Source organism: Talpa europaea (genome assembly GCF_964194135.1).
Source record: "Talpa europaea genome assembly, chromosome: X".
In the NCBI taxonomy this organism is placed as follows: domain Eukaryota; kingdom Metazoa; phylum Chordata; class Mammalia; order Eulipotyphla; family Talpidae; genus Talpa; species Talpa europaea.
This window is the reverse complement of record NC_140081.1, coordinates 32386580-32530758: the sequence shown is the minus strand read 5'-3', so window position 1 is coordinate 32530758 and position 144179 is coordinate 32386580. Positions and strand designations below refer to the sequence as shown.

General features: G+C 45.7%; 3 protein-coding genes and 1 pseudogene across 6 annotated transcripts; 2 read left to right on the top strand and 2 right to left on the bottom strand.

The window, feature by feature from the left end:
* The first annotated feature begins 72315 nt into the window (after nt 1–72315).
* LOC311187516 (PRELI domain-containing protein 1, mitochondrial-like) lies at nt 72316–75757 on the top strand (annotated as a pseudogene). The gene is made up of 2 exons: nt 72316–72620; nt 75253–75757. The product of its transcript is annotated as a PRELI domain-containing protein 1, mitochondrial-like (transcript).
* Nucleotides 75758–88851: 13094 nt separating this feature from the next.
* Nucleotides 88852–102797, bottom strand: PPP1R3F (protein phosphatase 1 regulatory subunit 3F; the record flags this gene model as incomplete). Of its 2 annotated transcripts, none has more annotated exons than XM_084258821.1 (4): nt 88852–90153; nt 92518–92600; nt 92821–92882; nt 101797–102797. In XM_084258821.1, 4 exons carry the CDS (start codon nt 102795–102797, stop codon nt 88852–88854), a joined length of 2448 nt encoding a protein of 815 aa, XP_084114947.1. The 2 variants fall into 2 exon arrangements, with proteins under 2 accessions (XP_084114947.1, XP_084114948.1); XM_084258822.1 differs by having other exon boundaries at nt 92518–92597.
* Nucleotides 102798–114173: 11376 nt separating this feature from the next.
* Nucleotides 114174–120894, top strand: FOXP3 (forkhead box P3; the record flags this gene model as incomplete). The annotated part of the gene is made up of 10 exons (XM_084258101.1): nt 114174–114518; nt 115038–115142; nt 115230–115368; nt 115749–116016; nt 117160–117247; nt 117428–117508; nt 118221–118371; nt 119015–119091; nt 120424–120525; nt 120745–120894. Exons 1-10 carry the CDS (start codon nt 114270–114272, stop codon nt 120892–120894), a joined length of 1410 nt encoding a protein of 469 aa, XP_084114227.1. The 5' UTR covers nt 114174–114269.
* Nucleotides 120895–122250: 1356 nt separating this feature from the next.
* On the bottom strand, nt 122251–134723 carry CCDC22 (CCC complex scaffolding subunit CCDC22; the record flags this gene model as incomplete). Of its 2 annotated transcripts, none has more annotated exons than XM_084259074.1 (17): nt 122251–122364; nt 122761–122835; nt 122917–122976; nt 123126–123221; nt 123488–123595; nt 123677–123778; nt 123878–123994; nt 124077–124196; nt 124783–124902; nt 124988–125050; nt 125573–125767; nt 127911–128089; nt 128196–128262; nt 128415–128521; nt 129239–129371; nt 133495–133672; nt 134674–134723. In XM_084259074.1, 17 exons carry the CDS (start codon nt 134721–134723, stop codon nt 122251–122253), a joined length of 1884 nt encoding a protein of 627 aa, XP_084115200.1. The 2 variants fall into 2 exon arrangements, with proteins under 2 accessions (XP_084115200.1, XP_084115201.1); XM_084259075.1 differs by having other exon boundaries at nt 124988–125044.
* Nucleotides 134724–144179: the final 9456 nt, after the last annotated feature.

Below are 144179 nucleotides of genomic sequence, written 5' to 3'. Positions count from 1 at the left end.
GACTGAAAAATGGTCATGGAAGATGGAACTATTGCAAGCCATGACACATTTTTTCTATGCTTTTCAAAGAAAAAAATACATCATGCCCTTTTCAACAACCCAATACAATGACCAGCTCATGGCTAGACAGACAACATATAGAAGCGAGGGGTGCTCAGTTTCTGGATCCAATGTCAAGTTACATCATGATTCCGCAGGAAGCATCCCATGAGGCTCTATCAACCTTTTTATAAACTTTCTTTTTTCTCAACCCCATTCCACAGACTAACATGAGTCCCTTCCCCTACATAGGCGGAGGCAAATTTGAGTATTTTTTTTTTCTCCTGCCCTCTTGCTTGCCAACCTGCAATAAACTTTTTCTGCTCCAAGATGCTGCAGTATTCTGGCCTTAGCCATGTATCAGTCACACAAACCTGAGTCTCTGAGTTCAGTAACAAAAGCAGTTAGGAAGTGCGAACTCATGGCAAAATATGACACACACATCCCCAGAATAAAAGAAGAAACCATCTCACGTAGATTTTAGAGGGGCTGTTCTAAGTGAAGAGTCCATTGGCGGAAACTAAAAGTTCAAATGGTAAAGGCATTTGCTGGATTATGGCAGTCTCTCATTGGCTGAACTGTAGCTGAGCAAGAAGGAACCTCTTCTTTTCTCCCCTCCAGATGCAAGCATGTCTCTTCCGGTAGGGTTCTGTAGTGTGTGCTGATGCAAGAAAACTCTTTTCTAGCCTCTTGATCTCATTCAAATGAGATTTCTGTATGTTAATTTTCACAACGAGTAGAGAAAAAGTTTTATTTTTCCTTCCTTATACCCCCATACAGTTCAAAGGTGTCCAAAGGTTTCAAAAAAAACACATAATCAACAACTTTGGAGAAGACCTGGTTCAGTAAAAAAGGTCTGTATCCATAGGAAATAGAAGTAGTTAAAATCAGCTGCTAGAATCCTAAAGCCATTAGGATCAGGTAGGCAAATACAGGAACTTCATGTACTAAAGATGACAAAAATCATTGTATTTCCCAATGATAATGTTGCAAGGCCAACCAAATGGGCCTTCATCTTTTGTGACATCCTTACTCTATCTAAATTTATACTTTTAATTCCCTGCCTTTAACCCTCCGGGGAGAGAAATATTTGTGTTTCAATGGAATATTCTGCATCAATGGAATATTCTGCAGTGTACTTCGGTCCTTCTGACTGCTCTGCTCCCTGCTCTGGCTCTGGTGAATTCTCTCACCCTCCTGCGCTTCTGACTGTACCCAGTGCTTGTATGTATGTATGTATGTATGTATGTATAAATAAATAAATTAAATAAATAAATCTTTAAAAAAATAAAATGTCAGATTCAAGCCCCGTTCCTTGTCCCTGAGCTACTGTACAACTCTTTGTAATCTGTAAGTAACAGGCAGATGGCTAAATGAAATACTGTTCTATAGTAATTGAAATTAATTTCCTCCTCCTTGGGCAAAACTATTTCATGGACATTGGCAATTCATCTCAAAATTACTTTACTTCATATAAATCTGTGTTGTTTTGACTCTTCCTTTGAACCAGCTATTAACATCTGCCATGTTCTCTCATATCATAGAGGTGACAAAGACTCTTTTTGACCAAACTCTAATGAGGCTTCTCTAAGTTGTTTTCTCAGCTATGCCTTCACATTGGCCAGTCCTGCGCAGACTGGCTATAGCAAGAATCCTGGTGTATGGGCAACCACCCCAGGCCTGGCATGTTCACAGTTGATTCGAGCAGGCGGTAAAGGAATCTTGGAGCCCTCAGTAAATTTGACAGGTTAATGCTGAAGCAGGGGGTCAGGTACACAGGCAGACCAGTGGGCAGGCATGCAGGTACGAGGGAGGAAGGGAAGCTGAGAGGCAGGCAGGAACAGAGCCTCCGGGCCCCTGTGATCTCCAGGTTCTCTCCCTGGCTGCTCCCTGGCTTCTCTCCTCTCGCTGCCTTTTCGGCCCAGGTGCCCACATTTATGCATGCACACACCGCATGCACTCCGGCTTCTCAGCCCGGGCGTCCATAGTCATAGGTGCACATGCCCTTTGCTCACACTCCCGAGTGCTTTTTGCAACACCACAACATCACGTGTGGATCATGAAACCTAGTTGTAACACAAAGGTGCAGGTGACAGTCGTAGAGAGCTAGTGGCGGGAGGTGAAAAAGAGCCTGAGGAACACCATGCTCCTTACATCTGGTAAGTCAGTTTAGAGAGAATCCCCCACTCTTGATACCTAATCACTTGGCCTGTCTTCAGCAAGAATTCTGTTAAGTCAAGTCAGCAAGAATCTTCCTACCCTTAATGTTGTCTCTTAGTTATTTTCCTACTACTGAACCCCTTCATTCCTCTCCCAGGTTACAAATTCCCAGCTGTCTTTGCTGAATTCATAATTGAGCCAGTTTCTACACTGAGTTCTCTTTTCCCCTAATGCAACAGTTCCTGAATAAAGCCTGTTTTTACTGTTTTGCCTACTGTCAGGCTCTAGTTCTCTTCAATAGGAATAGAATCAATTTTTTTACATGTGCTCATTTTTAGATCTATATGAGAATTGTGATTTTACATTTCCCTAAAAGTTATATTTTAACAGCTTTCTCCTGCTCTTACCAAAGAATATCTGTCACCTCTTCAAAGGAAAATAGATTCCATACATTTCTCTTCCAGGAAATCATTATGATGGGTTCCTTCATGCTGAACTATTTCATATGTGATGAATGTCTGATGTGATATGTTGCTTTGTTTTGAGAAGGATTCACTAACCAAAATTAGATTGATTTCCCACAAATCAATGCACTTCTTAAATATTCCCAGACAACGACCACACACAAGACACTGGTGGAATTTATACTTACAGTGCTGACAACCACCTCCACAAAGGTGAGAGGCAGTAGTCATCCAAGCAAAGTAACATGCTCAGAAACCACCATTAAAACAATCCTTGCTCTAAAACTGAGCTCTTTCATGATTAAGAAGAGGTGGTATATATATACAAGATGGAGTACTACTCAGCTATAAAAAGTGAACTCTTATCATTTGCAACAACATGGACAGAACTGAAAGGGATTATGCTAAGCAAAATTAAGTCAGAATGAGAAAGTACTGGATGATTTCACTCATATGTGGAATATAGAGAAACAAAACAAAGAAAATTATAAAACTAAACCAAAACAAACCCTAGAAATATGACTGCAGAATTGTGGCTACTAGGAGGGGAAGAAGATGTGAGGTACAATGGGGGAGGGACCCCATTGGTCTATGGTAAAGGACTATGGGCGCTTTGGTGGTGGATGTCATGTGGTAACAGACAGAACAGGACATGTGAACCTGTTCCCCTAAATCATATGCAGTGTTGTAAACCAAAGTTACCTCAATAAAAATAAAAGTTAAAAAAAAAAACTGAACTGTTCCATTACCCTGTCCCTTCATTCAGACTTGGAATTCCTTCCCACATATAACACTGACAAGCTTGTTGTCTAGTCCCTTCCTACAACTAATTAGAAGTAATGACCTACAGATGGCCTGTTAGAAGCAGGCATGATGACAAATGGGTAAAGGACAAGTGCCATGTGATTGAAAGAAGAGATTAAAAGAAGGGACAAAGGGCCTCCCCGGTGGCGCAGCGGTTGAGCGCTGGGTTGCGTAGCTGCCCACAGCCTCTGCAGCGCCAGTTCGATCCCTGGCCGCTGGGTGAGGGTCACACATGGTGCGCAGATCTCTCCTGCAGTGTACTTCGGTCCTTCTGACTGCTCTGCTCCCTGCTCTGGCTCTGGTGAATTCTCTCACCCTCCTGCGCTTCTGACTGTACCCAGTGCTTGTATGTATGTATGTATGTATGTATGTATGTATGTATAAATAAATAAATTAAATAAATAAATCTTTAAAAAAATAAAATAAAATGAAAGAAGGGACAAACCAAGTAAAATGAATCACTATATTGCTGGACAGTTTTAAAAAATAGAAGTCTGTAGAAAAGAGTTTGGAGCCGTGAATAATATCTTCTGCTAAAAGTAGAGCAAAGCATACTGTACTGCTGGAAGATGGACTTCATCTGTGTGAAGCATTCATATAGATGGTGCCTCCTCCATTCTCAAGTATATTAGACAGATTTGGTATTACTGACAGAAGACATCTAAACTATTGTGCAGTTAATCGTATCAAGATATTAGTGCCTACTAATGCACTTGCATTAGATTCTAATGATTCAAATACTGGAAGAAATACTGATCTTCAGAAAAAAACAGCTGCTAAAGACATCTTGCTGTCATGTATTATTGCTAGACTTCAACCACTTATTACTGCTAGACCTCAATCAACTCTTATCTGAATGACCATCCATTGGTGGGACAAACACCTAATTACCAAACATCTGCTCTTCTCATCTTCCTGCGAATTACCCTCCTCCCCTTAGAAGCCCCAGGCCCCTATCCCATTAGCTCAGAAAGGCACAAAAGCTTCAATTGTACAACATGTCCTTGGGTTTCAAATCTTCGTGGCCATCATGCATATGAAATTAAATGTGTTTTTCTTCTATTAATCTATGCTTTACTACAGGGAATATCTCAACCAAGAGCCCAGAAGGGTTGAAGAAAAATTATTTTTCCTCCCCTACATAGACCTTCCAGCAAGTCCAACTTTGGCCATTCCTAACTGTGCTAAGCTATTCCCGTGAAAGCAAGCTTGTTCAGAAATCAGGGACTTCTCATAGGTCCATTGCTTACATCTCTGGCCCCTGTGGCCAAGGTTCATTCACTTTGTTTCCAGGCTGTAGAACAGCTGCTAGACCATGGAAGACCATCTCCTTAGCCTATGAATTCCCTCAGGGTGAAAAACCTTATTACTTCACCCAGTGTTTGTTAGCTACTCTCATGTCAGCTAGTTCAGTGCCTCCTATGAAATTCTTCTATTGCTTGTTTCACACAAAACTGTTAAATGTTGCTCTAATCTAAATGATATCCTACTTCTGGATGACTGGCTCTCATAGCTGTCTAGCAGCCATTTGAATTCTAAGTATTCTTCATCCTGACCTGACTGATGGTCCTTTACAGCTGTCATTCTCAAAGTACAATCTCCAATAGCCTCTGGCACTTTGTAGAAATGCAAATCTTGGGGTCCCATTCTAGACCTTCAGAATTAAAAACTCTGGCAGTGGAGACCAGCAATCTGTGCCTTAACAAGTCTTACAGGTGAGTCTGATGTAAAGGTTGAGAGCCACATCCGTAGACAACACTGATAGGATGTTTGTTGATGGCTCATATATTGAAAATAATCAACGCATATTTTCTGCTAGTTATAATATAGTTCTGAATGTTCTGCCATTGAAGTTGCTCCTTTAGCAACAGTTCATGCTACTCAGATGGCTGAATGAGAGCTATAACACAAGTGTGTCGCTGTGCATGATTTAGGAGTGCACATCTAAACTAGAGAATAGATGTATCTTTGGATATGTTCATGATTTTAGTAAATTATGGCAGCAAGGAGGTTTTCTAACTTCTTCAGGAACACTATTTTTTTAAAGGAAATCCTATTTATTTTTTCTTTATTTTTGCACAGAAGAACTGGGGTATAGGGCCTACCTGGTGGCGCAGCGGTTGAGCGCTGGGTTGCGAAGCTGCCTGCAGCCTCTGTAGCGCCGGTTCGATCCCTGGCTGCTCCCCGGCCACCGGAGGAGGGTCCCACATGGCGCACAGACCTTTCCTGCCGCCCGCTGCTCCCCTCAGCAGTGTACTTCGGTCCTTCTGCCTGATCTGCTCCCCGCTCTGGCTCTGGTGAATTCTCTCACCCTCCCGCGCTTCTGACTGTACCCAGTGCTTGTATAAATAAATTAATAAATAAACAAACAAACAAACAAACCAATAAATAAACAAATAAACAAACAAATAAATAAATAAATAAATAAATAAAATCATAAAATCTTAAAAAAAAAAAAAAGAACTGGGGTGTAGGCCAGAAGTGGAGGAGGGGGCGAGGTGATTCACCAGAGACAGTGAGGAGCAGAACAGGTGGATCTACTGAAATACACTGTTGAGGGGAGCAGTGGGCAAGACAGGAGAGGTCTGCTGCGCCATGTGGGGTTAGCTCCCTGGCTGGGGATAGAACTCAGGCCATCATGGCTGTAGCGCTGAGACTTAACCCTTAGGCCCTCAGGGAGGCCCAGAAACCCCATTTAAAATGGAATAAACTAATAACTTATTGGAGGAAATACTACACCCAAATGAAGTATCTGTTATACACAAACTCATTCTAAAGATAATATTTTTAAAGCAAAAGGGAATTTCCTACTTGCCTATCATGTAACACAAGCAGTTCTTTCTGGTTTTAGAATACCATAGGTATTCTTTTTTAATTTATTTATATATTTTTACATCATTTTAATTTTTTTACAACGTTTGCTTTCTTTCCCATGTGTAATCCCCATAGAATTCCCACCACCAGTTCACCCGTGCACCATCACCATAGTCCCCTGTGCTCTTCCCTCTCTCATTTTGATCCCTCTCCCTCCCACTCCCCTGCAGAACGTCTCTGATTTATAATTGTCTGTTTATTTTTGTTTTGTTTTGTTATGTTTTATATTGTTATTATTTTTCCCTAAAGTCTTATTTGGTTCCCCTGTATTCCTCCTATAAGTGAAACCATCTGATATTTTCTTTTTCCTTCTGACTTATTTCACTGAGCATAACCCTTTGTAGCTCCATCCATGTTGCTGTGAATGGCATGAATTTATCTTTTTTGATTGCTGAATAATATTCCATTGTGTATTACACCACATCTTCTTGATCCAGTCATCTATTTTTGGGCATTTGAGTTGTTTTCAAGTCTTACCTATTATAAACAGTGCTACAATAAACATAAGGGTGCAGGTATCCTTTAGAATTAATGTTTTTGTGCCCTTTGGTAGATTCCTAGGAGTGGAATTGCTGGGTGATATGGTAGTTCCAAACCTCCACACAGCTTTCCACGGTGGTTGGACCAGTTTGCATCCCCATCAGCAGTGTAGGAGAGTTCCTTTTTCACCACACCCTCGCCAACATTTGCTGTTGTTAGTTTTTTTTTTTTTTTATATTGTGCCATTCTTACCGGTATAAGGTGATATCTCATTGTGGTTTCGATTTGCATTTCCCTGATTATGAGGGATATTGAACATTTTTTCATATGCCTGTTGGCCATTTGCATTTTCTCTTTGGAGAAGTGTCTTTTAAGTTCTTCTGCCCATTTTTTGACTGGATTGTTTACTTTATTTTTGTTGTGTTATTTGAGTTCTTTGTAGATCTTTGTGATCATTCCCTTATCAGTTTTATGGAATGCAAAAATTTTCTCCCAATCAGTGGGGTGTCTCTTTGTTTTGGTTAATGTCTCTTTTGCTTTTTAGTTTGATGTTATCCCAGCTGCTTATCTTTCCCTTCACTTTCTTTGCATTGGGGGATGTCTTTAAAGATGTTACTCAGATGTATGTCTTGTAGTATTTTACCTATATTTTCTTCTATGTTTTATGGTTTCAGGTCTTATGCTCAGATCTTTTATCCATTTTAAGTTGATATTTTGTGCAGGGTGTGGGGTAGTGGTCTACTTTCATTCTTTTGTTTATGGTGGTTCAGTTTTTCCAGCACCATTTACTGAATAAACTATCCTTGTTCCATTGCAAACCCTTTGCTCCTTTGTCAAAGATTAGTTGTCCATATGTGTGTGGCTTTATTTCTGAGCTTTCTATTTGGTTTCATTGGCCTATGTGTCTGTTTTTGTTCCAGTACCACACTGTTATAATTATTATGGCTTTGTAGCATAGTTTGAAGTCTGGCAATGTGATACCTCCAATCTCATTTGTTTTCATCAGGAGACCATTGGCTATTCAAGGTTTATCATGGCTCCATATGAATTTCACCAATATTTGTTCTATTTCATTGAATAATGTCATTGAGATTTTTATTGGAATAGCATTGAATCTGTAAATTGCTTTTGGTAGGATGGCCATTTTAACAATGTTAATTCTTGCAATCCATGAGCAGGGGATGTCTTTCAATTTCTTTCAATCTTCTTCTATTTCTTTTAACAATGTTTTATAATTTTATTTGTATAGGTCCTTTACCTCTTTTGTTAGGTTTGTTCCCAAATATTTGATTTTTTTGTTTCAATTATAAAAGGCAAGTTTTTCTTAATTTCTTCTTCTTCAGATTGATTGTACATAGGAAAGCTACTGATTTTTCTGCATTGATTTTGTATCTTGCTACTTTACTAAAGTGGTTGATTGACTGTTTTGATTATTTTTTCTGTGGCATTTTTAGGGTTCTCTCTATATATTATCATATTGTCTGCAAATAGTAATAGTTTCACTTCTGTCCCTGTTTGGATTCCTTATATGTCTTTCTCTTGTCTTATTGCTCTGGCTAGGACTTCCGTATTATATTGAAAAGCAGTGGTGAGAGTGGACATCCCTGTCTTTTTCTTGATCTTAAAGGAAAGGCTTTCAGCTTTTCATTATTGAGAATAAATTGGCTGTGGGTTTGTCTTATATAGCTTTTATCATGTTAAGGTATGTTCCTTGTATCCCAAGAATTTCAAGAGCCTTCATCATAAATGGATGTTGAACTTCATCAAATGCTTTCTCAGCATCTATTGATATGATCATATGGTTTTTATTTTTCTTTTGGTTGATGTGTTGGATTACATTAATTTGATTTTTGGATGTTGAACCATCCTTGTGTCCCTGGAATAAATCCCATTTGATCATGGTGTATAATCATTTTGATGCATTGTTGGATTCTGTTGGTGAGGATTTGTTGAGGACTTTTGCATCAGTGTTCATTAGAGAGATTGGCCTGTAGTTTTCTCTTTTTGTGTTGTCTTTGTTTGGTTTTGGTATTAGTGTAATGTTGGCTTCATAGAATGTATTTGGTAGTATTCCCTCTTTTTCAATTTTTTGAAAGAATTTGTGTAGGATAGGCACTAATTCATTTCTGAACATTTGGTAGAATTCATTTGTGAAGCTGTCTGGTCCTGGGCTTTTGTTTTTGGGGAGTGTTATGATTATTGTTTCAATTTCAGTGCTTGTAATTGGTCTGTTTAGTTGTTCTATTTCTTCTTTATCTAACTTTGGATGATTATATCATTCTAGGAATTTGTCTATCACTTCTAAATTGTTGAACTTGTTTACATATAAATATTCATAGTAATCTCTGATTATTCTTTTGATTTCAACTGAATCTGTTGTAATTTTTCCTCTTTTGTTTATGATGCTATTTATTTGTGTTTTATCCCATTTTTTTTCTTTGTGAGCCTGGCTAGAGGTTTGTCTATTTTGTTTATTTTTTCAAAGAACCAACTTTTGGTTTCATTGATCTTTTGGATTTTTTTTAAATTTCTATTTTGTTTATTTCTGCTTTGATTTTTATTATTTCCTTTCATCAACTGGTTTTGGGGTTTTTTGTTGTTCTTTTTCTAGTTCTTTGAGATGGGAGGTTAGATTGTTTCTTTGAGTTCTTTCTTGTTTCTTGATGTGTGCCTGTATCGCTCTATACTTTTATTACTGCTTTTGCTGCATCCCATACATTCTGGAAAGTTGTATCCTCATTGTCATTAAACTCAAAGTATTTTTTAACTTCTTCTTTGATCTCCTCTTTAATCCAATGGTCTTCCAATACTGTGGATTTCAATCTCCATGATGCAGGAGGGTTCCTTGCTTTCTTTTCATGGTTTGTTTCTAGTTTGATGCCTTTATGATCAGTGAAGATAGTTGGAATGTATCTGTTAATGTTTGTCTGTGGCCCAATATGTGATTGATTCTGGAGAATATTCCCTGTGCACTTGAGAAAAATGTGTACTCAGATTTTTTGGGGTACCGTGTCCTATAGACATCTGTTAAGCCCATGAGGTCTAGGTCTTTATTTAGGGGTCTAGTGTCTTTGTCTATCTTTTGTCTTGTTTATCTGTGCATTTGTGAGAGTGGGGTGTTAAAGTCTCCTACTGCATATGTATTTTCTCTAATTTCTGTTTTCAGAGTTGATAATTGTCTTATATAATTTGGTGCTCCTTCATTTGGTGAGTATATGTTGATGAGTGTTATATCTTCCTGATGTATTGTCCCCTTGATCATAATGTAGTGACCATCCTTTTCTTTTTTTACCTTTTTTAGTTTGAAGTCTATTTCATCTGATATAAGTATAGCTGTTCCTGCCTTCTTTTTTGACCCATTTGCTTGTGGGATTTACTTTCAATCTATGTTTATATTTTGTAGTTAAATGCATTTCTTGTACACAGCAAAAGGTTGGATTTTGTTTTTTAATTCAACCTGTTACTCTGTGTCTTTATATTGATGAGTTTAGTCCATTTACATTTAGAGCTAATATTGATACGTTGGTATCTGTATTTGCCATTTTGTTTGTGTCTTTTTGTGGTTTAATTCCTTGCCTTATTCTGTTCTTCTTATTCATTCCTCTGTTGGTTCTGGCTTTGGACTTCTTGTTGTATTTTTTGGAGTGGGGGTTTAATAGCAATGAATTTCTGGAGATTCTGTTTGAGAAGATCCTTGTTTTTTCTTCCTAGAGGAAAGAGAGTTTTGCAGGGTAAAGTATTCTTGCTTGGCATTTGCTGTCTTTGAGTTTGTTGAATATGTCACTTTTCTTGTCCATAGTGTTTCTTCAGAGAAGTCTGATTTCAGCCTGATTAGTTTTCCTTTATAGGTTATCTGTTTCTTCCCCCTTATCAGCTTCATTATTTTTTCCTTGTCCTGGACTCTTGAAAGCTTTACTATTATGTGTCTTGCTATAGTTTTCCTTTCATTGTGGTAATTTGGTGTTCTCACTTCTTGTATGTCTATTTTCATCTCCTTCTTCATGCTTGGGAAGTTCTCTTGAATTATCTCCTTGAATAGATTCTCGGTTCCTTAGTCTCTCTCCTCACCTTCTGGGATTCCTATAACTCTTATATTTCCTTTCCTCATGGAGTCAGATAGTTCCCAAAATCTTTCTTCATTCTTTTTCCTTCCTACTTCTCTTTCCTTTTCTATTTTGGTTCCTTGTATTTCTGTATCTTTGAGAGTACTGATTCGTTCTTCCATTTCATCTATTCTGTTTTCGTTGCTTTTTTTTTTAAAGATTTATTTATTTATGCATACAAGAACTGGGGTACAGGCCAGAGGTGTGGGGGGTGAGAGGATTCACCAGAGACAGAGAGGGGAACAGAACAGGCAGATTGACTGAAATACACTGCTGAGGGGAGCAGTGGGCAAGTCAGGAGAGGTCTGCTGCACCATGTGGGTTGTTCCCTGGCCAGGGATCAAACTTGTGCTGCAGTGGCTGAGGATTGCTTCATAGGTTTCGTCTCAACCCCTTGCACCACCAGGGAGGCCCTCATTGCTTTTTTTTAAAGATTTATTTATTTTTATACAAGAGCTATAGTACAGGCCAGAGGCGCAGGAGAGAGGATTCACCAGAGACAGAGTGGGGAAAAGAACAGGCAGACTGACCAAAATACACTGCTGAGGGCAGCAGCGGGCACGACAGGAGAGGTCTGCCACGCCATGTGGGAATCTCCCTAGCTGGCCGGGAATTGAACCCACGCTGCAAAGTCTGCAGACAGCTTCACAGCGCTGTGCTCAACCCGTTGCGCCACTGTGGAGGCCCTGTTTTCGCTGATTTTCCCAGAATTCTTTAGCTTCTCCATTAATCTTTTGATCTTCTGCATTTCTTTCATTTCCTTTTTTAGGGACTCAATTTAATTCTTCAGTTCATTAACTATTTTTCTCATATCATTCTTTTCCTTTTCGTCTTCTTTATTTTTTTTTAATTATGATAATTTTAAATTCTCTATCTGGCAGGAGAGAAGTTCTTCCATGTCATTGTTGTTGAGTTCTGGTTACTGTTTTTCTTTTTGTGGTGTCTCCTTGCTTGGTTATTTGCATTTTTCCTTCTCCCTGTTGTTTGTTTTCTAATTTGTTCTATGTGCTGGTATACTCTGTTACTTGTATTGGCAGGCATCTCTTTGGAATGCTCCTTCTGGGATGTTGGGAACTGCTGGCCAGACTGAGTCCAGCACTGTTATACCAAAACTCCACAAGGGTAGTGATGTTGTGGGTATACTGGTGGGTGCTGTGCCTGAAGATCCCCTCCCTCTGTATTTACTCAGTTCCACAAGGGGATGTTGTGGTCTCTGGCTTCATTTGCAGAGGTGTCCCTCTTTCAGTTCCCAAAGGGGGTCGTTGGGACCCTATCTTCCAACAATGGCACAGGGGCTGTGCCATCAAGGTAAACTGGTGGGTGATGGCAGACCCCACACCCCAGTTCAACTCGGTTCCAAAGCTCAGGTGGGCGCTGGAGGTCTGCAGCAGCTTTGCTCCATGCATACTTCCCTACTGACCCCCATTTCGGGGACCTCCCTCTCTCAGATCCAGAGGGCGATTGTAGGGGCCCCTGACTTCCCCCCAATGGTGCAGGGACTGTGTTTTCCTGGTGTCTGCAGTTTACCTTGATGGTGGAACCTGTGCCCGAGTTCAACTCAGTTCCAAAGCTCAGACAGGTGCCGGAGGCCTGCAGCAGCTTTGCTCCATGTACACTTCCCTACTGACTCCTTTTTCAGGGCCCCCCCTCTCTCAGATCCAGAGGTGATTGTGGGGGTCCCTGACTCCTCCAATGGTGCAGGGACTGTGCTTTCAGTTTACCTTGCATTTTTTACACAGTAAACTGTGTCCACAGTTTACCTTGATAGTAGATCTGACCATAGGTATCCTAATGACATTTGTTGGATTTCATTTTATGAACCCTGAAAGGTTTAATTAAATGTAATATTCTGCCTCCTCAGAAGAAATAGTGGTCATCTCAAAACTGTCACATGTACAATCATGGGCCTTGGTATTGCCAAGATGGCAGCTTAATATTTCCAGAGGCCATCTTGAGACCTTTACTGCTTCCTCTGTGAAATTACTTTGGGGGAGGAAAGAAAATCCCCCCTTACCCTTCTGTGTTCTTGGGTTGGTCAAGCAAACAAATTAACATCAGACAGATTAGTAGGAGAAAAAAAATTAATTACATATGTATAGGGAATCCACATAGATGTAGATTCAAAGATCAGTGAGGAAAAAGAGGGTGTAGATTCTGAGTTAAGGAATGGAAGAGAGGCCTGAGGCTTCAAGGAGAGAGGAGGGGGACTCACACAACAAGGAGAGGGTGATTCATATGATGAAGACCATATTAGTTATTCTTAGATGTAATTAGATGTTTGCCCTGACATATAGATAGGTCTCTCTGATAGAAAAGTTATTTCTGATAAAAGCCCTAATTTTGGGTAATACCCTCTAATTTTTATTCCTCTAGGTAATTAAGGGAGTGGTAAAAGTTTCTTGTGAGCCTATGAGGCCTCAGTTGGCCTCAGCTCAAAATAACTTATTGAAGTATAGTGACCTGAGATAAGCTAGGGGTCTTGAGTAACAGCCTTTGGCTCACTTCCTGGAATGAAACTCAATTCCTGGTATGAATCTTGCTTCATGTTAGACATACCATCATGAGGCGGGATGGACCTTGGTGGGTGGGGGGTGTCCTGTGACTACTGATCCTTTACTCACTCCTTGGTATGCAACTATACAACTCGCCTCTTGGTATGTAGCCACGTCATATCTGACCATGTACAAAACCACCTGGAACCTTGTAGAAACTAAAAGTGTGTTTAAGCCCCTGACTTCCTACAAACAGGGCTCAGCCTTGGGATGCAAGTCCTTGAGTGAGCACAAGTACAATAAACCTGCTTCTTGTTAGCCCTGATGTCCAAGTTTCCTTTGTGCCATATGACACTATATGTCAAAGTGAGACATCTTGGGGAGGCCTACTATGGAAATCAAGGGGTTCATCACTTGGAATTCATCAGTCCATTGACCAGACCAAGTTGGAGGTTTGTGACAAAGAGTTTAGCTGAATCAAATAAGAGACAGAAGTATCACTCCCAAATACTGTTTCCCCTTCCTAAAGGGAATTAGGATTTTTTACAGGATTATTGGCATTTGAACTAGGCCAAGGCAGGCTGGAATGCCAGGAACCTTGGTTACACAGGCATAGTGTAGTTTCCTGGCCATATCATTGCATGGACTGCATGTTCAGAAAATAAATGTCAAGTGCCCCCTTCAGTGGGGATTTTTTTTATGAAATGAGTATTAATGAACCTAAGGTAATATTAAGCCACTGAGAGTCTTTACTATACAAGTTGCTTTAGGATTTAACCAGTTTGGGTGGAAATGAGTGTCCAACCCTTAAAGAAACAGTTCTAAATAGCTCTCTGGTTCTTTCCTCATAACTCGTTTGCTTTGTAAGCCCTTAGAGTGGGCTAGCCTGAACAACTTAGGGAAAACTGTCTTTCATCATTCACAATGGTAAAGATAAATTAGTTCAAACTTTACAAAACCATTGGTGAGGAAATATTCCTCAAGACAAGTGGCCAAACCTTCCTTTATCTGTCATAATCATAACCCAGGAAAAATACAATCAAAGGCAAAGCTTGGAACCCCTGCCTCAAATACCATTTGAACTTTTCCAAATGGATTTAATGCAATTGCCCTATAGGGGAGGAAACATAACTTTCCACTTACCCTTCCAGATTCTTGGCTGAGTGTTCTTGTAATAAAAGACAGATTAACAAGAGAAAAATAAAAGTTTAAAAATATGTATACCTCATGGAAGATGCCCAAGAAAACTGAGCTGAACTTCCCAAAATGGTCGGTACCACCACCCTAAAGACCCATTTCAGGTAAAAACAAAAGTACAATGTTAGTGGAGAAGAGGCCAGCTATGTGAGGTTACCAGGAAAAGTACAGTAAAGTTGTTACACAGCTCAGTGGGTACCTTCTCCACTAATTATGATTTAGTCACCCATCTTTTCCTGGTACAGAGAGGGAGACGCTCTTACAAATGTTAATTTCCCTTACAAAAGGGTGACTTCTATTCTGTTTTCAGAGATTATCCTTTGTTTCCTTTTTAAAAACAATATATGATCAGTTCAAAATGACCCTTATGCTGAACAAGCATATTTTAGTGTGGCCTATGGTGCTACCCTTCAGCACAATTCACAAAATGTTGGTGTTGTTTTAATATTAGAAGCGTTTGAGCTCTTTATTTAAGAAGTTTTTTTAAGTTTTTACTTTTTCTAGTTTTTTAAAAATTCTTTTTTGTTTTAAATTCACAAAATTTTGAATAACTGAAAGAAATTGGAATATGCCACCCCAAATCTGCCACTTTGGCATAAGGATTGGGGAGCGCTGAAGGCCATTGAGAAATCAACAGAAAAGAAGTCTTCTTAGAGCTCCCTTTATCTGACTAAAAGCAGCAACATCTGGGAAATGCTGACACTCATAAATTCCCTCTTCGGGGCAGGTCTACTCCCAGGAGACCGAGAATAAATCTCCCATAAATCTTCTCTTTGGGAAAGTTGCATGGCCATGAAAAAAACCAAAACCAAAAGATCCTTCACACCTGCATAAGCACACATCACACACTTATCTCCCGTTTGTTCTCCAAAAATACCCTCATCTTTACTTTTTAAAAAAAAAACCTATTTATTCTTCCCATGGAGTCTTTTCTCTCCCTCTCCCTTTTCCCTACTAAGTTAGGTATGCAAGCCCTCCACGTCTAACCGCCCCTTTGAGTTACTGATTGCTGAGCACTCCCACAAATTATGTACATTGCACCTATAAACTTTCTCTTGCTAATTTGTCTTTTGTCAGGTTAACTGACAACCCCCTAGATACTAAACCTTGGACAAGTAGAGGAAAAGTTTTTCCTCCCCTACAGCACTCTAGCAGTGATTTGCTAGTTTTATTCTTGGATTGAAGTCATGCCTTGCTAAGAAGCTAATACAAAAAAAATGCTAATATTGTGTCACCAAAAAAAGGATAATAGTGTTAAAAAATAAAATTCAGCATAGTACATTTTAAAGCTCTTATTAGCTTTATTCAGTGATTCCCAAATAGGGCAGCATCCAATCTAACAGAAAGGAAAGGGTTAGGATTGTGGATGCTCACGGGTCTGGGTGTGTACACCGGTTGAAGAATAACAGCTGCCACACCAAACATGAGAGAAACAAGTGTGGATTTATTGAAGGAAGAGGCAAGAACTCCTGACAGCAGGAGGGGGTCCATGGGAGAGTGCCTGTTAATCCACCACTGTCTGTGACTATATCCTGTCAGACTTCCTGCTGCCCAATGTGCCAGACTATGTATTAGGCACTAGGTGGTGGGCAAATTTCATAGTGGTTGTTTTTCTGTTCCCTAATTATCCTGTAACCGGATCTTACTCCAGGTGGGGGCTAGCTCAGCAAGATTTCAGTAAAACACTTCTATTTTCCTGGGAGCTGTTTTGTTCCTTCTGTTCCTATATTGTTTAAAATCACTGTCCCATGTCTCAGCCTTTCCCGTTCTCCAAGTTCTCCTGGTCTCAGCTCATCTCAAAAGGAGCTCTGAAGAACTATAACACTGAAAGAACTAAACGACTTTATAGGCAGAAGGGGGTGGGAACAAAAAAGTTAAAAAAGTTACCTTTTTCAACTAGGCAAAAAGCAGATTGGTTATGGCGAGGTAACTTTCCTTCACAGGATGGCAGGGGCCTTTCAGGCAGACTCCCTGATGAATGCCAATCAGGAGATTCCTGATTGGTTTAAGATTACGTTTCCGGAAGAGCTGAAAGTGCTGGTAAGTCTCCATTTGGTGACATGGGGCTTAGCATAAGTGACTCCATTTGGAGCCTGTTGTCTTGTTTTTAACAATTTCTAGAGCGATTTTGTTTTATCCCACCTGGATAGTATATTCACCACTCTCTAGTGATTAGAGAATATCAGTTTTCAGGTGTTATACTTAAAGTGGTAAAGTACTCCCACTGAAACAAAAACTTCCTTGTCCATATAGACCCATACAATTTTGGCAAAGTTGAATGATCTAATGTAAAGTCAAGATAATTCCTATTTTCAGAAGAGTTTAAATATTTATTTATTCATGCATCCAAGACCTGGGGTACAGGGCAGAGGTGCGGGGGGTAAGAGGACTCACCAGAGACAGAGTGGGGAACAGAACAGGCAGACTGACTGAAATACACTGCTGAAGGGAGCAGTGGGCGAGCCAAGAGAAGTCTGCTGCACCATGTGGGTAGCTCCCTGGCTGGCTGGGGATCAAACTCGCACTGCAGCACAGGCTGCGGACAGTTTCATAGGTTGTGTCCCAACCCCTTGCACCACCAGGGAGGCCCTATTTTCAGAAGAGTTTAATCTCTTTTGACAATCTCCTCTGATTTAAAATGTAAATATTAGCTCTAATGATAATTCAATCTTCATCTCAAAATCCTCAGGGATTCTCCTCATGTTAAATGACTCCGAAAGGAACCCTGAGATTGTGGTAACTTATCCTCTACCAGGACCCATCTTCTTAACACTTCAAGCTTGTCAAATATAGTCCAAAATGTCATCACATGCCTAACAGGTTCAAGTTGCATTCTCAAAGAGAGTAACATCAGATATACCCTTATGTGATTTGTAGCCAGGAGACTGGGGTTACTGGGATGAGACACAATGAAAGCCCACCTTAGAACCGAACTGGAAAAGACCTCTTCGGGCCATTTTAACCACAAGTATTGCATTTAAACTCCAGGGTGGGGGCCTCCCTGGTGGCACAAGGAGTTAAGTCTCAGCACTATCACACTATTGGCAGCCACTGCAACATGAGTTCGATCCCCGGCCAGTGAGCAACCCACGTGGAGCAGCAGACCTCTCCTGTCTCGCCCGCTGCTCCCCTCAGCAGTGTATTTCAGTCAATCTTGCCTGTTCTGCTCCCCACTCTCTCTTTGGTGAATTCTCTCACCACCACCACCACCCCACACCTCTGGCCTGTATCCCAGTTCTTGTATGCATAAATAAAATCTTTAAAAAAATAGACTCCAGGGTATGCACCTATGGGTACATTCAAGCCAGTGACAATGACATCATAATCGCATTTGTGTCTTCTCACTGTGCTTCTCTAGGATTTGCTTTGGTAGTAAATGGATTTTCTATGCCTGCCACAATAAAATATGCCATCCACTTTGGATCGACCCATTCAATCTTTTCAAGCATTCAAATCAGGACCTCCCAGGGCTCTCATTTTATTAATACATTGACATGGTATCTTACCAGGAGGTATCCGAGACAATATGTCACTGATTGGTGCAACGATTTTATATTCTGGCTAGGAGTTTCTGAACTATATCATGTTGTCCACAATTTATATAACATTCTGGCTCAAATAGCAAAAGAAATAGTTTAAGCATTAGAAGTACAACAGAAGAGCATCAATCAGATAGAAGTTTTGTTTGTTCACCAGCCAGAGTGTAGTCTGAGCAATGGGTAACACATTATGGCACCTAATAAATAACCCAGGAGAGGTAGAACAGTTAATTAAAAAGACACTTGCTTACCTCATATGGACCAAACTAATGCTTTTGACTTGCTTTCCTGGTTGGCTCAAACAAAGAAATTGAATATAAAAGCATCTCCCCAGTGGCTCAGCAGGTTGAGTGCAGCGCTGTGAAGCTGTCCACAGCCTCTGCAGCATGGGTTCAATTCCCGGCTGGCTAGGGAGATACCCACATGGTGCGGCAGACCTCACCTGTCATGCCCGCTGCTCCCCTCAGCAGTGTTTTTGGTCCATCTGACTATTCTGCTCCCCGCTCTGTCTCTGGTGGATTCTCTTGCCCTCCTGTGCCTCTGGTCTATACCCCAGCTCTTGTATAAATAAATAAATCTTTAAAACAAAACAAAAAAAAACACAAAGAAATTGGACATAAAATTAATTCCAATCTTTCTTTTTTTATAATAAATTTTATTTTTATATTCCCCATACAATTGCAACACCCCCCATTCTGACCCCAAACCCTCCCCTCCCGCCCCCCACCCCCCAAAAAAGTTGCTCTGGTTCATAGTTTTTTGTTGATTTTGATTTTCACTTTCTTATAGTTATTCATTTTCCTGGTCCCTTATTTAAGTTTTCTAGATTCCTGCTATGAGTGAGACCATCCGGTATTTTTCTTTTTCTTTTTGGCTTATTTCACTGAGCATGATCCCTTCCAGTGCCATCCATGTTGCTGCAAATTGCATGTGTTTATCTTTTTTGAATGCTGAGTAATATTCCATGGTATATATGTACCACATCTTCTTAATCCAGTCATCTATTTTTGGGCATTTGGGCTGTTTCCAAAGCTTAGCTATTGTAAACAGTGCTGCTATAAACATAGGTGTGCAGGTGCTCTTTGGAATTGATGTTTCTGTGTCCTTTGGGTAAATACCTAGGAGTGGAATTGCTGGATCATATGGAAGCTCTATGTTTAGTAGGTCAAGAAATCTCCACACAGCTCTCCATAGTGGTTGGACCAGTTTGCACTCCGACCAACAGTGCAGGAGAGTTCCTTTTTCTCCACAACCTCGCCAACATTTGTTGTTGCTAGTTTTTTTAATATGTGCCATTCTCACTGGTGTAAGATGGTATCTCATGGTAGTTTTGATTTGCATTTCCCTGATGACAAGTGATGTTGAACATTTTTTCATATGCCTGTTGGCCATTTGCATTTCCTCTTCAGAGAAGTTTCTTTTTAGCTCTTCTGCCCATTTTTTGACTGGATTATTTTCTTTGTTGTTGTTGAGTCTCATCAGCTCTTTGCAGATTTTTGTGATCAGTCCTTTATCATTAGTGTTGGGTGCAAAAATGTTCTCCCAGTTGGTGGGGTTTCTCTTTGTTTTTGTTATTGTCTCTTTTGCTGTGCAGAAGCTCTTTAATTTGATGTAGTCCCAGCTGTTGATCTTTGCCTTCACTATCACTGCTTTGGGTGATGTGTCTGTAAAGATGTCTTTGATGTGCAAATCACGTAGTGTTTCGCCTATATTTCCTTCTATATATTTTATGGTTTCAGGTCTTATGTCTAGTTCTTTAATTCATTTTGAGTTGATTTTTGTGTATGGTGTGAGGTAGTGGTCAAGCTTCATTCTTTTGCATGTAGCAACCCAGTTTTCCCAGCACCATTTATTGAACAAACTTTCCTTGCTCCAATGCATAGTCTTTGCTCCTTTGTCAAAGATTAGTTGACCATAAATCTGTGGGTTTATTTCTGGATTTTCTATTCGATTCCATTGGTCTGTATGTCTGTTCTTGTTCCAATACCATGCAGTTTTGATGATTATGGCTTTGTAGTATAGTTTGAAGTCTTGGAGTGTGATGCCTCCATTCCCTTCTTTCTTTTTCAAGAGAGCTTTGGCAATTCGGGGTTTTTTGTGATTCCATATGAATTTCATCAATAATTGTTCTATTTCTTTGAAGAATGACATTGAAATTTTGATTGGAATAGCATTGAATCTGTAGATTGCTTTTGGTAGGATGGCCATTTTAATAATGTTTATTCTTCCAATCCATGAGCAGGGGATGTCTTTCCATTTCTTTGTGTCTTCTTCTATTTCTTTTAACAGTGTTTTATAGTTTTCTTTGTATAGGTCCTTTACCTCTTTTGTTAGATTTATTCCCAAATATTTGATTTTTTTTTGTTTCAATAATAAAAGGGATGTTTTTTTTGATTTCTTCTTCTTCAGATTTATTGTTTGTGTACAGGAAGGCTACTGACTTTTGTGTGTTGATTTTGTATCCTGCCACTTTACTGAATTGATTAATGAGTTGAATTAGTTTTTCTGTGGAGTTTTTGGGGTTCTCTATGTATATTATCATATCATTTGCAAATAGTGATAGTTTGACTTCTTCTTTTCCTATTTGGATTTCTTGGATGTCTTTCTCTTGTCTTATTGCCCTGGCTAGGACTTCCAGTATTATACTGAAAAGCAGTGGTGAGAGTGGGCATCCTTGTCTTGTTCCAGATCTTAATGGAATTGCTTTCAGCTTTTCACCATTGAGAATGATACTGGCTGTTGGCTTGTCATAGATGGCTTTTATGATGTTGAGGTATGTTCCTTGTATCCCAAGAATTTCAAGGGCTTTTATCATGAATGGGTGTTGCACTTTGTCAAAAGCTTTCTCAGCATCTATTGATATTATCATATGGTTTTTATATTTCTTTTTGTTGATGTGTTGGATAACGTTGATTGATTTTTGGATGTTGAACCATCCTTGTGTCCCTGGAATGAATCCTTCTTGGTCGTGGTGAATTATCTTATGGATACATTGTTGGATTCTGATAGCTAAAATTTTGTTGAGGATTTTTGCATCAGTGTTCATTAGGGAGATTGGCCTGTAGTTTTCCTTTTTTGTGTTGTCCTTATTCGGTTTTGGTATTAGTGTAATGTTGGCTTCATAGAACGTGTTTGGTATTGTCTCTTCCTTCTCAATTTTTTGGAAGAGTTTGTAAAGGATAGGCACCAATTCATCTCTGAATGTTTGGTAGAATTCATTTGTAAATCCATCAGGTCCTGGGCTTTTGTTTTTGGGGAGGTTTTTGATTACCATTTCAATTTCGCTGCTTGTAATTGGTCTGTTTAGGTGTTCTATTTCTTCTTTATCTAGCTTTGGGTGATTGTAGAGTTGTAGGAATTTGTCCATCTCCTCTAGATTGTTGAACTTGTTTCCATACAACTCTTCATAGTAGTTACTGATTATTCTTTTTATTTCTGCTGTGTCCATTGTGATTTCTCCTCTTTCATTTCTGATCCTGTTTATTTGTGCTTTCTCCCTTTTTTCCTTTGTGAGCCTGGCTAGGGGTTTGTCTATTTTATTGATTTTTTCGAAGAACCAGCTCTTGGTTTCATTAATCTTTTGGATTGTTTTTTTTAGTTTCAATTTCATTTATTTCTGCTTTGGTTTTATTATTTCTTTTCTTCTACTGGTTTTGGGTTTTTTTGTTGTTGTTCTTTTTCTAGATCTTTGAGCTTCGAGATTAGGTTGTTTCTTTGAGTTCTTTCTTGTTTCTTGATGTGAGCTTCTATTGCTATATATTTTCCTCTTATTACTGCTTTTGCTGCGTCCCATACATTTATGATATTGGTGTCTTCCTTGTCATTCAATTCAAAGAATTTTTTAATTTTTTAATTTTTTAATTTAGTCCAGTGGTCTTCCAGTAGTGTGGTTTTTAATCTCCATGAGGTAGGAAAGTTCCTTGCCTTCTTTTTATGGTTTATTTCTAGCTTGATGCCTTCATGGTCAGAAAAGATGGTTGGTATGATTTCAATCTTGGTGTATCTGTTGATGTTTGTCTTGTGCCCCAGTATGTGATCGATCCTGGAGAATGATCCATGTGCACTTGAGAAAAATGTGTACTCCGTTTTTTTGGGTTTATTGTTCTATAGATGTCTGTTAAGCCCAAATGCTCTAGGTCCTTATTTAGAACTTTAGTTTCTTTACTTATTTTTGTCTTGTTGATCTATCCATTGTTGATAGTGGTGTGTTGAAGTCTCCCACTACATATGTGTTTTCTCTGATGTCTGTTTTCAGAGATGACAACAGTTGTCTGATATATTTTGGTGCTCCTTCGTTTGGTGAGTATATGTTAATGAGTGTTATTTCTTCTTGAAGTATTGTCCCTTTGATCATAATGTAGTGACCGTTGGGATCCCTTTTTATTTTTTTGAGTTTGAAATCTGTTTTATCTGATATAAGTATAGCTGTTCCTGCTTTCTTTTTTGGTCCATTTGCTTGTAGGATTGTTTTCCATCCTTTAACTTTGAGTCTATTTTTATCTTTTGTAGCTAAATGTGTTTCCTGGAGACAGCAAAAAGTTGGGTTTTGTTTCTTAATCCAGGCTGCAACTCTGTGTCTTTTTATTGAAGAGTTTAGTCCATTTACATTTAGGGTTAATATTGATATGTTAGCATCTGTATTTGCCATTGTGTTTGTCTTTCCTTTGATTTTATTTATTCCTTTAGTATCTTTTTTTTTCCTTGCCTTCTTTCGTTATTCGTCCCTCTGAGGTTCTGGCTTTAGGATTCCTTGTAGTATTTTTTGGAGTGGGGGTTTATTGGTAATGAAGTTCCATAGTTTCTGTTTGTCTGGGAAGGTCCTTATTCTTTCTTCATAAAGGAAGGAAAGCTTTGCGGGATAGAGTATTCTTGGTTGACATCTGTTTTCTTGGAGTCTGTTGACTATGTCCTTCCACTCTCTCCTTGCCCGTAGTGTTTCTTCAGAGAAGTCTGATGTCAGCCTGATTGGTTTTCCTTTGAATGTTATTTGTTTCTTCCCTCTTGTCAGCTTCATTATTTTTTCCTTGTCCTGGATTCTTGGGAGCTTCACTATTTTGTGTCTTGCTGTATTTTTCCTTTCGTCATGGAAGTTTGGTGTTCTTCTTGCTTCTTGTATATCAATTTTCAGCTCCTTCTTCGCATTTGGGAAGTTCTCTTCAATTATCTCCTGGAATATTTTCTCTGTTCCTACATCTCTCTCCTCTCCTTCTGGTATTCCTATAACTCTTATATTTCCTTTCCTCATGGTGTCCGATAGTTCCCGAAGTCTTTCTTCGTTCTTTTTCCTTCGTACTTCTCTTTCCTTTTCTGTTTTGGTTCTTTTTATTTCTGTGTCTTCAAGAGAACTTATTCATTCTTCCATTTCATCTATTCTGCTTTCATTGCTTTTCCCAGAATTCTTTAGTTCTTCCATTAATTCTTTGATCTCCTGCATTTCTTTTACTTCCCTCTTTAGGGACTCAATTTCATTCTTCTGATCGTTGATTATTTTTCCCTTATCATTGTTTTCCTTTATGACTTCTGTCATTTTTTCAATCATGGCAATTTTAAATTCTCTTTCTGGAAGGCTCAGAAGTTCTTCCAAGTTACTGTCGTTGTAATCTGGGGGCTGGTTTTCTTTTTGTGGTGTGTTTCTTCCCTAAGGAGTTGTTATGTTGCGTGTGGTTCTTCTACTCCCTACTGTCTGTTTTCTAATTTGCCGTATGCGTTGGGACACTGTGCTGCTGGGACTGGCCGGCATCTTGGGTGAGCTTCTCTGCTCCCCTCTGGCTCCTCCGGGAGCCATCTGTCAGTTTCAAGCAGTCTTTACTGAAGAAAGGTCCCTGTTCTAAAATGCCGATGCGGGACACACTCTCTGCGTGTCCAGTCTCAGGCACACTCTTCTGCGCGCCTGGTCTGCCCCGGCTTTGGGTACTCGCTCCCCCTATGGGCTCGGACTACTGGTCGGCAGGGGCCCGGCGTGGGCTAACTTCCCAGCTGGCCACTGGCTCCTCCAGGAGCCTCTGCTGGTTTCAAGTCGCTAGGTGGTGACAGAGATCTCTCCTAGAGCCCTTGGGGAGCTGTTTTTGGTTTTTTTTTTCACCCCGTGGGACAGGAAACAAAGCAGGAATGGTAGGGTAAACCTCAAAGGCTTTGGGGTGCTGTGTCTGCCTTGTGCCCCACCGTTGTGGAGAACCCACGCCCCAAATTGTGTGCCCCGGATCTCAGTTCCAAAGCACTCAGGTCCAGGACGCGGGCTGTAGCCCAGTTCAGTGTCCACAGAATGGCGTCTTTTGGACCCCGCTCCCATGCCTGGGTGCCTGGTTCCTGGATACTCAGTGAGGGACTTTCACCTCAGTGAGGGTCTTCGCGCGCGTCACCCTGCAAGCCTAGGTCGCAGGCGCGGGGACCTGGGCAGCCGCGATCCCAATCCGCGTTTGCTTTTCAACCGCGCTGCTTTTCCGCGTGATCCCAATCCTGATCCGCCTTTGCTTTTCCAGCGCACCGCTTTTCCGGGCTAGCTTACCGGGTGGCCCGGACCTGTGTGCTGGTCCTGGCCTCCTCCTGGGGGGCGGGGTCTCTGTTTAATGGCGCCTGGAGCTCACCTCCACGGCGAATCCTGCAGGGTTCTCCACAGCTCCCGTTCACGGGGTGTGGTGGCTGCAATAGTTCCTTTCCACTCACAGTCCCGCTTGCTGCGTAGTTTGTTCTTGTTGGTCGTTTTGGTTTGTTTTTTCCCTTCCTCTCTGCGGGTCGGAGAGTGCCGCCTCTGTGGGTGGGGGAGGAGAGCAGGGTTCTGCGCTTTCCTCCCTTCTAGTCCTCTTTTATGGCCACTTTCTTCTTCGGGTAGTTTGCCGGAGTCACCCATTTATCTTCCGTGTCCCAGTTCTCACTGGGACCTGCCGCTTTTCCTCCCTATTAACTTTTTTTAATGGGAGATCTTACTCGCAGCGTCTCCTCGCCACCATGTTGCTCCGCCCTCTCCCAATCTTTCTTATTATTATCATTGTTCTTAGGCTTTCGCTCTTCTCCATCATCTGACATCCAGGTTCTTAAATGATGCTGCACAGCCATGATCCCAAACCAACAGTTGATTCATGATCAACATCAGTAGGCCCTTGCAGCCCTCGTGACCAACCAAGCTTAGGTGCTGACTGTCTGAGATGGATAATTGATAATTGAGAAATGCCAGGAACAGAATGGGAGCAGGCCTGGCAGAGCTGGGACAGGTGCTGATGGGAGACTGTGACAGACACACCATAGACACAGCCTGGTGCACATTGTTCAGAGTGAACTCCCACGGTCTCCTGGGGAATCCATAAACAGCTGAATTTGCTTTCTTGAGCACCCACCCATGGGCAGAACACCCCATTTGGCCCTTGCAGGTCACCAGATCACCCAGTAAGAGGAGAGAAAGTTCACCATTTCTGAATATGACTGTGGTTCTCCTTCCTCTCTTCTTTCTTACAGATAAACCCCTTGTTAGATAAACCAATCTAGTATTAGTTTTTTTTTTTATTTAAGCATATCCATGTAATAATAATTAATGACATGTCTTCTGGTTATTCTTGTCCTGTAAAATGGTCATGCACAATACACACTTGGAGGAAATTAAGTGAAATCATGATAGTGGTTGGCACATACACACCTGGCACAGATGAAGAAAAATTCTCTTCCCAGATGAAGTTGATGAGGAAGGCGTTCAATCAGGCAATCAATGAGCATTAAGGAGGAAAGTGCTTACATAAAATGTTTGGTGGAACCCTACTCAGTCAATTCATTATTGTGTGTGCTAAGCACCCCATTCTGAGGAAGATGCCAAAGGACAGACAAGATCCCTTCCTTAAACAGAAGATGAGTTGGTTCACATGTGAACCAATACTTCAAGAACATGCCGTGGTGGAACTTAGCAATTTGAATAAGCCATGGAAAGGCAAAGGAGGGTGAGGGTACTTAATGCATGGTGTGGAGGAACAGAATCAGACCGAGCAGATAATCAGAATCCTTCATCTTAGCTCCTTCAAAGCGTTCTCATGTTATAGGCCAATATCCTAGATGGAAACCTTGAGTTATATGAACTTTCTGTGCCTGTTTCCTCACATATAGGAATAGGAATAACAACACCTACTTCAGAGAGTCATATGCCTTAAATATGATCACGGATAAAAAGTGCTTAGCAAAGTGCCAATACAAAGCAGGCAACTATAGGGCAATTGGAGTGAATCGGGGTTTTATGCCATCCCGCCACCAGCCTCTAGGCTACCACCTGTGGTCCTGCATGCCTCCACGGCTGCGCAGATGCCCTGGGTCGAGAGGTGAGTGGTACACACACGCCTATGATTATGGACACCTGGGCCCAGAGAGCGTGGGTGTGTGCATGTGTAAATGTGCACACCTGGGCCCAGGAGGAGATAAAAGGGCAGCATCACTCTTAGGAGAGGCCACTACAAGACTAGACTACGAGATGACTGAAGACTGAGAGGGAGAATGCCAGAGAGATTCAAGGGGACTGGGGGGGTTGGTGGACTCCTGGCGCCTCTGCCTGCCAGTTTGCTGGGCAGCAACATACAGTTGTTACCATTGTGATTCCAGTTATCCATCACTGACACTGCCTTGGTGGTCTTCATTCTCTCATGTCCCCTTGAGTGCCAGGACAAGTTAGAGTTAATTAGGGAGCTTCAGGGACAGCACAGACAGGGACTTCAGGAGAGTTAAAAGAGGCTTCTGAGATAAGGACAGAGAAATTCAAAAGGGCTAATGAGGGCAGTAAATTTTAAGGCTAAAATTTGAGGGTAATTGGGACAGTAAATTTTAGGAGACCTTGGACAGGGGAGGTAAAAAGAGAAACTCTGAGATAAGAGCTGGGAAAATGGGCACATTGGCCTGGAGGAGTATAGCCACTAGGAGGGAGGTCCAATCACAAAATAGGGTGATGAGATTTTAGAGTAGAGGAAAAAAAGTGTTTAAATATCCCTGTAAAGGGCAGGAAGACCACAGTGCAGGTTTTCTATGATCCAGCAGACCGGGTAAAGGAGGAGTCAGAGTCCTCAGTGGTTTGGCAGGTCTTTTATTGGGACTTACCCGGTACACAGCAGGCAAGGGTGCTGGGGGGCCGGGAGGCTGGCAGTCCTCCCAGCCCCCAGCAAATCCTCACTCTATCTGGGCTCTCTGGTGATCTCTGCTTCTGCTTCTTTGCTTCTCTCTCGGCTTCTCTTTTGGCTTCTCCTCAGCTTCTACTGGCGTCCCCATGATGCTGCCCTTAAAAACCCAGTCTTAACCCAGGTGAATCCCATCTACTGATGCCCACACCCTATTCCAGGTGCCCGCCATCAGGCATGCATTCAGGACCGCAAGGATCCATCATCTATCCTGATGGCGGGAGGGCAGAAAAGCCTGACATTTTTCCTTACCCTACAGTCCACCCCCTCAGGGTTTTCTGCCATATAATCTACATATATACAATTTTCTTAGCAAACATAAACAATGCAGCCATGGCTCACAAAAGCAAATATATCACAATATAACAACAAAATACAACAGAACACAAATAAGTCCAGGCAGGGCCCCAACCTAGTGGCAAAAGACAATTATTGGTACCAGCAGATGAGCCACCAAATCTGCTGCCGAAGGCACTGCTCATACGAAGGAGGGGAACTACTCACGGCATCTACTGTAACACACCAGGAACCGTCAGGCTTCCTGGCCTTCTGTGGCTGTAGTCTCGGCTACAAGCCACACAATGCATCCACCCCCAGGATGCACTCACTCTGGGATTGGTGATTCTATTCTGTTGGGGGTAATCACCAACCCTCAGGGTTTCTGTCTGCAGTTGCTCCAACATTCGGCGTTCATAGCCACCAATGCGACTTGCAGACCCCTGCACTCAGGCCAACCCACTGCACAAGCACATGGGTCGGGGATCCTTGGATACAAACTCTGCGTTTGGCTTGGGCTCCACCCCAAGCAACGTTCCCCACCCATCCCCCAAGGACGGGTTCCTCAGCTCCTCACCCTCACTCGACAAGGAACAGTGCATCACCCACAGGTGATTTTACGAGACTCACTGTCCTTCCTCAGCTTACTTAGTGCTTAACAGCCACTCAAGGCTTCCCAAACTTAGCACCAGCACCAGCTTTTGCCTTCTCAGTTGGCTTTTCTCCTTTGCCTAGTTGCTGGACATACTCAGGCTGCTTTTGGCCATCAAGGCCCACTGGCCACCCCCAGATTCTCAAAAAAATATAGCCTGCCAAGGTCCTCTGCCTTCTGGTGGGATTGTCAATCCATGTCCATCAGTCCAAGTCTGTTGGCCTCTCCCTACATCAGCACTGGCGAGCTCCGAATCATGGTCCTCTCTTCGCCGATGATTCTTGCTGCCTCAGGGGTTGTTGGCTGGTCCTCTCAGGCATCTCCTTCACGCGAGGTCTAGTCCTGCAGCTCCCAGACCTTGTCCCTCTCCTGTGCCACCATGATGCCTCCAGCGTTGTCACAGCCAAACACTGTATGTTATTCCTTAGTCCCTCTAGGTCTTCGGAGGGCTCCATATCCGTCTGCATGGATCATCCTGCTGACTACGCCAATTGTAAAGGGCAGGAAGACCACAGTGCAGGTTTTCTAATATCCAGCAGACCAGGTAAAGGAGGAGTTAGAGTCCTGTAAAAGCAGGACAGGACACAGTGCAGGTTTTCTGATCCCATGCAGACCGGGTAAAGGAGGAATCAGAGTCCACAGTGGTTTTGCAGGTTTTTATTGGGGTTCAGCGGGTACGTGGCAGGCAGGGGTGCTGGGGGGCTGGGAGGCTGGCAGCCTCCACTCTATCTGGGCTTCACTCTATCTGGGCTCTCTGGCCTTCTCTGCTTCTGCTTTGGGCTTCTTCTCTTTCGGCTTCTACTGGTGTCCCCGTGACACCACCCTTAAAAGCACAGTCTTGGCACAGGTGTACCCACTTCAGGTGCCCGCCATCAGGCATGCATTCAGGATCACAGGGTTCCCTCATCTATCCTGATGGCGGGAGGGCAGAAAAGCCTGATTTTTTACCTTACCCTACAAGTCCTCAGTGGTTTTTGCAGGTCTTTTATTGGGATTTACCCGGTACACAGCAGGCAAGGGTGCTGGGGGGCCGGGAGGTTGGCAGTCCTCCCAGCCCCCCGCAAATCCTCACTCTATCTGGGCTCTCTGGTGATTTCTGCTTCTCCTTCTTTGCTTCTCTCTCGGCTTCTCTTTCAGCTTCTCCTTGGCGTCTACTGGCGTCCCCATGACGCTGCCCTTAAAAACCCAGTCTTAACCCAGGTGAATCCCATCTACCTATGCCCACACCCTATTCCAGGTGCCCACCATCAGGCATGCATTCAGGACTGCAAGGATCCATCATCTATCCTGATGGCGGGAGGGCAGAAAAGCCTGACATTTTTTCTTTACCCTTCAATCCCCTAGACACGCGCCCATAAAGGCATCTTTTGCCCTTCCTTGGCAATGCTGCCTTGGAGTCTTTGCTTTTGTTCTTTTTCCTCTAAATAAACCTTTCTTGAATAAAGTTTGCTTCTTTCTTGCTTACTTACCTAAAAAGTCTGCAAATTTCTTTTTATGGTTTTGTGAGACAAGAACCTGTGGTGGTTCAAGAGCTAAATTAACAGCACACACCCGCTTCACCCTCTTGCAACACAGTCTAGTCCCCTTCCTCTCTGCTGAGTCCAGCCAGCTGCTGCCCTCCCACCAACTTTAATACATCAAAAAGCAAACCAACAACCCTCTCCCAGCTTGGGCTATGGAGATTATGAAAACATACATGAGAGCTAACAACTTTATTTATAGTGCGCAAGCAGCCATTGTGGTGAACAGCCTGTCTTGCTGACAAATACGCTTCATGAGGCTCACCCCTCACCTTGCGCGCTGAGGAAAATAAACAGGATGATCCAAAAGACTCCTGTGCAGTCGCAGGAACCTGGAGCCATCTGGTCAGGACAAAAATAAATCAGCAACGAAGCCTCCACGAATCTCTAGGGACTTGGGGGACTGAATCAACATTATTCGGATTCAAGAGCAGAGGAAACTGGCAGCAGAGACCATTGAAAACAACTCTGATTAACACACTTGGAGCAAAGGGCTTTTACAATGAAAGGACTTGTATTGTCTGGAGCTAAACCCAGGCAATTCAAATTCTCCCATTTTGATAAAAGCAAGTCAAAACATGTATTGATCGGAGGATAAGCTCTGGCCTGGTACAGAAGCACAACAAAACAAAACAGAAAACAGAGATGTCATTTAATTGGCACTTAACCAGACAGAGGGCTCAATTGAGCAGAATTATGTGGTTGTCGTATATCAAGAAAGCCAGTATGTGACACCTCTCTTTGAGGGTTTTCTATGGACTTAACATTTTCACATATGTTTAGAGCTCCCGATTTAGCAAATAACAATTATGCAATATTTGAGGTATAGCTATAAATAAAAAAATTGTTTATATGAAATTGCGATTTAACTGGGCCTCCAATATCTTATCTGGTAACCCTGGAAATGAACAAAGACCACCCAAATGAGAACAAAAAGAGGTTCTTCATTCAGTTTGCTTACACCAAGGGAGTCAGCCATCATCATTTTTTGTTTGACTGAGATTCAAGGGCAGGCAAGGGTGTGGGAAAGCCTTATAGTGAAAAAAGGAAAGATTTCAGGTATGTACAGTGGAAAAAAACAAACACTAACCAAATGAGAGAAGCAAAGGCTATTTATTCTGATCTCACTAGCAGGGGAGTCAGCCACTGTTGCTTGCATTTTGGCAGCAACCCAAAGGCAGCAGAGAGTGTGGGAAAGGGAAAATCTTCAGGTGTACCCTGATTGGAGACTGATGATGTCAGGAAGCTGCAGACAGGCTAACTAGAAGTGGAGTTACGGGTGATTGGTTAGGGGTGCATATTTAATGACTTTCTCCAGTTGGTCCTAAATTAGAAGCAGAGGCAAAAAACAGGGAAGCTCTCAGTCAAGTCCTTGCCATTTGGGGCTGATTGTTACAGAAGTTATCATTGAACTTCCTGGATTGTCACTGGAGATAGCAATCTGACTTTCTGCTTGCTGCCTTGGTTGTTTATTGTAGATGAGGCCTTGGTTTCCTAGGCAGGTGGCTGCAGGTTGTGAGTCAAAGCCCTATTATTATTGTATGTGGTCGCCATTGTCTGTTATATTCAGTCTCTCGGGCCTGATTGAAAGCTGTTGGCATTGGAAGCTGTTAGCATGGGAAGCTGGAGTGGGCTAATTAGATGAAGGGCATCTTTTGTGACTGGCTTGGGAAATAGATTTTGCTCTGAAGGGGAGCAGAATATGCAACCCTAGAATATGTCACTTTAACATGTGGATCATTTTAAGCTGAAGGCAATCAAGACCCAGCAGAGTCAAGGAAATCTTGTCCCAGATAGGGGGTCTGGCTATTACCAGAGATAACTTTTTATCTGAATGACCTATCTGTATGGCCCAGCAAACATCTAGCTACCAAATATCTGCTCTTCTTATTATTCTGTAAATTACCTTCCTCCCCTTTGAAGCTCTGGGCCGCTACCCCATCCCTTAGGTAAGGATGACATATCAGCTTCAATTGTTCGACTTGCCTTTGTTTCTCATGTCTTTGAACTCCTGTACATGTAAAATTAATTTTTTTCTTCTGTTAATCTGCTTTATGTCAATTTAATTATTATACCAGGCTAAATACCTAGAAGTAAAGAAGGAAAAAATTTTCTGCCCCTACAGCTTTTTCTTTTTGACTCTGAGTTGGAAGCTAGGCCCAAAACTAGAGACACTGTCAATCACTGATGACATCCTGACAGTTCTGGACCAATTGCTCCAGAGATTGTTGTTTGATCTACCTGGCAGGTTGCAACAGATGTGGTAATTTGGCAAAGGGCCTAAACAGACATTTTCCAAAGGAAATATACAAATGGCCAACAAGTACCTGAAAGATATCAAACATCCTTAGTCATCATGGAAAATGCAGATCAAAACCACAATGAGGGTCTCCCTGGTGATCTAGGAGTTAAGTCTCAGCATTATCACCACTGTGGCCTGAGTTCCATCCCCAGCCAGGGAGCTGACCCACATAGCACAGCAGACCTCTCCTGTCTCGCCCACTGCTCCCCTCAGCAGTGTATTTCAGTAGATCTGCCTGTTCTGCTCCCCACTTTATCTCTGGTGAATCCTCTCACCCGCTGCACCTCTGGCCTACACCCCGGTTCTTCTATACAAAAAATAAATAAAATAAATTATTTATCTCTATTTGTCTCATTGATATTATTATACTCATATTTCTTAATTTCATTAATTACCAGTTGACTTCCTACTATGGAACATGAAGATTTGTCTCTCTTCTTCCAGCATTCTCCACAGAAAAAATTCCTTCCTCCCACCTTCCCAGCATAATCATTTCACGATTTGAGATTAAAGCAACATTCAGTCTTAATATATTTATTACTATGTAAATATAATAAAATGGCAGACTTAAGTCATAACATACAAATAATTACCTAAAATATAAATAGCTTAAATATAACTATTAAAAGACAGAAATTAGTAGAGTGGACAAAAAAATTAATCATACCATATTCTGTCTATAAGAAACTCACTTCAGGGCTTCCCTGGTGGCACAGGGGTTAAAGACAGTACTATCAAGCTATCGCCAGCCACTGCAGCACGAGTTCGCCCACATGGCACAACAGACCTCTCTTGCCTTGCCAGCTGCTCCCCTCAGGAGTGTATTTCAGTAGATCTGCCTGTTCTGCTCCCCACTCTCTCTGATGATCCTCTCACCCACCCCCTGCACCTCTGGCTTACACCCCAGTTCTTGTATGCATAAATAAATAAGTCTTTAAAAAAAACCTCACTTTCACTTCAAGTACAACCACATGGCAAGGCAGAAAGTAAAAGAATGAAAATATATGTACAATTCAAGCTTTAAAAAAAAAAAAGCAGGAACGACTATATTAATATTATAGTGACTTTAGAGCAAAGAAAATTACTAGAAGCACATTACATAAATTATAAAAGGGGATATTGAGGCAGAAGAAAACGTCTGCAAAATTCAATACTTATTCAGGATTTTCTAAAAACTCTCGTCAAACTAGGAACAGGGGAATTTCCACAACTTGACAAAGAGTGTCTACAAAAACCTTACACTTAATATCATACTTAATAGCAAAAGACTGAATGCTTTTCCCATAAGACCAGAAACAAGGCAAGGATGTGTGTATCTTGCCATTATTATTTAACATTCTACGGGAAGTTCTAGTGAGAGAGAAGAAAGGGGAGGGAAGGGGGGGATAAACATTTAAAGGGAAGACACAAAAACTGCCCTTATTTAAAGATGTCAATAAAGGGAAACCTAAGGACTCTACAAAGAAGAAAAAAAAAACCCTCCTAGACCGAATAAGTGAGTGTAGCAAAGTTGCAGGATACAAGATCAACACTTGAAAACCAATTGCATTTCTACATATTGACAACAAACTGGTGAAAACCAAAATTTAAAGCACAATACCATTCACGGTTGTGCCAAAGAAAATGAAATGCTTACACATAAATCTAAAAGACATGTAGAAGAGCTGTATGTTGAAAACTACAAAACACTGATCAAAGAAATCAAACACCAAAATAAATGGTGAAACACATGCTCATAGTTTGGAAGACTCAAAATAGTGATGATGTCAATTCTCTCCAAACAGACTTCTACAGATTCAATGAAATTCCTATCAAGGTATTTTATTGACGTAGTAAGCTTGTTCTAAAATGTATGTGAAAAGGCACACCCCCTTGAATAGCAATATTAAAATAAAACTTTAAAGATACAACATTTTTATTTTTTTAAATATTAAATAAACCATTTTTAAAAGAAAAATAAGTCAGGAGGACTCACCCAACCTGATGCTTTGCTATATAGCTATAGTAATAAAGATTACTATTATATTAGCAGAGTGATAGACATAAATCAATGAAACAGAATTTCTAAAAAATAACATAGATCCACACACAAAATAATACTCTTGACTGATTTTTTTTTCTTTTTTACTGAGGTAACATAAGCTTACGACACTGTGTGCTTCAGATGTAGTTGCTCACGACAGTGACTGTACTTCACATTACACCCAATACCAAATGTCCAGTCACCATCCACCACCAAGCTCTTCCCCACCCTCCTTCCCCTCTGATAACCACCCTTTTGTTATCAGGGTCTAAGGGTTTGTTTTTGCTTTTGTGGTTTTGGTTTGATTGCTTTTGCTTTTCTTTTTAGTCCACAAATAAGTGAAATTGATACCGGACACGGGCCTCAGTTCCCTCAGCCACTAAAAAGAAACAGTTTGAGGAGAAGGAAAGTAGTTTAATTTGTCAACAAACTGAGGAGGGCAGCAGACTCATGTCCGAAAGACACCGTCCTGCTCTTTGGCAGAGGGCAGGGGAGTTTATACAAATGAGTAAAACAAAAGGGAACTGAGCAAGGGTCTGCAAAGGGGAGACAGGAAGGGTCAGCATGTCCTTTTGATGCAGGTGTATGGAGATTTCAGGTGAGTACCACCTTGCTGTGTTAACACCTGTTTAACTTCCTTATGTCCTTCCTTTTCCTTAAACTGCAAGGAGACAAACTTGTTAAGTGCAACAGATAGGAGTGCTTATTTGATGGGGCAGGAAGAGAGACCTGTCCTGTTTTACCGCATCAAAATCGTATGGTATGTCTTAAGCCTTTTGACTTATTTTACTTAGCATAATTCTCTCAAGGTCTAGACAAGTTATCAACACTTGCAAAATAGTATTCCATTGTGTAGGTATGCCATCTCTTCTTAATCCATCCATCCACTGTCAGGCATTTGGGGTGTTTCCATAGCTCAGCTATTGTAAATGGTGACGCAATGAGCATAAGCATGCACATATCTTTCCAAATTAGAGTGTTTGTGTTCCTTGGGTAAATATCCAGAAGTGAGATTACTGGATCATATGGTAGTTCTATTTTTAATATTTTGAGGAACCTCCATTGGGAAGAAGGGGGGCTAGAGTAGTTTGGTGATGAGTGGTGTGGGTGGTGAGTATGGTGTGAAGTACACAGTTGCTGAGGTAAGAAACTATATACCTGAAACCTACATGGTATTTTTTTAATCCTCAGTTAAAAAAAAAAAAAAAAAGGACATGCTGTCCTTCACTTGGGATAATTTTTTTTAAACATCTCTAAGGCAGAACTTTACCCACTGTGGGGCTGAGCTGCCAGCCTCCACCCTACCCCTCATGGTTCTCTTCCCCCAGGTGAACCTGCTGTGAATTGCACCTGTGATGGAAGATTCACATTGTTGTCTTTGGAATTGAACCTTTGTTCTCAGGCAGTAACTATTTGCTGCCTTCCAGTAGTTTTATTTTGTTTTGTTTTGTTTGTTTGTTTAAAGGTTTATTTATTTATGTACACAGAGGTGTGGGGCATGAGAGGATTCACCAGAGACAGAGTGGGGAACAGAACAGGCAGACTGACTGAAATACACTGCTGAGGGGAGCAGCGGGCAAGACAGGAGAGGTCTGCTGCACCAAGTGGGTCACCTCCCTGGCCAGCACGGTATCGAACTCTCATAGTGTTGCGACTTAACCCCTTGCGCCACCAGGTAGGCCTCCTTCCAGTTTTGAAGAGTTGAATATGCAGTGCTACCCATGGCACTCCAGGGTCTCCTTATCATCTTTTCTTAAATTTTAACAGTAACACTGAAGCTAAGCTTCTTTTCTTAAGATGACACAGCTTATTTTAATCAGAAAACTTTTCTCAAAACAGGGTCTTCTAAGGAAGACCCTCAAATGAATCTCAATTTCTCCTTAGTCAGAAAGTAATCTTTCTGGAAACCTTAGAGAAATTTCTCTCAGAGTTCCTTTATCCTCTCAAAAACCTGGATTTATGTCCATAGAATGACTATTCATGTATCCTTACTTACCATGTGCCTAATTCTCTGACCACCATTTGCATTTGTCAGCTATGTTTTGCCTGTTGTCTTATCACTAGGATTATTTTCTTACCACCTTAGCTTCTGCCCCAATTCTCCTTAGGTGTGCACATGTTCTTTATCTTTTTGGTGCTTCGTGAATAGTATTTCCTCCAGGACATTGTGTACTATTCGAGGATAGTAGTTGTGCCCTTGGTTGTTCTTTGTTTTATTGAGGTAATTGACATACAATAAATTACATATCTACAAACTATATAATTTGATGCATTTTGACATATGTCTACACCACAAAACCATCACCACAGTCAATAGAGTGAACATATCTATAACCCCCAAAAGTATCTTCATGCCCCTTCACCATCCCTCCCTCCAAGCCCTCTCTGTCACTACCTCCCCAGGCAACCACGGATCTGCTTTCTGTCAGTATAGTTTGGATTTTCTAGGATTTTATAAAAACAAAATCATTCAGTGAGCATTCTTTTTGTCCACCTTCTCTCACCCCGCATATTATTTTAAGATACGTCCAAGTTATTACATATATCAATAGCATAAACATATACTATTTATATATACATATCTATATATAAAATTTATACATAAATTTTCTGGGGACCCACCCCTCATCTAGCAGGCACGAGAACGAGCTGCCGTCTTCACAGACTTCATCCTATGTGCAGGAATATGCTGCTTGAAGGTAAAGTCAGGTGTTTTTGTTTTTGTTTTTGTTTTTTCAGATTAAAAGATAAGATTTAGGGCCTCCCTGGTGGCACAAGGGGTTAAGCACAGCACTATGCAGCTATCCGCAGCCTCTGCAGCATGAGTTCGATCCCTGGCCAGGGAGGTGACCCACATGGCACAGCAGACCTCCCCTGTCTTGCCCACTGTGCCCCTCAGCAGTGTATTTCAGTCAATGCACGTGTTCTGTTCTCCACTCTGTCTCTGGTGAATCTTCTCACCCCCACCCTTTGGCCTGTACCCCAGCTCTTGTATGCATAAATAAATAAATCTAATAAAAACAGATAATATTTAACAATGGGAACCCAGGCTCTGCATCTCTGCAGTGCACTCACTAGCGAGGGGAAAAAAATAAGTCCTGATTACCTTCCTCTAGTTCCCGCATTATCTTTAGATCAGGACAACATAGAACCAGAAGTTTCTCCTATCAAGGATAACTATATTCTTAATGTCAATGACTCACTGTTTCTACCTATATAAACTAAATTTGAATTTGTGTTTACTGGAATTGCTCTCACAGAGTAAGTCTGATGGAATGCTCCCAGGTTCAAATTTCACTTTGATTATCTAATATACTCTTTGTCTGACTATCATTGAGAATTTATTTAACAATAGTTTGTGTCTTTTTGTACCTGAGTAGGATTCTATTACATGGATATGTGGCAAATATTTTATCCATTCCTTTGTTGGTAGACATTTGAGTTGTCCCCAGTTTGGGGCTGGCTATTACAAATAAAACTACAATGAACATTTGTGTATGTCCTTACATGGACATGTACTTTCATTCCTTTGGGGTAAATACTTAGGATTGGAATGACTGGATCATATGTGTGTGTTCAACACTGTAAGACACTCCCTTATAATTTTCTAAAGTTGTATCATTTTCCATTCCCACCAGTGATCTACGAGAGCTCATTTCTCCACATCCTCAGCAGCACATAGTGTGGCCACTCTTTCGTTTTAGCCATTCTAATAGTGCTTCCCTGTAGTTTGAATTTGCAGTTTCCTAGTGATTGATGATTCTAAGCATATTTTCTTGTACTTCATTTTCATGTGCTTATCAGCCAGTCAAGTATCTTCTTTGGTGAAATTTCCATTCATCCTTTATTCATTTTTTCCTTCAGGTTGTTTGTTTTCTCATTATTAACTTTTGAGAATTCTTTGTATATTCTGGATGCATTTCTTATCAGATATATGAATTGCAATGATTTTCTCCCAGTTGGTAGCTTGTTGTTTTTTCTCTTAAGAGTCTTTTAAAAAGCAGAAATATTTAATTTTAAAGAAGTCATATTTATTAATTTGTTCTTTTAGGTTCATCCTTTGGTATCATATCTAAGGAATCTTTACCCAATCAAAGGCCACAAAGGTTTTAATCCTAGAAATTTTATAGTTTGAACTTTTATGTGTAAGTCTATGACCAATTTTAAGTTATTTTTTGCATACAGTTTGAGGTATGGATTGAATTTCTTTGTTCTTTTTTCCGGCATATGGACATACATACAATTATCCCACCACCATCTGTTGTAAATATTATTCTTATCCCCACTATATTTCTTTTGTACTTTAGTAAAATATCAGTTGCACATATGTGTGTATGTATTTCTAGATGTTATTGTGTTCCTTTGATCCATTTGTCTACCTCGATGCCAAAACTACACTCTTGTTCTTACTGTAACTTTCTGTTGTAGACAGAAAGTCACCCCAAAGATGTCCATGTTCTAGTCCTTGAAAACTATGAATATATAACATCATATGGCAAAGAACAATATCCCCCTCCCAAAAGACTGTGATTAAAGAAGTACCAGAGTTACTCCTTAGTTGTGGCCAGCTTGTTAGACTGACTCTGAAGGTGTGGGACACAGGACAGGCAGTTTGGATTGGGGCAAGGGTGATGGGGAGGTCCTGGAGGGTAAAACACTCAGTAAGCAATGAAAAGGACACTGGGCACCAAGCAGGAATAGTAGAGGGAGTCATTTCCTCCATCATGACCTGACCCTAATCTTATGGAGCCCTCATACCCAGGACTTAGCTAAAGAACTGGGGAGCAGGGGGCCATCAGTGCCACATGCCATTACAATCCAACTGTGGAATAGAAAAAGAAAAGCACCTCATTCCTTTGCAAAAGAATTCCACCATAGTCAGCTGGTGTCTTGGGAGGTTTGCAAGGAGAGTGACACGTCTGAGCTGGTTTCTGAAGTTTCGTTGGGGTCTCACAAACCCCAGGAGCTGGAAATCTTGCTCTGCTGGGTGACCAGAAGTCTGACTCTCTCAACACCAGCAGTAGCAACAACATGGACTGTATTTGCAGCTATTTGCAACTACATCCCACCTCGTTGTAAGTATGGTCTGAGGGAAGTGTGTTCCCAATGTTGTAGGTCCTGTTTCTATTCATGAGAAACTTTGTGGGGGGAGGGATTTCTGTCTCCAACCTGAGGGACCCCAGACCAACAAGTCATTTCAGAGACATACATATCCAGATGCAGAAGGAAAGGAGCCATCAGCCCCCATCCCATTTCAGTGGGGCTGCCTGAGAGACTCTGTGCCTGGGACCCACTCTGAACCCTGGCTGATCCCCACACAAATGCACAGGTCACAGGTGGCAGTGTAGCCCCTCAAACTCTTCACTTCCATACAGAACTCTTGTAGCAGAATTGAGAACTGTAGATTTGCTGGAACTTTAGTGACCTTAGTTTTGTCACCATCTGAGACCACTGCCCTATTCCACCTGTTTCCCAGCCTCCTGAATGCAATCTAGAATATCTGTGAAGTTTGATTTTAAGACTCCTGAGTGGTGATCTAGGTGAAAGAGCACCTTTTAAGTGTGTCTTGGACACTACGTTTACTCGGTGACAGCCTTTGTCTTGCTTGTCTTGCTTGCCTATCTGCACCCAGCTCTTCATGAACCCCTTGTAATCCCTTGATTACTGGGGATCCAGGGGCAGGGTGCAGAAAGTAGACTGGAAGGGGAGGAGCTTGAGAATCGATTTCGAATCAATTTCAGGCTCAAAGAGAACAATGTAAGCCTCAGCAAAAGGGGAACTTATCCCAACCTCAAGCCGAGGTTTACTTCAGTTTTATTAAACCCATGCAATGCCTACTGGGTTCCACTCTTGCTCTGTAAATACAGAATAAATAGTTTTCAATTATGACAAACTTTACAACAATATATTTTTATAACATAATCTTGCTTTACAATATATATACATTTCAATATCATTTCATTAAATAGATATGAAAAAGCAAGTTGTAGAACAGTCTTATTCTACCGTATGATATGTCATTTAAATTTTAAAATTCACCAAGGATGCATATGTTAAAAGATACATATGTAACTGGAAGTCCAGAGTTCTGGCTGCCTGTCACCACCAAATGCCAATAAAAGAGACTCCCTGGTGGTGGAGGGGTTAAAGACAGCTCTATCAAGCTATCGCCAGCCATTGCAGCATGACTTCGATTCCCGATCCCGATTCCCGATCCCCGATCCCCAGGCTGGCCAGGGAGCAACCACATGACACAGCAGACCTCTCCTGTCTCGCCAGCTACTCCCCTCAGCATGTATTTCTGTCAATCTGCCTGTTCTGTTCCCCACTCTCTCTGGTGAATCCTCTCACCCACCCCCCCACACACACACCTCAGGCTTACACCCCATTTCTTGTATGCATAAATAAATAAATCTTAAAAAAAAACAAATGCCAATAAAACAGAGAATTGAATCTTTAAGGTGCACTTTAATCAGACAGCTGGCAATCTGGAAGACTGGGGGGAGGAGGGTGGTTAACACCCTAAAGAAACCAAATTAACATTTCATTTCCAACTGGCTTTCTATAGTGAGTTAAACAAAGATAGTTGTTCAGCAGTAAGCAAGCCTTCACTGCTGCCAAGAGCACGTGATGTCCAGCCCCCAGAGCTCCTTATCGCTCCCCTGCCCACCCTACCCGACATCTGGCCTTTAGCATGTCCCAGTGCACTGAGGCTGATCTTCAGATAGCGCTGGCTTCCCCTGCTCCTCCAGACGTGTCCTGGGGCTCGAAAATTAACTCAGAGCAGACAGGCCATAAACACTGTGTGTTCAGATTTCCTGCTATACCATGCACTGTGTCTTACCCAACCTCTTTCCCCTTCCTAACTCCTATCACATATGTAAAAGTTTTTTAAAAGAACTGACAGTGAAAGAAAATACAAGTAGGTTAAAAAGACTACTGAATGGGAGAACATATTGACACATTGAACAACCAATGAGAGGTTAATATCCAAGATATATAAAGACTTATACAACTTAACAATAAAAAACAAACAACCCAATTATAAATGAGCAGCAGATCGAACCAATAATTCACCAAATTGGATATCCAGAAGGCCAATAGATACATGAAAAAAAAATGTTCATTACCGCTTTTTTTTTTTTAAAGATTTATTCACTTATTCATTCAAGCACTGGGTACAGTCAGAAGCGCGGGAGGGCGAGAGAATTCACCAGAGCCAGAGCGGAGAGCAGAGCAGGCAGACTGACGAAGTACACTGCTGAGGGGAGCAGCAGGCGGCAGGAGAGGTCTGCGCGCCATGTGGGACCCTCACCCGGTGGCCGAGGATCGAACCGGTGCTGCAGAGGCTGTGGGCAGCTTCGCAACCCAGCGCTCAACCGCTGCGCCACCGGGGAGGCCCTCATTATCGCTTTTAATAATAAGAGAGGTGTAGGTCAAAATTCAAATGTGATATCATCTCACACCAGTGAGAATGACACATATTATGAAGACCCCCACCCAACACGTGCTGGAGAGGAAGTGGAGAAAGAGGAACCCTATTACACTGTCGTGGGAATGAAAACTAGTTCATATTATAGAACATTTTGAAAAACAATCTGGATTTACCTTTAAAAACTAAAAATGGAAGTGCCATATGGATCCAACAATCCCAAAGAACATTTATCCAAAGAACATGAAACCATCAACTTAAAAAATTATATTCTCTACAATGTTTATTGCAGCACTATTTACAATAACTAGGCCATGGGAGCAGCCTAAATGCCCACCAACAGAGGCCTGGATCAAGACAATGTGGGCAGGGGTGAGTAACAAAAGCCATCCACACAAGGGAATGCTATTCAGCCCTAGGGGAAGATGAAATGCTGCCATTTACAGCAAAATGGACGGAGTTTGAGGGCACTGTGTGTAGTAAAAAAAAAAAAAAAAAAGTCAGAATGACAAAGTCAAATGCTGGACATTTACATAGTAGATGACTTAACAAAGCAAAATATTTATAAAAACTAGCAGGACAGGGCCTCCCCGGTGGCGCAGCGGTTGAGCGCTGGGTTGCGGAGCTGCCAGCAGCCTCTGCGGCGCCGGTTTGATCCCCGGCTGCTCCCCGGCCACCACCGGAGGAGGGTCCCACATGGCGCACAGACCTCTCCTGCCACCTGCTGCTCCCCTCAGCAGTGTATTTCGTCAGTCTGCCTGCTCTGCTCCCCGCTCTGGCTCTGGTGAATTCTCTCACCCTCCCGCGCTTCTGACTGTACCCAGTGCTTGTATAAATAAATAAATAAATCTTAAAAAAAAAAAAACTAGCAGGACACTAATAAAGAGGTTTCTGGGGCTAAAAGGGAGAGGAAGGGAGAAAGGGTCAAGAGGTATAAGGGACGGTGGGGAAAAAGGGACTGAAGGGCTGACTGGTAGCTCAGAACACAGGAGGGGCTTGTTGATCAACGCTCACAGAGGGTCTGGGAGCTCCCAATGTCAAATTCTTCAAGAAACTTCTTCCAATATTCTGCTTAGAGATGAAATTCTGGAAATGGGAAGTGGATGGAGGTGGGACAAAATGAGGGAGTTCAGGGAACTCAACATTCTGTATTTAAATATTCACTTAATTCTCATTTTCAGGGATGCCCCTGAGCATCCCTGTTGGCCCTAGTGGTAGATGTAAGAATGTGCTTCCAGGGCCTCCCTGGTAGCCTAGGGGTTAAGTCTCAGCACTATCACTGCTGCTGCCTGAGTTCGATCCCCGCCCAGGGAGGTGACCCACATGGCGTGGCAGACCTCTCTTGTCTCACTCTCTGTTCCCCTCAGCAGTGTATTTCAGTAGATCCACCTGTTCTGCTCCCTACTCTGTCTCTGGTGAATCCTCTCACCCTGTCACCTCTTGCCTACACCCCAGTTCTGCTACACACACACACCAAAAAAAAATTAAAATTAAAAAAAAATAATGTGCCTGCAGACCACAAACTCAGGACCTCTGTCTTCCGGTCCCACTGGATTCTCACTGAAGACCCTCTTCCCATGGTTTCCTCTGAGTCACCCATGGAATGTTCCCAGGAGAGGCACTGCCTAACTTCCCTTACAGCCATTCTGCACACTTCTCTCACCCTTCCTCCTGCATTGCAGTCTCTGGGCTCCTGACTCCAGGGTTCCTCCTTATTTTTCTTGCATATCAGCATTTTCCTAGTAAAATCCTTACAAGAGGAGGGAAGGAAGGAAAGGAGGAAGGAAGGAATTTGTAATAATAAATGCCGCTGGGATGGAAGGGAACATGACAGAACGGAATGGTCTCTTTCTTTTTAAAAATATATATAAGCTTAATTTTTTTCTACTACTTTATTGAGTAATTATTGACATTCAATCAACTGCATATATTTAAAGTGTAGGTAATTTGATAAGTTTCAGCATATGTGCACGTCTGTGAAGTCATCACCACCATCAAGATAATGAACATATGCATCATCCCCAACAGCCTCCTCATGACCTTTGTGATTCCTCCCCCGCCCCTTCTTCCTGCCAATGCACCCCCATACAACCACTGCTTTTTTTGTTTTCCCTAGAATTGCATATAAATGGAATCATACGGTGTATATTTCTTTTCCTCTAGCTTTCATCACTCAGCATAATTATTTTGAGATTCATTCATGTTTTTGATATGTTAATTCCACAGCCCCATCTAGCAAGTCTAAGTTTCCAATTTCATATTTTCATTCCTTTAGCTAAAGACTCTGATAGTTTTTATAATACACACACTTGCAGAAAAGGTAAAATGTAGACATTATCAACCATGTACAATTCCAGGTGAAGATCTTGTCAGATTTTTTTTTCTGAGAACTAGTTTTGTTAGAAGTGTGACCAGGGTACAGAGGAAAGAACAAGTCTCTAGCATCTGAGCCGAATCCCTGAAGGAAACCAATCACACAGGCAAGGGAGGCCCTAAATCCTGAAAACAAATGTTTCCAGCCTCCCAATGTTGTAGACAGTTGATTCTATACGGGGCTTTTCTGCAAGAATCTCAACTTGCCCATTATAAAATGTTCCCCTAAGCATTCACCCTCATTTGGATCTGTGTTGTAAACACTTGTCCAGCCTCACCAGAACCTGTCCATTTATAATGAACCTTTTATGCAAATACATATTGACAAATAAACTTGCTGGGTCACATTTGCACTTTATATAAGGTCTTTTACATGAATTTAAAATCTATAGACTATAAAATAGGGATATTTCTTTACTTTCTAAAATATGGTATTTTATTTAGAATATTAAGAGATCCCCTCCCTGTATTGTAGAACCGTAACTATCTTGAAAAATTGTTTGTTGCATAAACATTTTCAAGTGCTCTAACAGTGATCCTGAAGTGGTTTCTAACCATCATGATAGGAGAGGAGGTGATCACTGCTATAAACATAGGAATTCACACATCCTAGTGGCCACTCTAGTCTTGAGAAGCCAGATGTGAAAGATAGAAAGCGCCTTCAGACTTCCACAGGTGTTAGGGGACAGGGGTGAGAAGCAAGCGCCATTAAAGAAGCAACAACTACAAACCTTGATAGGAGTTTAGGAACAATCAACTTTATTTTAAAGCATTTATACCCTTGGCTCTATAGTCATCTGGTGCCAGATCATTCACTGTTTGGGGGTGGGGGGCTGTCCTGTGCTTTGTAGGATGCCTAGTAGATGCCATGGCACCTCCCTGATTGTAACAATCAAAAATGTCTCTAGACATTGCTGAATGTCCCCCAAGGGACGAAATTGCTTCTCTGTTCTCCATGGAAAATGATTGCCCCCAAAGAAAGGTTCTAAATTTTTGAATTAAAAAAAAAAAAAAAACCAACTTTGACTATAGAACTGAGGCTACCTGAGCAGGAAGGATGGCAGGAGGGATGGCAGGACGGATAGCAGGTGGGGAGGGAGCACAATGGACTATGGTGTTGGACCGTGGGTGTCTTGGTGGTGAGAATGTGGTAACAACACCTGAGGGGGAGATCTGTATTTCTAATAAACAAACAACAATGTAAACCAATGTTACTGCAATTAGAAAAGAGAATAAAACAACTTTGCTGAGCTATAATCCACATATCGTACAATTCACCCTTGTAAAGTGGTTGAGCAACCATCATCACAATCTAATTTTAGGTTAATATTGTCCCTCCTAAAAGAAACCTCATATCCATTGGGAGCCAGTCCCCTACCCACTAGGCAATAGGTGATTTTTGTGATTTTTTTTTATCGTGTGGCGTAATGCTTTCAAGTTTTACCCATTTTTAGCATGTATTAGTCCTTTATTGCCTTTTGAGATTTTTCAAAAAGTTAACTGTCCAACAGTCCCTGGAAATTCTAGATATTTCCCTTCCCCTTATTCTTACATCATTGTTAATTTTTGGATGTATTTGATTTCTTCCCCAGATGTAGTCCCCGTAGTTCTCTGACCACCATAGTGCCCATGATCTATCACCACAGTCCCTTGTGTTCTTCCCTCCTGTTTTGACCTCTCCCCCTTCCCCTCCCCAGCTGTATCCCTCAGATCCATGGTCAACCTGTAAGTTTTGTCTTTTCCTGACCCTTTGTTTGGTTTACCTATAAGTGAAAACATCTGATACTTAGACTTTTCCCTCTAATGTATTTTGCTTAGCATAATCCCTTCCAGCTCCACCCACGTTGCCACAAATGGCATGAGTTTATCTTTTTGATGGCTGAGTAGTATTCCATTGTGAGATAGAGATATATATATCTCACATCTTCTTCTGATCCATTCATCTGAAAAACGTTTATTTTTAATTTTTAAAATTAAAAATATTAATTAAATTGAGTAAATTTGAAAATTAATTAAATGATTTATGAATCTGATAGCATCTCAGCTGGCAATCAGAGAGATCTTCCTTGATCTTGAACTTCTAGTCTCCAAAACTGTGAGCCAATGAATTTCTATTCTTATTCCTAATAATAATTCTTATTCTTCCACAAAGCACAACATTTGTGGTACTTTGTTACAGCAACCCCAGGGAGCTAGTACAGGTAGTCCCAGAGGCTTACGCTTAGTCACTTCTGCGCAATCATAGCTCTTACCCCACAGACCAGAGAACCATTGAAGAAGTCAAGCCAACTACCCATTATGTCAAATCTAAATTATACATTCCAAGACAGGCAAAATGAACACCAGCTGCACTGTGGACTCAGTGCCTCACTTAAGCTGGACCATAAACTGGACTTGAGACACGACTCCATTTAGCAGACGATCCTTATAAACACCACCCCCCCACCCCCCGCAAGGGTGGGGCCACACTGACTTCAGACCTCCAGCTATCAATGTCCAACAGTCCCTGGAAATTCTAGATATTTCCCTTCCCCTTATTCAATACCAGCTGCAATGGTGGGGGCTATCAGTCACCCCACTAATCTCCCTATCTTTACCCTGTAGGAACCAAGACTCACAGGAATTTTGAAAGAGCGGCTCACTGCACGTGGAGCAGTGGGTTGATGTGGCTCAAGCAGTGGGTTGTGCAGAATAAGCAGCATCCAGGCCCCTTCCAACCCTTTGGGGTCTGTCTGTCTCAGCTTCCGAAAGCCTGAGGTTCTGGCCTTTCCCCAACTGCCCCCAAGCAGAGACCAAGTGAGATGGGGGCTCAGGCCCTAGCCAGTTCGGCGCAACACAAGACACTCTGATAGGCAATGCTTACTACAATGGATTGAATGTGTGTCCCCTCCAAATTCACATGCTGAAACCTTAATCCCAATGTGATGATTTTTGGATATAAGGCCTGTGAGAGGAAAATAGCTCCTAATGGTGGATTCCTCAAAAGTGGGATCTGTGCTCTTATACAAGAGGTCAGAGACCTAGCTTCACTCTTACTGAGAAGCCTGCCACCTATCTGCAGCCCAGAAGAGGGTCCTCCCCAGAACCCGATGGCTGGCACCCTGATCTTGGACTTCCAACCTCCAGAACGTAAGAATTATTGTTCCTTTAGCCACCCAGTCTATGGCGATTTGTTACAGCGGCCCAAGAGAAGACACTGGCTCCAGGATTCCTGTCGGGGCCCAGACCTGAGGCCCAGACCTGAACATCCGGGTTCTTGCCTGAAGCAGGTACTGAATGTTAGCTCCAGGGAAGGTTTCAAGTTTCCTATTGTGACGACTGATCCTTTCCCCCTGCTTGCTACTGTGGCTTGTTTGCATTGGTGGTCTCTCCTTGCTAGAGATAACGAGAGACCTCCTCCTCTGAACCCTATATAACATTGTACACATTCCTGAATAAATGAGACTGGCGATGATCCTGGCTTTGTCTCCACTCCTCACGTACCCCTGTCCCATACCAAGCCCCTGCTTCCTCCCCCGGGTACCCCGTTGATCTGCCCAGCTGGCCCGGACAGATTCCCACCCAGCTTGGCCAGCCCAGGCTTTGTGGGGCTCCCCGTTGCAGCTCCACTCTCCTCCTGTCCACTTCCTTTCACAGAAATTTGTCTTTAATAACTGTTTTGCCCCCAACTATTTCCAGAGAATGCAACATGGACACATGTGCTCACTCTATATTTATACGACAGTTGTTTTTCACTTTTTGAAAATTGTACTTTAATAGAGATCTCACAGGCAGTATAGGAATTTACGAGAGCAAGACCCTGGATAATGAATCCCAGGGCAAGTTAGGATTAATTAGGCAGCTTCAGGGACAGTGCAGGCAGGGACTTTGGGAGAGTTAAAGAGACTTCTGAAATAAGGACAGCAAATTCTAAGAGGTGCTAACCAAAACATACTCTAGTCCAGGAGGACTGAACAAAAACAGTAAAACTTGAGAGAGTAAGACCTTGGACAAGGGAGGTACACTCTAATATAAGAGAGAAAAAGAGTTTAAATATCTCCTAGAGGGCCTCCCCGGTGGCGCAGCGGTTGAGCGCTGGGTTGCGAAGCTGCCCGCAGCCTCTGCAGCACCAGTTTGACCCCCGGCCGCCGGGCGAGAGTCCCACATGGCGTGCAGACCTCTCCTGCTGCCCGCTGCTCCCCTCAGCAGTGTACTTCGGTCCTTCTGCCTGTTCTGCTCCCTGCTCTGGCTCTGGTGAATTCTCTCACCCTTCCATTCTTCTGACTGTACCCAGTGCTTGTATAAATAAATAAATAAATCTTAAAAAAAAAAAAAAAGAAACAATGGTTTCATCTATAAAAGAAAAAAATAAATAAATATCCCCTAGACACAGGCCCATAATGGTGTCTTTCGCCCCTCCTTGGCAACACTGCCTTGGAGTCTTTGCTTTTGTTCTTTTTCCTCTAAATAAATGTTTTCTTACATTTTTTAATAGATTTTGCTTCTCTCTGCCTACTTATCAAAACAGTCTGCAAATTCCTTTTTATGGCTTCATGGGACAAGAACCCATGCTGGTTCAGGGGCTAAGTTAACAGCGCACACAGGCTTCATATTGGGGGCTCCTTGTCCAGGATCTTACAAGATTTAAGGTAAGTGAGCCAAGAGGCGCAAATTTTTCCTTTGCTCTCATTCTGTCCTATGTTTCTCTTGTTAAACATTTCTTTCAGGAGCCATCAAAGAGGCCACCAAAAAAGGGCACAGGATGGTCAGTAAATACCAAAGGGCAGCCACCTGAAAGTCTCCTGTGTAAAGATAAAATGATAACCAGACCAGATAAGGGGACTAGCCCATCTACCAGTTGAAAAATAAAGCCTGGTGGTCGTATGAGGGGTTACGGTCTCCGAAGAGCTAGGCACATACATCTTCTAGAGGCCGTCTGGCAGTTTCACATAAGGGGCTGATCTCCCAGCAGCTCGGGCCATGCTCCCCTGCCTTCAGCAGAGGAGGAGTTGCCGAGACCCAGTAGAGGATGAATGGTCCCAATGTGACAGTTGGGAAGGCCATTCCTCACCAAACACAAGACAGGATCCGACACAGAACCCCACCTGGCCTCGGATCCCTGCTAGACTTATTTGAATGGCTCCCCTTACCTTTCCTTGCTCTCCTCCCCTCCCCCTCCTCCTCCTTCTTTACTCTCTTCCCCCCATCTTTCTTTCACTCTCTCTTCCAGTGCTACTGATGTACTCTGTTATCTGTGGGGCTTCAGATAGGCTACAGACATTTCACGAACTTTCTCTCTCTGTCCTTTATTTTGCTGCAAAACTAATGGGCACCTGTTGGCCCAGTAAAAACAACCGGCACGAGGCCGCCATTCTTAAAGTCTCGGGTGACAGGTTTCTCGGCTGGCAGGGCTTCCTGATCCTCCACTCGCTGAGTGGGAATGTCGGGATTGTCCTGTCACTGATTCCTCGCTTTCCTCTATTATCCGTGGACTCCAAGGGTGCTCAGGACAACTGAGCTGTGGCCCTTAGAACCCTGGACATCCAGGAGATCTGATGGTGCAGACAAGGTGTTCTGCTAAGCTGGCACCTAGGCGAGAGTCCCGGAGGCCTGACTATTTAGAAGAGAATCCTTACCTCCCCCTACAGGGCAGACTTCCTTCAGCTTCTATCAAGTCAGCTTATGAGTTGGGAGATGTAAGAGGTTCTTATAAAGATCTTGGGACATCCTCTAAAGCCTTGCCCCTGGTGTCCACTCCTGCCTCACCAGTGGGCACAGGCAGAACAGCTTGAGCTTTACATTTTGACAGGGTTGTGGCACTTTCTGATTTGTACAGGTTCACCCCAAGCCCTGAGTCCAGATGGGCGGATACATCTCTGGTATAGTAATCTGAGGATGGGTATTTATCTCATGGGAATTGCTCAGAGGGAAAATTTTAGGGAAAGTAAATATCAGGCCCTGGGCTATTACATGTTCAAGGATTCTGGTTGTGGGGCCTATTTTCATGGCCTGGTAGACAGGCATCATAGGAAGTTAGGTCCCAACACCATGTCTGTGGCTTGTGTTCAGTCTCTGCTCTTCAGGTGTGTTCAGGAACTCTTACAGATGAGGAGAGTGGCTTACCATAAGCTTGTCAGATGTTTGGAATGGGTACAGAAACAGAGACAGAAACGGGTCACCGGTATGGTCCCACAAAGTCCAGTACCACTCGCCTTCTATTCAGTGGAAGAAACAGATAGGCTCATTGTGCTCAGGTCACGCTGGTAATAGCAGTGATTAAGTCCAGTAGACCCCCGTGCAAGGAGACTGTTCATCACTCACAGTTCGAGCTCCAAGGTTAAAAGGAGGGATGCCTCCTGTAGAAAAAAGCTGGTGCTGGACGCCTGCCTTTATTCCTTTTTGCAGATGGCAGCTTCCTCATCAGTCTTGAAAAAAAGCACCTCTCTCTCTTGCATTCTGAAGAATTGGGATCAGTTTGACCCTGAATTCTTGAAAAAGAAATGACTTTTCTTTTTTTGTATACGCAAGCCTGGCCACAATATGATCTCAAGATGGGGAATCCTGGCCACCTGAGGGAAGTATAAATTATAACACCATCTATTACTTGAAATTGTTTTGTCAAAAGGAAGGGGAGCTGTCTGAATTGGCCTCCCTACAGGTTTTTTCTGCCCTCAGGGACAATAAAAAGTTATGTGGTGACCATGGCTTAACACCTAGTGGGGATCCTCTGCCATCACCCCAGTCAATAACTTCTTCTTGTCCTCCATACCCAGGGATCTGAAATAAAGTAGATGAGAACCTGTCTCCTGCCTTACCTCTACCTTCAACAGTGCAGAAGTCAGTTCCTCAGCCTAAATTATCCAGTGATGTCCCAGGTAGGATTAAAGGAGAGCCATCACCCTGTCCCTCCCTGCTGCCACTCCAAGCAGTGGTGGGGAATGAGAGGACTTGTTAGAGTGCAGGTTCCCTCTTCTTTACAAGATTTAAGACAAATTAAGACAGACCTTGGGAAGTTCCTGAGGATCCAGATAAATATATAGAGGTGTTCCAAGGCCTAACCTTGTCATTCGATCTGGAATGGAAAGATGTAATACTCATTCTCAACCAGACTCTCTCCTCAGGAGAAAAGGAAAAAGTTCTCAGGGAGGCCCTGCAATGTGGGGATGACTGGTAAGCTATCACTGCCTCGGGAAAGACTAGTGAAGAGAAGCTTGAGGGGGGTGGCCCACTGGAAATCAGGCACTTCCTCTCCTCTCTCCGGGTTGGGACCCAGAGGACTCTAGGAGAAGAAATCATTTTATTGTTTGTGTTACAGAAGGGTTGAGAAAGTCACGCTCCAAGCCACTAAACTACTCAAAACTGGCACAAGTAATACAGAGAGAAAATGAAAGCCCATCGGCCTTCATGGACCTACCGTGGGAAACATTGGTTAAGCACACTTACATGACCCCAGATTCGCCTGAAGGGCAAACTGTGTTAACAGATAAATTTATTACTCAATTGGCACCAGATATTAGCAGAAAGTTACAAAAATTGGCCTTTAGCCCTGAACAGGATCTGGAAAAGCTCCTGGGTGTTGCCACTTCAGTCTTTTATTCATTTTTTTAAATTTATTTATTTATGCATACAAGAACTGGGGTGTAGGACAGAGGCGCAGGGAACGAGAGGATTCACCAGAGACAGAGTGGGGAACAGAACAGGCAGATCTACTGGAATACACTGCTGAGGGGAGCAGCAGGTAAGACAGGAGAGGCCTGCTGCGCCATGTGGGTAGCTCCTGGCTGGGGATCAAACTAGGCCTGCAGTGGCTGGTGATAGCTTCATAGTGCTGAGACTTACGTCACCAGGGAGGCCCCCACTTCGGTCTTTTATAACAGAGATCTGGAGAAGAGGGAACGGGAACAGAGAGGCAGATGTATGGCGGAGGCCTTTGTAATGTACTTACGAGGACACCCAGGGGTCCCAGAAGGTGGACAGGAACAGGCACAGAGCTCAGTCACCTGCTACCTCTGTGGCAACAAGGGCCACTTCAGGCGGAACTGTGCTCAGCGACAGCAAAAACCACCTGGGCCCTGCCGTGTCTGTCAAGGAGACCACTGGTGAGAGACTGTCCTTGGGGCCAAAGGCACCTGGGGCCAGTACCCCAAGGTCAGGAACAGAAACAGGCACGAAGGGGCCCAGGGCAGACTCTGGTTCCTGTCACCATTATAACCCCACAGGAGCCGGGAGTGGTCCTTAACATTGGGGGCCAGAATATTGATTTCCTTTTGGACACAGGGGCCGCTTACTCTGTCCCAACAAAGGATGAGTTCTTTCTCAGTGAGGTCAATTGGTGCCTTTACTATTTCTCCAGCAAAACTATTCTGAATTCCTTTCCTTGGGCAGGTGTGGGGGCACGCAGTAGAGAGGAGCACTTTTGGTAGCAGTGTCAAACATCGTGTTCCTCCGCACCAGGGCTTCTCCCTCCCTTGTGGCATCCCCTGTGCTCTCTCTTCCTCCTCCCCCTCCTCCTCCTCCCACTTCTCCTCCTCCTCCATTAACCATGTGAATTCTTAATGTGACCTGGATCCCCAGCAAATCTGCAGGACCTTTTACCCCATAACCTCCTCTGCCCATCAAAAGTGCCTGATTTTTGGCGGTTAAGCGCAGCTCTGTGAAGCTGCCCGCAGTCTCTGCAGCTGCTCCGGCTGGCCAGCGAGGGTCCCACATGGCACACAGACCTCTCCTGCCGCCTGCTGCTCCCCTCAGCAGTGTATTTCGTCAGTCTGCCTGTTCTGTTCCCCGCTCTGTCTCTGGTGAATCCTCTCACCCTCCCGCGAATCTGGCCTGTACCCTGGTTCTTGTGTAAATAAATAAATAAAAATCTTTTTTAAAAAAAGTGCCTGATTTTTTTTTTACTACCACTGTGGGCCATATTCCCATAGGCACATGCTAAGTGACTCATTAATCGGATTAATTTGTTAATCTAACCAGGCTATTAATAGCTGCTAATAGCAATAGAAACAGTCCCATCATGAGGCTTTTTATAGAAGAGGAGTATAATGTGGGACTGTTAGAGCTGTGGTAGGGCCAGCATAGCAAACAGTTCTAAGTAGAGGCAGTTGTCATTTGTGGTTTCTCAGCAGCCACTTTGATATGGTAAAACAGAGAGGTCAGAATGGAATTGGAAGAAAAGGCAAATGACAAGCATCACACTGGGTTATGGCCCTTCACAGCCAGAATCCGGTGACCTGGGCTGCTCCAGGAACTGGAGAAATGGAGAAGGGACAGGGAGTAGGGTGAGGTTGCTCCAGCCACCTTCTTACCAACTTATGACTTTGGTACCCCAAGGACCCTAGACAAGTAACCAAGTTAAGAAGAGTGTTCTTCTGTCTGCTCCTGTGGTTAAGAAATTGACTTTAGGTAAATGACAGCATACAGATTAAAACAGGAAACATTCCAAACTCTTAACAAAAAAGAAAAGAAATTTGAATTAAATAATGAAGTCTGTGGCAGATGAAGTTCTTTCACTCTGTGATGATGGATACTGACACAGCCAGAGAAAGTTATATGGAAGAATACTTTTCTCTGTGGATTATCAATTTGATCAAGAGTTTAGTTCATCTGTGTATGCTTGTATCCGCTTTTAGTGTTTGCTTTTCTCCTCCCATACCTTTACTTTTACTTTTTGACTATGTCACTTCCCCCCCCTTTCCTGTGCATCACAAGAGAAAACGCTGGAAATATATGCTATGTTGCCTTTACATAAAGATTTCTGTTGTGTTTTAAAACTGGATTGCAATGCAGTTTCAAGATATCAAGTCTGGCTCCAGATCCTTAACATATTTCTGGAATTACAGCAAGAAGAAAACCGACATGGGAAAACATTTCATCGCAAAAGCACCAACTGCAGGTGTCCGAGTTTGTCTATGGAGCCCTGCTCTGTGGTCCTGGTTTCAGGGTCCTGCCCGCCCCAACTAGGGCAGGATTTCTGCTTAATAAAGTGACTTCTATGAATTTTTCCTAAACCCCAAATTCAATGATGCGATTTTAGCAATGGAGAGAATGAATGAATGAATGCATTGCAAAGACTCGGGCACTTCCTGGGTTTCTGACTGAGCTTAGGGTTGAATGGGCTCCATGACACTACACTTGCTCACACGAGATCAGCCCCCGCCACTGCAACACTAAGAGGCGATGCCTGGCTACGAGCCAGGGATGTCAGCGAATTCTGCTAACAGGGGTACACTCTTCAGTCACTTTGGCAAGGTAACCGACTGAGGTGCGGAAATAGGATTCAAACCTGTTCCCCATCCCAAAAGCCCCGTCGCCACAGCCCAGAACTCTGGCCAGACAGCCATCGCGCCTGCCAAACCAGCCACCAATGAAGGCTCCTGCGACCAGGGGCGGGCCTGGTGCGCCCTCTGCGTACAGAAAATGCTTGGGGTTGGCGAAAGCTCGCGCTGACCCATAGGACCGAAACCGGGTCTGGAGGCTCGCTCCCCTCTGGGCTTGGATCCCGTGGCTTAACCCCGCACGCGCAGAACCAAAGACCCTAGAAGGGCGGAGCCTGAACCTCCTCGACTGAAGCCTTGGAGGGGTGGAGGCACGTCCCACGGCGCGCCTGCCTGGACTTGGGTGGAAACCAGGAGGACTAATGGGGTCTGAGGGCGGTCGAGGTAGTGCCGCTTTGCCTCCATGGGGGGCTTGTGCAGAAACCCCCTACGCGGGGCGGGTGGTAGCGGCCGTTAGAGTCGCCGCAGGCCACACAGTGATTAGTTTCAAAATAGACTCCCCTACCAAGTGGTGCCTCCCAAAGCTGACGGATCCATCTCACTGCCCTCGCGGGTGTATGCCTGTGGGGACGAGCTCTGGACTCTTTGTGCCTGCCTCCTGGAGGCACTGGCGGTGCGGTCCAGGTGGCTTCCATGCAGATGCCCTGTAAACTGTTCCTTGTCTTCCTCTCGCTCCCCGGCGGACTTTTCCATCCCCGACTCCCCTTACTTCACACCCACATCCCCCAGTGGAACAGCTCAGGCCCTCAAGGTCTTGCAGAGAGCAAAAGCCCAGGGGTCCACCTACCTGCCTCAAAGCTCCTGCCCCAGGAGTGGGCTGAGGCTGTCCGTCATTGGGCAGCAATGTGACAGCATCTAAAAACCTGAGGGCCTCCCTGGTGGTGCCAGGGTTAAAGTCTCAGCACTATCAAGCTATCGCCAGCCACTGTCACATGAGTTGTAGCCCCAGCTAGGGAGCTAACCCACATGGCACAGCAGACCTCGCCTGTCTTGCCCGCTGCTCCCTTCAGCAGTGTATTTCAGTGAATCTGTCTTTCTGCTCCCCACTCTGTCTCTGGTGAATCCTCTCATCCCCCCACACCTCTGGCTTGTACCCCATTTCTTGTATGCATAAATAAAAATACATCTTTTAAAAAATAAATAAAACCTGGTAACATTCTCTGCTGGAATGCCAGCTGTGCCAAGGCAGGTTTGTGTGACTTTCTAGTTCCTTAATATCTCCCCAATATCTGGAGCAGTGTCCAGCCATAGGAGGCATGAGGTACTTGTTGAATGAATGACTCCTTTGACTTAGCAATTCCACTTCCAAGATCTTGTGCCAAAGACACACTCAAATATATGCACATGTATAACCTGCCAGTGGTCATACAGCTGGGGTGTCATGGAACCAGGATTAGAACCAAGGCCATCTAGAACCTGAGTACCATCCTCATAACCATACACCAGTGCCCTTTCTTCTTTTTCATGCTCTTGTTTGTGGGTGGGTGATGCCCAAAAGTGTGTGTGATGCTGGTGTGACTACTGAGTTTCCACAGCAGGATGTACCTGACATTGTTCGGGCATCCTAAGCAGATGTGGCACCAGTGGGTTAACCCTTCCCCCTTCCAGCCTGGAGTGGGCATCTGGAGTGTCCTCAGTGTTGGCACCATGGACTGTAAGCTTCTGTGCACCTAACCCCAGGAACTTATTTCTGGGCAGCTGGGAGAGTCAGAAGGGCCAGGACCCCATCCAGACCTAGGACAGTCATCTCAAATTTTCTGTAAGATAAAATCACTTCTGTTCTTACATGAAATATTTTGAAATGAATCTGTTAGCGAGCAGACCAAGGGATACCCCAAGACCCTCAAACTTACATGCTCTAAAGAGGTTCTGCCATTCACCACATAAAGACAAAACATATTCTTAGTATGTAAGCTCTTTAATAGAATTAGTGTACATAGAGAGGGAATAAGAGAAAGGATATAGCTGCCCAGTGACACACCCAAAGTTACCCATTCCCTCGTGGGTATATGCACAAAAAATTAATAGATGATATAATCTTAATCTAGTAATTTATAATAACATTGCCCAAGAAAAGGGCTTCATTAGGGTGGCAGAGCCCGGTAATTGTGTAAAACTTAAACCTTTGTATTCAGAGGTTCAATTCTTCTCCCTAACAATATGTGCATAATCAATCTCCTAACCTTAATCATACCAATTCTGCTTGTGGTAGCATTTCTAACACTAATCAAACGAAAAGTGTTAGGATCCATACAACTACGTGGTCCCAAAGTGGGACCACTGAGGCCCAAAAACTTGCCACAAGTCTAAGGCACCTTCTGGTGGGGACCCATAGGAAAGGAACAGAAGAAGCCAGACAAGTCTGGAAGGAAGGGAACAAAATTAAAATACAAATCAAGAGAAGGCCTGCCATTGTCAGCCTCCCCATGTTTCCCTCACCTACATGTCTTTGTCAAGTGTCTTTACATGTCTAGGCATGTCTCTTCCATGTCCCCCAAGCCCCTGGTGCAAGTCCAAAGCTGAGAAGTGAGCGTGACTTCTTCCTGTGTCTGCTCCATGTGTCTCCTCTCCTGTGTCTCCTCAAATCTCCCATAGCTTCGCCTGGCTGCTCAGCTCCACTCAATAGGTAGGATAGGGAACCTGGAACTTCCCCCTTTATGGAGATTCCTCTGTTACAATTCTATCCCTACACAAAATTGAAAACAATTTATTGCCGCAGAAGGGAGCTGTAAAAATAAACCATGAAAAAAATCCCATACTTCATCAAGTCTAAAATGCCCCTTTTTCTATACTTCAGCGTATCAGAAATCAGGAGTGCATCTCAGTTGCTGAGGTGAGAAGGCAGCATGTCATAGTTTAATTAGAGGCATTCTTTTTTTCTTAGGGTTACCTCAAATAACGGTGTGGCAGACAACTTATGGCAGCTGGAATTTGGTTAGATATGGTAAAAAAAATATTGTGGATCTTAAATTTTCAATGTAAAGAATAACTTTTAGGTAACTATAGCTCTGATTTGCAGTGTGCGGGGCACTTCCCCCCCTCCCCGCCCCAATTTTACTGGGAGATAATGGATGTATGACATTGTATTTGTTTCAGGTGTACAACATTATGATTTGATATCCATATATACTGCAAATGATCACCACAATAAGTTAACTTGTATAAGTTCACGTAGTTAAAATTTTTTCTTTTTTTTTATAGAGGCATTTTTGTTTGTTTGTTTGTTTGTTTGTTTGTTTGTTTGTTTGTTTGTTTGTTTATACAAGCACTGGGTACAGTCAGAAGCGCGGGAGGGTGACCGAATTCACCAGAGCCAGAGCGGGGAGCAGAGCAGGCAGAAGGACCAAAGTACACTGCTGAGGGGAGCAGCCGGCGGCAGGAGAGGTCTGCGCGCCATGTGGGACCCTCCTCTGGTGGCCGGGGAGCAGCCGGGGATCGAACCGGCACCGCAGAGGCCGCAGGCAGCTTCACAACCCAGCGCTCAACCGCTGTGCCACCGGGGAGGCCCTATAATTTTTTCTTATGAGAACTTTTAAAATCTGCTCTCTTAGCAACTTTCAAATATACAGTACAATAGTATTGACTACAGTCACCATGTTGTACATTACATTCCCCAGGACTTACTCATCTTACAACTGGAAATTTGTACCTTTTGACACACTTCACCCATTTCACGCCCCACCCACTACCTCTGACAACCACCAATCTGCTCTGTTTCTCTGAGTTCCTTTTTTTTATCTTCCACATGTAAATGAGATCATACATAATTTGTCTCTCTCTGTCTGGTCTATTTCACTTAGCATAATACCCTCAGGTCCATCCATGTTACCAAAAATGGCAGGATTTCCTTCTTTTTTATGGTTGATCCCAAGCCCTTCTTCTGGGTGCTCTCACTTAACCTTCCCTAGGCCCCAGGGAAGAAAACCCTGTCTCCCTGTGTCACCGATGAGGACACTGAGGCCCAGAGAGGCCAGGTAACCATCTGGGGTCCTCCAGCTCAGGAGGGCAGAGCCCAGGCCACACGCCAAAGGCCCTGAGGAGGGCAGTTGGGGCTCCTGGGGTTTCACATTATATAACCCCTCCCAGAGTCCCTTCCCCACACTCACAGGCCAGCCTGCACCGTGTCCTCACACCTCCCCACTGGACGCTCCCTGCCGCCCTCATTCCCCTCAGCCCCCTGTCTGGGTCTGCACTTTCACCTGGACCCTGCAGCTCTTCTCACTTCCGCCCTAACAGGGACTTTTGTGACCAGCCCCCGAAGCAGACTGTTTCAGTGAAGGAGGAGGATACCTCTCACCCACAATTGCTGCACATGCGAATCCTGTGAGTCCTGCAATTCCGGGTGACTGAGGCCCCAAATCACCTGACGTTTCTGGAATAGAACTGCCTAGAGGGACTGTGCCTACTTTGGAATTCATCACAGAATCCTCAGCCCCATGAGGCACAGTGGTCTACCTTTGTCACTGTGATGCAGACCACTTTATACCACTGTGTACCCTACCCAGGGCCTAGATAATATCTCTTCCCCTAGGTGCCCTGACTGAGGGGGCTGAATCCAATATTCAATGACTTCCAACCCAGCCATACAACTTCTGACAAAGGCCTGTGATCCAAAGCCTGACCAATAAAAAGACACTCCCAAACACCTTTCATGGGTAGACTTGAGTCTCAACAGACCAGACTGTCAGGAATATATCGCTTTCTGTCAGAAGAAAATCTCCCCCTTTCCTCACTGTCTGCATTTTCTGTCTTCCCTTTGAGTACCTCCTCACGGAAATTTCTGAATCAAAGACAGTCATCAGGTGACTTGGGGGAAACAGCTGACATCAGCCAGTCTTCCCAGACTTTCAGTTTTACCCAAATTAAACTTAGCTCATTGAAAACCCCACAATTGAAGTGATTACAACCTAAGAATTCCCTCTCCCATGGGTCTTTTCTCCTTTTCAAAAGGTTATTGTCAAGACTGGGGGATGCCAGGGCCTCTATGGCTAGTAACTCCAGTGCTCTGTAAGTCCTTCCATTAGGGTTGCAAAGAATGAGTTTCCAACATTTTGTAGGAAGTTGCCATTGTATTGGTGCCCAAACTCAACAAAGAACTTAAATTGGGTAAGCTGTATGTTCATATTTTAGGCATCCATTAATTAAGAAAAAGTAGAAAAGTAGATGTGTTGCTTTTTAAAAAAAAAAAAAAAGATTTATTTTTATTTATACAAGAACTGGGTAGAGGCCAGAGGCATGGGAGGGTAAGGGGATTCACCAGAGACAGAGTGGGGAGCAGAACAGGCAGACGGACCGAAGACATTGCTGAGGGGAGCAGCGGACAGAAGACACTGCTGAGGGGAGAAGAGGGCAAGGCAGGAGATGTCTGCCACACCATGTAGGTATCTCCCTGGCCAGCCGGGAATCGAACCCACACTGTAGAGGCTGTGGACAACTTCACAGCACTGCACTCAACCTGCTGCACCACCGGGGAGGCCTGCTTTTTATCTTTTTTAAAAAAATTTATTGAAGTCAGAGAAAGTAAATTTCTTTACAAAATCTCTTCAAAATCAGATAAATAAAAAGTATTCAAGACTTGAAAAAATAAATTTAGCAAATCTTCAAGAAAGTTGAGCAAACAAAAGGAGGGAAACAATAAAAAAATAAAGTCTTAGTAAAGGTGGTCTAGAATTAGATGAAGAAAATTTCCAGATACTGAGAAAAGGAAATAAGCTGAAAAAAAAAAACCATCAAAAGAATAATGCAAAAATGTTCCTTTAAAACATCAAAATCAACAAGCAACTATAAATCAGAGACACACTACAGGGGTGGGGGGTGGGAAGAGGAGGAATTGGGGTCAAAATAAGGGGGTTGCAATTGTATGGGGAATATAACCAAGATGAAAATGCATACATTGTGCAAAAATTAAAAATGATGTAAGAATTATATAAAATTTAAAAAATTAAATTAAATTAAAAGGGACAGAATGATGTAAAATATATATAAAATAAAATAAAATTAAAAAAAAATAAAATAGGGGCCTCCCTGGTAGTGCAAGGGGTTAAGACACAACCTATTAAGCTATCTGCTGCCACTGCAGCACAAGTTTGACCCCCAGCCAGGGAGCTACCCACATGGCTCAGCAGACCTCTCCTGGCTCACCCGCTGCTCCCCTCAGCAGTGTATTTCAGTAGAGCCACCTGTTCTGTTCCCCGCTCTGTCTCTGGTGAATCCTCTCACCCCCCACACCTCTGGCCTGTACCCCAGTTCCTGTATACATAAATAAATAAATCTTTAAAAATATATAAAATGAAATAAAATAAAGAATATATACTGTAAAATTTCAGAATGCCAAGAAAAAATAAAATAAATAGTAAATTCTAAAAAAGAAGACAGCCAATCCAATAAATATGCGCAAGATATTTAAACATTCGAGAATGGGTGGATGAAAATATGCTGAAATGTAAATGGAAACCCCAAGAAGATACCACTCAACACCTATTAGCATAGCAAAAGACAGTTAAAAATAAGAATTTATAGGATAAGCAAATCAAGAGAAAATACTTGTGGTGACTGAATGAAGACAGAAAACAGTATTTTCGAAAGATTTTTTATTTTTTAATTTATTTATGCATACAAGAACTGGGGTACAGGCCAGAGGTGTGGGAGGTGAGAGGATTCACCAGAGACAGAGTGGGGAGCAGACCAGGCAGACTGACTGAAACACACTGCTGAGGGGAGCAGGGGGCGAGACAGAAGAGGTCTGCTGTGCCATATGGGTCAGCTCCCTGGCCAGGGATCAAACTCAGGCCACAACAATGATAGTGCTGAGACTTAACCCCTACACCACCAGGGAGGCCCCAGAAAACAGTATTAAAAGCAAAAAGATGGTTATAATAAGACATGCACATGGTTTCTAAGAGTGTTGCAAACTAGTTACTGACCTTGAATAAAGGTATTTATCTCTTCTTTTCTTCTATTGTCACATCTATATAGTGAGGATTAAGGGGTCAGTCGGGGTTTTTTAGTCTGTTTTATTCATTTTTTATTGAAGTCACATTGTGTTATTACATACATGTTTCAGGTGTACCTCGTTAAAAATCAACATCTGTATATACAACATTAAGTTCACCACTAAACATCCAATTCTATCCTTCCCCATACAATTGATCTCTTGTTGGATTTACCCACACCACTTCTCCCTTCCCTTCTGGTAGCCATTAATTGGTCTTACAGCCTAAAAGTTTATTTTTGTTTTATTTAACTGGTTCATTTGCTTGATTTCTCTCTATACCTACATATGAGTGAAATCATAAGGTCTTTCTCCATCTGACTTATTTCACTAAGCATAATACCTTCGGGGTCCATCCACTTGCTGCAAATGGCAGGATTTCATTTCTTTCTTAATAGCTGAGCGGCGTTCCATTGCGTGTTTATATACACACGCACACCACATCTTAATCCAATCATCTGTCCATGGGCATCTAGATGGCTTCCAGCTCTTGGCTATTGTAAATAAGAGAAATGAGAATTTTTCTTTTAATGAAAGAGGGATAATGAACAGAGAGTTTAAAATGTCTTTATAGTGAAGCAGCGCCAACAGCACACGCATGGTCCCTGGGGAACAGCTGTTCGTGGCCACCTAGTTACGGGGCTCTGCTCTGTGCTACGAGAGTCCCCTGGCTCTCCCCTGCCATGGCTCTCCCCTCTCTTGTTCTGTCATTACCTTCTGTGTTGTTTACTGCTCTTGTATTCTGACCTCTTTTCAAACTCCTACCCTACAAGAATCACCTACATTCTCAGAATCTGCCTAGCCCAGAGCTGGAGCCTGAAGCCTGACTCTCAGCAGATGTTCAGGCTTTTTGTTTTATTTTTGTCTGAGAGGTGATGACACACGCCACTCATGTAATCAAGTATAGCAAATAACTGGGTTCAAGACACATGGCCCCAAATATGGCATCTTGGCATATTAAATATTTCAAGCTGAAGAAACTTGAGAAAATACTTTCTGAAAGGTGCAGGAAAGACTTTTTGATCTTCCCCTGAAACAGATCATAAAATCATCATGTGAGAGGTAGCCTTTGAATATCCAGAGGAAAGGAGCATCCTTATTCCCAAAGACCCAGGGATGCTAACAGGAATGCATGAATAGGCTTTACTGTTCCTCCTACTTTACTGTGCTTGACTGATACCCTTGAATATCCTATGACATTTCCCCACAACTTTCTGCTCTTTGTCAAATCTAGCATAAAAAACACCCAGGTTGAACCACTTCTTCAGGTCATATAAAACTTACATTTAAAAAATTCATGTATTTCTCTTGTTAGTATGTCTTTTGTTACAGGGCCTCCAGTCAAAAACTCAGAAGAGTAAAGGGAAAAGATATTTTTCTCCCTACACCATTTTTAAGTCAGCCTTAGGTTTACTGGAAATAATACATTGTAAATGAGAGATCAAAGGAAACCTCTTTGCAATCTTCTGTTCTCTTAAAGGTTGTGCCGAAGAAAAAAATAAAAAATGAAAAAGAATGGTGTGCCCAAAAGGGTCCACTCAGCATACCTGGATTGCTCAAACCCTGCACATTCCAAAGAAAAGTCTGCTTCTAGGAGTTACCCTTGACTGGTCCCTGGAGGCGAGCTCTGAGCCCTTGGACTATTTGCCTGATAACAATGTTTTGCATGCTTGATACCTTGGGTTACGGTGTGCCAGTGGGACCTGGCAAGTGTATACAACCTATGTGAGTTATGGAGAATGTCTGTCTTGCTCTAGGGTCTGGAGTCTGAGTAGCTGATGTCGGTCACACAAGCTCTGTGTACCCACTCTACTGGGAGGTGGCACCTTGGAAGGGAATCTCACACCTGGTTTCTCCAAGACTTTACTCCATGTGCCCTTTACTTTGGTTGATTCTAATCTGTGACCTTTCACTATAATCAACTGAACCAAGAATATAATAGCTCTGAGTACTGGGAGTCCCCCTAGCCTGAGGATGTTCCTGGGGATCCCCAGCATAGGTTTGTGCCCTTTACTCCATACTTTGTCCAGAAGCATTTAGTCCCAGTGTATTACCTACTTTTATATTATAAGGAATCTTGGACACTGGTACTTTCTCAAATCAGCCCTCAGGATTGGTCAATTCACCATTCTTCCAAAGGGGCTGATTAAACAGACTAGGCCCTTAATACTTTTGGAATTAACAGTACCAGTCTGCTTTTTTAAATAGGAGACATAGATGTCGCTCAGCCTTCTAGCAACAGAATCAAGTCCGTGAATCCAGGGATCAGTGGATATGGAAGTCCAGCCAATCCCTTTACTTCTCACAAGTCTATTTCCCTCCTGCTTTAAGGCCACCCCACTCACTGCCTTTTGCCTGAGTCCCTTCCCTGTGCTCCTCCTTTGCACTTGAACTGCTCTTCTGTTTATGTGTCTGCCTGCCCCGTCAGTGTGCTGCCTGCCATGGGAAACACCACATGCATCAGTATGCTCTTGTACTTATTCATCATAGCAACCTTAGTGTAAATAATATCATTTCTATTTTAGAAATGCGGAAACAAACCGAAAAGGTGTAGATGCCTTTCCCATCATCTACCGTCAGTATGTGTCAGAGCCAGAATTGAAACCCATGACTATTTCACGCCATAGACTGAGACACAGTAGGCAGCACCCAGATGATTTTGCCTCAGCAAGTCCCCTTGGTTCCTTTGCTGGTTCTTCTACCTAGACCAAATTTTCTCAGCCAGGTCCATGAGAGAGGGACCTCTCGTGCATTTTGTGGCAAATTAAGATACCCTACACCTACTCATTTGAACCATACGCTTTCAGTCCTTTTAAATCAGAAAATATTTTAAACCTCTGTATGAAAAGATAATTTGGTTCTGAGCAGGGTCCTTTTTTTCTACAACTGTTTTTGAGGGTGTTAAGTCAGAAATGTAACTTGCTGTCATATACAGTACAGGGGTATGATACTGCAAGCAGGCAGTTGGGGGTTTCTGAGATTTGTGACTGCCAGGCCACCAGAGGATTTTGAAGAGGAAATAACTATTTATGGCTGCTCCCTCTCCACCTCTGAACTAAGGAAGGACAGATGTGGTTGCAGGAGGTGTTATAGCATTTTGCCGTAAGGCTTATGACAAATTCTTTCTCGCTCCCCATGAACTCTCCCAAATAGTCTTAGTAACCTAGTTATAGTTCTGTAGCATGAGCGGGTTAGCGTGTTTTTATTTGCATACAAGAACTGGGGTGTAGGCCAGAGGTGGGGAGGAGACGATTCACCAGAGAGAGAGTGGGGAGCAGAACAGGCAGATTTTACTGAAATACACTGCTGAGGGTAGCAGTAGGTGAGACAGAAGTCTGCTGTGCCATGTGGATTAGCATCCTGGCTGGGAATCGAACTCAGGCCATAGCAGTGATAGCGCTGAGACTTAACCCCTAGGCCACTAGAGAGGTCCCAGTATGTTATTTTAAATGTTTTGGGATCAATGATTTCATCTGAGGTACCACGTGAGGTCTGTGTGCCACATACTGGGAAATGCTTACCTTCAAGACAACAAAATCTCTCAACTCAAAACATATACAGGGCCTCCCCGGTGGCGCTGCGGTTGAGCGCTGGGTTGCGAAGCTGCCCGCAGCCTCTGCGGTGCCGGTTCGATCCCCGGCTGCTCCCCGGCCACCCGAGGAGGGTCCCACATGGTGCGCAGACCTCTCCTGCCGCCCGCTGCTCCCCTCAGCAGTGTACTTCGGTCCTTCTGCCTGCTCTGCTCCCCGCTCTAGCTCTGGTGAATTCTCTCACCCTCCCGCGCTTCTGACTGTACCCAGTGCATGTATAAACCAAACAAACAAACAAATAATAAATAAATAAATAAATAAGACATGCCTCTAGAAAATTAAAAAAAAAAAAAAAAAAAACAATTAAAAAAAAAAAAAAAAAAAAAAAAAAAAAACATATACAAATTTTGGATTACAACTGATGTCACTATATACACTGTCAGTTCTATACGCTGCATTTTCAGAACTTTGAATTTAGAATTTGAATCCCCAAATCTGCTTAAGGGAGTCAGATTGCCCATTTTGTGAACACTCTGACCCTTCCTTTGTGAGGATTTGATGAGCTCACACATGTATGGATCTAGCCCAAGTAGCTAACCATACACACCCTGTAGTTGCGATTTTTTAAAATAACTTGCATTAGTAAAGAACTCAGTAATTGGAGCTACTGTCACAACTCTCCAGGGTTGGTCAGTCACAACCATACAACACAAATTGGCCAAGTTAACCACCATACAACACAAATAGGCCAAGTTAACACAGAGGCTTTTATGTGTAGAAATTTAAGTAGAAACAGGAGCAGGTAGCTTTCAAAGTGACAGCATCATTAGTTACGTGTGAAGTTTGAAGTGATGGGAACCTGGTGTTTCCCTTCTGTGTCTGCCCTTGAATCCAATCTTAAAAGAGCAATCCAGAAACAGCTGGTCATGAGAAAGCCTACTCACAGCCTTACAGTTCCAGAGAACAGATAGGTTTCACAACCCATTTTATTCATCTAGCATAACCTTGATACCAAAGTGCAACAGAGTACATGAAAAGAGTAGGGCCTCCCCGGTGGCGCAGCAGTTGAGCGCTGGGTTGCGAAGCTGCCCACAGCCTCTGTGGCGCCGGTTCGATCCCCGGCTGCTCCCCGGCCACCAGAGGAAGGTCCCACATGGCGCGCAGACCTCTCCTGCCGCCCGCTGCTCCCCTCAGCAGTGTACTGTGGTCCTTCTGCCTGCTCTGCTCCCTGCTCTGGCTCTGGTGAATTCTCTCACCCTCCCGCACTTCTGACTGTACCCAGTGCATGTATAAACAAACAAATAAATAAATGAAAATACATGCCTCTTTAAAAAAAAAAAAGAAAGAAAAGTGTAGGCCATTGTCACCCATGAGGACATAAACAATTGAAAAAAATTAGGATCTGAAAAAAAAGATGTACAAGATTTCTGAGCACAAAACCTTTATTGAGACATTTTTAATAGTGAGATTTCCAACATAGTATGAGTCGTAGCATGTATTGGTCTCAGTTGGTCTCCATTTAGAACTTCAGCTGCTCTTCATCTGTAAGACATATAAGATGGGAACATTACATAACCGAACTGTGTTTAGATGATGCTAGACACATATGAGGGATACTACAGTTTTTGTTTTATAAAATGAACTAAAACCAGAACCTTAAAAGTGAACCTTTGGCTTACAGCCAGTTAAACCTCTGCAGAGACTTTAAAGGTAGATTTTCAGGCACATTAATAATATTTGTTGAACACAGCACACTTTTTAGTTTACAAAGCAACAGAAAGTACTCAATGGCAGGAAAGATTAAAACTAGTTAATCTATTCACAGAGGTAGTTTTATGTAGAAGGAAAAAATCTGTATGCTTTTAGTAAAATCCAACCAAACAACAAATGAAAAATCTAAAGAACCTTTCGTAATTATCATTTGTTTTAACTGGAAAAAAAATTCTGACTACAGGACATCTAAAACAGTAATGCCATACTTAGAATTGCATAAATATGTAAGCCACTATCCCATTTGTTTTGGCTCTATTGTGTAAAAGTGCAAAACTGTTTCTGTGTGCTAGTTTAGCCATTATATGGTCATTTTAAACAGGGTGACCATTTGCCCCATTTTCACTCATACTCCTGTTATTATGAACAGTGACTGCAGTTTGCACAAAAGCATTGCCGTTTGTACAAAAATATTACATAGTCACACTAGTTTTAAGCCACTGCCATCAAAGGTAACATCAAATTGTGGAGGAAAAATAGTGCCATTTCTCAAAGTCTGGCTTAAAAAAGGGGGAGGGTGGGTGCAGAGAGAAAAAAAACTTTAGAAGTCGAATATATTAATATATAATATATTCAATGCTTGTTAAGTGTCTCGTTTCATACTTCTTTTTGCATATACTTAAGTATGTGTTTATTCAATGTTATCTAAACTAGTGGATTCTCCATTTAGAGATTTTCTAAAAGAGCAATCTCTTATTTGTTGGATAATTTTTTTCCTTTTTCTAATGATTAATACCTATCTTTTATTAAGTATCTCCTTCCTTTTCCCTTAGGTTTTTTTTTTTAATATTGTATGCTGATGCAATTCATTATCTTTCTTCTTTATTTTATGTATTTTTTAAATCATTTTTCATTTTTGTACAATGTATGCATTTTCATCCTGGTTATAGTCCCCGTACAATTCCTACCACCCTTGTTTTGATCCTACTCCCTTCTCCCCCACCACCCCATAGTGTGTCTCTGATTTATAGTTGCTTGTTGATTTTGATTTTTACATTATAATTAGTCTTTTTCCTGATCCCTTATTTAGGTTTTCTAAATTCCTTCTATTAGTGAGATCATCTGGTATTTTTCATTATCTTTCTTAATAACATATACTTAAACCTATGAGCCATGTTCAGTAAGTACCTGAATGCAGACAGAAAACTATTCTTTTAATGCAAATAGTCTAATGAAATGGATGAGGACTGTACAGTAAAAACATTTAGAATACTCCCACCCTTCAAAAAAAACATTTAGAATACTAATGGAGGGCAATTTCTTCCCTAAACATCAAGTGTTTCCCTTTAAATTCAGCTGTGTAATTTTTAGTGGTCAGCAATTTGGAAAACATGCATGAAACACACTTAAGTTGATTACTCAAGCACTTCAGTTACGGTCTTTGAACTTCAAATTTTATCAACTAATGCCTCAAGGTGGAAACTTCACAACACATCTGACATGGTTACAGGTATTAAGCATGTCAAAATTTTATTAGGAACAGTAACTCATTAAGACTGACCATGGAGAAAAGGAGTGTGCTTTGCTGAAGTATCTTACTACTACACCTACCTCCAACATTACTGACTACTTGATCAGCCAATGAAACTAGACTATCCCTTGATTATTTTTATTATTCAGTCACTTGAGGCTTCCTTCAGGGAAGGGTTTTAAAAGCATTTTATTTTTTAAGAGCCAAAGAACTCAGAATTTCACAAAACCTTAAGACAGGCATTCAGGATTCCATACCATACAGAAAAACAAACATCAATTCAGATGTTGTAATTTGAGTCAAGTCAGGGTCTGATGATTTATGATAAAAACAAATCACGTGAAGCAGATTTTATTCGTATTCTAGCCAACAGAATCGGAGTATACAAAAATCAGAATTTAGTATGATTTTTAAATATCTGATTTGAATTCACTGTTTTTAAAAGCATAGAGATGGGTTTAGAAGCTAAGGACTTTCCCCAGTCACATAAATTATGGGAGAGCTGATACTACAATCTATTTCAGTCTCTATTTTAGTCTATTTTATACAAACTGAGGTTACAAATGAATTACATTATTTGTTAAAAGCAGATCTCTATGAAATATCTGAGAATTATTAGCTGTTGATTAAAGAACTTAGAAGAAAATGTTTTCATATTGTATGATTCACTATGGCTTTGACTACATTTGTTTCTGTACCTTATTTTCTGACTCAGACATTTGAAGTATGAACTTTATTTCAATTAATCTTTGTATATAGGAAGTTATTAAAGCAGCAATAATGTTGCTTCTATGATACTATAAACGTAAGGCTATAGAAAAGATTTATTATAATTTGATTGCTTAATGGTAACGTACCTAACTCTGGCATTTTAATGGGCTCCAGATTAATCAGGCTCCTCCCCTTGGCATGAGGCTCACCTCCACGATCACGTCCAGTTCTTGGATGAGTCAGCTCCTGCTTAATAGCTTCCAGATCACGGTCTTACAAATAAAAAGGTTATCAATTTAAGAAAGAAAACATGATATTAACAAGGAAATGAATAATTAGTTCCCTCAATATTAAACAAAAGCCTTAGAGTACGACTAGTATGATAATGTTATGCATAAAAATCACATTATTTCAGAAGTATGTTACCAGAAACTAGTAAAGCAAGGTTTTACTACCCTTTCCCCAAACTGCCCTCAAACTACTTAGGTGTTCCTTTGTACCTGTCATTATACTTATCTAAGTCTGACTAGACAGTGAATTTGAGGCTGAATCCCATTTCATTAGTACTTAGCAAGTTACATGAGTAGATAACAATAAACGATAGGTAGAAGGGGGAAAAAGCCTGAATTCCACTTAGAAAAAGTACCATAGATAGCAAAATTATCAGCGAATAACAGCAAAGATACTGTCTTGCAGTGAGAATAAAGGAAGGGGAATGAAAAGAAATAGCCACTGTTGTCTGTCATAGTCTGGAAATCTCTGGTAAGTGGCCTTAATAGTATGTTTTGCTTCAAAATGCTATATAGGGCCTCCCTAGTGGCCTAGGGGTGAAGTCTCAACACTATCACCTCTACGTCCTGAGTTCAATCCCAGCCTGGGAGCTACCCCACATGGCGCAGCAGACCTCTCTTGTCTTGCCTGCTGCTCCCCTCAGCAGTGTATTTCAGTAGATCTGCCTGTCCTGTCTTCTCCCCTCCCCCCCCCTCCCGGTCTCTGGAGAACTTCTCACTCCCGCACCTCTGCCCTATACCCTATGCAAAAATTTATCTTTTCTAAAAAACTATATATCTGGGAGAAATAATTTGTTAAGTTTAAGACAATCTTGTTTTTTTCCTGACCGTAGAAAGATTTTAAAAGTCACTTGAAGCTGTCAAACCAAACCAGCTTATCTATATGCAAGATCCTGAATTATCCAGCTTTTATCAAACTAACATATAAAAAAATTACAGAAACAACGACCATCATCATTCACTCATTTTTGGAGTCTATCCTACTCCACTAAACTCTATTCCTGGTCCAGTATTAAGCTACATTGTAATAGATATGTCAGTTTTAATCATTTTAAGAAAAAAACATTTTTTACAAAAACTTGTTAGAAAGATACAAACTTTGGAATGAAATACAAATTTTGTTATTTAGTATTCAAATGTTCTTTGATAAACAATCCTTGTGCTCAATTTTCTAATTTATAAAATGGGAGAAATGTATTATAGTGAGGGATTGCCCTAAACTGCAAACAATACTCTTAACTTTTCCAGCCAATTTTCAAGCAATGTTTGAGATCACTTTCTACTGTTTTCTTTCCTTCTGTTAATGGTATATAATGATGCTCTGCTCTCTCTCACACACACACAGCATTGTTCTCTCTCCCTCACCTTCAATCACAGATGCTCCATCCTTTTTGTCTTGACCAGGCTTAACAGCCTCCATCTCAGTTGTTGGTTCCTCTTTTTGAGGTTGCTCAGTAGGCTGAGTGGCGTAGCAGTGTGTGCAAATAAAAGTTTTGTTATTGATGTATATTAATGATATAAAGAATGCACAGGGAAATTTAATCACAAGTAAATATAAAGGTATTTAATAATATATTCTTTGTGTAATACATTCTTAATGTTTCTCCTCCGATAGATTGTGCAATCTGTTGTTAATAAGTGTCAGAAGGCATGAGGTATATTTCCCCAGAACATAACAGCATCCATTCAAGCAACACCAAAATGTCCTGAATCAATGTGTCTTGTCACCGTAAAATACCTTTTTCAGTCTATCTGTACTAGCTCCACGGCTCCACAAAAATTAACTTCTAATAAACATTAATTATCAGAGCACTTACCCCCACAAGCTCAGGCAGCAAAGGTACTTTATCATCATCTCCTCCTCTAAGTTTAAATGGTGTCTTCAATTGCTCACTCATATTTCACACTGAAAACAGAAAATTGTGATTTGGAAAATGCACTTAAATGGGTAAGTGTATCTGACTACTTCTATGGCCAACTAGTGACATATCCTACCCCGCCTTCAAAATAATTAATTGTGGGACCTCCCCTGGTGGCACAGCCGTTGGAGGCTGCCCGCGGCCTCTGCAGCGCCGGTTCGTTCCCCGGCCGCCGGCGAGGGTCCCACCAAAAAAAAAAAAAAATTAATTGTGCCTGCTTTCCAATCAGACCAAATCTGGCAACTTGCAAATACAGGTTTTTGTCATGGCAGAGCCAACAAAGAAATCACCGTAAAATGACATGAACACATTTCTGATAAACTTTGGCTTCACAACTTGATTCTCCAAATGGAGACATTTAAGTAAATACCAGCGGCGGCTTGAGTACTACTTTTGACATACTCTTACTTCATTAAGGTCGGCCCCCTCCCCAGTCTTACTGGAACATTCCCACACTCATTCATTTACACACCGCCGTGGCTTTCCACACTCTAGTGAAAGGCTGCGATAAAAACAAATGTGTACGCACCTCCCTTGGACTCGGTTTGGAGCTGCTCAAATCTCAAAGCTACCACCTAGGCCCTTCCTTCACCCCTCCCCCACCCTTCAGGTTTCTAGGCCCTTCCTTCACCCCTCCCCCACCCCACTCCTGCCCCCACCACCCCGCGCCCGTTTCTAGGCCCTTCCTTCACCCCTCCACCTCACCCCTGGGTTTCTAGAACTTTCCTTCACCCCTCCACACACACCCCGGTTTCTAGGCCCTTCCTTCACCCCTTCATGCCCCCCAGTTTCTAGACCTTTCCTTCACTCCTCCACACACACCCCCACACCCCCGGTTTCTAGGCCCTTCCTTCACCCCTCCGCCCCCCCCACCAGTTTCTAGGCCTTTCCTTCACCCCTCCAGCCCCCCCCCACCGGTTTCTAGGCCCTTCCTTCACCCCCCCACCCGTTTCTAGGCCCTTCCTTCACCCCTCCACCAACCCCAGTTTCTAGACCTTTCCTTCACCCCCTCCACACAACACCCCCCCGTTTCTAGGCCCTTCCTTCACCCCTCCAGCCCCCCCCACCGGTTTCTAGGCCTTTCCTTCACCCCGCCCCCCAGTTTCTAGGCCCTTCCTTCACCCCTTCATTCCCTCCCCCCCTGTTCCTAGACCTTCCTTCATCCTTCATCCCTCCACAGACGACCCCCCCACCCCGGTTTCTAGGCCCTTCCTTCACCCCGCCTCCCGGTTTCTGGGCCTTTCCTTCACCCTGCCCCCCGGTTTCTAGGCCCTTCCTTCACCCCTCCACCCCACAGTTTCTAGGCCCTTCCTTCACCCCTCCACCCCCATCACGGGCCCCACTGAGGCCTCCAGAATCTGTGCTGTTGGCCATTACAGGCACCTCTAGAAATCAGATACTTAAAATAATGCCCCCCCCCCAAGATTTACCCCACCTGCATCGGACCCCCACTCCCCATAACCCACCATCTCCCCCTGCTCCGGGCCTCACCTCGACGACGACAACAAGCATAATGGCGGCCAGGACACCAACCTCGAGGTCCCTCTGCTCAGAGACCACAAATAGCGCCTCCCCACACCCACCCAAAACCCGCTGGTTTACACCCCACTTTCACTCACATATCAACTCAGAGAACCAGCCCAGGAACCTACCCTCTACGTATCAGCTAGCAAAAAAGACTCAAGACGGAGAGTCGGTAAAACGTTCCTCACACAGCTCGGCGCCGGACGCTAGTGCTCGACTGCGCGCGCGCAACCAGAAGTCATTCGGTTTGCGCATGCGCACTGCGTCCCACGTGCACTGCGTGGGGCACGCTGCGTAATTTCTGCTACCTGTGGTGTACTGCGTGGGGCACGTTGCGTAGGATATACTACGCAGGGGTTCACGGGGGGTCACGTTGCGTAGGATATACTGCGTAGGGGTACCCTGCATGGGGCACGTTGAGTGTGATATACTACGTAGGGGTTCACTAGGGGTCACGTTGTGTAGGATATACTATGCAGGGGTACACTGTGTGGGGCACTTTGCATACGATATACTATATAGAGGCTCACTGGGGGGTCACGTTGCATAGGATATGCTGCATGGGGTATGGTGGGGGACATGCTGCGTGGGAGTACACTGCATAGGGTCTGCTGCGTGGGGCTCGCTGTGTGGGGGCAGCTCCCCACTCTCTTACCTGGGCGTCACTGAGGACTCCCTACTCAGCCCACTGTCAGCAGTTCCAGTTGCTCCCATGTCTCAGATACCTCAAATAACTGCCCCCAAGACCTGCTGCATTTTCAACCAAACCCATGCCCACCAAAGCCCACCCTTGTCCCAGCCGGCCAGATCAACAAAAGCTATGGTGGCTGCTGGTGCAAAAAAACAAAATGCCTGCTAAAACAGAAACAGCAACATACTCCATAGTATTTACGTAAGACCAAGAGTCTCACAATCTAACGTTTAACATGCATAACATATAAAATTCAAAATTACTCAGAAAATGAAGGACCAGGAAAATCTCACTTGACCTGGGAAAGACCATCTGTGGACTCTAATGCAGAAAGGATGACAGTGTTCAGATTATCTGCATCTTTAAAGCAGCTTGTAAAAATACTTAAGTGAGCAATCATGAACACTTTTTAAATAAATGTAAAATTAGAAAGCACTGGCACCAAAAATGAGAAAATAGTTAAAGAAACAAATGGAAGTTTTAGAAGTGAAAAAATACAACCACATAGAGTAGAATTCTCGCTGGATGTGTTCAATAGCAAAATAGAGATGAAAAATATTTAATGAACCTGAAGATAGATCAGTAGAAGTTATTCAACCCGAACAACTCAGAAAAAAAGATTGAAAGAAAAACAAACATAACCCCAGGGACTTGTGGGAAAATACTAAAACATCTATAATTTTAATCACCGGAATCCCAGGAGAAGTGAAAGCCTAGGTGATTAAAAATATTTTTGAAGTAATAATAGCTGAAACTTCACAAATTTGGCAAAATAGGTAAACCCATAGATTCAATAAGCTCAATAAACACCATACAGGAAGATCAAAGGAAATCCATGCCCAGACACATCATAATGAAGCTGCTGATAACTAAAAAAGAAAAAAAATTCTTGAAAGCTGACAGAGAAAAAGGACTGATTACTTCTAGGGGAACAGTTATCCAAATGGCTACAGATTTCTCATCAGACATGGTGGAGGCCAGAGGGAAGTTTCTCAACATTTTCCAAGTGCTGAAAGAAAAGAGTGTCGAGACAGAATTCTACATCCAACAAAATATTCTTCAGGAACGAATGTGTGAAAAGAACACTTACAAATGAAGGAAAACAAAGAGAATGTGTTACTAGCAGACCTAAAAGAATTGCAATCAAAATTCTTCACACAGAAGGGAAACTTCAAACACCAGGAGAGAAGAGAAACAGAAGTAGGTAGACGTGTGACCAAATATAAGAGACTATTCAGCTTTGGGATTAATTAAAATATATTGAAAGCAAAAAATTAAACATCGGGGGCCTTCCTGGTGGCGCAACAGGTTAAGACGCAGCACTATGAAGCAATCCACAGCCACTGCAACATGAGTTCGATTCCCGGCCAGGGAGGTGACCCACATGACACAGCAGACCTCTCCTGTCCCGCCTGCTGCTCCCCTCATTGTAAAATGGTGAAAATACTGATTCTCGGTAGTCTGTGAAGAGTTATGTATGTGTATTTTCATGCCTAATCACGTGAAAAAGTATACAGAGATAGTCAAAAACAATAAATCAGCATTTAAAAAAGATAAACACATGCAATTTGCAGCAACATGGATGGTGCTGGAAGGGATCATGCTCAGCGAAATAAGTCAGAAAGAAAAAGGAAAATACCAGATGGTCTCACTCATAGCAGGAATCTAGAAAACTTAAATAAGGGACCAAGAAAAAGAATAACCATAAGAAAGTAAAAATCAAAATCAACAAACAACTATGAACCAGAGACACTCTATGAGGGGTGGGGGGCGGGGAGGGGAGGGATTGGGGTCAAAATAAGGGGGTTGCAATTGTATGGGGAATATATATATATATAAAAACAATAAATTTTGAATAAATACTAAAAGACTTTAAAATAATTCAAAGGAATGCAAGAAAGCAGAGGCAAAAGTCAGAGGGAAGAAACTGAAAACATGATCAAATGGTACACATAAATCAAAATATACTAGTAGTTACATTAAATGCAAGTGATTTAAACTCATAGCAAGGGCAGATTGGATGCAGCCAGGTGGTCATTGAGCTGCGAGCCTGGCGGGCATGCACACAACCAGCCCAGCCTCCCTGTGCAGCCCAGGCTCCGCACCTCTCATGCTGCAAGGCTGCTGAGCCCGCATGGCCAGGACGATGAAGTGTCCTCTGGGCCAGAGCGTGCTCCCGAGGTCCTAGGACCAAGCGTTCTCTGCCTTTCAGCAGTGGTACCCAAAACCCCATAGCAAGCATGTCTTGACAGAAGGCACAGTCCACCAGGAGGTGACCCCTGACCAGAAGTCCAGTCCCGGAGACCCCTGGTCAAGAGCTGCAGGATGCCCCACTGGGCAGAGCAACTGTCTCCTGCCAGTGTTGTTCACTCGGTGTACAAACTGGAGGACTCTGCTATGGACCCACAGAACCAGACCATGCACCACACCCGGCTGATGGAGGTGGAAGAACAATGTGTTTACTGTGTGAACTCTGATAACAGTGGCTGGACTGAAATCTGTCGGGAAGCCTGGGTCTCTTCGAACTTGCTGGCGTCCCTAGAGCTGTCCAGGAATTTGGTCGCACCAGGTTCAGAAGCAATGGGACTAAAACCATAATGGGTTTTGAATACATCTTGGCCGGCTTACAAGGTAGGGCCCCCTCCAAAACCCTTGTTGAGTCGGCCCTGGAGGTCAAAGAGAAGGCAAAGGGGAGGCACTGGCACCTACAGAGAAGGCCAGCAAGGTGGCCACCAAGTAGCAGCAGTTTGTGAGGCCAGTCCCAACCCTGGTGCAAAAGTACCCAGACCAACCACTCAAATCCCTCTGCCTCTTCCCCTTGTATTTATTAAAAGTCAACTTCCAGCCCTGTCTTGGGGGGGTGGGAAGATGTCCTTTTTGGCATCCACAGCGCACCAGGCACCTTACCCATGTCTGAGCCCGGCCTGCTTATTTCCCTATATTCAGGGCAGCTGAGGACATACCTCCCGAGCGGTTCAGTGACTTGCCAAGGGTCACAGGCAGCGTGCAGGTGACGTGATCAGATGCTAGACTGTCAGCTTCAGGAGGGCAGGGATCTGTGTTTTGTTCTCTGATGTATCCCAAGTACCTGGAACAATATCTGTCACATAACAGGCATTCAGTAAAGATTTGTTGAATTTTTAAAAATACCAATTAAAAGGCTCAGGTTGTAAGTTTAGGTTGTTCTGGTTTGTTTTGCTTTTCTAAAGGAAACATGACACAACTAGATCTACAATAAACTCATTTCAAATGTCATGATATAGTTAAGTTAAAATAAAAGGACTAAAAAAGATATACCAGATAAACACCAAGAAAAAGAAAACTCAAGGGACCCTATTAAGATATGACAAAGTAGATTACAGAACAAAGAAAATTATCAGCAATAGAGAGATTTAAAATTAGGAAAATTCACAAGGATGCATAATAATACACAATGTATATACACTTGTGTTGGGGGTCTTCAGTACCACCCCCAGTTCAATTATTTCCAAAGAGGATTCACAGCACCCAGATATAGCTATACTCATGGCTAAGATTTATCGCAACTCCTGGGTACTAAGCAAAGTCAGCCAAGGGGGGAAATGCTTGGGGTGAAGCCGAAAGGAAAGCAGCACAAGCTTCTAGGAGCCCTTTCCCAGTGGAGTTACACGTCTCATCTCGCCAGCAACCAACTGTGATAACATGTGCAGTGTTCTCTACCAGCACAGTTCATTAGATGCTCAATGCTAACTCTGGAAATCAAGAAAAAATATCCCTTCTCACCCTTGTGGTTTAATATTGTTTGGAAGCCCTAGCCAGTTCAATAAGGAAAAAAAGAGAGAGAGAGAGATAACTGGCTTACAGTTGAGAAGGAGGCAATAAAACCACCCCATTCTAAATGACATGATTATCTACATAGAAAATCCCATTAATTTATAAAAAATAGTAAAATATTAGAATGATGAGTAAGTTTAGCAACAATGCAGACTGCAAGTCCAACAAATCAAAACTGAACGCATTTCAATATATTAACAATGAGCAATGAAAACCAAAATTTTGTAAATACACACACAATACTGTTTTACAATAACTCCTCAAAAAAATCAAACAAAACATGTGCAGGGCCTATGGATGTTGAAAACTACAAGAAGCTGCTGAAAGAAAAGACCTAAATAAATGAAGAGACATACTGAGTTCGTGGGTTGACAGATTCAGTATAGATTAAGATGTCTGTCATCCCCAAATAGCTCTACAGATTTAATGCAGTTCTGGTCAAAATCTCTGGAGGGTGTTGGTCTTTTGCTTGCTTGTTTGTTTGTTTGTTCATTTGTTTGTTTGTTTTTGTAGACACAGACTATTTATTTTAAAATATACATGGAAAAACAGAGGAACTGAATTGTCAAAATAATTTTGAAAAGGAAGAACAAAATTTTTTTAAGAATTACTACAGGGCCTCCCTGGTGGCACAAGGGGTTAAGACACAACCTATGAAGCTAACCGCAGCCACTGCAGCACGTGTTCGATCCCCGGCCAGGGAGCTACCCACATGGTGCAGCAGACCTCTCCTGACTTGCCCACTGCTCCCATCAGCAGTGTATTTCAGTCTGTCTGTTCTGTTCCCCACTCTGTCTCTGGTGAATCCTCTCTCACACACACACCTGCACCTCTGGCCTGTAACCCCAGTTCTTGTATGCATAAAAATAAAATAAATCTTTAAAAAAAATCACAGCTTTCAAAAAAAAAAGAATTACTATAAGGATGTTTACGTCAAGATTTTTAAGAATTACTATAAAGCTACAGTATTTAAGACAGAGTACTATTAACAAAGGAATAGACACACTTTTGTAAAATGTGAACTGGTCATATTTGTGTGGACAGTTCAGTGGGAAAAGGAGGGTCTTTTCAACAAATGGTATCTAAACAAGTGGACACCTAGGATATTTACACTAAAGTAGGGAAAACTTCTGTTCACACAAAAATCCAAGTGTTTATGGCAGTTTTACTCATAATCACCAAAAACTGGAAACAACCCAAATGTCCTTCATGAGATAAATGAACTGTGCTACATCCATGCAATGGAATATTACTCTGTAATAAAAAGAATAAACCACTGATAGACTCGACAGCTTGGAGGAAACTCGATGGAATTATGCTGAGCAAAAACGCAGTCTCAAAAGTTAACAGGTTGTGTTATTACATTGACATGACATTCTGAAAAAGCATATTGTTAAAATGTTGCAGGGGCTTAGGATTTGGGGGGAGGGTGTAACTATGAAGGGGCAGCATGAGGGAATTCTGAAGGGTGATGGAAGAATCAGTATCCTGAATTTGGTGGTGGTTCCATGAACCTGTGCATATGTTAAAGCTCACAGAACCCCCACACTCAATTTTACTATATGATAATTTTTTAATTGCCAATCAAGCAAATGAGAATCCTTTTTTTCAGTAAAACATTTAACACAGGTGTATGTATGCCTAAACACTAGTTTTTTTGTAGTTTTTTTTTTAAATAATAAATTTTATTTTTATATTCCCCCATACAATTGCAACCCCCCCATTCTGACCCCAATCCCTCCCCTCCCGCCCCCCACCCCCAAAAAAGTGTCTCTGGTTTATAGCTTTTTGTTGATTTTGATTTTCACTTTCTTATAGTTATTCATTTTCCTGGTCCCTTATTTAAGTTTTCTAGATTCCTGCTGAGTGAGACCATCCGTAAACACTAGTTTTGTTTGCTTTTGATCTCTATAAAGGGGTTCCTATGCCATGCCCTATTTTGTACCTTGCTTCTTTCACTTAACACTTCGTGTGCGGTTTATTTATTCCTTCTCGTGGTGTGCAGTATTCCATTGTGTTAATGTAACACTGTGCCTTTCCTGTGGATGTATAATTGGGTTGTTCCCAGCTTTTTGCTATTACCAATAGTGTTAGTACATGAGCTTTGCCATATCATATATGTGCAAGCATGTTCACTGTAGGGTGGGGGGGGTGGGCACAAAGAGAGAATGAAGCACAGAGGACTCTGGTGGTGGACTGCGGGTGATTTGATGGAGGGCATCCTCGGTGGCCATTCCTAATGGAGAGAATCCTAATGTTACCACACTTAAAAGGATAAATTATTATTTTAAGAAAAATATAGCAAGTTTAAAAATGTTTTTTCCCAGTTTTATTGAGATATAATTGACATGTAACATTGTGTAATGTAAGGCATAATGCAATGATTTGCTTTACACATACACTGTGAGGTGATTACCACAATAAGGTCAGTTAATTACTTCACATAGTTACTTTTCTGTGGTGAGAACTTTCAGTACACAAATATTGTTAACTATCAATATTTTTTTAAAAAGGAATGTTCACCGTAGCTAGTTTAGGTGGCAAAGAAGTTAACCAAACGCTACCTAAGCACCCGCTAGGAGAACGCCTGAGCAAACTCTGGCTGTAATAAATGACACATCATCGGTCATTTAGGCCGCATGAGCCACTGTTGGGATAAACTGCGCTCTGCCGACCTGGCTGCTGTGCTGGCGGCTCCTGCGCCCGGCTCCAATCCCTGCAGGTGGGTCCAGTAACCAGTGAGGCAATGACCTCACTGAGCTCCTCTTGAGCTCCCTGTGGGCAGAGATGAGGACAGGCAGGAAGGAGCCAGTGACACAGGAGGCTGGCCACCGCAGAGCACTGCAGACGACCTGACCTGGTCCTGGCTCGGGTCTCTCTCTGCGCTCCCCCAGGCAGGCTGCCCCAGCACCTCAGGGAGGCAGCCCCTGAAGAGCCCAAGTGAGTCCTTCCCCCCCTCCCCCCCCTTCAACTGCTCCTCCTCCTCCAGGGCTGAATCTGCTTTCTCAAGGCCTCAGGACCCCTGCATTCATGAGCATCCCTGAATGGGGAGTGTGACTGTCCCCAGGTGCAGGGAGGAGACTGGGGTCTGGGGAGGGCAGGAACAGGGTGGGCAGATGCCCAGCAGGGCTGTGGCGGTGGTGAGTGGGCAGATCCTCATCCCACAGTCTGACATCCCCTCAAGCCATACCGAGCTTGTCTGCTGCCTCCTCCTCTGAAGGGCTCCCCCTATTTGTGTCTCCCCCAGGCTAGCAGCCCTAGTGCATCTACTCACCCCAGCCAGGGGTTGTAGACCCAGCATGCAGGCCCTGGGGCAAGAGGATGGGGGAGTGGGTGCAGGCAGAGCTGGCAGCTGCCCAGCATCTGAGTAGGAACTTCAGAGCCTTTCCTAAAACCCCAGGCTCTTTTGGGGTTGCTCCCCATGACTTTGGGATCCAGGGCTGTGCCTTTGGGACAGGCCAAGCTGTTGTCCAACCTGCCCTGGGATCTAGGCCACAGAGCCCTTCCAACTTGGGGCAAACAGCCTAAAATCCAAATTTTTCAAGGAGAAAAGAATAGTAAAATTGTACAACTTCTCTTTAACCACGGAAATAAGCTTCTGACAGGAGGAAGGACAGGAGGGGCAGGAAGGACATCTGTAGAACCACAAAACAAAACTAAGACAGGGTCGTCCACGAGGAAGGGGCAGAGCTAACCCTGGACTGACGGCAGCCCCCCACACACAGAGATGGAGACTCTGGGACACTCAGCCCTGGGGCTCATGCATCCGGGGGCCTGTGACTGTCCCCACCTCCACCCCCTAACCCGCAGGGGTAAATGTTTAAGGCCAGGGGTGAATGATTAAACCTCCATCTCACATCTTCTCTGAGGCCTTCCCTGTGTTAGAGATGAGATGTACCCAGCTGGCAAAGGCAGGCATCACCGTAACATGCTGTCCTTGACTGAGCTGCGCTGAAGTTCAAGTCTGGCCCTGGACTCACCCCAGGCCACAGACATCCAGAAAGGGAAGTGGAGGGTAGGATGTGGCTGGGTGATGGCTAGGTGGGAGGGCTGGGAGCTGAGGACAAATAATAGGGGCCAGTGCTATCTAGATGCTGGGCCTAGTGACAAGGTGGAGGAAGGGAAGGGAGGTTAGGAGGCCCCTGCAGAGAACTGTGCTCTAGGGCCTGTTTCCTCATGTGTATACCAGTGATTAAAGGACAATTTATCCTGGTGGAGTTGGTGGGGGCAAGGCTTGATTTGGGTAATCATTCAGTGTCTGGCACAGAGTAACTGAGGAAAATACTGCTGGTGTTGTTATTGTTATTATTACATGAATCTCTCAATCTTAACGAATCCTTGACATTCTCCCCCAATGGGATGGGCACTTTGCTCCCCTTGAGGGTGAGCACCACCCTGTCCACCTCTGTGGCTCTGGTGTGGGGACACCGGCAGTCACGACAGAGGGGGTGCTTGACAGGCAGAACAATGACCCCTTAAAGATGTCCACATCCTAAACCGTGGGGCCTGTTCTACAAAGAACTGCTAACAGCTGACGTTTGCACTATACTTGCGCTGTGCCCACGGTGACATATTATCTCATTCAGCCCTTACCATAACCCTGTGAGGAGAAAAGCTATCATCCCTGATGACAGAGGAACAAATGGAGGCACAGAGCACTTGCGTCACTTCTCATCATGTGACATGACATGGCAGCTATTTAGACCTGGACGGTAACATTCCAGAGTCCCTCCTCTTGCCCACCCTGTACACAGACTACTAGATCAATCCACTGTTGTCATGTGTGAGGCCATACACATCTCTCCAAAGCCCAGTGGGCTTTAGCCCCTTTTATGAATGAGGAACTGAGGTTCCAAGAGGACCAGTGACTTGACTTGCCCAAAGTCACACAGCAAGGCCTTGGCGTTCTGGCTCTTGGATGAGGTCTGCCAGGCTCTAAAACCACGTGCCCTAAGTTATTGTGGGTGTGAATGAGATTCAAGGGGAGATGGACTCCAACGTCTGAAGACAAAATGGCAGATCCTGTCCATCCCCTTGAGATAGATGTCCCCATTTCCATGGCTGGTGTCAGGAGATACAGAATAAGCAATTCCCCAAGTCAAGACTTCCACAGACAGGGCTGAGAGAGTTTCTTGTCCCCTGAGGACTGAAGGACCTGATCCCACGGGAGGTTCTGAAGTAAGTGGCCACTTACACTTCATGGTCTAGACAAAAAGCAAGGGAAGGAGTCCCGGAGTCATGTTAGTTCGCATCTCACTGCGTTTGTTATAGTTGTGATCTCTACTTTTGCTGGAGAGAATTACATTTTAATGAGTATTAATGAATTGTACCATGTACAATCACCCAGGTCAAGCAGTTACTGAATTTTTCAGAAGTTCCCTAGGTGCCTTTCCAATCACATCCCCCCATCCCAAAAGTAAACGCTGTCCTGACTTGGCAATAATCATTCCGTTGCTTTTCTTTATAATTTTCCCATCAGTAATAGAGTAGTTTTGCCTGGATTTGAACTTTGTGTAAATGGGCCATACAGTGTATAACCATTTATATTTGACTTCTGTTGTTCAATGTCGTATTTGTGAATCTGTCCATTCACACTGTACAGTATTCCATCCTGTGAACATAGTCTATTTATTGGCATGGCTGGTTTTTAACTTGTAGTTTTTAATATGATCTAGGTTTGAACACTTCATTGGTTATGTTTTATCTTCTCCCACTTTGTGTTACAATTTGTGGTCTTCACTCTATGGTGCTTTTGTAATCAATAGACTTTCTAAATTTTAATGGGATTAAATGTTTTATGATTATTTACGGCTAATGTTTTCGTGTTTTAAGAAAAGCTTTTTCTGCTGTGAGTATATGGAGATGTTGTCCTATATTCAATTCTTACAGCTTTTTGATTTTGCCTTTCACATTTATATTTTGAATCTACCTAGATTTTTGTGTTGAGAGAGAGGGTCCAATTTTTTTCCCTAATATAACCAATTATTCCATTCATTGAAAATCCAACAATTCCCAATGATCTCATGATATCTCCTTGGTCTTTTTGTGTCTACATATGAGCGGCTCTGTTTCTGAGACTGTTCTTCTTTCATTGGCCTATTGGTCTACACTTGCAGCAATATCTTAATTGTTATATCCTATAAGAGGCGTGGGTGTCTTGACTATTTGGCACTTCCACATAAATTTAAGAATTAACTTATGACACACACACACACACACACATCTACTGAAATCATGACTGGATTTTCATTGAGCCCACAAAACATTTTAGAAGGGATTGACAGGTTTATGACATTGACTCTTCCATTCAGTTAACATGTGTATCAACTTAGTCTTATAACATATCTTTCAATAAGGTTATATTTTCTTCCAAAAAACTTTTGCTCCCTTTCACTAATTTCTAAGCAGTCCACAAATGGAATATTTATTAAAATGTTCTTTTATTTGTTGTTAACATATAAAAGCTATCAACTAATTTCTAAGCAGTCCACAAATGGAATATTTATTAAAATGTTCTTTTATTTGTTGTTAACATATAAAAGCTATCAACTTTTAAATATATTTTGTATTCAGAAATATTTTTAGTTCTTAATAATTCTAATAATTTATTGTGGATTCTCTGGGATTTCCTACATACATGGTGGTATCATCCATAAATTTGACAATTCTGTTCACTTTCAATCTTTAAATATTTTATTGCCTTCCCTTGCCTTATTGTGCTGGCTAGGACCTCCACTACAGTGCTGAGTAGAAATGTTAACAGGCATCCTTTCCACATTTCAAAGTTCTTAACATTTCACTTTTAAATATGTAGTTTACTGTGAATCTTTGTAGATACTATTTATGTTAAGAGAGCTTGCTAAGATTTTCTAACTCATGAATGGTCAGATTTTATCTAACCCATCCTCATCTATTGAGATGATTGTGGGCTTTCTCCTTTAACCTGCTAATGAGTAAAGTGTGCTAATTGAGTTCAATGGCAAACCATATTGCAGATTTGGAATAAATACTACTTTTTTTTTAATATATTAGATTTACGTGGTGCTATATAGGTGAATGTTTGTGTCCCCTCAGAATTCATATGTTGAAACCTAATCCCCAAAGTGATGGTATTAAGAGGTAGGGTTTGTGGGAGGTTATTAGGTTCAGAGGGTGCCATCCTCATGAATAGGATTGGTATCCTCATAAAAGAGAGTCCAGTGCCTCCCTGGTGGTACAGGCGGTTGAGCTCAGTGCTGTGAAGCTGTCCGCAGCTTCTGCAGTGCCTGTTCAATCCCTGCTGGCCACGAAGATACCCACATGGCGCGGCAGACCTCTCCTGAATCGCCCGCTGCTTCCCTCAGCAGTGGATTTCAGTCAGTCTGCCTGTTCTGTTCCCCACTCTGTCTCTGGTGAGTCCTCACCCTCCCGCACATCTGGCCTGTACCCCGGTTCTTGTATGAATAAATAAAAATCTTTTTTTTTCAAAGATTTATTTATTTATTTATACAAGCACTGGGTACAGTCAGAAGCATGGGAGGGTGAGAGAATTCACAAGAGCCAGAGCGGGGAGCAGAACAGTCAGAAGTATACTTCTGAGGGGAGCAGTGGGCGTGGCAGGAGAGGTCTGCCACGCCATGTGGGATTCCCCCCCCCCACCCCTCGCAGCCAGGGATTGAACCAGCACTGCAGAGGCTGCAGACAGCTCAGCTTCACAGCCCAGCACTCACTCAACCACTGAGCCACCGGGGAGGCCCCTGAATAAATAAAAATCTTTTTAAAAAAAAAAGAGTCCAGAAAGTTTTCTCACCCATTCATTATGTGAGGACACAATGAGAAGACCACTGTCAATGAACCAGAATCTCGTCCTCACAAAAAAAACAAATCTGGTTCCTTGGCATTGGACATTCCAGCCTCCTGAATGTGAGAAATGCTGGTTGTTTATTAGCCACTAATCTACATTATTATTTTTAATAATAAATTTTATTTTATATTCCCCATACAATTGCAGCCCCCCATTCTGACCCCAATCCCTCCCCTCCCGCCCCCGCCCCCCTAAAAGTGTCTCTGGTTCATAGTTTTTGTTGATTTTGATTTTCACTTTCTTATAGTTATTCATTTTCCTGGTCCCTTATTTAAGTTTTCTAGATTCCTGCTATGAGTGAGACCATCCGGTATTTTTCTTTTTCTTTTTGGCTTATTTCGCTGAGCATGAGCCCTTCCAGCGCCATCCATGTTGCTGCAAATTGCATGTGTTTATCTTTTTTGAATGCTGAGTAGTATTCCATGGTATATATGTACCACATCTTCTTGATCCAGTCATCTATTTTTGGGCATTTGGGTTGTTTCCAAAGCTTAGCTGTTGTAAACAGTGCTGCTATAAACATAGGGGTGCAGGTGCTCTTTGGAATTGATGTTTCTGTGTCCTTTGGGTAAATACCTAGGAGTGGAATTGCTGGATCATATGGAAGCTCTATGTTTAGTAGGTCCAGAAATCTCCACACAGCTCTCCACAGTGGTTGGACCAGTTTGCACTCCCACCAACAGTGCAGGAGAGTTCCTTTTTCTCCACAACCTCGCCAACATTTGTTGCTGCTAGTTTTTTTAATATGTGCCATTCTCACTGGTGTAAGATGGTTTCTCATGGTAGTTTTGATTTGCATTTCCCTGATGACAAGTGATGTTGAACATTTTTTCATATGCCTATTGGCCATTTGCATTTCCTCTTCAGAGAAGTTTCTTTTTAGCTCTTCTGCCCATTTTTTGACTGGATTATTTTCTTTGTTGTTGTTGAGTCTCATCAGCTCTTTGCAGATTTTTGTGATCAGTCCTTTATCATTAGTGTTGGGTGCAAAAATGTTCTCCCAGTTGGTGGGGTTTCTCTTTGTTTTTGTTATTGTCTCTTTTGCTGTGCAGAAGCTCTTTAATTTGATGTAGTCCCAGCTGTTTATCTTTGCCTTTACTATCACTGCTTTGGGTGATGTGTCTGTAAAGATGTCTTTGATGTGCAAATCACATAGTGTTTCGCCTATGTTTCCTTCTATATATTTTATGGTTTCAGGTCTTATGTCTAGTTCTTTAATCCATTTTGAGTTGATTTTTGTGTATGGTGTGAGGTGGTGGTCAAGCTTCATTCTTTTGCATGTAGTGACCCAGTTTTCCCAGCACCATTTATTGAACAAACTTTCTTTGCTCCAATGCATAGTCTTTGCTCCTTTGTCAAAGATTAGTTGACCATAAATCTGTGGGTTTATTTCTGGATTTTCTATTCGATTCCATTGGTCTGTATGTCTGTTCTTGTTCCAATACTATGCAGTTTTGATGATTATGGCTTTGTAGTATAGTTTGAAGTCTGGGAGTGTGATGCCTCCATTCCCTTCTTTTTTTTTCAGGAGAGCTTTGTAATCTACATTATTTTTGTAATAATGCAGCCAAAATGGACTAAAACAGGCAGTTGTCAAGTTCAGAAATATGCATCTATTTTCTTTTGATTGTTCTGTAATATTCTTTTCACTCGTCAGTTTTTAGAATCTAGGTTCTATCAGGCCCATCAAATGAATTAAGAATGCTCTTTTATACACTTTTTAAATTGCTTTCACAAAAATAGAATTATTCCTTGAGTGCCTCATGAGCAAAGTCACCTGAGCCCTGAGTTCCTGTGTGGGAAGACTTTTGGCTACAGCTTCCGTTAATGGATATAGAACTACTCAAGTTACATTTTTCGAGACACTTTTGGCAAGTTATATGTCTGCAGTAATTGTCCATTTTATCAAATATTTCAACCTAATTGGCATAAAGTTGCCTTTTTAGATATTGGTCAAATTATCATATCGATGGAAGGCCACCAACCCATCTGGACAAAGTCAGAATATCCTCATTGAACATATGAAATATGGATGTGTTGAGCTGTTTTTCACTAGCTGTTTCCACTTCCAGATGTCTGCAATGCTACTCTTTCCTATTAGACTGCCCCCTCTTCCCCTTCATTACCTGGCTGACTCCTGATTTTTTAAAACTCAGTTCAGGCACCGTATCCTCCGAAAAGGCTTCCAAGTCCTGGGTTCCCCACAGCCCATGGGATCCATCACTGTTAACTGCAATAACCACACTGCATGGAAATTCTTTCTGTATTTGTCTTCCCCACTAGACTGTGAGCTCCTTCCTCGGTGTCCCCAGAGCAGAACAGAGGAGGCCAGGCAATACTCGTAGAACTGAACTGAGGGCCTCCCTGGTGGCGCAGGTGGTTGAACACAGCGCTGTGAAGCTGTCCGCAGCCTCTGCAGTACTGGTTCCATCCCCGCCGGCCTCGGAGCAACCCACATGACAAGCAGACCTCTCCTGTCTCGCCCGCTGCTCCCCTTAGCAGTGCATTTCGTCAGTCTGCCTGTTCTGGTCCCTGTTCTGTCTCTGGTGAGTCCTCTCACCCTCCCATACATCTGGTCTGTACCCAAGTTCTTGTATAAATAAATAAATCTTTAAAAAAAAAAGAACTGAACCAAGCCTGTCACCACTAAATGACCAGCTAAGTTCTCGAGGCATGCCTGGCAATACCGCTCCCTCCCACCCCATTTGCTTGCTGCTGCTTGTCGGGTTTTTTTTTTGTTTGTTTGTTTGGTTTTTTAATTGAGCATCTCCTAGAAGAGTGGCCAATGAGGAAGGAGGGAAACTAGGAAAGTACGGTGTCCTGGAAACCAAGTAAAGAAGGGCCATCAAGGTTGAGATAACTGTGTTGGATGCTGCCAACACATCAAGTAAGATGAGGTCTGAGACTTGACTGCTGATATAACACGGTATCTTCAGTGACTTTGGCTCCTTTGCTGAGGAGGCTGGGCAGAACCTCTGATGGAAGCTATTTCAGAAAAGCTTTGAAGTGCCGGAGAAGAACTGAAAAAAGCTTATGTAAGTATTTCTTTCAAGAAGTCTGGCTGTAAAGGGAAGTAAATAAATATGTGGTGCTTTATTTTGCTAAGTAGAGCTTTTATTTGCATGCAGTAAATATATCTATCCTTTTTTACCCCAACAGTCTGGAGTCTGGGTTTCCTGTTTTTGAGTTAGACATGTGCTGTGTGTGGACAGCAACTCTGGCCTGATTCTTTCACAGTACATTAAGCCTCTGTCCCTCCTGAGATGTCACCTGTCTTGGGGGCAGATGGGTCTCCCTGTTGAATGTCACAGGCATTTTTTTCAGTAACCTCAAAACCTTGTGGCTGACATACAACCATTATTCCCACATCCAAAGTGACCACATCCACCACTGTATCCGCATGTGTGACACCAAACCCTGGTGTGGCTACTTCTCCCCACACTGGCAGAATGTGGAAAAGATCAAAAGACCTTCTCCCCACACCCCCCCCCAAAAAAAAACCCAGACCACATAGTTTAGGACAAGGTGAGGTGACAAGGACATTTTTAAATAGCAGCAGCCATGACCACATCCCAACCCCTAACATCCCAACAGTCCTCCCACAAAACAACGTGACCACCCTGCACACTCACCCACCCTGCACACTCATACTCAAACAGGAGACACTGCACAGTAAGACACTGTTTCTCATAGAGCTCTATTGTGACATATAATAATAGGTACTCTATATAAATTAAATTAAAAATAAAGCTCCAGCAGGTTGCACAGGTTGGCTGTTAATAAATATATCTCTGGGTAATTGTGCCCCAAGACCAGCTCACGACCACTCTCCCTCATCCAGAGAATTATACAAAAATAAATACAGGCTCGGGGTAGGGGGTAGGGAAGGGAGGACATGCCCAGTTCCATTCTGAAGTTCTTCCCATTCATACCTTCCACCAGTCCCTCTTCCTCTCCACTGGTGTCACTGCAGGGAGCCCTGTGCTAACGAGAGCTCGGGGACAGGGACAAGGACAGGAAGGCTCTCTCCAGTTGAACATTCTCAGAAGCAAGGGGCCATGGTCCCCTCACTATACAGGTCACATATCTCATCTGATCCCTCTGGGGGTGGTTCAAGGGCTTCCCCTCCCCAGACCCCAGAGAGGAAAGCCTGTTGTTGCTGATCCCACCAGCAGCTCCTACGAGAACCAGGCCAGAGAGAGGCACAGTGCAAGCACCAGGAGGGACATACCACTGTTCAGAGCCACAGGGACCACCACCAACCCAGCCAAGACCCCCAGAGTCTGGGTCAAGGGTCCCCGGAGCTGGGGAGGTAATATACACACACATTCTGCAGGGGCTGCTGGGGTGGGAGAACTTTTGGGGGGCTCAAGGCTTGGGCTTGAACTCTCTTCCTCCTGGGAGCTCATGTGGGGCCTGGCCAGGCTGGAAGGACAGACTTCAGTGCCCAAGGGGCCAAGGAGGGTGAGATTTTGCCCCTGAGGGGCTGGAGCAGCTAACTCCTGGCCAGATATAGGAACTGAACTGTCTGCCCACTCAGCAGTAAACTCCATCTGGGCTTCTGTCCCAGACACCCCCAGGGACCCTGTCACCCCAGCTATCATCCTAGTCATGTGCAAAGAGTCAGTGTCCTTGCCCATTCCCTTTTCTGGAGCCACAGTGAACTGACTCTCTGTCCCCAAAACCACAGGGCTGTCACATCCCGAGCCCTCTGCCCATGGGAGCCACACATCTCCCATAGTGGCTGCCACAGGATGGGCCCCACAGAGGATTTCCGGAGGCGATTCCTTCGGGGTGTCCCCTTCTGGGCTGGAGGGTATCATGGAGAGCCCTTCTTCGCCCTCCCCCTCCTCATCAGGGTCCTCTGTGTCCTTGATGAGCTCCACACCGCGCCCTAGCCGGGCATAGTGCAGAGTTATCTCCTCAGCCAGGGCGCTGTTCAGGGCCCGCTCGGGGCCAGGCCACTTCAAGATCAGGTCGCGGTCCGTGAGTATGCCCAGGGGCTGGCTGGGGGACAACCCACCATCTGTGGGGCCCTCCCCATCACCTCCTGCCCCACCTGCAGCCACAGCAGCCCGCAGGCGGCTCAGGTGGGACAGGTAGAGCTGCTCCAGCTCCTGGTCAATGGTGTCCTCGCCAAGCAGCTCCTCCAACCCACTCATGGCCTCCAGACCCCCAGGTGGCTCATCCATGATGGCCCCCACCATGGGGTCCTTTCGGCCCCCTCCATTCTCACTCGGTACTTCCCACATGGCCTCCGCCTGGTGCTGGCTGGGTTCCAGGAGAGGCCCCACTGGCCCCTCACTTGCATCGGGCCCTGAGGCCTGGTCCCTGGGGGCGCCTCCCAGGCCACAGAGAGAGGAGGAGGCAGGAATCCTGATGACTGGTGCCTGGGGGACCTCTGTGAAAGCCACAGGCGGACTGCTTCGGGGGCCATCACCTTCCTCTGGGCGTTTGCCAGTCACTGTAACTTCAGACACCTGGAGCCGAGGTGGGGGAGGTCAGGGTAGGAGGGGAAAAGGGAAGGGAATGAAGTAGGAGGGGGTGGGACAAGTAGAGATTTTGAGAGCTGGTGACAGCTACCCCCACCCCTACAGGCCTTTGCACTAAAACTCCCCAAAGAACAGTCCATAATTCTCTAAACTCCAAAGATAATGTTGTTTGTATTACAAATACAAAGTTGAGATGGAGTAAAGGGGGCTTCCTGCAGATAAGAAAGCAAAGGAATTCAGTGGACACCAAGATCTGGTAAAGAGCTATCAGTAAACATTACTAGCTCTCCTCCAGAACACATCCAGAACAGCTACAAGAACTCACGTCTTCCCTTTTTAAAAAAAGTATTTCCCAGCTCCATCTTTTGACAAAGCCTGGCGACTGACCTAGCAGGCAGCTCGAGGTCCAAATACCATTCTCCTCTAAGAAGAGAAAGGGCTCCTTTAAGAAGTGGCTGTTTCCAGGTTTAGGACACAGACTCATCCTTAAGACGAGTCTGGGACACACTGTCATGGCAGTATGTGAGGAAGTGCTCGGAGAATGATGGGATGGTGCCCAAAAGGCTCTGGAGACTATCCATACAAGCTCCTACTGCCCCGAGAGTTGAATGGAAGCATCAAAATAAATAAATGAGGGCACTGGATTGAGACACTCAAATAGGCTTCAAATTCATGTGTTCATAATGATATACCAAAAGCAAACATTCTTTAATTGGTCACCTTTGGAAAATCCATTTCTTCTGAAAGCTAGTAAATAAAGGGAAAGGTTAAACTAAACAGATTAAATGAAATTACACTAAATTAAATTTAATAGGGAAAATTAAATGTTTACATAGTTTTCCTATATAACTATACCTCAAGGTAACCAAGCAGTTGATGTGAGAAAGCTTTTCTTTAGAGAATTCTAGCTAATAAGGACAAAAAAGCAAACAAAAAAATAAATGAAGAATAAGAGAATTAAATTTATTCTATTGAAATTAATTTAATAGATTATATTTAATAAATATAATAAAATTGATAGTTTAATAAATTTAACAATAGATCATATTAATTAAATAGAATGAATACATCAATAAAAATAGAGTAAAAAACATGTTTCCACCTGGATATAATCAGCCAGATCCAGACTGCAGGAAATTCTACAGGGCAAACAAGGTTTCTTCAACAAACAAATTGCAAGGAAAGGGAGGGAAATTAAAAATTCTCAAAAGAGCCATTAACCAAACACAAAGTATTACCCTTGTTTGGACCCTAAAATACTTACAAGCTAAGGAAATTCCAACCAACAGTGACCAAATATTTGATGATACTAAAGAATTAGTGTCACTTTCCTGAGGGTGTGATGATGGCACATGGGATTTTTGTTTCTTTGTTGCTGCTATTTGGGGTTTTGGTTTTTTTTTTTTTTTTTAGAATTCTGAGGTTCAAACTGAAGTATTAAAGAATGGGATGATGTCTGGATTTTTTTTCCTAAACTAGAGCGCGAAAGGGGAAGAGGTGGGGATATAGAAAAAGTAGGACTGGACATGCTGAAATTTGTTAAAGCTGGGTGATGGGTATATGTGGATTCATTTACCTGATCTCTTTACTTTTATGTTTAAAATGTTTGTATTAAAAGGTTCACACACACACACACCCTCCAGAATTCCTCTCTCTCTCTGCAAGCACGGCACAAGCTCACCAGGACACTGATTTAGCCTCCAGCTCACTGCACCCCTCACAATCACGGTCTGTTCTCCTCATAGCAGTCAGAGGGTGCCCATCTGAACTAAGTCAGTTCAAGGCGTTCCTGTGCTCTCAACCCTCCATCTGGTCACTCCCCTATCACTCAGGGTGAAAGCCAGAGTCCTCCCCATGGCCCTCCACAGTCTGTCTCTGGCACCTCTCCCACCTTACCCCTGCAGCTTCCACTCATTGCTCTTCACACGCCTTTGTCAAGGCCCTGCCTTCTCTTTCTCTCGTCCTCCTCCTCTTCCCCCCATCTCTTTATTCCCTTAATTTTTTCCTGAATACTTATCCCCATCGAAAATACCATATATTTTAAATATTATTTTGTTTTATTATGTCTTCTCCACTAAAACGTAAGCCCTACAAAGACAGCGTATTTGGTTACTACAGTATTCCCCGCATCCATAAGTGCCAGGCACAGAGCAAACACTCAGTAACTATGTCCCAAACTAATGAATGGAGTTTCTCAAGCCCCAGGTAAAAACTTGCATTCTACTCCTCCCCCCATGAGGTTCTAATTTGGGGACCTCGCTCTGACCTCAGATGAACCCAGAACAAGCCAGTGTCCAGCACCACCCAGCCTCCCAGCAAGCTGTCTGTCCAGATTTGCAGGGGCCTGCTTACCTGAAGTGTCATCTGGGGCCATGGACGGAGAGGGGTGGGGGCTACCAGGGGACCCACTGACTCCTGGACATCAGGACGCTCTGCTGGAGAGAGAGAAGAGCAGGGTTGGGGCAGGGCAGTGCACAAGCACGCCGGCCTTGGTTAAGAAAATCTGCTTCTCTAGTCAATTGACAGTTTGGCTCTGAAGCATTCTGTGACAATCTAAGGCAGAAGGTGTCTCAAATTGTATGGAAAGAAAAATGGAAGGAAGAAAGAAATTGGAAATATAAGCACAAACTCCCCCGACTGCAGTCAGCTGCTTACCCACAGCAGGACTATCATCATCCGGGCTCCTCATCCTCATCCTCAGCTCTTCCTCATTAGGCCTGTGGGGCAGAGGAGAGAACAGATGGATCTGCGGACATAATTTCACAGCTGCCTCTGTCCACCCACAGGAAGCAGCACTACATACTGTAAACATCTGAAATGGCTGCTTACCACACACAGCAATGGGCTCATGGAACCCGTGTTACATTCCCTTCCCACCGAGCAGCTCAGTTATGGCCTTCTTTGTGTGCTCTCAGAGCAGACTGCAGCAGACATCACTGGGCAAGCTTAATGAACACTTTGGATCATTTCTTTAGGGCATATCCCTGGCACTGGAGAAAACTATCTTTTCTAAGAAAGCATAAGTGAGGACCATGGGACACAGGAAGCTGCAAAGGGGAAGAAGGGAGCGGCAGGAGAATGGGAAGGTGGGTAGCAGAAAAAGGAAGTAACCTGGGGTCACAGACCCTCCACCCATCCCCCAATCAGCCTGGCAGGCCATTTAACCTCCCTAAGCCTCCTCCTCCTCACTTTAAAATGGAGCAAAGGGAACTGGGCAATGCACACCAAGATCAGATAAGAGAAATGAAACCACCACACCAGACACAGGGGCCAGGCAGAGAGAAGAAGCTGAACCAACCGTAGGCTAATTCATGGATCTTGTTCATCCTTTGCCAGGCAAGTCAGACCCCAAGGCTTGAGTGGCATAAGCCAAGTGTATTTTAGCCAGATCTTGCCAGGGGTGGGGTGATGGGCAGCAGAAAGAAACTTCTGCTCTCATTCTCACAAATGAGAAGCAAATGTTTACAGATTAAGGCAAATGAGGAGAGCATTAACTGAAACAAGTTCAGAGACCTGAGAGCAGCTGAGGCAATTGCTCAAACCTTGTTCTTCCTAAGAAGTAACCTGATGATGTTGACATTTTTGGAAGTGGTTGCAACTTCTTGAAAACAAGTAACTTCCTTCATAGAAACAGAGTATCATGAGCTGACCTGAATATAGTACTTACTATGGTGCTAGGCACCATTCTAAGTAGAGCCCATGTATTATCTCAATCCTCATGACATCCCTAGGAGATAGGTACTCTGAATCCTTTGAAGTAGGCAGTACTACTCTCCCTATCTTACAAATGATGCAATGGAAGTCAAGTCTCAAGATCAAGTAGTGAAGCTTGAAACCTAGGTCTTCCAGCTCCTAAGTCTGTGCTCTTAACCAACAAACTGTGGCTTCTTGGACAAGGGAGACTGGGCTCTTCCTCCAACCCATTCTCCAACACATTCTGGAAGGACACAAAGGAAGGCATTAATAATACACCAAGATCACCACCCACCCCACCTCCTGCACTTGGACTTGTCTCTATACCCCGCTTTGGCCCACACACCCATTCCCAGTTTCCCTGTCTTCATGGAACACTGGCTACAAGACCACCAGACACAGAACTGCTTTCTCTTAGCATGCTCAGGGAGGAAGCTTGAACCACACGCATGGAACCACAGCCTGGAAGCTCTAAAAGGGACATCTATCTGTCTTGCTCCATGGACTAGAGTTCACCCATCCCACCAGAGATGTGTGAATCAGAATACTGGGGCCCGGTGTGGGTGACTCGGGGAGCACAGCCATTGATTCCTGCACATCATGGAAGAGAAAGGGGGATTCAGAGCAAGCCAGCTTGGTCCTCCACCAAGTCGCCTTAGGGGGTCTAAAATCCAAGTCTTTGGACTTATGACTCAATGTGACTTTTGCTGACTTCTTTTGCTGGTGTAGTCTTACATCAAAGAAAGTCACCTTCGAGGAGCTACTGAACCAAGCCTCTTCAAGAAGAACCATAGAGACAGAAAGGCAGTCCTCCCCCGGGGGCATGCCTAGGCAAGCCTTTCCCTACCGTCTGGCCAGTGCCAACAAACACCACAACCTGGCTTGTACTGAAGCCACTCCCGAGTCCTAGAGGGATGCAAAGGGGGGGGGGGGCAAGGTACTCAGAACAAAGTCAAGCAGCAGGAAAATAATTCCACGGTTGAGGGAAGAAGAAAAACAAATACAAAATAAATCCCTCAGCCCCCAGAGTGTCTTTTCTGCAGCCAAGGAGGGTGCACAGAGGGGGCCCATCCAGAAAGCAGGTCAAGCAATTGGGCCAATCCCAAGACTGACAAAGTCAGCAGAGACACATACAGGTCACTCTTCCGACCTCCCAAATCAGAGGTGGAAGCAAGAGGACCAGCATTTATTGTTCACCTCCTCCATGAGCCCTTTAAATCGATTCACCAAGTCATTTGAAAACCTTCACATCTTTCCTCCAAAGCAACACCATTCCCTTTTTACAAGTGTGGAAACTGAGGCTCAAGGAACCGTGTGTCTACACCCACTAACTACATACACACCACACTGAGAACATCCAAAGAGGGTTCCATTTTAAAGACAGTGTTTGAAACCGTGGGCTTCAGAAAAAGAAAAAAAAAAAACCTAAATATCCTTGAACTGTCTTTCATGGTAAGCACTCAGGGCAGCTATGACTTGAACCAAAAGGAGGCTGGTGAGAGAAATGGAGCACAAATGTATACGGACTCTGATCAGTAACAGAGAAGAGGGATTCTTAGAAAAATGGGGAGATTAAGAACAAAACTGTACCTCAGTATGCTTGCACACTTTCGAGAAGGAAACCTGTTCCTTTGGTACCAGCCCCACAAATGCCACGTGATATCTCAAGGGCAATGGGCACTAGTACACAGACCTGGGGACATCTCAGGCACACACCCTCTGGGGCAAGCTGGTGTGACTTAAAAGGGGCCAGTCTGGCCGATTTGCCAACCTCCTGGGTGTGAAAATTCCTCCTGCAATCAGGAAGCTCCACGGCCACTGACCTCAGATAGCACCCCGGGGAACCAGGGGTGAGATTTTCAGAAAGAGATGCCGACTGGCCCCAGCCCGGGCCAGGTAGGACAGAAAAAGGTGACTCAGCACAGACAGCGCGAGAGGGCTGATAACCTCCATGAGGAGCAAAGCAGACTTTCAGAGCAGCCACATTCCTGCCATCGCCACCACCGCCACTCCTCCCACCCCGTTCTCTGTGAACACCCCAATACTCATGTTTTCGAAGAACTTGGCCAGCTCAAAGTGGGTCACATACCAAAACCCAAAGGGAAACTCAGCAGAGCCTGGCTCCCTCCCGTGCAGTCAACCCGAAGGTGACGCTGACTCTCCGGGGCCAAGGGGGTTTCAGAAGGCTGCCGGATACTCGGAATCCCAGTCACCCTCAGCCATCTGCTCTCTGAAAAGAACAGGGTCTGAAGGCAGCTGTGAGAGCAAAGTTCTGCAGGGCACTGCTCTGCGCTCCCCAAGGACAGACCATGTCCACGGCAACTCTGGGCTTCTAGACCACCCAACAGGATGCAAAGAGAGCAGTTTACTGTGCCTGAAGCTACTTTTACAGCTGTGACCGCACCCTTTTCGGAGCATTTCACACGGTGGACTCAGCGCATCCATACAAGTGTCAACATACACACATGACAAAAAGCAGTTGCTCTTTGAACATCACCTGCCCTTACGACGTGTCATGATGCACTCTATTTCCTATGCTAGTCCCTTTCTTGGAAAATGTTTGTTGGAATCCAGTAAACTGATTTCACATCTCAATAAAGGATCATGACATGTACTTTTGAGTTACCCCAGCTCTGCCACCTACCAGCTGTGTGACCTGGAGCAAGTTACTTAACACTATGCCTCAATTTCCTCATCTGTGAAAAGGGTAAAACAGTAATACCTACCACAGAGAGCTGTTGCGGGGATTGAGAAAATACTTAAAAATCACTCGTAACATGCTTAACAGTAACCTCCTCCAAATTCCCCCTGAGGGAAGTTGAGGCTCCAAAAAGGAAAACGGCTTGTCCCACACTGCGAGCAGCCTGGCACAGCAGATAAAAACTGGGGCACTACAACAGGACCACCCCACCCCAGCTAGCGGTGATCTCAGCTCTGCCACTTCCGTAGTGTGTGGCCTAAGGCCCACATCCTTGCCAACACAGCCTTGCCAGTTTTCTAGGAACAGAAGAGGATCACTTTCACACAAAATCCTCACTCTCCAGACAACTAAGATGACTCCTGACCCAACCTGTTTCGACTCAGATTGTTCTGGTTTCCCCTAAGGCTGCCAACTCAGATAGCAAGTGGGGTCCCCATCCATTCAGCTATAGGTGCGAAGAAAAACCTCTAAGGTCTTACTGTGCAAGCGGCTCAGTGACAAGACCCTGGAGACACAACAGTGAGCAAACCCAACTAGGAAGCTTACGATTTAGTGTGGAGAAAGACATTAAAAAATATACTCACACTCATTCTTTCAACAAACATTTATTAAGCACCTGGTAAGTGCCAGGCACAGTGGCAGGCCCTGCAGGAACACAGCAATGGACAAAAGCGGGCTACGTCCCTAGCCCTCACGGAGCTTACAGTCTAGCAGGGCAGAGAGGGTCAACCGATTCCCTAATGAAGGTCCAACAGGAAGGTCTAACTGAGGTCAGTGATTCAGAAAAACAAAGAAGACCCTAGAACCAAGGGTCTTGGTCCAGACTACAGGCAGATGCCTGGAAGGAAAACATGCAAGAGAGGGGTAGAGGAGTGTGAGGCGGCTCAAAACATGGCAGGGGAGGCAATGGAGTTGATCTTGAACCAGGGGAGACACCAAGTGGGGATATGAGGCTGCAGGAAGGAGCGACGAGGAAGAGAAAGGCAAGTGCATTAAAAGGAAAAGCAGCAGAACATGACCAAGGCTAAGCAAGAAAGTTAAGTAGAAGCACTCAAGCCTTTGAAAAGAAAACCAGAAAACCACCTATGGAGTCTAGCAGATGTGGAGGGTTGAAGCAAATGGAGGTGACTCTTTAGAGCAGGGTTGACAATGAAAGGGAGGATGATTAAGGGGTGGCCACAAACAGTAGGGACAGAAGGAGGGGTCAAAGCAGACTGTTAAGTCGGTAGAGATGCTAGCATACATAGCGGCCAATAGAGAGGATTGGGTGAGGAGGGCAGTGAAAAGTTGTCAGGAGAGAAAGGGTAACTGATTGTCAGGTGCTGGAGCAAGTGGTGGAGGGACAGGCCTGAAGGAGAAAAAGGGTGCCCCCTCCTCCCCTGTAACACAAGGGAGGGCAATCAGTCTGCAGGCTTGGGGGCTGCAAGTTGTGGGAAGTTCCATTCTTATAGCTTCTATTTGGTTTTTTTAAAGCAGGAAGTCTGAAGGTAAAGAACATTTGAAAGAATCACATAAGGGAGGAACAAGAGTGGGTCAGAAAAAAACCCTGCTGGGCAAGTACTGCCAAGCAGGGTGGAATATGATCCCCAATTTGTGGCAATGCTCATCTGCTCTGCCGGGTGACATTCTCTAACAGGGCAGCCTCTAACAATCAGTGTTATGAGAAAACCCGGGCCTGAGGAGGCTGGAATGGAGAGACAGAAGTCCCCGAGGAAGCAGTCTCAGAACTGAAGGATCAAAACAAAGAGTATGCACAGGGCACAGAACCCACATTCCTGGTCCTGTGATAGAAACGGCATGGGCAAAGGCCTGCAGCAGGAAGGGGCAAGACACCTTGGAAAGACCACGTGACAAGAGCTTAGAAGACAGAGGACCACACGAAATGAGACTAGTAGCCAAGGATGCCAGATTGGGGGACAGGGCAGGGGGTGCATGAAGGTCCTAGCGAGGCTTTCTTGAGCTTTATTTTCAGGAGCAATAGCATACCTCCTGAGGGTATTAAGCCAAGGTAAATTAGGAGGGCTCCTCCCCACACCAGCCCTGGGATTTTGGACTATGAGAACCTCAGTTTGCTCATCCAGGAAAGATGGATAAAACCTATTCATGGGAAATGGAAAAGTCAGATGAGCTTTTGCCTGAAAACACTTATCAAAGCACCTAGCAAAGGGCAGGGTCTCTGCAAGGCCTCATACAAACCATCTTTACCTGCCCCTCCCACCCAGTTCTAAGACAGCCCTTTGCCATCTTAGCTCCAGTCTACCTTTTTCCCTGTTAGAGCCTAGTACTGTGCCCTGCACAAAGTAGGCTCTCAATAAATGCTTGTTGATGGGTCGTCTGAAAATCTAAGCATTATCAAAAGCTTGTTCCAGCAATCCAGGGAACTCATCTATTCCAGTCTCTGAGCTGTAGCCAGATGGCTACCAACTTCTCACATGCCCCCACCTGATGTGGCTGCACCCAGCACACAGTGGGCTTGCAGCCAATACTTCCTGATCAAGAACCCTCTACAGTGGGTTTCCCCCAGATTAAAGCTGGCAGCCCCTGAGCGACTCTACTGTCTTCCAAGAGGTGGCTGTTCTTCAACAGCACTCTCAGTCACCGGCAGCACACAGGTTTTAAAGACAATAATAAGTTGAAATGTACTCGCCAAGAAAGCCACCAACCTACAAAGAAATATCTTATCGCTGATCTTGCAATGAGCACCAACCTCCCCTTTGCAAGAGCTGAGATCAGGAGATAAAGAAGCTATCAAAAAGCCATCTGCCCACTTAAAATAATATCACAAGTCATGTTAGGAACCACAGACCCAGGGCCAGATACCAAAACAATTGTCTGAACGGGCTGCTTCATTTTTCTCCTTAAAACCACCCATGTATTTTAAAAGAAAAACACCCTCTCCACCCACCTTGGCCCTGTTCCTTTCCTTTCACACTCTTTAAAATGACCAAACCTTATTACCCCAACTGTAACATCTTACAGTGCTCCCACGACAATCGGCTGGGATGACGACTTGGGAAAAGTGACAGACATGAAGGCAACTATGGCATGGGAACCACTTGATACCTTGATCTGGGTGATGGCAACACATGGGCATAAATATGTGAAAATCTATTGAGCCTTATATTTTGGATCAATACACATTATGTCGGTGTCCCTCAATAAAGAAAGAAAAAATGGTAAAAGGAAAGCACGAAATGCTGGGAGAATCAGGAGTGAAAGGCAGATTTTGCCCTGAATCCTGTTAGGCCTTCAAGAGGAACAGCACTGGGAAAAAAAAAAATGTCCCTGACATTCACTCCCTAGTTCTGTCACTCACTAACTTGAGCAAGCTAGCTCACCAATCTGTGCTACCTGTTCCCACCTCTATGAAATAGGTGTGATCATAGCATCTATACCACACAGCATGCACAGCAGGCCTCGGGGAGGATTAACTTGAAACTCTCACAGAAAGATCAGTAAATGCTGGTCACTGTTTCCGTTCACAGTTACCACCATGCTTCAGTTACCTTGCCCAGGTTTACTGCGTCCAATCCTGCCACACAAAGTGACTGTCATTCCCCTTTATATGAGAAAACTGAGGCTCACAGATGAAGAAACTGAGGCAAGGTCACACAGCTGGTGACAAGCAGAGGAGTTGGGAAGGGGACAAAAAGGAACTGTTATGTGTGATTCTGTGAACAGGAATGATAACACCTGGCACCACTAAGAGCCAGGCTGGGTTCGGAGTGCTTTTTACTCATCTGCTCTGAAGTTGGGCTGTAATTATGCTTCACAGATGAGGGTACTGAGGCAAAGTGCAGTTAAATGAGTTGGCCAAGGTCACAGGCCAATGACGGCAAGGCTGGGACTTGAACCCAGACCCTCTGTTAGGATCTAAAGGCTTAATTTAACCCTGTAAAGAAATCCATACTGCCTCCCCCTTTAGACTAAGTCTCAGGTTATTACAGGGCTCCCAAGTCAGTAAGTGGGTGCTTGTGTGCTTGCTCACTTATCCAGACATATCTGCCCACCAGCCTCAAGCTAGACTGAACCATTCACAGCCTGAGACCTGGTGAGGACCACAAACATCTTGTTGCAGCCAGAGGATTGTGATCAAGCATATACAAGGTCCAAAAAAAGCACTTTCCCATTCCCATTCCTCCCCAGGAGCAGGGAAATATATGCATTTCCCACACGTGCACAGGAAATCTGTTCATCCCAGGCTAGACTTAGATGGCCCCCAAAAGAGTCAGGCCTAGCTGCGACCCTTGAATAACTCACAGCTTGATCGAGAACACCTAGGAGAATCGTGTATGGTGGTATGGCAAAAACCAAGGACACAAGCTTCAAGTCCAGGCCCAACTGGTTCTGCCCCTGCCAGAACCACTGCTTCCCAGGAGAGCATGGCTCAGACCCTCACTTCAACAGGCCTCAGACTAGACTAGAGCATAACAGTAAAGAGAGTGCACAGGTTTCAAGGTCAGACACAAATTGCAAAAGCCAGGCGCCATCACTTCCTCAACCAGCTTCTCCCTCTGGAACCCTATTTCCCTGCTCTGTCAAAGTGGGATCAGGTTCTCTGCCCCTGAATGGCAAGGCACTTGGTCCGCACCACCATGTCACTGCAGTTCTCTCCATTCCAGCACACTGTCCATTATTCACACCAAGCTCATTCCCACCTCAGGACCTTTGCACTTGCTGTTCCCTCTTCCTAGACCGCCCTTGCTCCCGTGTGTGCATAACTGTTTCTCTTCATCATTCAGGACTCAAGTGAAATGACACCTCCTCAGAGAAGTCCTCCTTTTCCCCTTTTCTACAAACTCTCCTCCCCACCCCCCACCATGTCTGTGCACAATTCTTATCATCCAGGACTCACCTCCTCAAAGGCCCTCCCTGAATAACTGCTTTAGCAGTTATCCCCTCCCATACTATCACCTTACTCTACTGTACTTTCCTCTCAACAGCTAACCTTATCCTTATTTGCCTGCTCATTATTTTTTCAATCTTTCTCCCACAGGAACCTATATGATCCTTGAGGGCAGGGAAGATGTCTGTCTTGTTCGGGGCTTTACAGTGGAATTCAATAAACGAATGAATGAAACCCCAGTAATTAAAACAGAGCCTAGCACATGTAACTGACTGAATGTGCCCGCCTCCCAGTCCTGGAGCACAGGCCTGAAGGGTTCCAGGGTCGGGATGCTTGTCCTCTATCCTAGACACAGCCCAGTGTTGGCGGAGGTGGCGCTGGCACACATTACCTGCGCCTCACCGGCTTCATGCAGCTCTTCAGCTGCCTGGCCTCAGCCTCCACCGGACCCTGGCACTCAGGCTGTGGCTCCAGCTGCGGCAGCTGCTGCTGCTGGGGCAGCCCTTCGGCATCAGTGGGTGTGGGAGCGGGTGCGATCCGGAGCAGGACTGTGTAGTTTCGGCCGTGGTTGTTGGCCCAGAAAGTGCCCTCGGGGGTCTCATAGCGCACCACGAAGTCCAGGCGCGCCCCATCGCCCGCGCCCTCAGCAAAGGGCAGCTGGAAGGCAAAGCGGTCAGTGCGGCCGCCATCATCGGGCGAGGAGGCGGGCGCCTGGCCGGGGCCCAGGCCAAGGCCCGGATCCAGGATGGGATCTCCTGTTCCTGGTCCTCCCGCTCCTGCCCCCGGCGGGCTGCGCGGGACGTAGCGCGCTGGGTGGTCGCAGAAGGAAGCCCAGCCGTCGTGTGAGGCCCGCACGTGCACCGCCTTCTCGAAGGAGCGGTTCAGCACGCGTACCAACCCGCGCAGTACCGGCGGGCGCCCCCCTGGCACCCAAACCCCGGCACCCCCGGGAACCGCTCCAGGAGGCGGCAGCAGTGCCTCCAGCTCCACCATGACGCGCCCCAAGCGCTCCAGACGGCCCGGCGCGGGCGGCAGCGAAAATGTGGGCACCAGGTAAAACCCCCCTCCGGCGGGCACGGGGCACAGCGGCGAGGGCTCGGAGCACGCCTCCTCTTCCTCCTCCCCTTCATCCCCATCCTCGCCATCGTCGTCCTCCTCAGCCCCTCCGCCATCGCCATCTTGCCCGGCCGCCGCCGCCATCTTGCCCGCCCCGGGCCCGCCCCACGGCCGGTAGCGGCGCAGCTGCGCCAGCGGCAGCCCCAGGGCCTCGTCGGCGAAGAGCACCCTCCGCGGAGCCACCGCTGCCTCAATCGAGGTGCGGGGCTCGCCCGCGGCCGGCGAGGGGGGCGCGGGATGCCGCAGCGGGGGCTCCACAGGGGCCGTGCGCGCCATATCGGCGGCGGCGGCGGCACCGACGGCACCGGCGGCGGGACCGGCGGGGGCAGGGCTTGAAGGGGCGGGTAGCCAATGGGATGGCCAGCGCGGGGGGAGTACGGCTCACGGGGGGCGTAGGCGGCGAGATGAAGACAGGTAGAGCGGAGAGCCAATGGAGAGCCACGCACGGGTGACGTAACGGTGAATGGAGTGCTGGAGAAGCACGCAGCCAATGGGGATGTCCGAGAGTGGGCGGTGTGGGGGGCGGAACGATCGGGAAAATCAATGGGGAAGCCTGAATGGGGGTGGTGCAGGGTCCAGGATGAAGGGAGAAGTAGGACAGTTAATGGGCAAGTGTGAGCGCGAATGGTGTGTGGGCTCTGGGGAAAACGGAAGGGCTACGGGCAATGGGAGCACCAGGGAGTAAACAGAGAGGCCCGAAATGTAGACCTGTGGGTTGCGTAGGTGGTGGGACGGCAGCTACAGACAGCTAACAGCCAATGGAGAGCCACGCACCGGTGATGTAGAGGCGGGCTAATGCTGCAGCGAACCAATGGGCAGTCTTGTGAACTGCACCCCGCCTTCAAAGGGCAGTGCCTGGGCGGAACTAGCCAATATGGAGGTTAGAAGGCGGCCGAGAGGCGGGACCTGAGGGCTAGAGCCAATAAGGATGGAGGATGAATGCAGGAGCGAGGAAGCGATAAGGCGGGTAGCCAATGGGAAAGCCAGACTGAAGGCAGTTCCGCCCTCAAAGGCAGTGCTAGAACGGGATGAACCAATGCTGAGCCTAGAAAATGTAGCGGGGAGGGACGCGAAGGCGGGGCAAAAAGAGCAGAGCCAAAGTAGGGCATTGTAGATGGTGTAAAGGAAGAGGTGAAGAGCCAATAAGGACCCCGGAGAGAGGGTGGTGCTTAGGTAGTCTGGACTGTAGGGTGAACGGGCACCAGAGCCATAGAATGCAAGAATATGCTTCTCGTGGATGGATGTGCCTACTGACCTAGATTTGTGAATGCCCAGAACCGCTGAAGACTGACTGCACCCCAGTGTGGGATGTAAGAAATCAAAACGGGCTCTCCCGGCATTTACTGGCTTCCCCTGCCCACCTGTGAGCCTTTGCTCAAGCGCTGCCACTAGCCAACAATGACCCTGATTGTCATCCTCAGCGTTCTCCAGAACTTGGCGCAGTTGTTGAATGAATGGCCAAATAGGAAATTGAGCTTTGGGGACTCCCTGGTGGCGCAAGGGGTTGAGACACAACCTATAAAGCTACCCGTAGCCACTGAAGCACAAGTTCGATCCCCGGCCAGGGAGGTGACCCACATGGCACAGCAGACCTCTCCTGACTCGCCCGCTGCTCCCCTCAGCAGTGTATTTCAGTCAGTCTGCCTGTTCTGCTCCCCACTCTGTCTCTGGTGAATCCTCTCACCTCCCCCCCCCCCCCGCACCTCTGGCCTGTACCCCAGTTCTTGTATAAATAAAAAAATAAAAAATCTTAAAAAAAAAAAAAATTGAGCTTTGGGGAAGATTAGCGTTTTCTAACTGTAGGTCAGCAAAACTACCTGACCGTGAGCCGCCAGGAGTTGATTGGATGTGTTGGCACTGACTAATGTAATCACAAGTCCAAACCCTAGCTTTCTTGCCCCACGCACTCCATACCCTATGGTAGCCTCACCTCCCTTCTCTCTGCTTTCACCTCTGCTCCTGCTGTTCCCTCTCCCAAGAGTGCATTCTGCTCCTGCTTCCTCCATCTAGTGAACTTGCACTATCCCGTTGAGGTTACACCTGTGGGAACTGAATTATAGCTTATGTCCACTGAGCCTGTCTACTAATACTTGCCCCCTCCATCTTGGGAGGATTTACTGCACACCTACTGTATGCAAGGTTCTGACTCCCAACAGCCCTAGGAGGGAGGTGGTTCTTCTAACAAGCACCCCCTCTTCAGGTATCATTGTCCAGGATGGAGTACTGGGTCAGGAAGGAGTATGTTCAACTGTGAGTAACAGAAAACTTGTGAAATAATGGGGTCCTTCAATAAAATAGAACTTTGATTTTTTTTCACACATAAGGGTCAAAGCTGGTAAGTAGTTCAGGGACTCCTTCCTGCCCAGTTAGGTTATATCCGTGCCCTTGCTGGCCCCAAGATTCATCCTTCCACAAATCCTGTCTGCTCTCCATTCAAATTATTTCCCAAATCTGCCCTCTCCTCACCCACTCCACTACCAGCACAGTCATCACTCAGTTGGACTATAGCAGTAACACCCCCTCCCTGGTCTCCTGGTTCCACCCTCACACCTATCACCCTTTCTACACTCCGTCATCAGAGGAATCCTATTAAACCCTAACACCATTCACATTTTTCCTCTGCTCACAACCCTCCTGTAGCCAACTCCTCACTCAGGGTAAAAGCCAAAGTCATTAACCTAGCCTGCAAGATCCTATGTGGTCTACCACACCTAGCCCCCTCTCTGACCTCACCTTCTAACCCTCCTCTCACATCTCTCTAACCACACCGACCTCCCTAGTAGAGCTTTGCAGATCAGGCACACTTCTACCTCAGATCCTTTGCACTGGCTGTTCCCTCTGGAATGACCCGGGTATCTACATTGCTCCCTCCCTCACCACTCTCAAGTCTTTTGTCAAACAGCCCCTTCTCTGGGGGGACTTTCACTGACCTCTGCTTACTCCTACCCGCTATCCCCCAGAAGACTTCCATGTGAGAAGATATGTCCAGTATTCAGAGAAGAGGTAGTGACGTCTGCCCCTTCTCTGCCCACCTGAACCCCCAACCCTCACTCTGCAAGGGTCCTGGCTCTTAGCAGCATCATTGTCATCCCTCCCATACCCTAACTACCACCTGAGTAGCCTCCTGGAACTCCCAGGGCTACAACCCTCAGTTTTGTTCCTACTTCTCTGGCCACTCCTCTCATGGATCAAGCGACAGTAAAGGAGAGACATCCTAGGCAGGGTATACGGAGGATGTAGCCCATGCCTCTGACTCTGAAAGAGAAAGCCAGCCCCCTCCCTCAGAGTGGGCAGGGAATGAGGCCTCGGCTTTACGAACTGACCTGGTTTCTAGTCACTTGGGATGTGTGGGAACAGTTTAGTTCCAAGTCCACAGGGAGCAAGGGGTCATTCACCCTGGAGACATCCCTAAAACCAGTTCCCCACGACTCCTTCCTGAGAAGCACACTCCTCACACCATCCCTTGCTCCCAACTATATGCTCCAACATCAGTGAAGCCCCTGCTGTACACAGGGTTCCTGTGCACTTCCAACTTGAGGGCCTCTCCTCAACTTGGCGCCTCCCCTGGCTGCCTGGCACACATAGGCCATCTTTGGGTCTCAGATGTGTCCCACCCTCAGAAGTCTCAACCAGTGAAAGTTTTGTTTTCAACTAATGGTAGAGAGGGTTGGGTTTTCTTTTTTAAATTGTTGGCTGATTTTTTTAAGGTCTTTTTTTTCCTATTCACCCTTCTTTCTTCTTTATTTCTTGTCTTCACAAAGCTGGGCCATCAGGACCCCTCTGGGCTTTTCCAGAAAGGTGAGTCTGAGTTAAGGAAAGAGATCCTCCTGTTTTTGTGGGTTTGGGAGGTGGGGGAGGAAAAGAGACAAAGAGGCAAAGGGGTGGGTCTTTGGCCACTGGGTTTATACTGTGTGAATGAAAAGCTGTTTCCAATTTCTCCTCCTCAGGCATGAAGCAAGTCTTGCAGACAGGTGGGAGTAGAGGCTGAGTGACAGAACCCTGACCATGCACGGCGCTGAGGAGCCAAGGATTGGGAGTGCCAGCCATGGCCTCTCAGGGGCCTTTATCCCCTGGGGCTGGTCTCCCCTGTGACCTGTGACTGGAGGGGGTGCCTGCTAAGATGAAGACACATAGCCGCCAATTTTTGGACAACTTTAAACCCTCACAAGCTTAAAGCTCCAGAAGAATCTCCAAATCCTAGAATCTCCCATGGTTGCATCCTAGTCAGGCTGCAGGACACCTGGGGATTGCAAAGCCTGGGACCAAGGAAAACAGGGGCCCCACTCGTCAGCTGAGAAAATGGTGCCTCTGTTTTCCCCATCTGTAGAGCAGCCATCATGACAAGATGGTCCTCAAAGAGTCGTGGTGAGGCCTGAGCTTGATCAATTATGAGAAGTGTTCAGTGTTGTGTGTGCCACATGGAAAATTCGAGTTTAAACATCAGCTACAGGATGATGGCGGATATTTGGAATCCTACATTCTTGGAAACTGATTTTTTTGGAAGTAGAAAGTTGCCAAGGCTGAACACCTCAGAAGCATCAGGCCAAGGTGGCCTTGACACCGAGAGGCTTGGGGTTCCTAGGGGCCTCTGGGCTTTCACGAGGATGGCTGCGTTAATACCGGGGGCTTGGTTGGGACCTTCCCAGTAGGGTGGCCTCCAGGCCAAAGGTCTCAGGCCCTCAGGTGTGAGTAAGGCAAGACCTTTTTCCCTTTTTTCACTCACTGATGCTCAGTGCATTCTAGGGGCCAGTGATTCTCAGACTTCAATTCTGTGAATGTGTGGGGGTGGGGGGGAGGTTAAACTCCCTGTTTTTTTCTCCATGAAGTAACTTCTATGGCTCTCATCCTCTGGGTTGGAGGAATGTTCAGAGCACCCCCTTGGGCAGTAAGAGTGATGATGACTATATCAATTCTACCTAAGGGGAAACTTAGGCCTGAAGCAGGGCAAGACCTCTGGAAACCCATGCCTATTCCATTTCTTTCCCTGCTGTTTCCTGCCGGCACATAGGGCCTCACTACCTCTCTTTCTTTCACCAGAGACCCTCAAATATCCTCTCACAGAGTGATGTCTCTGCTTGCCTGGGTTGCCCCTGTGATTTATTTGAGTTCTTTTTTCCCTTGTTTTTTTTTTTTTTTTTAAACTGTGGTTTCTCATGAGCCCTGTTATCTCATTGATACCTCTCACCTCTGTGGTGAGGGGAAGAAATCATATTTTCATATGACTCGTAAAGGGCAAAGAAAAAACCCAAAATTTCAAAATTTCCGTTTAAGTCTCATAATCAAGAAGAGGAGAAACAGAGCGAGAGAGAGAGAGTGAGAGAGAGAGAGAGAGAACTATGAGAACCCCCCCACCCTATACAAACTCATCAAAAAAATTGGATTATTAGAAGAGAGAGGTCTGTGGCTTCCACACCGTGGTTTTTCTTCTCGGTATAAAAGCAGTTGTTTTTGATATGTGACAGTTTCCCACAAGCCAGGCTGATCCTTTTCTGTCAGTCCACTTCGTCAAGGTGAGTGTCCCCGCTCTCCCTGGCCCCCGCCCCTCCATAGATGTGGGAGTTCTAAGGGGCCTCTCAGGAGAGAGTCTGAAGTCAGCATTGGGGGGTCAGGGACCCTCCGGCACAGGCGAGATGCAAGCTGCTACTGTCAGGTAAGGTATTTTTACAATAACAATAGTAATAACAAATGCCTTCGACCTAATGGGTAAAGTACTTAATGTTTGGGCAGAAGACAAATGGACTGATATGTTGGTGGGTAGAATTTTAAAAATATGTCAACTGTCAGCCTATGTATTTCAGAGTTTTGAACAACTTGAAACACTATCCAAGTATAACTGGAAATTTCAGCTACACCCCTCAGTATCTCCCATCCCTGTCTTGCTCTCACTGTTGCTCTGCCCCTCTCTGCTGCTTCCCTCGTTTCTGTCTTTTGCTAGCTCTGACCATCTTCCCTCTCTCTGGCTCCTCCATTGGGCTGCGCTCCATCTATCTCCTTTCCTCTGTCTCTCTCCTGCTGTCTTATCTCATCTTGCCTCCCCCTCACCTGCCTTGCCACCCAGCAGAGAGCTTTATGTACAGTTGACATTTAATAATAGCATGTTGTAACATCGATGAGGACATTTGCAAGAATGGGCAACAGTTGTGTGTAGCACGGTGGAAGGATTGTGTGATGTTGGGCGAGGCTGAGCCTTGCCTGGACTCGTGCTTCTGGTACATGAGTGCAGACCCTCTTGGGCGCATTCTCACCATCGTCATTGTGGTTTAAGCTGTGGGGTCCTACTGCAGGACCTTGGGCGGGGGGTGGCCAGAGTCCATGTCCAGGGACAGAGATCATCATTCAGGGCTGGGGTGAGCTTGTCTCTGCAGGCTTAGCACAGTGCTGGGCAGACTGAATGTGCTCACTCAGTGTTGCCTACTAGTCGTTTTGTTAATCTAATGAGAATCATACTACTGGTTTTGTCCCTGCCTTATTCGATGAGTAGGAGCCCTTTTGGAGATCATTAAAAATTGGTTCAACATTGCTCTGTCATAACTGTCAAGACTGTTCTCGCATTGGTTCAACCATGTGCCGATTATTGGACATTCGTGAGATTTCTAGTTTTCCGCCATGATCATCCTTGATTGGATCCTTGAATTTCTGAAAATGGAATTGCTGGGGCAAAAAGTATGTGCATTTTTAAGGTTTCTGACCATCTCTGCAAATTATCCTACCAAAAGGTTGTCCTACTTATGCCCCCTCTACTCAGGCTGCCCCTGCGTAGGTATCATCATTTTTAAATCCCTTCTCAACATCACAAGTCAGAAAAAAATAACTACCCCACCATCAATATTTGCGTTCTTTGATTACTTGCACTGTTCTTGATTCGTGTTTGGTTACTTATATTGGTTAGTGATCATTTGTGCCTTTGGGGATTTTTTAGTTGCCTGGTCATGTCCTGAATCCTAATGGGGGGTTCCTGGTTTTTTTTCTAATTGATCTTTCACAGATCTTTATTGAAAAGGATATTGACCTTCCACCAGCCATATATAGCAAATATTTTCTCCCAATTCATCGGGGTTTTTTTTTTTTCTATTGGTTTACAGTGTTTTGTGATGCTTGTGATGTTTTTATATAATCAAATAGTTGTGTCTTTCCTTCTGTGGTTACTGTTTCTGGTTTTGTGCTTAGAAAGTCCTTTCCCACTTGAAAATGAGATAAATGTTCACCTGTGTTGGCTTCTAGTCTTTTATGGCTTCATTTTTTCCATTTACTGTAGAGGTTAAGAGTGTGGGTACTGGAGCCAGACTGTCTGGAACAAACCCAGCCTCACCTCAAGCCCTCTGTGGGATTTTTAGCCAGGCATTTAACCGCTCTGTACCTCCATTTCCTCATGTACTGTGATAATGGTAATAGAATCTACTTCAGTGGGCAATTCTGAGAATTAAATCTATTAATCATATTATGTATTTAGCATAGGCTCTGGCATACAGTAACCCCAAGATCAGTACTATATATTATTTCTCTCTTTCATGGATCAGGAATTTCTGTAATTTCTGGTAACTTTTCAAACTGGCCAGGGAGGGGTTGGTGGGAAAATGGACTGATTATCCATCCTGTAAATTTATTCTTCTCCTAATTGTCCCAGAAACATTTGTTCGCCAATCTGTCCTCCTCTGCCCCCAAATTCGAAACGCCACATTCATCGCAAACTCAATCCACGTGGATGTTGTGTCTGAGCTTTCTATTCTGCTGTTTCTCCATTACCCTAGGGTGACACGTCTCTGTGACTGCCGCCTTGCAACACCATACATGAACAGCCATAAGCTCCCCCTGGCATTTGCCCATTATCATTCCTTATTTCAGTCCGCATCAGTTCCTCCAGCCCAGCCCAGCAACTGTTCTCATTTAGGTTCTCCTCTCCATCTCCGTGTTGCGTCTTTTCTTGTTCTGCCTCTCATTCCCCGTGTAGGCTATGACTTTCTCCTCTCTCCAGCGCTCCTTCTTTCGGTGTCTCTGTCCCACCGCAGGTCTCCCTCGTGTCCCCCTATATCTCTTATTTTCCGTTATCTCTGCTTCCCTGTCCTTTTCTCCATTCTGTCTCTTTGCCTCTGTGTATCCCTCTCAGCCAGTGCCCTGGATCAAGGGGCAGTTGTCGATTCCCTGCACACACCTAACAACTCACCTAGACACAGAGTGGGGGCCCTGCCCTTGGCTACTCCACCTTCCCCATCCCTAGTACACAGAGCGACAGACAAGGCCCTGAGCTATGAAGGGGGGCTCTTCTGAGGCTCATACGGGATGCAGTGGCAGAATCAAGACCCAAGTCATATCTCAGGACTCTGGGTGGGACCCTGGCTGTCTCACCCCCGCTGTGGGCCTCAGCTTACTTCTCAGCTCCCATGATGTGAGGGGGGAGGGTTCTGGGATGCCCCCCAGCAGCTGCCATTGCCCCTTCTGCCTTCTCACAGGTTGGCCCCTCAGGCAGGAGGATCCAGTCACAGCACAGGGCCCAGCCTCACAAGAGCTGGGCTGTGGCGCCCCAGAGCCCCATGGGCCAGGAGACTAGTGGCCAGAGGGTGATGTACTGGAGGGATAGACATCAGTCACCCTGCCTGTGGGTCTGGCTGTGGACAGATTTCAGCTGCGACCCCAGGGCAGGTACTGGTTCCTGGGAACCTCTATCTGGGGACCCCTCCAGAGAGCAGAGAGGTGGGCGCTTTACTGGCAAAGGCTGAGGCTTTTCCTGCTCCCTGCCTGAGGGAGGACAAAGGTGTACTGGCACCCTCTCGCGCTCTTCCTCCTTCCCGCTCCATCTCTAGCAGAGCTGGGGTGATTTGGGGAACATAGTTCAAGCATGGACAGGAAGACTACAGGTATCCACTTACACCTTGTTAAACATTTCATGTGTGTTAACTTTGGAAGATGGGTACTGTTAAACTGTCCCAACTCACACATGCTCTTGAGGCGAATGACAGTGGCAGAACCCGGCCCCAGGCTGGGGGGAATGGAAGGGGTGATTCTGACCTTCCCGCCTTCATGGAACTTGGGAAGGAGGCTGAGGGAAGGCTTGCTGCAATCCCATGTAGGTAGGAAGCCCTATCAAGTCATGAGTTTCAAGTCCTTCAGGGAGTTCCAGAGAGTTTGGGTACCAGGGACACTGGCTTTCATGCATTGAGAAGACGGGCCCATGGGCCCCACAGTCTATGGGTTGGAGATCCTGGGAACCTTTGAATCTGACAAGTAATGTTCTGGCATAGCACCATTTGAAGACCCCAAGGGACCCAGTACCTGTGGGCACCCCCTGAGAATCAAACCTTGGGCCTCCCCATGGTCCAAGAAGGGCCAGGATCACAGGCCCTAGGGCTTGTCACGGTGGCCAGATGGACATCACCCACCACATCCGCCAAGCCAGCTGCAGGATGGGCAGCCAATTCTCGGAACGAAACTCGTGGGGTGGGGTGTCTACACCCTTCTCTTCCTCTTGGGTGCTGATGAAGCCCAACGCATCCGGCCGCCATGACGTCAATGGCGGAAAAATCTGGGGAAGTCGGGGGCTGTGACAACAGGGCCCAGATGCAGACCCCGATATGAAAACACAAGCTGTGTCCCAGAAACATCCTCCATGCAGCTTCTGAGAAACAGTCAGAAAGGGACGCCCCAACAAACAGTGCAGGAAGCCAGATGCCCAGCCTGGCCTTCCAGGTACCCCATCACCAGGCAGTCCATATCCACATCCCCTTTCTGAGAATGTATTGTATCTATACTTCGAGTTCCAGGTGTGCCTGGGGAGGAGATTTCTTAAACACTCTGACCAGGTGTCCAGGCAGCTTCATAAGTGACCATGGGCCAGTCACGTGGGCCAGGCCAGGACGGTGGGAAAACATCCACTCACCAAAATCAGAATCTGTTTGCTTGGGCTTCTGTAACAAAGCACCACAAATGGCGTGTTTAAACAGAAATGCACTGTCTCACGGTTCCAGAGGCTAGAAGTCTGAGATCAACCTGGGGCCGGGAGGGAGGATTTGGGCCTCTCCCCTGGCTTCTGGCTTACCGCCAATCTGTGGCATTTCTTGACAGGTAGAAAATCATTTTGATCCCACTCATTCATTCACTCACCTCCTCATGGTCATTGATGTTCTCTCAGGCCCTCTTTCTCCCAGGCTCCTGATTCTCACACGATCATGTTCTAATCCCTGAGAGACTAAGGGTTTACTATCTGAATTCTTACACCCACCTCCCTCAGCAACACAGCGCTGACAGCTGACGGCAGAGGGAGGAAGGAGTGCTGCTCCCCCAGAGCTCCCCTGTACTGTCTTGGGCTACTATCAGCAACTGTGCCCAACCAGTGCTGTGGGGTGGGGACACACACACACACACACACAGAGCTTGTCCCACAGCAGGGGGCTTGTGACATGTACACACACGCAGTTTCTGGAGAGAAGTGGAAGTCTCAAATCACTTTGGGAGCACTGCACCTGGGGGTCCCCCTCAGTACAATGCACATTGGGCTGGGAGGTCCCTTCCAGCACTGGCTTCCTCTCAGACTGGGACTACAGGATTCTGAGAAACCGAGGCCCTGCGCACTGCAGAGCGAAGGCCCTGAGGCTCAGCAGAGGTGCCTGGAGCCATCATGGTGGATTTTCTGGACAGGGTGAGCTCGGCTAGGGGAAGAGGAGGAGGAGTGGGGCAGCCAAGCAGGGTGGACAATGTGAGCTCAACTCGCAGGCAGACATGGGGAGCAGAGACTGGGGTAGATTCTAGTGGGGGCTGAACTGAAGCGCTCTCCCAGGCCCTGGCTGGAGCGCCTGTCTCTCTTCTCTGGCACCTGCCATGCCAGCTCTGTGCAGGACAGGAGCCCAGAGGTGCTCAGACTCCACCCCTGCCTAAGCTCCAGGCTCCCATACTCAACTGCTCATTCAGCATTTCCACTCCCATGTCTAATGCCAGACTTCAGGTACATCTGTTAATACACCTGGATCACCACTCATCATCAGCCCTGCTCCCCTATCTCCCCAATCTCAGGTAGTCAGCACTGTCCTTCCAGCTGCTCAGACTAATGCCCAGAAATCACCTGGACCCTCCCTCTCTCCCCACCACATCCAAGCTATCAGCAAATTCTCCTGACTGCACCTCCCAAACACACTCAGAATGCACCCACTCTCACCATCTCCACTGCCACTATCCTGCTCTGTGCAACCATGACCGTGTACCCCGACTACTGCAGTTGCTGCCTCACTAAACCCCCTGCTTCCACCCTCACCTTCCTAGAGTCTGTTTCTCTCGTGGCAGCCAGAGAGATCTTTTGAATCCGTGCCCCCCACATACACCTCATGGATATGCCTGAGTCACTGGCGTCAAACAATGCTCCCAGGAGAAAGTCCAGCTGCCAGCCATGGTGGGCTCTGAGGTTATATGGCCTGGGAAGGACATGGAGACAACTGGAGGGCCGAGGCATGAAGACAAAGCTCAAGTAGTAGGGGGAGGGAACTGAGACCTACCCTGGCTGAGATCCCTCAAACTATCCAGAATCCCCCACCATCCTCATGGAGGACACATCCAAACCAGGGCTATGCCAGCATGCACAGGCAAGTGTGTGCTGGACCTGTGGACATGGGGCATATGTGGGGACACATGTTCCTAACACCAGTGTGTGGCTAGGACAGGGCCCAGCCAATGCCTGCTCTGACTTGAGGAGGTGTGTACATGGTTCAGGTGGTTGACTATTTTACACCCCTTCTCCTCCCAGCGCACATGTAACTCCTTCCTGCTATGCCCCACAGCCTACCCTCGGACAAGGACCCAATGCCCAACCCCAGGCCAGCCAAGCCCTCAGCCCCTTCCTTGGCACTCGGCCCATCCCCAGGAGCCTCACCCAGCTGGAGGGCTGCACCCAAGGCCTCAGACCTGCTGGGGGCGAAAGGCCCAGGGACAACGTTCCAGGGCCGGGACCTCCGAGGTGGGGCTCATGCCTCCTCCTCCTCCTCCTCCTTGAACCCCATGCCACCATCACAACTGCAGGTGAGGCCCATGGCCCAGGATGGGGCAGGCAGGGTGGGGTACCTGGGCCTACAGGTGCCGACCTTTACTGTGGCACTGAGCGGGGGGCCCAGCTGGGGCACAGGAAGTGGTTTTCTGGGTCCCAGGCAAGTCTGTGACTTATGCAGATGTCATAGGGCCAAGAAAGTCCCCACTGAGCAGGTCTCAGAGATCCGAGGCTCTCAACCTCCCAATCCTTGTCTCAGGAGAGGAGACCCTATCATGGTCCAGAGGCCTAGCCATGTGTCCCCACACACAAGTGACAGAGGAGAGGGCTGAGGCCCAAAGAGGTGGGGGTGACACAGTGGAGGCCAGCTCTGCTCCTTATTAGCTGTTACATCTCGAAAAAGTCCCTCAGTCTCCCAGAGCCTGTTTCCACGAATGTAAAATGAGGATGGCACAGCACCGAGCACATGCGGTTATGGCGGATCAACTATGGATTAGACACATAGAACAGTGAGGATGGGGATGGCATCTCACCTACCTGCCTTCTCCCTGCAGCTGCCCACAGTACCCCTGGTCATGGTGGCACCCTCCGGAGCCCGGCTGGGCCCCTCACCCCACCTGCAGGCACTCCTCCAGGACAGGCCACACTTCATGCACCAGGTACAGACCATGAATGGCAGTGAGGAGGGAGCAGGTGGGAGAACTGAGGAGGGGGCCAGTCTGAACCATGCCCATCTGTACCCCCAGATCTCAACAGTGGATGCCCATGCCCGGACCCCTGTGCTGCAGGTGCACCCACTGGACAGCCCGACTATGATCAGCCTCCCACCACCAACTGCTGCCACCAGCGTCTTCTCCCTCAAGGCCCGGCCCAGGCTGCCACCTGGTAACACCACACCCTGCAGCTCCCCAGAGCCCCCAAGTACTTGAACGTAGTCGTGTAAGCTGCTGAACCACAGCCTTCAGGAGGTCGGAGGTGTCAGGTCTGATCATCTTGGAAACTCCAACCTCCAAAAAATGTCAGGCTCAGAACCTTAGAGATGCAGAATGTCAAAATCACAGAACCACAGATCTTTGCAAAGTTAGTCAAAATGTCAGCACTTGTGAGTGGCTGTCTGAGCTGCCTCACCAGAAGCCGAGGATATTAGAGACAACAAAGGACCTCAGAGTTAGGGCTCAGGAGGTGGGAAGCTCAAAAGACAGTTTGTCGACCAGGCTCCAGAGCCCAGCCTGCAGTCTCCTGAGGTGTCCTGTCCCACTCTGCAGGGATCAACGTGGCCAGCTTGGAGTGGGTGTCCAGGGAGCCAGCACTGCTCTGCACCTTTCCAGGCCCTGCTGTACCCAGGAAGGACAGGTCAGTTGGCAGGGCTGGGAAGGACCCTCTCCCTGCCATCCCCTTCCCTGACACCCTCTGTCCCCTGCCCCCCAGCACCCTCTCAACCGCGCCCCAGGGCTCCTACTCACTGCTGGCCAATGGTGTCTGCAAGTGGCCTGGATGCGAGAAGGTCTTCAAGGAGCCAGAGGACTTCCTCAAGTGAGCAGCCCTGATCCATTGCAGTCCAGAAGGCACCAGATTGTGGGAGGAGGTCTGGGATGCAGGTTTCAGCTCAGGCCTCATCCCCATAGGTATTAAGATGAAAGAGTGGGTCTCCCTGGTGGCGCAGGTGGTTGAGCGCAGCACTGTGAAGCTGTCTGCAGCCTCTGCAGTGCCGGTTCAATCCCCACTGGCCGTGGAGATACCCACATGGTGGGGCAGACCTCTCCTGTCTCGCCTGCTGCTCCCCTCAGCAGTATATTTCAGTCAGTCTGCCCGTTCTGCTCCCCACTCTGTCTCTCATGAATCCTCTCACCCTCCCGCACATATGGCCTGTTCCCTGGTTCTTGTATAAACAAATAAATCTTTAAAAAAAAAAAAGATGAAAGAGGCAGAATCTAAGACTGTGGATTCAGATCCTGCTCTGCCATTCACTGGCTATGTGACCTGGGGGAAGTTACTTAGCTTCTCTGGGCATTGATTTCCTCATTTGTATAACGGGGCACGTTAATACAGGGATATGCTACTATTTACCTCCATTTTACAAAGAAACTGAGGCCAGAGAGGCTATGTGTGTTGACTAAGATCACCTAGTTCCTGAGTGATGAAGCTGGGACATGAACCCGGATAACCAGGCTTCAGAATCCATGCTCCTGTTTTGCCCTGCTACCTCTCCTGCCAACACACAAGCCTGATTTTATTCATCCTCAAAGTTCCAGCTCCTTACGATGGCTGTTGCTACCTCCCCTAGGTGCCCCCCCAACCTTCTCTAACCCAACTGCTAGCAGCAACTCAATGTACCCTATCCTCTTGCCCACCAGTCCTTCCCACAGCCTGCCCCCTCCTCCTGGAATGCCTCTCCTGTGTGCATCTGCCTGTGCCCGTCAGCTCACCACCATCCCAATATCCTCTCCCACACCCTGGCCAGGCTCAGGTGACAAGCTCCAGCCTGGCACGCAGTAGACACCAAGCAGCTTAGGTTAAAGGAATGACAGACGTGAGGGGGGAGACTGAGGTAGGAAGGAGAGGGGAACTGGGACTCTGAGACACCGCTCAGAGGTTCTGAGCCCTCCCGACTTGGAACACTGAGGCAAGAGGCCAGACCCGCCATGGTCACCTGCACTGATTCTCCCCCCTACCCAGGCACTGCCAGGCGGACCATCTCCTGGATGAGACGGGCAGGGCACAGTGTCTCCTCCAGAGGGAGGTGGTGCAGTCTCTGGAGCAGCAGGTGATGTGGGTGGGGGGGATGGTGGGCAAGCTTCGCATTCACCCTGTGACAGGAGCCAAACACCCAGGATGGGGGTTGGCCTAAGGGAAAAAAGGGGTTTAGGCACTCCCAGGGAATACTGGGCAACGCTGTGACAGTGAAAGGCCAGGCTGAGGCCTCACTCTGTGCCTGTCCTCACAGCTGGTGCTGGAGAAGGAGAAGCTGGGTGCTATGCAGGCCCACCTGGCTGGGAAGATGGCCCTGACCAAAGCTCCATCTGTGGTGAGTCACCCCCAGCTCAGGGGAGACAGAGATGCTGGGAAGAGGGAAAAGGAAAGTCTCTGAAATCTCTGGGCCCTGTCTCTGGCTCCAAACACACCCAGACTTGGGACTATCCCCTCAGTTGCAAACCCTCCAACCCCATGGTCCTGAAACATCATGACCTTCAATTTTCAAAGCAATAACAAATAGCCACAACACTGAATGTAGACCACATGCCGTGGCAGGCACAGCTACATAACCCACATTGCAAAATGAAAATGTGGGGGTCAAACTTCAAGATGGTGACCACAGTGGGGAGCCTTGCCCAGGTTACACACCCATGAAGCCATCCCTGGCTGCCAGGCACCACTTCTGAGCTGCTAACTTATTCAATCCTTATGATGCCACTGTGAGGTAGGTATGACAGGCAAGGGAAATTAAGGCTGGGTGACTTTCCCAGTCATGACTGGGTGGTAGAAGAGCCCAATTCAACCCCTACTTGTGGCCTCAGCATCGGCATGCTCTACACTCAAGCATCCACACCACAGCTCATGCTGCCTCATGGCATTGCACGTCAGAATGGAATTGAGGATGTCCTTACTTTTAAAGATATTCACTTATTTAAAGGTCAAGTAGACCTGCCTTGTTAGCGCAGCCGGCAGCATGTCGGTGTCATAAAAGTCAAGTTGAAAGTTGAAGCCGACAGGTCACGAGCCTATCCCTCCTCCCCCAGGCTTCATCTGATAAGGGTTCCTGCTGCATCGTAGCTGCTGGCACCCAGGGCACTGCCGTCCCAGTCTGGCCTGGCCCCCAGGAGGCCCCCGACGGCCTGTTTGCTGTGCGGAGGCACCTCTGGGGCAGTCATGGAAACAGCACTTTCCCAGGTAGGGATGGTCTTCACCCTACACAGTGGCCCTAAGCCCCCTGACTGGCACTGGGTGGGGTACAGAAAGGAGTTCTGTACTGCTCATCCCCACCATCCCCCCAACTTTGATTGCCAAAGCTTTCTCTCAAGCTTCCCACGGCCTGCAAGCCCCCATTATGGTTCCTAATGTCTTGCCCTGTCTCCGTAGGGATTGGGGCTCACTCACTCTAGGCTTCAGCACCTCCCTTTGGTCATCAGACAGGTGGACACTAAGTAGTTCCCAGTGACTCTCCCTTCCTTTATGCTCTCCAAGGAAAAGCAGGGTGACTGGCCCCAGCTCACTAATCCCACTACTCCCCACAAAGCCTGGGCTATGGGCTTAACGATCAGGGCCCTTGAATGTCATCCTGGCTCTGCCACTTACCCAGTCACATCCTTTGGGTATGCAAGTTACTTCACTTCTCTCAAACCTCAGGAAGAATAGGCCCCATTTGAGGGGATAGGAGTGTTGCAAAAATCAAATGATACCATTTACATCAAGTACTCCGCAAACTAGCTGTGTTCATGGACACTGGTGTTAACGTGTAGATTCTAAATGGTACAGCAGGGGTGGGAAGGGGAGCAAGGGGCCCTGACGAGGCCTGGTTCTCCACCCCCCGCAGAGTTCTTCCACAACATGGACTACTTCAAGTTCCACAACATGCGGCCCCCCTTCACCTATGCCACCCTCATCCGCTGGGTAAGAAGCAGCTCAGGCCCAAGGAGAAGAAAGAGAAAGAGGGCATGGGGACCTGCCTCCCAAACCCCCAGCATCCCAAGTAGGATCCTGCATGAAGCCATGCCTCAGATGTGCTTCCCCCATGCTGGCTTCACCCCAGACCTGCCCCAGAACCCAAACCTCAACCACCATCCAGACCAGCACAAGCCAAATTCTGTCCCTAACCCCAACCCCTTTCCTGTTGGCCCCCTCAACCCCACACCTAATCCACTCTCAGCCTATAAGTAGTCCCAGAACTAACCAATTAGCTGTCTCTTGGCCCAAATCCACCCCAAGTATTCCCCTAACTCCTTCTCCAGTCCCAACATGCTGTACTAAGTTACCACATCCCCTGCTGGACCCCATCCCTAACCCCTTCACCTATGTGGACATGGAGTGACAGGTCATAGGGTAAAGAATGGGGTGAGGATGGGACTGGGATGGGTTATGGTAGAGGATCAAGGATGAGTTTGAGCAGCCTTAGAACACCCTTCTGACTCTCAGCCTCTGACTCTTAGTCCCAACACTTTCCTCTGACCCTCCCCAATGGCTTTCCAGAACCTGAAGCACAGCCCAGGGGACCTTCACCCTAGGCCACCACCTAACCCCACAGCACCCTACACCTTCGTCCCATCTGGCCCGGTCCTGCCCCAGAATGCATTGCTGCTGCAATCTGACCTTTTACTTAGCCCTTCCATAAATCCAAACATCAAATCCTGACCCCAAGTCTAATCCCACACCTAACTCTAGCCCTGCTCCTTAACAACCTTGCACAACTAACCTCGATTCCACCAGAACTATCCTCGTTCTTGACCCTGAACCTAACCCATCCCTGACACACAAAAAGAACTAGAAAACTAAACCCCTCTGACTTCTGACCTCAGGCCATGCATCATCCCATTCCTCACCCCTCTACTTACCACAGTCCACTCCCACCTGACCCTTAACCAACCCTCCTCTGACCTTTAACTCTGCCTGGTCTTTGCCCCTTCCAAATCCTCAACTCAACCCCACTCCTGGTCTTTAACTTTCCCAAAACCCTGAAATCTCACCCAACAGAGACCCCAACTCCATGCCAGACCTGTAGACTAACTCCAGCACTAACCCTGACTCAGGCCTGCTCAAGCTCAGCCTTGATCCTCTACCATACTCACCCAACTCCTTACCCAGTCTCTGACCTGTCACCCCACACCATTTCCCTCTGCCCCATCCCCGTAATTCCACCCCATGTCAGATGGCCCAGGGTGGGTTACTGCCCTTCTCGGCCCAACTTCAGGGGAGCGGCTCCCCTTACCCAACACCCCCAACCTCCAGGCTATCTTGGAGTCTCCTGAGAAGCAGCGGACACTCAACGAGATCTATCACTGGTTCACACGCATGTTTGCCTTCTTCCGAAACCACCCTGCCACCTGGAAGGTGAGCGTCTTCGGGGCTAGCAGTGGCTGGATGGTCATCACACCACCATGGTGCTGGGCCAAGTTCAGGAGCAAGCGGGCCTGGGGCTGGGGTTGCAGGTTTGTTGGGAAGGAGCAGGTCGTCGGGTTTGGGGGGGGGGGCGGGGACTGCTGACCTCAGAGGCTAACTGCCTGCTCACTCCCCCTGCCCCGGCCTGGCTGGCTGGTCCTCCTTCCACAGAATGCCATCCGACACAACCTGAGCCTGCACAAGTGCTTTGTGCGGGTGGAGAGTGAGAAGGGGGCAGTGTGGACCGTGGACGAATTTGAGTTCCGCAAGAAGAGGAGCCAGCGGCCCAGCAGGTGTTCCAACCCCACACCTGGTCCCTGACCTCAAATCCCAAGAAAGAAGGAAGGACAGGGGCCAAAATGGGGGGAGGGGCGTAAGTGGCTAGGGACAGGGATGACAGGCCCTGGACGTGCCTGCGGGGACCAAGAAGTGAGGTGTGAATTGTCTTGCCTGCGAGGGACCCTACTCCCCAGATGACTGTGCTCCTGGATCATATGGTCTACACCAAGCCTGCTCCAAGGGGCTCTGGTCCTGAACCCCCACCCCAGGCAGAAGGGTCTCCAGCCAAACTGAGTCTTCACACCCAAACACACCCAGCCTGCCTCAGTCACTGTAACAGGCAGCCTTGGGGCTGGAAAAATCCCACAGTCCGTACAGTCCTGCCCCTGGACACCACACAAACCTCCCAAACTCAAAAAGCCTGTCTCAGGCTTCCCCGGTGGCGCAGCGGTTGAGCCCTGGGTTGCGAAGCTGCCCGCGGCCTCTGCCGCGCCGGTTCGATCCCCGGCTGCTCCCCGGCCACCTGAGGAGGGTCCCGCATGGTGCGCAGATCTCTCCTGCCGCCCGCTGCTCCCCTCAGCAGTGTACTTCGGTCCTTCTGCCTGCTCTGCTCCCTGCTCTGGCTCTGGTGAATTCTCTCACCCTCCCGCGTTTCTGACTGTACCCAGTGCATGTATAAACAAAACAAAACAAAACAAATAAATAAAATAAATAAATAAACATGCCTCTATAAAAAAAAAAAAAGCCTGTCTCAGCACACTCAAATCTGCAGTCACACCACCACCCCCTAGCACAGTCCTGTCCACCCTGTCCTGTCCACAGCAGCCTCTGGGCCCAGGGGTGCACACAGGCTGCACCCAGACACCCACTCAGAAGCAGCCTTGGTACCCTCAGGATCTCAAGTGCCAAAAACACACAGCTGTCACGCAGCGTCATACCATTTACAACATACACTCGGTCACAGAGCCCATTAAAACTTGCCTGGGCATCTGGTGTGCACGCGCTCCCGACAGTAACCCAGTGCGTCCCGAGTCCCACTCAGACATGCCTGTCCACACACACACTGATTGGCCAAAATGTCTCCCCTGCCTCCCATCCCTCTTCACCCTGAGCCCTGTGCCCCCATCCATGCCTCAGCTTAGACTGCATACAGAGCCCTCATTTATTTGGGATCCAAAGCCCAGTGCCCTCCCCAATAAACTATAGCCGAGTTCCCACACTCTGGATGGTCACCCCAGATAAGGGTTGCGGGCCGATGGGAAGGGGTCTGGGTCTAAGGCCACAGCAGGCAAAACTGGACAGCAAACAGAGGGAATGGCTAGGGCAAGCCTTGGCTAGAGCCTTCAACACCCCAAATTCCTGCCTAAGGCTGGGGGAGAGACCTCTGCTGGGGAGTCCTTAGGCCTCACGGACCCTCCCCAGGAGGCCAGCATTCTCCTGGCGAAGGGCTCGGTAGTCCTCTCGGATCTTCTCCAGGTTGCTGAGAGTCTTCTTGCCCATCTCCGTCTCAATCTAAGGCAACGCGAATCAAGGCCTTTCAGCACACAGAGCCCCTTTCCCAGCTCCTGCTCGCCACCCCTCTCCATTACAGACCCAGGGCCCCTCCCATGCTCCTCCCACCACCAGGCCGTTGCACGTGCCATGAGGCCACCTAAAGCAATCCTTTGCTACGTGGCAGGATTAGCCACCACATACTCAAGCTGCAGCCTCGGCCCAGGGAGACAGATATGAGGACCCTCAGGCGGGAGCTGGGGCTGAGTAGGGCACCGGCCTGTCAATTCATACACATAGCTATGAAGGGGAAGGACTGGAACTCCAGCCTTGATTGTTGCCACTGCCTCTCTGCGTCGACCCAGGAGCTGTCCCAGGCCTGCCTTGTGTCCCTCCCATGGGCCCCCCAGACCTTACCTGCTCCTCCAGGTCCCGAACCTCCCGCATGATGGTGCCTGTGTCCTCGATGGTCTGGATGAGCTGGCTACAGTTCTGGGGACAGCAAAAGCAGAAGCTTGCACCTCAACCTGGCCCCACGCCAGCCAGCCCCCCCAGGCACGATTCTCCCCTCACCTCATGCAAGGCAGCTAGATACTTGTAGGCCTTCCGAACGGCATCATCCTTCTTAGCATCCTGACCAGATAGAGGGGAGCTCGAAGGCGTCAGTGGGTTGTGCTGACCTGCCTCCCATCACACTACCTCCCATCACCCCCGCAAGCAAAGCCAAGCCCGAGTAGGCCGGCCCCGCCCCAACCCTCCTCCAGGCACCGCCTTCCCCACACCTTAAACACGAGTTCATCGGTCACTGCAAACGTCCGGTCCAGCTTTCCAGACAGGGAGTTAATTTCCTTCTGAAGCTCCTTCGTGTCAGACAAGATCTGGCAGAGACCAGGGTGGCCATGAGCCCGTGTCTGGGATGGCCAGCAGGCCAGTCGAGGACTCTCACGTGTACTCATGTCCAGTCAGCACACATGTCGCTGCGTCGGGGGTGGCTGCAGTGGACTGTGTGCAACTATTCTATGTGGGGGGTGGCCAGACAGCTCTACCTGTCAGAGGGTGTGGGGTCCCACACAGCCAGGCCACACACACCATCCCTCGAGTTCCACTGCCCACATGACCCGCCCACCAGGTCACAGACACACACCTTAGTGATCTCCTCCTTCTGCTTCCGGATGTTGCCCACAATCTCCAGGATGCGTTGGGTATAGGCCAGCCGGGACACGTCTCTGGGCAGGGTCTCAAGCTCTGACACCTAAGCAGGGACATGGCAGGCACTCCCCCAGTACCCGCCCCCACCCACTTCTAGCCATCCAGGGCCCACGATGGGCCTTACCAACTGCTTGTAGACTTCCTCCTTCCTGCGAGCCTCTTCGGCAGCTGCCCGGACACTCTGGTGCAGCTCCTGGATCTCTGCCAGACGTCGAGAAGATTCCAGCTGCCAGGACCCCATGAACAAAGGACAGTGAGAAGAGGACTGGCCCCCTAGATTGGAACCAAACCCAGCCCACCCATAGCCCGGGACCCCACCACCTACCTCTCTGCAATCCTGGAGCTTCCGAAGGTGGCGGTACTCAGCGAGGAGTGGGACCCGGTGCTTTTCCCACTGACCCGCCAAGTGGATGACCCGCTGGGCACTACTCTCTACCACGAGCTAGGGGTGATAGTAAAGGGGTATGTGTCATACAGACTGGGTCCTTGCAACTCCTACCCTCCAGGGCCAGCACCAACCCTACCTGTAGCTTGGCAAGGTTGGCAGCCCCATCAGGCAGCAGCTCTACGGCCCGGCTCTTCAGGCGCAGGGCCTGCTCGTGCTCTGCTGTGCTGAGCTCGCTCTGCCGACACTCGGTCTCCACCTAGCACCGCACAACCCACTCTCAGTGACTAAGGAAGACCACAGCCTCCAAGCCCCACTGAGCCTGGAAAGCCCTGGCCTAGTTCTAGCCCCCACAGAAGACAACACACTCCTTTAGCACCCATAGGTCCCTCACCCCCAACCCCCAAGAGGGCAAAGACCCGAAAGCACTGACAGGCATCCATGGGGCTCTTTCACCGTGCTACCTCCACATTACCTCAGGGCCCCTAGGAGCCCTGAGGAATTCCACAAGCCCATACCTGTATAGACCCGTATTTCCTCCACTGAAGCCCTCAGACACTCAAACCCCTCCTGATTCTCAGATACCTGGAAAGTCCAAGGGATGCCCACAGGTGCCTCTAACCTCCCAACAAGCTCTCCACTCCTACCCCCATCCCTGCATCCCCTTCTCACCACCACTGATTCTTCTGAACCTCACAAGTCCCACAGGTCCTCAGCACCCACCACAAACTCTTCTGGCATCTTCAGACCTCTACAGAATACCTCTCAGCCCCCTCAAGTCCCACTAAGCTCTCTGGGCCTGACCTGTGACCTGGCCCCAGGCAGGTGGTCCATCCCCACTCCACCTGCATGAGGCTGATCCCTAGCGTCTTCATGTTGGCTTCGACTTCTTCGATGTTGTGGTTCACTCCCTCCAACTGCTCCCGAAAGGACTCCAGCTCCTGCTCTCGAGTTGCCCGCATGTCCTAGAAGGCATAGACAAGTTGGGGTGGGAGTGTCAGGCCTAGCAGACAGGCAAGGGCCCAGGGCACCTCCCAATGCTCTGCTCACCAGTTCAGGTTGCTGGGAGGGGGCTGGCACATCTGACACCTGGGCTGTGTGGGGCTCGGACTCCTGGGGGAGTGAGCAGGGAGCATGCCAGCTGTGAGGAAAGGCCCTGCCCCTACCAGCCCCCCAAGCACCCTCCCAACACCACAGCCACACCTACTCAACCCACTGGGACAACGTGAGGATCGTGGCATTTCCTGCAACCTCAGACTACACCGTCTGCTCAATAAGGAAACCTCCCTGCCCCTGACACAGCTCCTGCCCACCTGCCCCATCGCTGAAGCCCCAACTGCCCAGGAAAAGGATGAGGGCCCTGCTGGGTGACCATCTGAGGAGAGACGATAAGGCCAGAGGAAACTGCCTGGAGAAAGCTGGGGCTTGCACAAACAGCACCTTCCACCCTTACATGGGTCCCACCCCTCCACCCTTTCTCCACTGAAGTCCCCAAGAGGCCAGGGGACCCCTCTGGGAACACCCAGTGGGAACACGGGAACCTGCATAGGTAAAATGGGGTATTTGTACATAAAGCAACCCTCTGAGCTGCCCTCAGCCCCATCAGCATGCCCACATCCATGCAGGCCTACCCACCAGATGGAAGGTGAACTTCTCTGAATGCGTGAATCGGGAGCCCTTAGGAGCATCAGTCCTGGCCCCAGCACCCCAGGCCTGCAGCAGCTCTCCCAGGTCTCGGGCAGGGGGGGGCGCCCCCAGCCGATCCCAGGTCTGGCGCAGTTGCTCAGCCAGGTGCTTGTGCAGACGCTGCCGATGTGCCCGTATATCCTCCTGGAAACAGAGCGCAAGAGGATGTGGCAGCCAGCTGGGCGCCCAAGGCCCTGCCTCTTCCCTGTCAGGGAGTCGCCTGACAGGGTGCTGCCAACAAGTCACACCCAGGCTCTAGCTTCTCCCACCAAGGGGACCTCAGCCCCACTGCCCACCCCACCGGTCTGAGATTTCCTGAGGACAGTTGGGGGTGGGGGGGTTCCCGTTCCCACACTGAAGGAGAATATGGGAAGTGGAGTGATCCTGCAGCCATGGAGCCAGAGAGTGACACTAAACAGATATGAGAGGACAAAGCTAAGACAGAGAGAAGTGCTGGGCAGAAGAGGCAGAGGCAGAGACTGGAATTGACAGAGACAAGGAGAGTCAGTTTTCAAACAACTGGGGAGGTCTGATTATGAATTCAGTGTTACAGGGTAATAAGAGATCATGTTAATTCTCTTAATGGCCCAGGAAATGGGCCAGGGCTTATATTAAAGAGTAAATGTCCTTACAAGGCAAGAGATATTTGCTCAAGTAGAGTTGAAATGACATGCCTGTGATTTACTTTATTATTATTTTTTAAAGATTTATTTATTTATACAAGCACTGGGTACAGTCAGAAGCACAGGAGGGTGAGAGAATTCACCAGAGCCAGAGTGGGGAACAGAACAGGCAGACTGAAGAAATATACTGCTGAGGGGAGCAGCAGGCATGGCAGGAGAGGTCTTTGCGCCATGTGGGACCCTCGCCGGCGGCCGGGGATCAAACCAGTGCTGCAGAGGCTGCGGGCAGCTTCGCAAACCAGTGCTCAACCGCTGTGCCACCAGGGGAGGCCTGATTTACTTTATTTTTTTTTAATATTTATTTATTTATTTATTTATGCATTCAAGAGCTAGGGTACAGGCCAGAGGTGTGGGGGGTGAGATGAGTCACCAGAGACAGAGTGGGGAATAGAACAGGCAGATTGACCAAAGTACACTGCTGAGGGGAGCAGCAGATAAGTCAGGAGAGGTCTCCTGCACCATGTGGGTTGCTCCATTGTCAGCCAGGGGATCGAACTTGTGCTGCAGAAGCTGCAGACAGCTTCACAGATTGTGTCTTAACCCCTTGCGCCACCAGGGAGGCCCCATCTTGATGTTATTTTAAAGTAAATCATAGGGGCCTCCCTGGTGGTCTAGGGGGTTAAGTCTCAGTACTATCACTGCTAGGGCCTGAGTTCGATCCCCAGCCAAGGAGCTAACCCATATGGCACAGCAGACCTCTCCTGTCTCGCCTGCTGCTCCCCTCAGCAGTGTATTTCAGTAGCTCTGCTTGTTCTGCTCCCCACTCTGTCTCTGGTGAATCTTCTCACCCCCCATACCTCTGGCCTATATCCCAGTTCTTCTATGCAAAAATAAATAAATTAAATAAATAAAACTTTTCTTTAAAAAAAAGTGATATGGAGATGAAAAAAGGCAAAATGCTTAAAAGAGGATGACAGGCATATAGAGGACTCATCAGAATATTCTCTCCACTTCTGTGTTTGAAAATTCCCATAAGGTTAAAAAAAAGAGGGACAGAAGTAAAGATGACAACTAGCAATGATGTGGAAGAGGCAGGGCAGACAGAAATCAGAAACCCGGTGGTGGACAGAGGGGAAAAGGTGGTACAGAAGTGAGGAAACAGACAGGGCAAGAAAACAGCAGTAAATCCACTGTGTTTTGTGATCCAAGAACACAGCACAGAGACCCAGAGACAGAAAACCCAAGCATCAGTGAGGAAGGGAGGAGCAGTGACAGGAAGGAGGAGCAGTGACAGGAGCAGGGAGGAACAGTGACAGAGGGAGGAGCAGTGACAGGAAGAAGGTAGTGGAAAGCAGGAGGAAGGGAGCAAATCCTGAGGCTGAGGCTGCCTGGGATCTCGGGCATGTGATTTGGTTAGTGCTACCCAGAGCGGAGGACACAAAGGGTCCCCTACCCCCCCACCACCCCACCTCCTGTCTCAGAACAGGAAACTGAGACTCTGAGGAGGTACTGACTGGTTTGAGGTCCACAAACCAGTGGGGAGATGATAGGAGAGGGGCACAAAGTGGGGAAAGGAAGGGGGCAGAGGGTTGGCAGGACACAAAATGGGAGAGGCAGTGAGCAAGGTCTTTGCAGTGAGCAGGGAGTCAAACCTGGGGTAGTACCTGGGCAGGGAGGCGGGCTGCCCGGTGGACCCAGTCCTCATCCCCAGGGTGGTCCCGGCCCGTGTGCTGGCAAAGCTGGATGGCGTGGCGTTCGAGGAGTGAAGCCACCCTCTCAGTAGGCTGGGACACCTGGGTGGGGGCTGGTGGCAGCAAGGGACTGGCCTGGAACTCCCGGGATTCTGGGAGCAGGAACAGAGTCAGCCAGGAGTCTATCAGCCCTCCTGCAGGCCACGTATCTGGCCCACCTCTACCCTGCTCCCCAGCCCACCCCACAGCCCTGCTCACCTCCTCGGGAAGTCAACTCCGGCATGACCAGCCTACTGGTGTGGAAAGGTTTCTGGGGGGTGGAGCCCTGATGGGAGAGCAGAATCAGAGCCTCCTGGATGAACTGTGCCACAGGTCACCGGGTGGAGGAGCAAAAACCTGAGCACCCAGTTGAGAACAAGGAAGGCAAAGGGCAAGACAGGGAAAAGCAAAGAATGTACATGAGTTGGGGAGACCCACCTGGAGGTGCTGCAGTTTGGGAGTGCGAAGAAGGGGCGGGACCCAGGGCAAGGCCAACTGGTCCCGAATCTGGCTCCCAATAGCCCGTAAGAGGATAGCTGAGTCACCTGTGGGGAGTGGGGAGTATCAAGCAGGTGATAATGTCACAGATCCACAAATGTGTACCCTGGGAAAGCAACCATCCTCCTCTAACTCCCCCTCCCAGAGATGCACATCTATCTAGTTATCACTCAGTCATTCAACACTTATTGAGCACCTAGTGTGTACCAGTCATTGTTCTAGACACTCAGGAAACCTCAGTGAACAAACCACTAACTGACCCTGTCCTCCCATAGCCAGCATGCTGGGAGAGGAGATTGTGACAATGGTCTTAAGGACAATACAGAAAACTCTCAGGTGGTACTACTGAGAGACTTGTCATCTGAAACCAGGCAGTCAGAGAAAGGCCTCCTTGAGATGAGGAACTGGGAAGAAGAGAGGAACTAAACTAAACCATGAGGATATCCAGAAATACAAAGGCTCTGAGTTGGAGTGTGCCTGGAGCATCTGAGGGGCATCAAGGAGGCCAGTATGGTTAGAGTGGAATGTACAACAAGAAGTTGGACAGGAGGGGAAGCAGAGAGGCCCTTCATAGCTCCAACCAATCACCTGGGGCAACCCAAGCCCCACCTGCCTCCCCTTGTCCCCTCTCCCAGTCCAATCCTCCCACCTAGCTCTTCTAGCTCTCCAGAGGGTACATACCCCAAACCCCCACCTGCTAGCCCCTACACCACCAGGCAATGCTACCCTATCCTCACCCTCACCACACACCAGGCACCACATACCTGCTGGCTGATCTGCATCCTCAGAGGCATCAGTAGGCAGACGCTCAGCCAAGAAGAGAAGCAGGTCCCGGAGGTCAGGCTCACTGGGGTAGAGGAAGTTCTGATAGCCAAGCTCCAATGGATAGCCCAGGTCCTGGGGGTTGGAGAAGAAGCCTCTATCAGTCAGACTGGCAAGAATCCCCTGCCCTGAGATCCCTGGGCCTAGACCACAGATGCTCCCACTCTCTCACCAACCACCACCCTCTGAACCTCCCTGTGGCTCTCCAAAGTCTCTAGGCCTCAGGGAGCAGCCACAGCATGATTAGAGTCAGTGTTATAGAAAGCAGGAAAGACGATGCAAGCTCTGGCCTTTCTAACTGTGACTCAAAATCCAGAGGCCATAAAAATAGATGAGGATTTCTGAATACATGAAAATAACAATTTTAAAGGAAAAATACAATAAGCAAAGTCAAAAGAGTAATGACAGGTTGAGAAAAAATATTTGGAGCTCATAACATAGGCAAAGAGCGAACCTACCCCATATATAAAGAGTGCCTAAAACTAAACAAGCAAAAACAAAAAACAAAAAACCCAGCAATGCAACAGAAAGGCAAGCAAAAGACAGAAAAGACCACAGAAAAAGAAAGGAAGACGGCTATTTAACATGTCAAAATATGTCCAGCCTTGCTTTTAAGAGAGACACAAACTGAAAGCACATCAAGACCTCACACAAGCATCACCAATCCAGAACAACCTGAGTTATGTTCTCGGGGTACGCACTGGGAGGGAGATACTATCACTTGTGCAGTGTTCCTGCCCCAAATCTGAATCAAATCAGGTGAAAACAGACCAGTTCAGATTGTGGGGCATTCCACAAAACAACCAGTCTGGACTCTGTCACTGTGAAAGAAACAAAGAAACAAAAACAAAGGAGGACTGTTGGATATTTAAGATTAGAAATGTAACAATGAAATAAAATGGTGGTCCTTGATTGAACCCTGTCCTTTAAAAAAATCAGTTGGGGAAATTTGACCATGTACAAGATATTACACATAAATTTCATGGGTGTGACTGTGATCACGGTACTGCAATTATGCCAGAGAATGTCCTTTTTCTTAGTAGAGGTATGCTGAAAGTTTAAAGTATAAGCGTCATGATGTCTGTACTTTCGAATGGCTCAGCAAAAAAGTGTTTGTATGCATGCATGTATGTGTAAGTCTATTTATACAGACAGAAAAGACTAGAACAAAATGTTCACCATGTAGAAAGCTGGAGAGGGGTATACAGGTATCCATGTTCTATTTGCACTTTCCTTTAAATTTGGTAATTTTCCAAAGTATCAAGCTGGAGGCAGTGGTGGTGGAGAAAATGACACTGAATTATCATTTCTCACTTACTATGTGGGCAAAAATCGGACAAGACTGAGAGTGTGGCTATGGAGAAACAGGAACTCTCTCATATACTGCTGCTGGGAAGGCAAAAATGAAACAGTCCCAGTGAGGAAAATTTGGCAAAATCTAACTACATATGTGTTTACCTTCCCACCTAGCAATCCCATTTCTCAAAAGTTGCTGTGAAGATATGCCTCCATCAATTCAAGAATATACATGCAGAAGATTATTCATTACAATGTTCTTTGCAAAATATTGGAACCTACCTAAATGTCCAAGCATGGGAAGGGTTTAATAAACTATGCTACATAAACGCAATGCAGTACTTTGCAGCTGTAAAAAGGAACAATGATTACAATTTTTATTGTGTGGTATGAAATGATTTCCAGGATTTATTGTTAGGGAAAAAAACAAGAAAAGAAACTAGGGGTATGCTTTCTTTTGTGTAAGAAAGAGGGGAAATTAGAATATTCACATTTGTTTATATTTGCATTTTAAAAATTGGGAAGACACACCAGAAACAAATCCAAGGAATTCCCTTGTAGCAGACAGGTCAGGACAATAGGGTGGATAGTTTAGCATGAGAGTAAGAGCTCTCAAGGTACTATGTATGCTATTTGTTATACCTTGGCGATCTGTTCTACCCTCTCAATGGTTAGCCACCTTTACCTAGTTAACAATTCTTTACATTAAAACTACAGGCTTTGCAGCCACAAAGATCAGGATTAAAATCCAGCCCACACTACTTACTGGTTAATAAGGCCTTGACCAAATTATTGAACTGCCCACAAGTACCATTTCCCAGCTATAAAATGGGACTGAGAGTACTTGCCCTATGTGGCTGCTTTAAAGGATAAAAGGACCCATCAGGGTTCTGGGTAGACAGGAGTCTTTGGCTGCCAGAATCACTGTTGGTCCAGAGCTACATGGAGCCTGAAAGCAGACTTTCTGGATTCAAATCCAAGCTTTGCCTCTTATCTACTGTGTGACCTTAAAACAAATCACTTAACCACTCTGTACTTCATTTTCCTCATCTGAAAAAGAGGACACCAACAGTACCTACCTCAGAGAGTTGTCATGAGAACTAAATGAGTTAACACCATGTTACCAGCACAGAGTACGCACTCACAAAACATCATTATTAGAAGTCTATGTGGGCAGTGGGTCACAAGGTAAGATATATTTATTTCAGAGGGTCACGATCAAAAAAAAGTGTGAAAACCACTGGCTTTTAAGCTACTTTACTTTGGGTTTTTTCTGACACCTTCAATCAAAGAGTTATGACTGATATAGAAACTCATTCCAGGAGTGGGGTGTGTGAAGTGACAGACACCAAAATATGGAGGTGGTTGAGTCGCAGAAAGAGGTTCCAGGAGTATGGCACAGAAAGAGGCTGGCTCCAGAAAATGCTAGTGCTGAGCCAAGGTGGCCCACAGAGGCAGCAGCCCTCTGGGTTTAGAGAGACCCTGCCACCTGCTGCAAGCACACCAAGGCTCAGGCCCAGACAATCCCATGTATCTCTTGGGAAAAAAAAAATCATCCTCTCTGTCCCATGCTAAAGGGAGTATGAGCAAAAGTAGGTCAGCATCAACTCCAGTGGAAGACAGCTCTGAGAAAAGAGAGGAACAGAGAAGTGGGTGAAGCCTGCCCTCCTCTTTAACCCCTCCCACTGTGCATGTTCCTTGCCAAACAGAGGCTATCACTTCCCCCTTCTATTATAAAATGCCACCCTCACACATAAGGCCACCAAGAGCCCAACAAAAGAACCGTAGAACTCCTGAGAGCTAGGTGAAACTGAGAGCTAAAACAGAGACCTGAGGTCCATTGCTGAGAGACAGAATCTGTACAAGCAAGGTCCAAATTCAAGAAACCTGACCCCTGGGTCTCAATAGAAGTTTTCACAGTAGGTAGGTTATCATCCCTCTGCTGCCCAACACTGACTGTGCTGGACGTGTTTACACGCATCATGTAGCCACAGGTTGCCAGAATGCAAGCAGTCAGATAAGAACTATCCAATAATAGTAATGCTACTTGCATGAAGCTTGTTATAGCTTTTTTCATTTTTAATGCCCAAAGCAACCCTATGCGGTAGGTGCAATTCTTACACCCATTTAATCATAAGGAAACTTCTCCTAGAGAGTTTAGATGACTGACCCAAAGTCACAGAGCTAGTGAGTCAGGAAAAATAACAAGACTCAGAGCTTCTGGGTATAGTAACTGGACACAGCTCTGTAGTGGGGAGGCATGAGTGCTTTGCCAGAAGGCACTTTATGTGATAGAGGCAGTTTTGGAATTATTCACAAGAGAAGCAGGGCATGTGTGGCTGCCACATGGGGAATGCTGCACAGACAGTTTTAGTTAACCAGTGTATCTTCCTTTGGGTCATCAGCCCCCAACCAACTCCAAGACCTCCTTAAGGAGCAGCTGTGCCTGATAAGGATGGCTATGTGATCTGTGATCCAGGGTGGGACAATCGACAAATGCGACGATTTAGGTGTGAGATGTGAACCAAGCAGTATGAATAAAATACTATAGGGGGAAAATTCCTGGTACTAAGCTTAAAATGTGGGAGCCTGGGGCAGCCCAGTGCAAACTGGATCAACTCATTTAATGCTCATAACAACCCTACTTTTCATCATGAGTTCACAGATAAGGAAACTGTGGCCCAGAAGGGTTAGGGTTACACAGTTAGCAAGTGGCATAGACAGAATCCGAACTACTCGGCATTTTGACCATAAGCCAGCAGCTTTAAGTACTGATGCATGAACCATTTAACCTTAAGTCACAAGGGGACTTGGCAAAGAGGGAAGGCAAGAGTTTCAAAGGAGCTTGGTGACTTTGTAAATAAAAATAAAAAGGTGTGTGAATTAGGAGGAGGGCACTCACCATGCAGGCCTGAGCCAGGCTCATAGCCAGTCGAAACCGGGCAGACATGGCAAGAGGCAGCAGGTGACTGAGGCCAGAGCCCACAGTAGGGTTGATCACACGCAGGCAACGGACCACAGCTTCTACAACCAGCTCAGTGGTGAAGGCTCGCAGGGTCTGCACATCTGGCGGAACTGCCCTGAAGAAGAAGGGGGCAGGCTCCATGGGGCAGTAGCCAGGAAAACAGGGACAGGCTAGGTCCTGTTGCCTTTTGGAAGCCCTAATACTAGACTGGGAAGGATGGCCACGATTTAGATGGATCCTGGGTGTTGGTAACTTTCATTTGGAAAACCAAGAATTGAGAAAGTCCTCAGATCCTAGGACCTTGATAGATGGAAGGGATACAAGTTCAGAAAATCTCAATTTTTTCCTGTTAAAAAGACACAAATTTCTAGAGGCTGAGAAGGGTAAAGGAGGTTTCTGGGTCCCCAAATATCATGGTCCCTGAATGTCAGGGGTCCCTAGATAGCCAACTGCTAGAGTTTCGAGACTAAACGTTAGGAGGCTGGGATTTTCAGGACTTTCCAATGTCAGGGTTCCTGGATGTCACAGTCTAAAGATATCAATATATCTTTAGGTTCAAGCAATCCAAAATATTGGCATCTAAGGTTTTTAGGGCTCTCAAATGCAGGAGTCCTTATGCGACAGGGTCGCCAAGTAATTGAGGCCACCAGATTTCAGGCTCCTGGGGTTTTAAAAGCCCCAGGTGTTGGGGAACCAGTTTGAAGGTTGAGAAGTGTAGTGCCAGTCCCCCGGGGGGGGGGGGGTGTTGGGGTCCTTTAGTTCCCTGGTTCTCAGGATACAGGTGTCTAATGACCTCCAGATATCCTGGTCCCAGGGTAACGATGTCAAGATGAGCAGATTTCAAGGTCCCAGGTCTCAGGGTTCCAAGGTTTTATGGTCTGGAGGTGTTTGGATCCTGGGGTTTGGGTTTTACCAAGTGTTGGGGTCAAAGAGTTTGGAAGGCCTCTGATGTTGGGGGCAAGGGATACATGTAAGGAAGAGACAGGATTTAAGAGTCCTGGAAGTTGGAGCTCTGAACATCAAGGTCCGGGGTTTTAAGGTTCCCGGGAGGCTGGGTCCGGAGTTTTGGAGTCCCGGATGTGGGCATTGTGGGGTGGGCGGGGGCTATGTCCTTACGTGCCGGCCTGGCGCAGGGAATGGATGAGGATTCGGTCCGCCTCCTCCATAGTGGAGCCTTGTCGGAGTCCGGGGCTGGGTCCAGGGCCGGGTCCGAGCAAGAGAGGCGCAGCTGTCGAAACCCCACTCCGCGCTCTTGCTCCAAGGAGTGTCACGGGCCGCACGGGGAAAGCCGGGAAGTGTAGTTCGGAGAGCTACTACGGCGGCGCACGCCAGACGCCTGGCGTCCCGGTGCCCCGATGCGAATGTACGCGCGCGGGCTTTGAGCGCGCAATGGGTGCTGGGAGTTGTAGTTCTTCCGTTTGCGGTTCGGTGGGCCTTTCTATGGAGGCAAAGAAAAATACCCTGTGTGTACGGGAGGGGAAAGAAGTAATGTGGGTGTGGGAGGGGGCGGGGGTAGTGTTGGTGTAGGTGTGGGGTGGTGTCTCTAAGGGAAGGGAAAGGAGTGGAAGGACAGCCGGAAGAACAGTGGCTTCTTGATTCATCTATTTAAGGCTGCTTTCATCTTCTAGATTGTAAAAGTGTACAAATTAAGGGCAGGGACTTTAGCACAAAGCGACTAGATTTCAGTCTCAGCTCTGCAACTTGATAAATGTGTCACCCCCGTGCACGTTGCATAACTTCCCTGTTCTTAGCTTCCTCATCTGTAAAATGAAACTATTAATAGTACAGTGGGGGTAGTGTCCTCAAATTAAAAGGGGGGATTGTAACAGGGTGGTCCCCAGGAAAGGGGGAGGTTCCAGGTTTCCTGCCCCACCCAAGGGAGGGTGGACCTGAGCAGGGAGAGAAGAGGCTGCAGAGGAGACTGAGGAAGGAATGAAGCAGGATGGAGCCAGGAGGAGACCTGGGGGAGGCAGATGGAGCCGAGAGACAAGAAGAAACCGCGTTTGCCTTTTGTTCTTGGACTGGGTGACACAGATGTGGGTGAGAGACCCGTGGGGAGGTGACAATGGCAGTTTTTGTCTTGAATTTGATTTTGCTCTTTTCCCTCCAGACTTGTCTGCTTGTTTCTGATCCTTTTCTCTGGGTCCCCACTGGGAGATGCTTTAGACTTGTGGCAGGCTTTGGGGTCTTGCTCTGGGCCAATCCTGCTTGGGTGGACTTTTACCCATGAAGGGATGGGTAACTTTGGGTGCTTGATTTAGAAACTATATTCCTTGCCTTTCCTGTATTGTTTCCTAATTGTATTAAAGTTCCTTCCCACTAAAGTCTCATTTGTTTTATGTTGATGCGGCAGATGGCAGAACCTATTTAGAGCAGGCAGGTTTTGGGGGGTCTGGGGTGCACCTCTCCCTGCCCTGTAACACATCCACTAATTCAACCAATCACTGGTCGAAACTTTGTACTATGTAGTTAGACTTATGACCAATAATGCCTTTGTCTGTACTGACTATGTGCAGATGTTATTTTGACACTATTCTCTAAACAATTGAAGAACTGCAGTTGACATTTGAACAGGGGTGGGGGGCCCGGATGCCACAAAAATCCACATATAATTTCTGATTCCCCCAAAATTTAACTACTACTAATAGCCTGTTGTTGGCCTTCCCAATACTTCAGTTAATACATATTTTGTATGCTATGCATATTATATATTGTATTCTTACCATAAAATAAGCTAGGATAAAGAAAATGTTACTAAGTCATAAATGGATCATGATAAAGGTCTTCATCCGTCATCTTCCATGTCCTCATGTTGAGTAGGTTGAGGAGGAAGAGAAAGAGGAAAGGAAAAAATCCACCTATAATTGGACCTGCACAATTCAAACCTATGTTGTTTACGGTTCAACTGTGTTTGCAAAACACATTATAGTATGAGTATAATATAATGTGCAAAACACATTATATTACACATTATATTATAAGTAATCTAGTATGCAAGTAAGCAAACACTATGTTACTTTATATAAGGGATTTGAGCATCTGCAGATTTTGGTATCCATATAGGTCCTGGAACCATTCTCCCATGGATACTGAGAGACAGGTGTACCTACCTGAAACAGAATTAATTTATGTAAAGCACATTGTAGCCCGACATAATACAATAAGAAATCTCAATGTAAGTTTCTAATATCAATGCAGTCAATAAATGTTTTATTTCAATTTTACATATATGTATATACACTGCAAAGCATAATTACGCACCAAACATCAATGTAACCACCACTCATTAAAAAGACAAACCTATAGTACTAAAAACAGCAGGGTGTTGTAATAAACACAGACACAGATCACTGGAACAAAAGTGAGAACCAGAAAGCAACCCACACATATATGGGCAACTAATTTATGACAAAGGAATCAAGAATATAGAATGGGAAAGGAAAGTCTCTTCAATAAGTCATGTTGCGGGGGGGCTCCCTGGTGGTGTAAGGGGTTAAGTACTGTACTATGAGGTGATCCACAGCCTCTGCAGCAGAGTTCGACCCCTGGCCAGCTAGGGAGCAACCCACATGGTGCAGCAGATCTCTCCTGACTCACCTGCTGCTCCCCTCAGCGGTGTATTTCAGTTGGTCTGCCTGTTCTGTTCCCCACTCTGTCTCTGGTGAATCCTCTCACACACACACACACACACACACACACACACCCCGCAACTCTGGCCCGTACTCCAGCTCATGTATGCATAAAGAAATCTTTTTAAAAATGTTTTAAAAAATAAGTCACATTGGGGAAACCGCACAGGCAAAAAAATGAAACCAGACCTCTCTCTCACATCATACACAAAAATTAATTCAAGGTGGATTGAAAACTTAATGTAAGACCTGAAACCATAAAATACATAGAAGAAAACATAGACAGTAAGCTCCTCAACATTGGCTTTAGTGATGTCTGTGGATTTAATTCCAATGGCAGATAAAAAGCAAAGTAAACAAATGGGACTATGTAGAACTAAAAATGTTCTGTACTGCAAGAGAAACCATCATCAAAATGAAAAGGCAACCAGTAGAGAAAAGATAATTGCAAATGATACATTTACATGGGTTTAATAGTCAAAAAATATAGAAACACAACTCAACAAAAAGCAAACAACCTGATTAGAAAATTGGTAGAGGATCTGAATAGACATTTCTGCAAAAAAACCTTACAGATGGCCAGCAGGCACATGAAAAGATGTTCATCATCACTTACTATTAGTATCAAGGTATCATTACTAATGTTAAAAATTAAACCCCCATCCCTTACCCAGCAAGCAAGTTTGGGAGGCTTGGATGGATAAAGGGAGTGGATGGGACTGCCATGGCAACTTGGCCAATAAGCTGATTCCAGTCATTAGTCAGGACACACCCAATACCAGTCACCCTAACTAATAAATGATGTTTGGAGTATAAATAGAACCTTGGGACCCTCTCCCTATGAGCAGCAGACCTCTCCCATCTTGCCCACTGTTTCTCTTAGCAGTGTATTTCAACGAATCCACTTTTTCTGCTGCCCACTTTGTCTCTGGTGAATTCTTACACACACACACACACACACACACACACACAGAGCATGGGTGGATCTTGAGGGTACTATGCTAAATGAAATAAGTCGAACAGAGAAAGGAAAATACAGTATATATAAAGAAATGGAATATAAAGAAACAATGCAAACAAACAAAAAATACAGACAACGGATACAAACAACAGAGTGGTGATTACCACAGGGGAAGGGGATGGAGTAAAATGGGTAAATTGCATAGAGATACATGGAAACTAGACTTTTGGTGGTGATCATGAAACCAAGGCTCAATGGTTAAATTGGCCTCAGATGCTAAGGGAGAGGGGGGGGAGAGAGAGAGAAAGTGAGAGAGCATGCGCTTATCTATACAGTCCTCTAAGACTTGCTTTTACAGACTCAGTAGAGCCTGCCTGGAGGCTTGTCTACTAACCTTGAGTTGAGCTCCAAGGCCAACTAGAGCCTCACTAGAGGGGGCCTAACTAGAGGTGAGGGGCCACCAACTGAAATGCAAAACTCTAGTTATATGGAGAAAAACCTCTTCAACGTCTTCATGTATGAACCACCCTGTAAGTAGCCAATGGACTTCAGCCAGGTTCTCTTATCTTTGCCCCAACCTGTAACAGGGTAATCCCCATAAAAAGAAGAGGCTCCAGGTTCCCTGCCCCACCCAAGGAAGGGTGGAGCTGACCAGCAGGAGAGTTAGAAAAGGACTTTGAAAAGCATTTTAGCAAGAAAAGAGAAAGGGGAAAGAGAAAGGAGACTGGAGAAGGCACGTGGAACAGAGAGACATGTGAGGAAGCCTTGCTTGCTTCTTGGCCTTGGACTTGTAGCAGGGACTTGGGAGCTAGGGAAGAAGACACTTGACAGGTGTGGGTGAGAGACCTGTGGGGCGGCTGACAGTGGCAGCCTGTATCTTGACTTGTATTTTGATTTTGCTCCTTTCTTTCCAGACTTGCCTGACCCCTCCTGCCCCTTTCCTATGGCCCCCACCAGAAGGCGCCTTAGACTTATGGCAGGCTTTCAGGCCTCCGTGATCCTGCTTTGACCTAACCCTGTTTGGCTGGGTATTTACCCACGAGAGGATAAGTAACTTTGGGTGCTTTATTTTAACTATATATTTTTTCTCTTCTCTCTATTGCACACTAATTGTATTATTAAATAAAGTTATTTTCTATTGAAGTTCTTATGCACTAGAATACACTTTGTCTTTATGCAGCAGATGGCAGAAACTATTTAGAGCTTGGAGGTTTGGGGATCCTGGGGTGCTCCTCATTCTGTCCGCTAATAAGCCCACTTTTCAGTTGGTAAAATTTAGCTCCTTTGTTCTCAGCCCTGTTCCCCAAAACCTATGTAATCCAATTTCCTTTCTTAATGAGGGAGGTAGATTTGAGTTTATGTCCTACCTCCTTGCCAATCAATTAGTAATAAAGCTTCTTTCACGTCTCAAAAGGCCTGGTGTCATAATCTGGTCTAGGCACGTCAGGTAGAGAGCCCATTTGCTCCATAACAATCGCAATGCAGTGTATACAAATGTCAATTCCAATGCTGTACACCTGAAACTTATATCATGTAGAAACCAAAGTCACCTCAATAAAATTTTAATTTTTTAAAAACCTACTTTGGAAGCATATTCTGCCTCTTCCCAGAAACTACTGCCCTCGAAGGAAATGTCTGACTAATTCCCAAGTCAGAAGTCCAGGCTTGGAGGGCCTCCGGGGAGATACTCTGGAGTGCGCAGCTGCTGCCAGGGCTGCTTTCACAAGCTTGCTGCAAGCACTGTGAACATAACTGGAATCTCCAAGCCATGGATAAGTGGCCATTCCAGTGCCTGGAATCCAGAATAGTCCTCAGAAAATCCCGGAGGGAAGATTTACAAGCAGACCACGAATGAATCTCTGAAGAAAGTTGTGGTTGTAGAAGACATAAAGAGATGGAATCTAGCTGAAGTCTAATGATAATGAAAAAAGAAACTACCCTCCAGGGAAGTCTTAAAATCAACAAGAACAGGTCATATCGTGAACAAGATGTGTCAACATTCAGATTCAGGGGTGGCTTGTCTTGCCAAAGAAATTTACACTGAGTGGAGAGCTTTTGCTGAAAAACCGTTGGAGAGACCTTTTTTTTTTTTTTTAAAGGTTTATTTATTCACACAAGAGCTGGGGTACAGGACAGAGATGCGGGGAGTGAGAGGATTCACCAGAGACAGAGCAGGGAACAGAACAGGCAGACTGACTGAAATACACTGCTGAGGGGAGCAGCGGGTGAGACAGGAGAGGTCTGCTGTACCATGTGGGTTGCTCCCTGGCTGGCCAGGGATCGAACTCGTGCTGCAGAGGCTGTGGACTGCTTCATAGTGCAGTGCTTAACCCTTGTGCCACAAGGGAGGCCCCCTAGAGAGACCTTTTGTGGAAGTCCGAAGAGATCCCTACACTGAGACATTTAAGAAGAACTCCCAGATATTACTTCCAGAAGCCTTGGAATTAGAGATGAATCAGTTACTGGTTGAAAATGGTGAGCAGGAAAGATTTTGTCTCATTAATGGATTGTGCCAGACCACTGTGAGGACCATGGTCTTGCATTACAGCACAGAGCTGAAACCCTGGCTCAGGGGAAGATGGGCTCCCTGCTACACCAGGTACAGACCCATAAAAAGTGACATTAAGATGGTTGCAAACTGGGGCTGGATAGGAAGGAAACTTGGCTTCTCTTTGCCATTCAAAAACTCTTCTGAGTTTGGGTGATGGCTGATGCTGGCTGTGCTAAATTTTTTAATGGTGCCACTTCCTCCGACAGAAGATACAGTGCCTAGGGAGGCAAACAGGTCTGCTGGAAAGGTTTTACTAGCGCACTGGTGCTGCCTGGTAAGATGCGCGCTGCCCGTCACTAGGAAAAGCAGTATGATTGCCATCACCTGACACAGAGAAAGGGTGATGAATTTCACTGGGAGTACGCCAAGGACACCTCTAAACTTTCCCAGGTGTGTCAGGCAGATGAAGTTACAACTTCATTTCATCACTCTGCAGGTTACTGAAACTCATGTACCACCACAGCTCACTCAGTTTCCATCCCCCCAAGTTTAGATCACTCTTGTGCCTCTCAGAACTCCCAAATCTGTTCTCTTTGCTCTACTGAGGAGGCAAGGCTGCTAGAATCAGCCGCTACCCCTTCTTCCCAAAACTCACATACCTGAACGTCTGTATTGGTCTCCAGGGTTCCAATACTGGGGCTTCTCATGAAAAACTGTCGTGAAGTATCCCATGCCTTGGGGTTTATTTGAATAGGTTGGCTCTTTAGGTTTAGAGTCCCACATGGCGGGCAAACCTCTCCTGCCACCCACTGCTCCCCTCAGCAGTGTACTTGGGTCCTTCTGCCTGCTCTGCTCCCCGCTCTGGCTCTGGTGAATTCTCTCACCCTCCTGCACTTCTGACTGTACCCAGTGCTTGTATAAATAAATAAATAAATGCTAAAAAAAATGGAGTTCTGAAGAAGATACACAATGAAACTTCTCTTGAAATAAATTACTGTAGCAGAAAATAAATACAGATATATCTGTTTAAAATGAAATGCCTGTATATGGGCCTGCTTAACTGCTATGTAAATATTTGCGCTTTTTAAAAAAGATTTATTTATTCACTGTTAAAAGAAATAGAAGACGACACAAAGAAATGGAAAGACATCCCCTGCTCATGGATTGGAAGAATAAACATTATTAAAATGGCCATCCTACCAAAAGCAATCTACAGATTCAATGCTATTCCAATCAAAATTTCAATGTCATTCTTCAAAGAAATAGAACAATTATTGATGAAATTCATATGGAATCACAAAAAACCCCGAATAGCCAAAGCTCTACTGAAAAAAAAAAAAAGAAGGAAATGGAGGCATCACACTCCCAGACTTCAAACTATACTACAAAGCCATAATCATCAAAACTGCATGATATTGGAACAAGAACAGACATACAGACCAATGGAATCAAATAGAAAATCCAGAAATAAACCCACAGATTTATGGTCAACTAATCTTTGACAAAGGAGCAAAGACTATGCATTGGAGCAAAGAAAGTTTGTTCAATAAATGGTGCTGGGAAAACTGGGTCACTACATGCAAAAGAATGAAGCTTGACCACTACCTCACACCATACACAAAAATCAACTCAAAATGGATTAAAGAACTAGACATAAGACCTGAAACCATAAAATACATAGAAGGAAATATAGGCGAAACACTACGGGACTTGCACATCAAAGACATCTTTACAGACACATCACCCAAAGCAGTGATAGTGAAGGCAAAGATAAACAGCTGGGACTACATCAAATTAAAGAGCTTCTGCACAGCAAAAGAGACAATAACAAAAACAAAGAGAAACCCCACCAACTGGGAGAACATTTTTGCACCCAACACTAATGATAAAGGACTGATCACAAAAATCTGCAAAGAGCTGATGAGACTCAACAACAACAAAGAAAATAATCCAGTCAAAAAATGGGCAGAAGAGCTAAAAAGAAACTTCTCTGAAGAGGAAATGCAAATGGCCAACAGACATATGAAAAAATGCTCAACATCACTTGTAATCAGGGAAATGCAAATCAAAACTACCATGAGATACCATCTTACACCAGTGAGAATGGCACATATTAAAAAAACTAGCAACAACAAATGTTGGCGAGGGTGTGGAGAAAAAGGAACTCTTCTGCACTGTTGGTGGGAGTGCAAACTGCTCCAACCACTATGGAGAGCTGTGTGGAGATTTCTGGACCTACTAAACATAGAGCTTCCATATGATCCAGCAATTCCACTCCTAGGTATTTACCCAAAGGACACAGAAACATCAATTCCAAAGAGCACCTGCACCCCTATGTTTATAGCAGCACTATCTACAATAGCTAAGCTTTGGAAACAGCCCAAATGCCCAAAAATAGATGACTAGATCAAGAAGATGTGGTACATATACACCATGGAATATTACTCAGCATTCAAAAAAGATAAACACATGCAATTTGCTGCAACATGGATGGCGCTGGAAGGGATCATGCTCAGCGAAATAAGCCAAAAAGAAAAAGAAAAATACCGGATGGTCTCACTCATAGCAGGAATCTAGAAAACTTAAATAAGGGACCAGGAAAATGAATATAAGAAAGTGAAAATCAAAATCAACAAAAAACTATGAACCAGAGACACTTTTTTGGGGGGAGGGGGGTGGGAGGGGAGGGATTGGGGTCAGAATGGGGGGTTTGCAATTGTATGGGGGAATATAAAAATAACATTTATTATTTAAATAAAAATAAATAAATAAATTGAACAAAAAAAAAGATTTATTTATTTATGCATACAAGAGCTGGGGTACAGGCCAGAGGTATGGAGGTGAGAGGATTAATCAGAGACAGAGTGGGGAACAGAACAGGCAGACTGACCGAAGTACACTGCTGAGGGGAGCTGCGGGCAAGTCAGGAGAGGTCTGCTGCGCCATGTGGGTTGCTCCCTGGCCGGCCCGGGGATCAAATTTGTGCTGCAGAGGCTGCAGACAGCTTCATAGGTTGCGTTTTAACCACTTGCGCCACCAGGGAGGCCCAATATTTGCGCTTTTAAAAAAAACATTTATTTTTATTTATTTACACATACAAGAGCTGGGGTATAGGCCAGAGGTGTGGGGGATGAGAGGATTCACCAGAGACAGAGTGGGGAGCAGAATAGGCAGATCTACTGAAATACACTGCTGAGGGGAGCAGTGGGCAAGACAGGAGAGGTCCGCTGCACCATGTGGGTTAGCTCCCTAGCCAGGGATCGAACTCATGTTGCAGTGGCTGGTGATAGCTTGATAGCACTAAGACTTTAACCCCTGTGCCACCAGGGAGGCCCTATTTGCTTTTTTAAATTAATAATAAGCTAGTGTTTTTTTCCCCTAAAACAAAAACCAAGAAAACCACAGTCTCCACTACCAAGGTTTATATACGTGGGGCTCAGTTTCTGAACTCGTGATCTTAGTGACTGTAGCTTTATAACAAGACTTGATAGCTGATATGGCCAGTACTCCCATCTTGTTCTTTTTCAAAGGATGTTGGTTT